The sequence below is a fragment of the Eulemur rufifrons genome, chromosome 23, assembly GCF_041146395.1.
Source record: "Eulemur rufifrons isolate Redbay chromosome 23, OSU_ERuf_1, whole genome shotgun sequence".
NCBI lineage: Eukaryota > Metazoa > Chordata > Mammalia > Primates > Lemuridae > Eulemur > Eulemur rufifrons.
In genome coordinates, this window is record NC_091005.1 from 21,369,613 (window position 1) to 21,512,113 (window position 142,501).

At 49.9% G+C, this 142,501-nt stretch overlaps 2 protein-coding genes across 2 annotated transcripts; one reads left to right on the plus strand and one right to left on the minus strand.

The window, feature by feature from the left end:
- Positions 1–2,386: 2,386 nt before the first annotated feature.
- Positions 2,387–81,735, minus strand: LOC138373823 (polycystin-1-like protein 2). The gene is made up of 43 exons (XM_069456420.1): positions 81,435–81,735; positions 78,940–79,098; positions 78,106–78,291; positions 73,992–74,102; positions 71,417–71,564; positions 64,527–64,756; positions 62,328–62,732; positions 60,078–60,155; positions 57,264–57,313; positions 55,295–55,412; positions 54,002–54,209; positions 51,366–51,486; positions 50,495–50,636; positions 48,502–48,678; positions 47,975–48,120; positions 47,092–47,286; positions 45,632–45,763; positions 43,847–44,029; positions 42,231–42,355; positions 41,083–41,209; positions 40,335–40,466; positions 38,860–39,082; positions 38,122–38,315; positions 33,951–34,181; positions 33,414–33,515; positions 32,896–33,074; positions 31,403–31,549; positions 28,317–28,516; positions 27,436–27,653; positions 26,632–26,848; positions 23,036–23,264; positions 21,848–22,052; positions 20,487–20,583; positions 17,583–17,720; positions 16,070–16,255; positions 15,003–15,330; positions 13,149–13,282; positions 11,459–11,586; positions 8,571–8,731; positions 6,889–7,099; positions 6,058–6,159; positions 5,700–5,831; positions 2,387–2,548 (listed from the first exon to the last, which is right to left on the minus strand). Exons 1-43 carry the CDS (start codon positions 81,733–81,735, stop codon positions 2,387–2,389), a joined length of 7,398 nt encoding a protein of 2,465 aa, XP_069312521.1.
- Positions 81,736–93,622: 11,887 nt separating this feature from the next.
- On the plus strand, positions 93,623–126,358 carry BCO1 (beta-carotene oxygenase 1). The gene is made up of 11 exons (XM_069497824.1): positions 93,623–93,879; positions 97,538–97,666; positions 102,231–102,360; positions 103,986–104,133; positions 105,764–105,911; positions 108,535–108,758; positions 111,764–112,021; positions 119,200–119,305; positions 122,132–122,226; positions 123,406–123,517; positions 125,566–126,358. The coding sequence occupies exons 1-11, from the start codon at positions 93,816–93,818 to the stop codon at positions 125,793–125,795; spliced, it is 1,644 nt and encodes a 547-aa protein (XP_069353925.1). The 5' UTR covers positions 93,623–93,815; the 3' UTR covers positions 125,796–126,358.
- Positions 126,359–142,501: the final 16,143 nt, after the last annotated feature.

The window sequence follows — 142,501 nt, forward strand, 5'->3', positions numbered from 1 at the left end:
GCAGATCTGACTTTTTGAAATACTGTAAACAGCCCAGGAGTCCACTTTATTACTTTACAGACGGGGACAGACAGAATCAAGAAGCTTATAGAGAGGAAAGGGCTTATCCAAGAGTCAGGAGTGACTTCTTGATGGCTACTGGACCAGAGCCAGTCTCTAATGCAGCGGTGTGCAAAAGGCAGAGTTGAGACCTGGCGTAGACAGTTCCTTGCTTAATCAGCCAGCCCCATGACCAAAGCCTTCCGAGAAAAGTCAAAGTCATCATCCTGCTCCAAGAAGTCAGTAGAAAAATTTGGTTCTGGGAAGACCTCACCTTCCACACAGATTTTATGGAGCGGGCATGAGTCAGCAAGGAAACACTGGTGTAGAAAACACCTCAAACTCTGCACCTTCAGTACCACAGGGTGGGTATTTCGGAGTGTGTGTGTTTGGGGGTCCCATATGTTATTGCACTGAGCTTCATCCTGCTTCTAAATTTAGGATTGCCAGCACATCTTTGCAGCAGCTTGCAATGGCTGTCATGCACCATTGTCCTTTGAGTAGATTATCACCATCTGTTGAGCCCTTGCTATGTGCCTGGCACTTGCACACCTTATCTTTTTAATCCTCCCCAAAACCCTTTCTGGTAGGCATTACACTCATCTGATAAATGCAGCGCCAAAGGCTCAGAAAGGTTGAGGAACTAGCCCAGGAGTGGAATGGAGGAGACCTTACACCTTAAGTAGCTCCTAGATGGCAGTAGTAGGACTTGACCTCTAGGCTGACTAAGCAGCTGCTCTTAAACTCTGTTCTTGCCTCTGTCTGGGATGCTGACTGGATTACACTGGTCAACCCTAAACTCCAGATCTTGGCTACCTTGTATAATGTCACTACTTCTATAATGTCACAATTATATAAAACAAATGGTTTTGTGTAATGGAAATGGATTACCATTACTAAGACTCATCAGGATTGACCTGGTGGTGGCTACTGGTGGCCTTCCCAGGGGCCATGTCGGGGAGGGGCAGGTGGCTACCTGAACAAGGTCGGGTTTCTCATAGCAAAGAAGAAAGCATAGAATGGATTAGGGGCTGGGAACCTATAGTATCTGCTACAGTGGGCACGTGAGGAGGAGGAACAAGACAGGGTGAGCTGGAAAAGATGCTGGAAGCTTGTCCCCTGTACACTCATCTGCACTGACACTTGGAAGCCCTTTATTATCTAGACTTTTGGTTCTCAGAATTTAGAGCGTGGTTATCAAGTCTAACTGCACCTGGAATCACCTGAGGAGCTTAAACAACACCTAGGGCCCAAGCCCAGCGATTCTGATGTATTGGGATGAAGTCTGGTGACTCTGGCATGCAGCCAAGGTTAAAAACCAAAGTATCATCTAAGGAACTCTAGCCCTGAGTGGGGTGCTCCAGTACCTGATACCTTGGTCAGAGGAGTTTGGGAATCATTACACGCTTCATGTCTCATGCTCAGGGATACTCTGTAGCACACACCACACACTGAGCATGTTAAAAACTCTGGCAATTTCATGCTAAAGAACTTACGTAAGCAACCCTTATGGCCCAGTATTCCCTACCTTCATTTGATTCAGAAACTTTTTTGGGAGGAGGACACCTTTAGGGGATTGAATTGTGCCCCGTAAAGAGATATGTCAAAGTCCCAAGCCCCAGTACTTCAGAATGTGACCATATTGGGAAATAGAGTTCTTGCAGATGTAATCAGTTAAGATGAGGCCATACTGGAGTAGGCTGGGCCCTAGTCCAATAGGACTGTTGTCCTGATAAGAAGAGAAGAGACAGGGAGGAGAAGGACACGTGACAAGATGGGACTGATGCTTCTGCAAGCCGAGGAACACCGAGGCTTGCTGGCAGTCGCCCAGAGCTGAAGAAGCAAGGAGGATCCCTCCTTCGAGCCCTCGGAGGGCGCCTGGCCCTGCTAACATTGCGATTTCAGACTTCCAGGCTCCAGAACCGGGAGAGAATAAACTTCTCTTGTTTTAAGCCACCCAGTTCTTGATACTTTGTTCCAGGGAAGCTAATACACCATCCACTAGCATCTCTCAGACACGGTTCGAGAAGCCCTGAATTAGAATAATTTAAAAGCAACCCCTGACCAACCAAAAAGATGAAATAATTAGTCTGTAGAGATTTTTTTTCCCAAGCTCCGTACAATATTTGTTTTATTTCTAGGAGGAAAGACATTTGAACAAACAGACTTTCACAGTAGTGGTGATTCAATGTATGTCCGTATTATTCTAATTGTTTTACTGGCTGGGCTTGGTACCTCTTCTGCAGACACAAGACACGAAACCTGGAGAGACTATAGAATCACTGGTGAGCACAGGCAGGAGGCTGTGGCCTTCCCCACCTGCAGATGGTGGCGGTGGACGGACAGCTTAGACTTTAGGCAAAGCTCGTGGGGGTTGAGGGGGCTGAGCCTGGGACAGCGACTCGAGCTGCTCACTTCTGCTGTGAGGATCTTCTCTTTTGTGTTTAATGCCCAGGAAACTGAGTATTTTCATCAGCAGCAAGTCTGCAATCTCTGCTTCTTCCGACAGCTGCAAGAAAGAAAGAATCAATTGATGTATGTAGAACCCTCCTTTCTGGGGGCTTTTCTAAGGGGAAACTATGGTTTTTTTGTTCAGTTTGGTCCCAGCCTAAGGGCACTCCACTGTTCAGACTTGTTTTGGGTTGGGATGGCCCCCTAGGAACCCCAAGGGTGTGTGCTTCCTCCTTTAACCTCAGTGGGCTCCCTGCTCCTCTCTGCAGAGGATGCCTGGGTTTTCAGAGCAACGCTTACATTCTCAGAGCCTTGGCTGGGCTACTGAATCTGAATTTAGACAGCACTGATAGCATGGGGACCCACTTCTCAGATGACTGCCACCTGTTTCCCTCTAGGGCAGAGTGCTGCTAGTGGCTTTCTTTTGTTCCTTCTTGTTATTTCTTCTGCTTTCCCAGTTTGCCTCCTGGCCTAGCCCCTGGGGAATTTAAAATTAAATAGATGTTTCTCTCTAGCTTTTCCACGTTTCGCAACCATAGATAGATAGACAGATTTAAAGCAAAGAATAAAAAATTTCTAGGAAACAGGAATGGCTGACTGCACATAAAGGCTGTAGGTAACAAAATGTCACATTCAGTAAACTGGTCAGAAAATGTGCTCTACCATCCCCAGCAGAGGCTGTTAAGAATTTATATACAGACCAGGTGCGGCGGTGGCTCACACCTGTAATCCTAGCACTCTGAGAGACCAAGGGGGGAGGATCATTTGAGCTCAGGAGTTCGAGACTAGCCTGAGCAAGAGCAAGACCCTGTCTCTACTAAAAATAGAAGGAAATTAGCTAGACAACTAAAAATATATAGAAAAAATTAGCTGGGCATGGTGACGCATGCCTGTAGTCCCAGCTACTCGGGAGGCTGAGGCAGGAGGATTGCTTAAGCCCAGGAGTTTGAGGTTGCTGTGAGCTAGGCTGATGCTACAGCACTCTAGCCTGGGCAACAGAGTGAGACTCTGCCTCAAAAAAAAAAAAAAAAAAAGGAACCCACTCTGCAAAAGTAATTTCCACTAAAGGTGTCCATCTAATTGCCTGTGACCCCACCTCCAAATTAAGGTACAGCTTGAGTATGGATATCAGACCTAGCAGTGCTCTCTGCTTGCCTGCTAAAATGACAATGTTTCCCAAACACTACAGAATCGTTTTCGACATGTCAGAACTTTGTAGGGCAAGTGCACCGTGGTATAATATGAAATGTATTTGGTCTTTGTCCCTGGTTCTTTAGAATTTCCTCAGTGTCAGGAGTGTCTTTTACTGTTCAGAATGAGCTGTTTTTTGATCCCACCAGATGTTATGCGAATGAGGTGACTTAGGGTGGGTCCCCTAGTTGGCCTCAGGGTGGGGCTAGTCACCAAAAGATCCTCAGATACTCAAGTCCCTGATATACAGTGGTGTTGTATTTGCATATAATCTAAACCATCCTCTTGTTTATTTATTTATTTATTTATTTTTGTTATTTTTAGAGACACAGTCTCTCTCTGTCGCCTATGCTGGAAGTAACAGTGCTGCAATCATAGCTCACTGTAATCTCAACCTCCTGGCCTCAAGTGAACCTCCTGCCCTAGCCTCCCAAGTAGCTGGGACTACAGGCATGTGCCACCATGCCCAGCTAATTTTTAAAAATTTTTGTAAAGATGGGGGTCTCACTATGTTGTCCAGGCTAGTCTTGAACTCCTGGCCTCGAGCCTCATGTTGGCACACAGCAACTCAAAAATTTTTGTATTTTATAGCATTTTGGATTTCTGATTTTCAAATTAGGGAATACCCAACCTGTATAAGACACCCAGCTGGTGTCCGCTGGAGAACCACTTGGTGTGTAGGGAAAAATCCCCAGAAATCTGGTCACAGAAGTGTTTTGTGCTGAATGAAAGTATAGTGGGAAAAAAACCCCAATTTTCATTCTCCTTTTCGGGCACAGATCCAGGACACACACATTGCATGTGTGCCAGTGACCATCGGCAACAGACAGAGAGGGGACGAGGTAAGGGGCTGTCATTCTTGTCATCCTGTGGTCAGTAATTTCCTGGCTTCCAAAAAAGTACCTCTCTCTTAAAAATGATCCTTTAACATGGTGAAGTACATCACCTTTATGTAATGTTTTGCAATTTTGAAAAACACCACCCCCAAATCACTGCTCTTGGACAGAAATGAACAAATCAAAGGACAGTGTTAGGAGAGTTTCTTTGTTAGATGTGTAGATTTCAGGAATCTTCCAGCTGGGGAGATAAGGGTGAGCTGAGGAGTAGGTCACCCTTAACACAACCACACCTCCGGCAGGGCAGGAAAAAAGTACATCGCAGTGGAACAGACCCAGGTTCAGATCCCACCTTCCCTACCTTCTAGCTCTGTGGCCCTAGGTCCATGATTTCAACTCTCTGAGCCTCAGTTTCCTTCTCTGTAAGACATGGATAATTATATCTATTTCACTGAACTGTTTTGGGAATCAGATACAATATGTGTGAAGCCTTTAGCACAACTCCCATTGTGAAGACAGCCTTCTGTAAGTGGCATCCATGGTTGCTATTAATTCACAGTCCAGGCCGGGCGAGGTGGCTCACGCCTGTAATCCTAGCACTCTGGGAGGCTGAGGCGGGAGGATCGTTTGAGCTCAGTCAAGTCTGCATTTCCTCCTTCCTGCAGGGAGCGTGGTGGGGTATACAGTCTTCCGTGGGTGGAAGGTTGACTGCGGGTGCCCAGCTTGCTGCTGTCTGAGCCCCAGCGACAAGGGTTGAGGTTTCAGAGCATAGTGCCTTAGGGCCTCTTGACCTAGGCTGTACATTGAAATCACCTGGGGAGATTCCAAAACTACAATGCCTGGATCATTCCACCAGAGACTCTGTTTGTATTGGCCTCGGGTGAGGCAGCAGTGGTTTCCAAAAGGCCCCCGGGGATTCCAGTGTGCAGCCAGGGCTGAGAACCACTGGGGTAAGGAACAGAGTCCCACACCGTGAATCAGTCTCTGGTCCCAGCTCTCCCGCTCACTTGCTTGTGATCTTGGGGGAAGTCATTTCCTGCTCCAGTGCCTCAGTTTCCCCTCCTGTGAAATGAGGGCTTTGAGCTACAGTGGTCTGTCAAGTCCCTCTAAAGTCTGAGGCCGCTCCGGCCTCTTCCTCGTTCAAGGTCAATGGCTCAGGAAGAATAGCCCCGAGGGACTCACCTGAGGGCAGTTTTGCTCCTCGCTGAAGGCCACCAGAATAACAGAGATAAAGAGATTCAGCACCACAAACGTCATGAAAACGATGCAGGACCCAATGAGGAAGGAGCCGAGCACTGGGCTGTAGTCCAGGACCTGCCAGGAGGAAAGCTAGGGCCATCCGGTGTCCTGTGTCCTGGAGGCCACCTCCCCCACTGGTCCTCAGTCCACGGAGCCTGGAGTGGGAAGGGCCCGGGGGCTGAGGTATGGGCACCTGTGGGCAGGGTCCCAGAGCTCTGTGGGCTCTAGGTTGGCCTGGAGGAGGGGGAACAGGCCCCGGGCCCCAGGGATGGCACGGGGGTCCATGTCCCCACCCTGTTACCTCCTCGTAGTTGAAGATTCCTAGCTGAAGGCTGATCAGCGTTTCTGCTGCATCAAAGAGGGTTTTGTAGGAACGGAGCTTCCAACCAAATATTAAGTTTGACTGTCATGGAAAGAGTCCTCATGAAAAGGGAAAGAAGCCATGAAGCCCCCCAAAGCCTGTCGTTCGACAGTAGAGTCAGTGGTCTGTGTCAGCCACCCCTTTGGCCTGGCCTGACAAAACCATCCGTACCTACGGGGGCACGCGAGTGGGTGTGTGTACACAGCCGGTTTTGCATGGGATGCATGTGCTTCTCTCTGTGGGCATGTGTGTGCAAGGACACATGTGTGTGCTGATGTATGAGTGTGCGTGTGTACTTCTCTGGGCATCGGCGCCTGCATATGTGCACTTGTGTGTGTGTGTATGTGTGTGTTGTGCTCTGGAAGTGCCTGCCCGGATGACCTCGTCGGGGACCTTTGCGACATGCCCAGCCTGTCTTGTGCTGCAGCTGCCACACGAGAGAGTGCTCGGGCAGCCACCTGCTAAGCCACTGCTGCATTCCCCAGATGGCTCCCCAAAGACTCAGTCATGAAACTGGACTTTCAGAGGCCTCTTTGCTCTGTGGGAGTTGGGCTGGATGGACAATGGGGTTCCCCTACCACAACACCCCTCCCCCGAGACTTTCTCAGGGCTGTGGTGTCAGAAGGAGCCCCAGCACCGCCTGGCTCTGAATTGGTGACTTCTGGTCCCAGAGGATGCTGCAATGTCCCTGCAGCCCCTGCACCACCCCTACCAAGTAGCCTTGGCTTCCATGGAGACCAGCCCTGAGGTTTTCCCAAAGGAGCCACTCACTGCAATGGAGTATGCCAGGAGCATGGTGAGGATGACAATGATAAAGCCTGAAATGTCACCCCAGGCGCGGCGTAGGGCTGATGTGATCATGTTCATTTTGGGATTCAACCTGAGCAGATGCCAGAGCTTCACCGTGGACAGGAGTACCAGGAAGGCAATGATGTAGCCAAGGGCAGCGTCCGCTGCTGCTGTCTCACTGAAACTGATTCCCCTGTGGGACAAGATGGGACGGCTGGGTCTCAGAGACTGTGAGCAGTTCAGCCAGACCTCAGCGGGATGCAAGAGTAGACGTATCACCATCTCAGGGTGGAGGATGAGACTCACCGTGGCCTCAGAGGCCATCATGTCCAGAAATAGGTCTGGGAGACATAGCGTCCCAGTTCCCCCAGCCAGGTGGTGATGACGGTGATGGCGATGATAGTGATGGTGATGATGTTGGTGGTAGTGATGATGGTGAGGATGATGGGGATGAAAGTGATAATGATGTTTATGTTGATGTTGATGGTGATCATGATGGTGATGGTAATGAAGATGACAATGTGGTCACAGGGACTCAGTGGCTAGTTCATGGGGCCATTAACTAGCAGTCTTTTTTTATTTTTTAAATTTTATTTTATTTTATTTAACTTTTGAGACAGAGTCTCGCTCTGTTGCCCAGGCTAGAGTGCCGTGGTGTCACCTTAGCTCACAGCAACCTCAAACTCCTGGGCTCAAGCGATCCTCCTGCCTCAGCCTCCCAAGTAGCTGGGACTACAGGTGTGCACCACCACTCCTGGCTATTTTTTTTTTCTGTTTTTAGTTGCTCAGGTAATTTCTTTCTATTTTTAGTAGAGATGGGGTCTCTCTCTTGCTCAGGCTGGTCTCAAACTTCTGACCTCGAGCAATCCTCCTGCCTCGGCCTCCCAGAATGCTAGGATTACAAGTGTGAGCCACCAAGGCCGTCCTCTACGAAAATTTTAAAAATTAGCCAGGCATGGTGGCACACACCTATAGTCCTAACTACGCAGGAGGCCGAGGCGGAAGGATCACTTGAGCCCAGGAGTTTGGGTTGCTGAGAGCTATGACGTGGCACTGCAGGCAGCCTGGGCAAGAGAGCGACACTGTCTCTCTGAAAAAGAAAGAAAGAAAGAAACATAATGATTCCAAGTAAGGTAGAGGATCCTGGAGCCATACAAGCTAGGTTTGAATTTCTTCTCTGCCGCATTTTAGCTTTGTGGTCTCGGGAATATCGCATTACCTCTCTGAGCCTCAGTTTCTTTGTTACATGGGGCAATGATAACCTCTATCTCTGTCAGTTCTTAGGGGATTCACTGAGTGAACAAAACCTGCCTGGCACATAGTGGACCCTAGGTAAATGGGAGCAGAGGTGACTTTACTGGTCATGAACACTCGCAAAGGCCCTCTCCAAAGGGCTTCAAGGGACCTAGGCAGGATGCCACACGGTCCTGCATTTTGGTAAGATTTGCAGAAGTCAGATGTTACATTAAAAGAGTCCTCTCCAATTGTACACACTTCAGGCCCCAATCCCGAATCGAGGTGGCAGCCACAGTGATTTCCACTAGGAGCTCTCCTTGAGCCACTGAGGGTCCCGACATTCCAAAGCCTGGCTCTGTAGCCTGGGCCTCAAAGCTGGAGGAAGGTGGCCAGGGAAGGGAGCTGGGGCCGGGGAGATAGCCACTTACTCCTCCCGGTGGGTCCGGCAGCGCTGGATGTCACGCTCAGCCAAGATGGCCCTCTTCACAAACACCGCCAGGGCGCTCCAGCTGGCCAGGATGATGGCCAGTTCCAGAAGATTCCATTTGCTGCGGAAGTAGCCCCACTTCTGCCTCCTCATGAGCTTGCCCTGAAAAAGGAGCCCAAGGATGTAGTGACATCTGTCCTCTCCCCTGCAGCTGCTCCCTCACCGCCCAGTAGGACCCTCTGGCAGGGCGTCAGGGACCCTGAGGGGCTCCCCAAGCCCTGGCCCCACAGGCACAGGTAGCGTGCCCGGGAGCCTGTCCCCAGCCTTGTGCACAGACCCATCTGCACCCATCACTAAACCCGGCTGCGGGACTTGTAAGAGTAAATACGATTACCTACTTATCTCTGGTGCAAAAAGGCGGGGGGGAAGGGAGAGACTCCCCCCAACCCCTCCTTTTTCATTGAGCATTTACTTTGGAAAATATGCCATTGTCAATTCTTTCTCTGCCCCTTTGAGATGCAGGTAAATCTTCTTAAAAGCTAAACAAGCGCTCTTGCCAGTTTTACAGCACAGGAGCGTCTTTCTCGAGGACCTGGGGGCCATCTCTTGGCAACGTAATTGTCAAGGATGAGAGCGCCCCATCTCCCAGTTTCCCCAGGAGGATAGGAGCCTACCTTTGGGCAGGCACCTGGCTTTAAGTTGCAAGACTACCTCCTGTCGTAACGATAGAAGTTTATTTTTCCTTTTGATGAAGGCAATTAACAAACACAGGTGGCCACCCAATTACCAGGTGAATTTAGGATGGACTAAGATGACAGATGGTGCAGCCACGTCTTCTTACCTGAGGATTCCTTATCATTTAGCCTGAGAACATGCACGTAACGTGTTGTGTCCTCCTGGCTATATTAAAGGGTGAGACTTCTTCCTGTCTTTGCAATCTCTTTATCCGATTGCCTGTGATGCACATCACACTCTGCTGTGATGCTTATTCAATGATGGAAGTTGTTTTCTTTTCTTTCTTTTTTTTTTTTTTTTTTTGAGACAGAGTCTCACTCTGTTTCCCGGGCTAGAGTGCCGTGGCGTCAGCGTAGCTCACAGCAACCTCAAACTCCCGGGCTCAAGCGATCCTCCTGCCTCAGCCTCCCGAGTAGCTGGGACTACAGGCATGCGCCACCATGCCCGGCTAATTTTTTCTATATATATTTTAGTTGGCCAGATAATTTCTTTCTATTTTTAGTAGAGATGGGTCTCACTCTTGCTCAGGCTCGTCTCGAACTCCTGACCTCGAGCGATCCTCCCTCCTCGGCCTCCCAGAGTGTTGGGATTATAGGCGTGAGTCACCAGGCCCGGCTGAAAGTTGTTTTCTTGAGGAGGAATGGGCGTTATTGTTTAAGGGGTGTGGTTTCAGTTTTGCAAGGCGAAAAGAATGCATCCATCTGGAGATGGATGGTGGTGACTGTCATTTAATGATGTGAATGTGCTTACTGCCACTGAACTGCGCACATAAAATAGTTAAAATGGTCAATTTTATGTGATATATATTTACTACAATCAAAAAAATAATTTTTAAAAATGAGGTTATTTTCTTTTCTTTTCTACTCTTTGGAGAGGTTTTCTGTATTGGCAGGAGAGTTTGTTTTTAATTCTATTTCCCCAACAGGTGTCACAGGTCAAAAAGGATTATCCCGTGCATGTTCCCAGCCTCCCTGCCTCCCTTCTTTTCCACTCAAGAGAATCTCTCCTTGCTTATTCCATTCCTCTCGTCCTACCCTCTCTTAAGGAAGAAGGACTTGTGTTTGCTGAGAGGCTAAGTTCGCCTCCATAACAAAGGGATGGAGAGAGGGGAAGATTTTTTAAACTGCTCGAGTAGTATTGTGAGACAGATTTGTGGGGTTTGGAGACTGACTTTGCAAAGCAGCTGCAGGCGGAGTGTGGAGGTGGGTGGTGCATTGGTTTCCTCCGAGGTTCTTAGAGAAACGCAGACTTCCGTTGCTCTTGGATAGCTGTTGGCGGTGAGGCTTGCATCGGCAGGGCCCATAGCCCATGTGCGAGCCTGCTTTGTGAACCTGATGGTGTCGCCCAAGCCTGGAGTGTGAAGGTCAGGGGTCAGGCTCTCGGGGTTCAAATTCTGACCTTGGATCAATTACTTAATGTCCGTGGACTTTCGTTTCCTACACTGCAAATTGGAGCCAAAAGGACCTTTCTCCTGTTGTTGTTAGAGAGAAGCCACGCAGTCAGCACTCAGAAATATCGTCCTTGCTTTACAGAGGTTGCTGGAGTGAGGGGTGGAGGGCCAAGGTGCCCCTTTAAGGCATCTGGTTTGCATTTTTGGTGGCAGGTGGCAGGGGGCATATACCGAGCTTCACTTGTGTTCCCAATATCTTCCAGCCTTCAGTATTACCAGCACCTGCACCCACGTGGTGTGACGTGGCCATAAAGGTGGCAAAGGGAATGTTGCCTAATTCCCGGGGATCATGGGCAAGAACAAAAGATGCTAAGAGCTCCCACAATCTCAGTCCAGAGGGCCCCCAGCTATGGGGACAGCCACCCCTCCCTCTTCCATCCCCCTACTCTGGCTTTTCGGAAGGTCTAGGTTCAGCACAAACAGGGCCAATGACCCTCCCCATCCCACCCAGGAAGGACCACCCTCTGAGTCCTCAGCCCCTGAGAAGTGCCCGCCTTGGGTCCTTCCCGTGCCTGAGGCTGCAGACAGCAGCCTGGATTAACCCTGGAGACCAGCAAGGACCAAAGGTTGCCAGGGCAAACGCCTAAGGCAAAGCCTTTTCCCTCCCTTCCCCGGCCTCATCCCATGGAACAGGAAAGGGGTGAGAGAGGCCAGGCACACCCCCACCTGCAGCCCTGCCCGTGGAGCCACAGCACACCTCTTACCTGCACCGCCATGTAGTAGAGAAGGAAGAGGAAGTAAACAAGCTCTGCCGCCACCACGAAGGGGTGCCAGCCGTTGGTGAAGGGGTACAGGCGGAGGGTCTGCAGGGCCGCGTGTGCAAAGAAGGTGCCTGGGAAGCAAAGTGCGTTCTGCTCATCCCCGGCCACCTGCCTGCTCGGAGCAGTGGCTTCTGCCTAGAGGCCATCAGGTGGGACGTCTCACGCTCAGGCCCTTCTGAGGGCTGGCGGGGCAGAGGAGAAGGTGACAGTCCTTCAGACCCAAAGACCTGAAGGACTAAATGTAGATATACGGTGGATCCCAAAGACAGTGGATACACCAGAAGGGACAGAGGACAGTGCAGTGGAAGATCCACCCCTACTCTCGGCATTGGGTGTCACCGTTTGGGCACATAGTCACCTCCAGCCAAAGCACCCACTTAATGACAAATCACTCCAAGTTGGCTCATTTAAAGCCGTTTCTTCTAAAGACACTTCCCTGAAGATCAGTTCATAATGGCCAATATGCCTAAAAAGTCAACCTTCTTTTGAATCATTTTCATCCATTCAAGTGTCTTTTTCTTATTTTTTTGCTTTGTTTTTGTCATTTTTGTTTCATAATGATTTTTTGGTAATGATGTTTTAAACCAATTTGACCAGCAAGGCTACCGCCTAGCCTATGAAGACCAAGCCAGCCCCAAGGATGACAACAAGGAGATGGAAATAATCTGAGTCCTTGTGGCCACGTCAGTGATTGGCTGAATCAACCAGACCCGAAAAGCCCACCTCATACTCGAAATACATAACTCAATCAGGCGTGGTTTTGGGCGAGTTGTTTAAGAGTCTAAGTTATTGAAAGCCAAAAAGGTGGCTGACGCCACAGCACTCACCTGGGCAACAGAGTGAGACTCTGTCTCAAAAAAAAAAAAAAAAAAGTACAAACATGTATCAGTTTTGTAATTAAAAATGTAATTTAACGTTTTTTTAAAGTTATGGTTTTTAATGGAGAGGAGGTTGGGTTTAGGCAAATTGATCATGAGCTGAAGAGGGTTTAGGTTGACATTTTCCAGTAGATTGTGATTAGCATTTTAAAAGGGGAGAGGAGGAGGGAGAAGGGAGGAGGAGAAAGAAATAGAACAGAACACAAAATATGAGTTCATCACATGCAATTAAGGTAAATGTTATTTGTGAACCTTTGTCCCAGTTGTGTGTGTGTGTGTGTGTGTGTGTCTGTGTGTTGGATTATGATATAAAATGTACTTTGCACTGTGGATTGATGTACCAGTTGGAAGATATTATTTGAGGTGATGTTATGTGTTACCGGGTTACCCTCTCTCTCCCCAGCCCTCCCTGCCAACTCCCTGACCCCACCCCAGTAGAGTGGGAAGCTCAGGAATAGGCCATGGATAAGCTGCTTTCAGACCCCAGGTGGGCTGTTTTAGGAAAATTTGGGAGACAAGGCCAGACAGAAGTGGGGAATTAGGCTGGAGAAGCCCTCATGTGTTGCCTTTGGGGGCCCAGGGATCCAAGGCTGCGGGGAGAACCAAGACCTGCCCCCAAATTTCCCAGACAACAATCTGCCCCGGAGCTCTGGCCCTGGGGTGGCCGGGCTCCGCTGGGTCAGGAGCCCTCGCCCAGGGGAAGGGGTGTCCGTCTTCCGGGACGCTGCAGGGGGGTCCCAGGCAAGGCTGCCCACCCAGCGCACTTGTCTCCAGCGTCAGCGTGACGATGCAGAACAGGTTGACGTTGGCATTGTAGACAGTGAACTCCACAAACACGGCTCTGGTCAGGGTGTCCAGCCAGGTGTTGTCAAAGAGATACCGGAGAACTCTGTTGGGAAGAAGGGCATTTGGGGCATCTCCACCCTACAGAGACTCCCTGTCCCCTCAGCCCCTTGATGAGGCTGGGGCTTCCTATCTAAACTTCTCTCTCTGCCTCCATTCTGCTCCCTGGGCTACTGGGCCACTGGGGCTGCCACTGGGAATGGTCACAGTGGTGAGGTTGCAGCCCGTGGTGAGGTTCTCAAAGTGTGGTCCCCAGACCAGCAGTATTGGCATCATCTGGGAAATGCAGATTCTCAGGCCCATCCCAGACCTCTGAGTCCAAAGCTCTGGGATGGAGCCCGGGATGGGAGCTTTGATGAGCCCCCAAGCACTTGTGATGCTTTTTAAAGTTCGAGAGCCCTGGTGTTAGAAGAAGCACGTGAAACATCAGGGGCATAGGCAGGCAGGCAGCAGCTGCGGCATGGAGGTCCCCCCTGGGCAGGCAGCCCCTGTGACACCAGTTCCTGGGGCTCTGTCAGCCTGGTGTGGCGGGAAGAGCACATGCCCTGAGGTGGTGGAGGCACCTGGGTTCAAATCCCGGATGCTCCTGGGCAAGCTAATAACTTGTGTAGGCCTCGGATTCTTCACCTATGAAGGTGCTAACACCAGTGCTTCGGGATCACTGTGAGGAGAGGAAATCGGATAGTTGGTGTGCATGTGTGTTGTTGGAGGGGGGATTATTATTCCAGTAACGTTGTGCCCCCAGTGGGTCTGCATCCTGCTTGATACACAGAAACAGAGAGAGAGGGTATCTTCAGAAGCAGCAGGAAAAACACCTCTTATCCTGAATTAGACTTACTCCTGGCCTGTCCTTAACCCCTGGGGAGACCCATTACTTGTGTCTGTAGGCAGGATACAGGCTCAGCTGTCACAAACAACCCGAGTGCTACAAGCATACAGTGGAGGAAACTGACGTTCACACAGGTCCACTAGTTTTCCTGGGCTACACAGCTAGAAGGAGCAGTGCCAGGGTTCCAAATGCAGGGCTCTGTGCCTCTAGGGCATGTTGAGAGAGTCAGTCTGCACGGGCCCTGAGCATCAATGCACGTTCTTACTGGGCATCCCAGGAATGCACCACCCTGGCTGGGCTTTTCCCAGGCCATTTCTCGGGGCTGTGTTTGCAGGAGCAACCTTGGGGGATGAGGAGATGTCTTCCTTTGAACAAAGAGCAGGCTTGGTTTGCTGGTATAAAAGCAGTGAATGCCCCAAGCTCAGTGTTTTGGCACATGCAAGCATGGCCCTTTGCAGCGACTCCCTCAAACCAATGTGATGTTCTGTTGCTGCTTTTGCTACAACAAAATCCTTTGTCTCTGACCCAGGAGTCTTGCATTTTCTGCCAGCATCCATGAAATAGTAACAGACTACCTTGTTGGCTTACAAGTAGGGTCAAACCTCACACTTTGCATAATTCTCGACAGAGCATTAACCACTTTGTTCTTGTGTAATGGTGCCCACATTGTGTGGTAGTGAGCTCCCCATCTCTGGACTGGCTCTAGCAGAGACAACCAGGCTGAGAATGCTGGAGATGGACTTCCCTTCCCACTCTGAGATGGGATAGTTTCCAGGGGCCTGAAAATATGACCTGAATGATTCTGAATCCCCCAGCCCCTCCTACAAGGACATGAATGAACTTGGCTTAGCCTTGTTTTGAAGGCTGCATCCCCCAGTGAGACGTGGACTCTAGCAAAAGGCTTCACTCAGCTGCAGAGGAATCAAGTCAGCCTTACCTTAATGCACTTTGGCGATCAGTCCCCAAGGGGACCACATAGCCTCCTCCCCGGTACACAGTGAGTTTGCCCCAGATGGGGTACCCTCGGCGTTGGCTCTGGCTCTGGTATTGCCAAGCCTGGAGAAAGCCATTGCTGCTATTGAGGGCAGAGGCATTCCAGCCTTCCCCATAGTCTGCCAGGTCTTCAACATCCAGGGAATATGGCGCACGGCATCCGTCAAGAGAAGCCTGCAACTGCCGGGCAAGAGGGCAAGAGCTTTGCCGGACCCTCACTTGGCGAATCTGGGCGCTGCCAACCAGCTTGGAGTTCCCGTCGGTGACAAAGCCTAAAGATGAAAACCAGGGGGGTAAATCTAGCACGTCCCATCAGCTCTACTTCTTCCACGTTTCGTGCTCCATCCCCTTCTCTCCCTCAGCACTGTCCCTTGTCCCTACACAGCCCCTTCAGGTCTCCCTGGCATCCTAACTTGGCCACACTCTGCTGCAACTTCCCCGATCTTCCAGAACAATCCTTCTTACGCCGCATGAGATCTATGCTAATCGCTCATGTGGAAACCTTCAATGGCGCCTCCTTTCCTTGAAGATAAAACAGGCACTTCTGAGGTCCCTCATGATCTGGCCCCTGTTTATCTCCCCTGCTTTGCTTCTCACTGCTCCTTAGCTTAAATCCTACATGGCAGCCACACTCAGCTGCCTGCAGTGCAGGGAACGTGCCATGGTGTCAGGCTGGGCTTTCCTCAGTTGCTCCTTCTGCCCGGAAAATTGTTTTTGCCTGGCTGATCCACGCTCAGTTATCTCTCATTAGAATGTTCTCCACTCTGCATGGGCGGGGAGAGAGGGAGGGGAGGGGAAGGGAGGGGAGGGGGGGAGGGGACCTCCCTATGTGTGCACAGCCTTCTGAGGGTCTCTCCTTCGAAGCGTGGGGTCCTGCAGTGGTTGGTTTTCTTATGAGGCTGAGGTTGACATCAACCGCATAATGTTGCCTTGATGTTGCCCCACACCTGTCCCTCGACAGGAGCATGCGCGAGGAGACCGGCACACGGTCCCAGGGCCAGGGGACTGTACCTGGGAGAGGACCGTACAGGTTGCTCACGAGGGTGGTGTTGGCCCATTCAAAGAACTCTTGGAAGCTCAGCACGGCTGAAAAGCCTCTGGTGAAGCTGCGCTCGAGGTGCCTGTTGAAGTGGTAGGTGCTGGGGTCCCTCTGCCCGTAGGCCACCAGCAGCAGCATCCACAGGAAGCCCAGGTACGCTGGGGAGGCAGGCACAGCCCCCGTCAGGCAGGGCCCCCGACTTCCACCCAGTCCGGGGCAGGAAATGCAACGGCGCCCGGGCTCAGGACAGTCGAGGCCTCGTAGACCAGCCCCTGGCCCCTCTGGTGACAGTGGAACCAATGCTAATGGAGGTGGCCGAGAGGCATAAAGTCACAGACCACGGGGCCTCCTGCTTGGGTGCAAATCCAGGCTCTGCCCCTTCCTATCCACATGCCCTTCACAAGTGCCTCCAACCCTCCGAGCCTCACTCTCCTCACCTGTGAAATGGCCGCAGTAACTCTATGACATGGGCTTGTGACGAAGGGATTAGTTAACATCCCCTTTATAAGCACTTAAAACAGTGCCTGCACAGCGTGTGTGCCATGTAAGTTTCTTAAATAGAATTTTTAAAAAGTGGGACATTTGCCATGTTACATTGCTGAGGATGCCGTAGTGAAGCAGACATGTTTCCTGCCCCTGGGGTGCTCACCTGTCCGGCTGGACACAGGCGAGTGGGGCGTGAGGGCCTATCAGGTGCAGGGATTTAGGTCAGGGGCTGGACATCACAAGCCACATGGGGGACACAGGTTCCTGCTGAACCAGAACCTCTGGGCTCAGGGCCTGGGAATCTGCATTCCAAGACCCCCCCCCCCCCCCCCAGAGGCCTTGGGTGGATGCCAAGGAGCAGGACAACTTACTTGGGGGTGTGCACTACACGATCTCCCGCAGTCCCCATTGTCCCCCCTGGCACCCACCTGTCACACACCTTGTACTGGTTCCCTTCCCTCCCCACTGCACGTTCCCCTCCCCCCAGCACATCCCAGGATCACCTCCCAGATCAGCTGCCTGCACCCAGATTTGCTTCTGAGAGACCCAGACTCAGACGCACACTTTAGTTTGCAAATTTCTAGGCAGAGGGCCAGGGGAAGCCTCTCTGAAGACACGGTGTTTGGGCCGAGATTTAAAAAATCAGAGGAATTAGCCAGAAGAGGAGGTGGGGAGAGGGGTGAGCACACCCAGAAGGTGAAACGTTATATCCCGAGCAGAGGCCTGGGGTCAGGAGTGGCCTGGGGCAGGAGCGTGCCTGGGTCTCCGGTGCGGCAGAGGCCAGTGTGACTGCGCTCAGGGCGCAGGAGCCCAGAGAGGGCACTTGAGGTGGCTGGAGCCACAGTGGGGAGTTTGGACTCTGTCCTTAAGGACCATGAGGGGCCACTGGAGGATTGTACGTGTAGGGGAGAAGCTGGGGTGTGTCGACAGTGAAGGAAACTGAGGCCCAGAGCGGCGCGGGGGCTTGTGGGAGGTTGCGCCGTGCGCGTGTCTGCATACCCAGGATCTCTCTGACCAGGGCAAATGCCTTCTGTTCCTTGAGGCGGGTGGTTTTCATCTTCTCGATGGCGGCGGCCAGAGGCGGCTGGTAGACGTCCCTGCTGCTGTTTCTTCGTGCGCGGAACACGGTGTAGGGGTCTGTGGAAGCGAGGACACCAGGACAGTCCCCCAGGGGCGCAGGGGAACCAGGCTCCACCTCTGTCCCCAGGTGCAACGGGCTCCCCCTTCCTCTTCCTTGGGGGTCATTTCCCACCTCTACCCTCCTCGTCTCTGCGGTGCCATCCCAGGGCGCGGAGTCCCGTGCTGTCCCCACTGCGGGCTCTCCCATACCGAGCCACAAGCGCCCTTTCCTCCTCTAAATCTCACTGGCCCCTGGACATCCTCCCTGACACTTGCAAAACTTTGATGGATTCAAGGACGAGGGTGACGAATGTCTCAAAGTCCTGTCGTATTTATTTCCAAGTATCTTCCTTTCCTATCCACTTTATCAAGTTATCCTTTTCATAAAACTCATCCATTGGAAGTCTACAGTGCAAAGATTTCAGTAAAGCGATATCACTACCATCCAGTCTTAGGACATTTTCAACAGCCCAGAGGGTTCCCTTGTGCCCTGGTGAAGTCAGTGTCCCCTCCCCGTCCCCTGCCCCCAGCCCGCACAGCTTCCTTCTGCCCCTGCACCTCATAGATTTGCTATCAGGGGAATCACACAGCAGGTAGTGTCTCGTAGGTGGCTCCTCTCAGCACAGTGCTCTGGGGTTTGTCCGTGTCGTTGCGTGTCTTCGTGGTTAGTTCCTACATATTGCTGAGGAGTGTCGTGGGGTGGATATACTACGTCTCGTTTATCCATTCACCAGTGGACAGGTGTTTTTGGATGGCTTTAGTTTTGTCCATTGTGACTTTTGCTGCTGTGAATATTTACGTACAGGCATTCGTGTGGATATGTATTTTCATTTTTCTTGGGTGCTTTCCTAGGAGTTGCCAAATATCTTTTGGCTATTACAGAGGAAGCTGCTATGAACGTTCGTGTACAAGTTCCTACATGAAAATAAGTTTTTATTTCTCTGGGATAAATGCTCAAGAGTGCGATGTGTGGGTCTTCGGGTGAGTCCATTTGTCATTTTGAAAGGAACTAACTACCCAACAACTTTTCAGAGTGGCTGTACCGCTTACATTCCCGCCAGCAACATGAATGCTCCAATTTCTCCATGTCCCTGCCCCCGCTCGTGTTACCACTGTTTTTCTCCTTATCCTTTCTGACACGTGAGTGTTGACCTAGCTGTCTTTGGGATCCATGCCCTTCTGTCCATGCTCCCCTGCCCCCACACCAGCATTTGTCGCCTCCTGCCTGGACCATTGCAATAGCTTCCCTACCGGCCTCTCCATTGCCATTTTTGACCCAGAACCTCTGGTCTCCAAGATCCACCACAGTAACCTTTCTAAAATCACAAAACAGATCATGCCACTCTCCTACTTAAAGCCCTCTAAAATTCCAGCATTGCCCCAGCTCCTCCACTGCCCTGCTTGGTCTGTTTCCCACCTACCTCTTCACCTTCACCTTGAACCATTCTCCCCCCATCCAATTCACCGTGCTCCAGCCACACTGTCAATAATTGCTGTCAAATGACAAGTTCCCACCCCAGGGCCTTTGCACATGTCTCCTTCCCTTCCTCCTTCCCCTCATTTAGGAGACAGCTTAGGTTCCGCCTCTGCAGGGTCCTGCACTCTCTTGTTCTTCCCCAACCTTGGTCATCATAATTCACACTTCTTTGTCTACTTGTGTATTTATTTGCTTAATGTCACCTCCCCAAATGGGCTGTTCCATCCAGTCAGTGCTGTGTTGCCTGGGCCTGGGGGTGTGAACAGGGATTGACTTCAAATGGCTAAGAGAAAACCTCTTAGTGGGATGGTGAAGCTATCCTAAATCTGAATTGTGGTGATGGTCACATAACCTATAAATTTACTAAAATCTACAAATTGTGCACTTACAATGGGGTGAATTTTATGTAAATTACATTCCCAAGCCATCACACTGCCTGGCACCCAGCCCTGAAAAATTGCCAAAGGAATGATTGAATGAATATTTAATTGGTCAGGAGGCTGGCATCTCTTTAGAGAAACATTACTCTTCTGTCTTGAGAAGACGTTAATGGACCTCTTGGGTCTGCAAATCCAAAACCCTCTCCTAGAATGGAAGAACACAGGCCTAGGAGGGGGTAACTCCACTGCACAACAATGTATGTGCATGCGCTTTTTGTTTCTTCCTGTTTTATTTTCCCTGAAAGTCAAGACCTCTGCATCTTCCATTATCAGACTATTGATTCTGTTTTGTTTGCTTGTTTGTTTTTATAATTCTCTTACCGTCAGCACCCTTGGAAGTTTGGGTTGGAAAATGAGAAGTCAGGTTGGGAAGAAGGGGATTGACTGGGACTGACAGCAGGACTGCGTTCCAATAAAACTTCATTTACAAAAACAGGCCGTGGGTGAGATTTGGCCCACTGGCTGTAGTTTGCAGACCTTTGTCCTAGCAGTCTAGTTTACAGCCACCTATTGCAGCCCATCTGCAAACTGAGTCTTTTTTCGATTTTCATTCTAAAGCCCAGGGCCCTGAGTCCCGGAGAAGAGAGCTGCTGCGTGAAATTCCACGGAGAAGACAGGACTGCCCAGGTGGACAGCTCGGCCCAAAGATACTTCTGGCTGAAGGGTCGTGCGCGGGTGTCAGGGGGCAAGGCTGGGAAGGGAGGGGACAAGGCTGCTCCGGAGACAATGACGGAGTCTTTTTTTTTTTTTTTTGGCTGGTTTGGGGTAAAAGGCTGATGGGGAGTGAAGGTCTGGGGATCCAGCCTCAGGCCAAGACCCCCCCCACCCCCCAGCCCCCAAGTCTGCCCGCCAGGTGAGGCACAGTACCTGGGCCCGACAGACGTCCTGGCAGGGGGGCCACGGTCTCCTCCTCCTCGTCCACTTTCCTCAAGACCATCGCAAAGAAAGCAGCGAATCCCAGCACCTGAAAAAGACCCAGGGGGACCCCAGGCCCACCCTGGTGACTCTCACCGCCTGGTCCAAGGGTGGTGGTTGCAAAGCGTGAGCGCCAACACCCTTGCACGCTGCGCTGGGCCACCACGCAGACAGAGGGGCCACTGAGTCCTTGAAGTCCCCGAGCCTCCCCAGCTGCCGCTCACCTGACCGAGGTCCCCCAACTCTCAGCAGGGAGCATCTGCCCCTTGGGCCCCAGCCCCATCCCCCCGCTTTCCTTCTGCTTCTGTATTAATAATTGTTAAAAAGCACAGGTGGGTCCTGTGGTTTGGCCGATGAGGGAGAGGCTCACCCACGCCCCTGTTCTTAATATGCTCCCAGCCTGGCTTTGTCGGGAGGCGTCAGGAGTTTTTTGGGTCTCATGATAAAGGCTGTTCAGGGCAGAATGGGGGACCTGGGGTCCCCCAGAAAGGGAATGTGGTGACATCTCATAAGCATAAAGATTTATTTATTTATTTATTTAGAGTCAGAGTCTTGTGTCACCCGGGCTGGAGTGCAGTGGTGTCATCATAGCTCACTGCAGCCTTGAATTCCTGGGCTCAAGTGATCCTCCTGCCTCAGCTTCCCAAAGTGCTAGGATTATGGGCATGAGCCACCACGCCTAGCATGACCATAACTTCTTTTTTTTTTTTTTTTTTTTTTTTGAGACAGAGTCTCGCTCTGTCACCCTGGCTGGAGTGCCGGGGCGTCAGCCTAGCTGACAGCAACCTCAAACTCCTGGGCTCAAGTGATCCTTCTGCCTCAGCCTCCCGAGTAGCTGGGACTACAGGCATGCGCCACCATGCCCGGCTAATTTTTTTTTCTATATATATTTTTAGTTGTCCAGATAATTTCTTTCTATTTTTTAGTAGAGATGGGGTCTCGCTCTTGCTCAGGCTGGTCTCAAACTCCTGACCTCGAGCAATCCTCCCGCCTCGGCCTCCCAGAGTGCTAGGATTACAGGCGTGAGCCACCGCACCCAGCCGACCATAACTTCTTAACCTCAAGTTTTCTCACCTATAAAATGGAGGTGAGAATCCTAAGCGTGATGGTGACTGTGAAATGCCAGTATCCCCGTAAAACATGAAGCTTGGGTTATTAGAGCAACTGGCTTCATTCTACTTCCTGTCCCAGGGGCTGCACAGAGGTGGTGCTTCAGTATGTTTGTTGAATGAATAAGTGAATGAATGGCCAAAGCCCAAGGACAAGACTGTTAGCGGGAAGGGAAGGGCAGCCACGTCAGGTGGGGTTCTGACCTTTAGGGGCTGGGTGACGAACACGCTCTCCACGAAGGAGACAGCCATGGAGAGGAGCCACCTGAGGGAGCTGGCCCGCCCATAGTGCAGGCCGTAGAGCATGGTGAAGAAGGCCGACACGCCACTGGTGGCTGCCACCAGGAGCCAGCCCACCAGGACGCACCACCAGGGCAGGCCACCAGGGGGCCTGCTCACCCGCGGGGAACTGCAAAGAAAGCAGACAGACATAGTCAGCGTGGTCCCAGCAGGCTCGAGGTCAGATCCCACTCTGTCCCCACCAGCTGCTTGATCTTGGCCAATCTCCTGGGCCTCCCAGACCCTCTGTTTTCTCCTCTGTAATCTGCACCTACCTCGAAGGGCAATTCTATATTCTACTGAATGCAAAAGCAGTCATATTTGTTCCGTGCTTGCTAGGGGACTGTCCTTGTGCTAACTGCTTTACACAGACTGGCTCTGTTATTCCTCATGGCAAGCCTAGAAGGCTGGCACTGTATCATTTTTACAAGGTTTTTACTATGAAAATTTCTCATCATACAAAAATTAGTAAACACAACAAACTCCCAGGAGTTCATCTACCAATTTCAACAACCATCATCACCTTGTCGTACTTTCACGCTGATTTCACCTGCCCTCAACCTCTGGGTTATTTTTTGGGGGGGAGGGGCTGAAATACTTAAAAATAAATTCCAGACATAATGCAAAATCATTCCTAATTACTTCATCACAGAAACGGTCATTTTCTTATTAAATTACAATCCTGTTGTCACATAACATGAACAGTAATCCTTTAATGTCATCTCATAACCTGTCTGTATTCAAATTTAGCTGGTTATTTAAAAATTATAGTTTAAGTTTGAATCAGGTGATAGGCATTATTATTCCCATTTTGCAGATGAGGAAATTGAGGCTCAGAGAAGTTTAGGGACTGGTCCCAGGGTGCACAGCTAGGACACAGCCCACATGAAAATGGTTATGAACTAGAATGTGCTGAACGAAGGGCTACAAGCGCCTTCCAGCAAATACCCCTGTTCACACCTGGTCTCCCTGAATGTTCGCAGGAATCCTGCACCATTTCTGCCTGGGGAGGTCTGGGTGGACGTCCCTCGAAGGTTGTTCAGGATGCGCTTTCTGGCAGGCCCCAGGCTGGGGAGGGCAGCTGCCCACTCAGCACCCAGCGCAGAGGATTACCTGGTGTGCGCTGGGGCCAGGCTGCCCGGCTGTCCCCCGAGGCAGCCCTTCAGGGCCTGCAGCTGCCTGAGGGCCCGGGCGTGGCTGTGGTGCTGGGGGAAGCCTCGGGGTCCCACCAGCCGCAGCTCTTGCTCCACGTGCTCCAGCTGAAGGTAGAGGCACTGCCTGTAGACACTGTCCTTCCAAGGGCCACTGGGGGCCACCTGGGGCTTGGGGCGCTGCATTTTCTCTGGGAGACAAGGGGGAGAATGATCAGCTTGTGCTGAATCACAGAGCAAACCAGCTGCAATGAAAACGACAGTAATAGTAGCAGCTTTCAGGTATCCAACACTAGCAACATGGCAAGCGTCACAAGGACAGTTAGGATATGAGTGTTTCTCTTGCAGACTTTTATCAGGGACATGCTCGAAATTTCCTGCCATGTCGAGAGTGGAGAGGAGAATGGCACACCCGGTGTCCTGCTGCAACAGTTACCAACATTTGGCCAATCTTGTCTCATCTCTTTTTTGACCCTGGAATATTTTAAAGCAAATGTTAGACATAATATTATCTCATCTGCAAATACTTTAATATGGTAAGATTTGAATGGAAACCCTGTTTTGCCTAGTGCCAAAGATAACGTAAGCCTTAATCTTGGGTGTTTAACTTTTTCTTAAATTATGAAAGATTTCAAACATATGAAAGTGCAGAAAATGATGAGATGAAGCCTCACAGCCCCAAATGATCAACTTGTGGCCAACTGCCTCACCTGCGTCTCACGTACTCTCTCCAGGTGGATCATTTTGAAGTGAATTCCACAGCTCATATCATCTCACTAAATGATTTAGTGGAAAAGATAACCATGATGGCATTATCAATTTTTTTTTTTTTTTTGAAACAGGGTCTTGCTGTGTCACCCAGGTTGGAGTGCAGTGGCATCATCACAGCTCACTACAGCCTCAAACTCCTGGGCTCCTCAGCCTCCCGAGCAGCTGGGACTACAGGTTCTCACCACTGCATCCGGCTAATTTTTCTATTTTTTGTAGAGCCTGGGTCTCGCTCTTGGTCACGCTGGTCTCAAACTCCCAAGCTCAAGCAATCCTCCCACCTCAGCCTCCCAAATGCTAGAGATATAGACATGAGTCACCGTGCCCAGCCTAAAAAAAATTTTTTAAAACATCTTTTTTATTCAGCTGGCGGTCAGGATGAAAGACAAAATAAAAATTAAAAAACAAACAAAAACCCATCTTTTTTTGTTTTAAATTACAGAGGTAACACATTCATTGTAAGAAAAAAAAACCCAAAACACATTAGAACATTTCCATCATGCCCTGTGCCTTTTAAGAGAAACTTGGCCTCCGTAGGTGGAACCAGGCCTCGGTCCGGGGGCCCTCAGCTGGGAGGGTGGCGTCCAGGGACATGTTCTCCTGCGGTAGCAGGGCCTGACACTCGACCAGCATTTATCTTCCCGAGAGGTGTGTAAAACTGTATATAAAACATGGCAAGATGGAGCCCCCTTCGCCTAGTCACCAGTGAGGGGCGAATAAGGAAATATGTGCACTTAAGGAGGGCTGTGGCCGTGTGTTTGCATCTCCAAACCTGACTCTGACCAGGTCAGGTGTTGGATAAATGCCCACAGCAAGGTCAACCCCACCCCCCTCTGACTAGAAGCCGCCTCCTGCTCCCTCCTGACCTGCGCCTCCCTTAGGGAAGCCTCAGCTGCAGATTCCAGCATCAACACCCCGTGTTTTGCAAGGCTTCTGCTCACATTTCCAGAAGATACCATCACTGCCAATCATAACACACTTCCTGAACACCTGCTTTGTGTCAGGCTGGGGACTAAGCATATTACATATCTTATGATCTGACTCAGTCCTCACAACAAGCCAAGGAGCTAGGCGGATCGATACCCCTATTTTATAGGGGAGGAAACGAAGTCTCAGAGAGGTTGAGCAACTTGTCTGAAGTTGCACAGTTGCTATTGCAGCTGGGAGATCCCAAAGATCTGGCCAACTCCAGAGCTCTTGTACTGAAGGTCTACAGCCCATGCCACTGTGTGCAGCTGTGAATGCCAAGGCCCCCAGACTCAGGCCAAATGCGAGCAGAGTCCTGCAGGGACGACCTTCACGGGCAGCCCATGCTCAGCGTCTGTGCAAATAAATCCCTCAGAGCGGCTGGAGCACAGGGGTCAGGTGAAGTGGATCGAGAGAGACAAGACCACGGGGCCAGCACAGGTGCGGCCTTGAGGGCTTGAGTGCTGCAGGAAGGGCTGGGACTTTATCTTGAGGGCAGCTACTCTCAAAATTCAATGTACATAAAAATCACCAAAGTGGCTGGTTAAAAATGCAGAGACCTGGCCTCACGCCAGGAAATTTAATTCACTCTATCAGGGTGGGGCCAAGAGTTACGAATTCAAATCTCCCATTCTGTAGACCACACTTCAGTGTTCTAAGCCAGGTTTGGACAGTGACCAGCCTCGTGTGTTAAAAATGGTAGCGTTCTAAACCCACACCACTAGCCACGAGGCCACAGAACATTTCCATCGCTGCAGGAAGTTCTACGGGACAGCGCTGCCCTCAGTGGGAATCTTCTAAATGGGCCCGGGAAGGGGCAAGAGGGGAGGCAGGACACTAGTTCAAACCAGAATGATGTGCCTTATATAGAGAACTCCATAAAAATGAAACAGTGTTACTGAATTCTAGCTGGATACTGTTGCATAAGGCTCTGATTCTGAGACCTGCTATCTCCGCCAAACAGAGAGATTAAGGAGTGATAGGCAGGTGTTAACGACTCAGAAGCGCCAAACTGAGACTTCCCCCTTGACTTCTCCCCTTCGTTAAGAGCATTGAAAGAGAACAGAGAAACGAATAACTTTTCTTTTTTTCTTTTTTTCTTTTTCCGTTTCTACCCACAGTTTTGAAAGAAAGGAATAACTTCCCCAACCTGTGTTTCAATCTTCTTTAACATTTCTGACTGCCCGATCCATCGCCCTGGGCCCTGCCCCACACCCTTGGAAGTGGATGTAGGTCAACTTTGCACCCCCCAACACTTTGCAGAAAAAGGAACCGAGGCACAGAGGACTGAGATAATCCGTCCAAGGTCCCAAACTGGCCGATGGCAGAGACAGCACCCAGAAGAGGTTCTTCTGAGAAGGATGGACGGCTCCCATCCCACGGAGCCCAGGCTCCAGGAAGGGAGGTGCGGACTTTGCACAACTCTCCGCATGATTCGTCCTTTGGCCACAGGCAGGTAGGCTGCAAGGAGGAGCTCAGGCGCTAAAGAGTGTGTGACCCCAGGGGCCCTGCTGTAGGCTGGGAGGTTTGGGCTGCTCCCCTGAGGAAGGGACGCTTAAGCCAAGACTAAAGATTGAGCAGGAACTGGCCAGGTGAAGCGAGGAGAAAGAACATTCTAAAGGACCAGCATGTGTGAATGGCGTTAGTGGGAAGGCAGCTGTGGCACAGAGAAGGAGGCGGCGGCCAGTGGTCCAAGCAGGGGCTGGTGAGGGACACTCCGGTCTGGCTTTTTGGTCCCCTAGTGATGCAGACACGCCCCCTTGTCCTGTCTCCACCTGGCCCCAAAGTGCCACTTCTCTCAGCACAGAAATGTCCGGGACTCACCTTTCACTTGCAAGGCCCCAACAGTGGGTGTTATAGGGTCCCCTCTCTCTGTGGGTTCCTCCCAGAACACCTGCCCTGCTGTGCTCTGTGGACAAATGACGTCTTCCACCAAGGCCAGGAGGTGGTTGATGTCCATCAAGTTCACCAGGTCCCAGCCCGAGGCAGGGAATGGCACCTTCAGGGCTTTGAACAGGGAGCTGACAAGTCTCCGTACGTCCTGCGAGGCAGCCCGGGGGGTAAGTGTGAGCCGAAGGTCAGGGGTGCAGCGCAGGGGCCACGGGCATGCGCCCGGCCAGCAATCTGCACGGGAGCCCGCACTGCCCACCGAGCCCTGAGGTCGCCCTCCCCGAGCTTCCCTCTGTCACCTCCAACATCCCTCTTCTGGGGTCTGAACTCGTTCCAGGCTGTATTCCTGTGGCACATAGTAGGCGCTTAATAAGAGCTCATCAAGTGCATGAATGCAGAGTAAGCAGTCTCTTCTGTGGGCTGGAATATTTTGCATAGTAGGTACTCAGAAAGTGTGTGTGTACATGTGTGTGCATATGCATGCACGTGCATATATGTGTACGTGTTCTTGCATGTGTATGTGTATGTCTGTGTCTGTGTGAGTGTGCATGTGTGTACGTGTGTGTGCACGTGTGTACGTGTGTGTGCATGCATTTGTATGTGTATATCCAGTTGATGCATCTTGACAGCTGATGCTGTCAGACCGCATGGGGCTGCCAGCCCCCAAGCCCCACCCACACCCCTGTTTCTGCCGAGGCTACAGCACACTCCTAATGCTAGCTGTGGTTGAAGACATGCCTTGGTCACTGCTTCAGGCGTCAGGAGACCATCCTCCATGGGCTGTGGTGAGGGAGTCAGGCTGGGGGACCCCCTGTCCCCTTTCCCAGTGTTCTGCTCCTTTGCAGCCCGAGGACGGGCATTTCGGAAGATCTGAACGATGAGGAGGTTGATGGGGAACATGAGGATGGAGCTCTCCAGGCCAATCATCACCTCCTGCCATGTGAATTCAATTTTACCTGGGGACAGGGAGGGAAGGGGTCACAGAGGAGAGGCCACCCCCCAGGCCCAGTCCCCTCTGCCCCTCCTAGAGGTGGCTGTGCAGTGAAGGGTTCACCTTGCCTAGCGCAAGGTGGGGCTGGGAGGTCACCTCTAAGCCCTCAGGTGTCCTGCCTGGTAAGGGTGTCTCTGTTTACCTGGGTTCTTGGGCCAGGCCAGACAGTCTGTGCTAAGGGTGTGATTTATAGTAGGGCCTGGGCCACCTGGTGTCAGCTCAACCCCTGGAGGGCTGGGGGCTAAGGTCAGCCCTGTGGATGGTCAACCACGTCTACATGACGGAGCCCCAGTGACGACTGTGGACACCAAGGCTGAGGGAGCTTCCCTGGCTGGCAACAATTAATGTTGCCATTAATGTTGGGAGAAGTTAGCGCTACCCGTGACTCCACTGGGAAGGACAGCTGGAAGCTCACACCTCTTCCCTTTGCTGATTTTAACCTGTATCCTTCTGCTGCCATAAACCCTAACCATGAGCCCACTGGCTTCTCTGAGTTCTGTGAGTCCTGCATTGACTCATGGAACCTGAGGGTGGTTTGGGGACCCTGGAGCAGCCCTGGCATTGCTGGCGTTGCAAAGGCTCATGTCCGCCAGCCACTGGCCCTGCCCGCCACGACACTGGGTGTTACCCAAGTCCATCTTTTGCTCAGCCGGGTCCTGGGGGACGCCCCAGAACATGATGCTGGTGAGCATGGTGCAGAGCAGCAGGGACAGGCAGCAGGACGCCCTCTGCACGCGGGTGAAGTTGCTCCGGGCCGAGCTGCTGAAGACCGAGTACCAGATGTGTCCATCCCGGAAGCCCGCGGACGTCTTCGTGAAAAACAGGTGGCTGTGGGCAGGCAGAGAGAGAGGGACAGGCATTCAGGGAGACAGGAATGGGGAGAGGCTGGTCTCTTTGGAGCGATCCTCGGATGAAAAGGAGGGATTTGCTTCTAAGATTTATCGTAGAAGAAATACACTCGACAGCAGTGTCACTTAGAGTTGAGAACGGAGACTCTGGAAAGAGCCGGATTGGAACCCTAGACGCCCCTTTTACTGGCTGCGCGGCCTCGGGCAAGTTGCTTTCCTCTTTGTACCTCAGATTACTTGCCTGTAAAATGGGGATAATAACAGAGCCCATCTCACTGGATTGTTATAAGGATCAAAAGGATAACTTTGGTAAAGCATTTCCAACAGTGGCTGGCATATCGGTGATCATTCAATGTTAGCATTATTATTTTTGCTATAATTTTAATAGGATAATTATTAATAGAATATAATTGGTTTTGTTATAATTAGACCGTTAGAGTACAGTGGTTAAAAACCCCAGGCTCTGGGTTCAGACTCAGGTTCAAACCGGGTTCAGTTTGAGAGAATAAAAATCACAGGGCAGGATCTTTGAACATGACACCACGTTCTCCATAAGGATTATTTCCCTAAGAGCAGAATGTTGTTTAACCCTAGGAGTCACTCAAGGGCCCGGACAGTGCAGAAAGTGTGCAGGGCCGAAATTCCCAGCTAGCACCTGCCCTGATTCGTCACGGCCAGCACCCCTCAAGGCTGTCCAATATTTTGGCCACCACGGTGGGGTGCGTCGATGGGCCGGACTTGGAGTAGAGGTACACAAAGATGGAGGCCAGTTTCCAACATCAGTGACTTTTCACGTTATCATTCTAGACATTCAACAAATCCTTGCTGAGCCTGGTGCTCTGTGCCAGGCAGTCTGTGGGGCACCCGAGATTCCTGGAGGGGTTGCCATGGTCCTGCTTTGAGAGAGCTCCCGGGCCAGTTTCCAGGCATCACATGTTTTGATGCAACAAGGTGATACTGTTTGCTCCTGTAATTGAACACTTCCGCTGAACCACGCACTGCGCTAAGCATGTTACACCCATTGTTTCATGGAATTTTCACAAGAGCCCTTTGTGGTCGGGACATGGAAAAAGTTATTTGTCAGTGGCAGAGGCTGAGCCCTGCAGAAGATCCTCATCCAAGGGCACACAGCAAGGCAGTGGCAGGCGTGTGGGATCCACAGGCCATGCCCATGTCGGTATTATACCTTTTTGGGGGACCAGTCTCTTTGATTTTGACTTTTTCCCACTTGGAGGCAGAAGTGGACAGCTGGGAGGAAAAGTCACCTGAATAAATGCATCAAAACAGACTTAATGGGCCGGGCGCGGTGGCTCACGCCTGTAATCCTAACACTCTGGGAGACTGAGATGGGAGGATCGCTTGAGCTCAGGAGTTCGACACCAGCCTGAGCAAAAGTGAGACCCCATCTCTACTAAAAACAGAAAAAATTAGCCGGGCGTGGTGGCTCATGCCTGTAGTCCCAGCTACTCTGGAGGCTGAGACAGGAGGATCACTTGAGCCCAGGAGTTTGAGGTGAGCTAGGCTGACGCCTCGGCACCTCTAGCCCAGGTGACAGAGCAAGACCCTCTCTCAAAATGCCCAGCGATATGAGAATGGGTGAATTGGTTGTGGGACGTCCATTCTATGGAAGCCAATAAGGAAACCATTTTGTAACCACAGAACCAGCCCATTGTAGGTCAACTTTGGCGTAATAAAATGGTGAGTTGTGTTTCAGTTGCCAGGAACGCTCAGGTTGCAGGTCAGGTAACCTGAGCGTGCCCAGATGAACCAAGTGGGCCCAATTTGTGACCCCGGAGCCAGCGGGAACTAGAGAGTCAGCTACAAGCAGAACCAAAGTGCTCTGATCAGGGAACGGGGACCAAATTAAGACACAAACATTGGCATCAGCTCATGGCATGAGCCAATCAGATCATACCTTCCTGCATCAGCTCATGGCATGAGCCAATCAGATCACACCTTCCTGCATCACCTCATGGCATGAGCCAATCAGATCACACCTCCTGCATCACCTCATGGCATGAGCCAATCAGATCACACCTCTTGCATCACCTCATTGCAAGATCCAATCAGATTACTCCCTGTTACCCTCTCCCTATAAAACCCGCCCCAGCCCCCAGCTCAGGGAGACATATCTGGGCATTGCCTCCTGTCTCCTCGCCAGTCAACTCACAGCAAAACTTTTCTTTTCTCAAAGCCAGTGTCATAGTGTTGGCTTCTATGTGCGATGGGAAGCGAGCCTGTTGCTTCTCAGTAACAGTTTGACCCAAACATGTACTCTCAAAAGGATGCTCATGGTATATTACTAAAGGAAAAGGCAACACATTTGGAGTAATGTGCCATTTAAAATGATATAAAATGAACAACTGTCCACGGTGCTGAGTGTGTGTGCACATTTGTACCTGCTAATGCGAGTTTGGAGACCAATGTGGAAAGCGGGAACACGGCAGCGGAGGGAATGGATGGGGAAGTGACTAGCCAAGGGAAGCATTTGCTGAAAGGTCCATCTAGGGTAAAACACCACCAAAAATGAGCCCCAAATGGCCAGGTATTGAATCACCATGCAAATCAGTCTGTTCACTAATATAAAAAATTTTATTCAGTGATATTCGTAAGGAAGTAAGGATAACTATGCCTACCATTCTCACCACCTGGAAGACAATTTTTTGGGGGGGACCCACGGCCCTCCAGGCCCTCCTTCCCAACAGGAGAAACTGATTGGTCATTACTGTCACACACTCAAACCCACCCAGGCCCGCTAGCTGAAACATACTTTTATTTGGCTGCAACTGAATTGCAATGCAACTTCCCTTGAGAGGAAAGAGTAAAGTAATGAGAATTTGCTTCAAAAAAAAAAGAAAAAAAGTACCTGAATTGTTTCCTGTCCTGCTCTGTGGCCACTGGAAATACCTTGTCGAGGACACAGTCTCCAACATCGACGGACAGCCACGAATTGCAGAGGAAATACCACTTCTGGTCCATTGCCAGGTCATACACCAGCACCCGGCTCACATACCTGGAGAAGGGACCCACAGATCTGAGGATAAGGTATATGTGGTGGGGGTGTGTGGGGGACAAGACTTCCTTGGACACCATGAAGGCAACACCTTTGCAAAACCCAACAAGAAGAGCTCTTGGAAAAAGACTGCATTTTTTCTTCATTGTTCTTGGTGCCTGGATCAAAACTGGCCTCAGGCAGGAAGTGCAGCTGGTATAGAGAGCTGTCTCTGGGAAGCTGCCACATTGTCACAAATACACTGCAAGAGGGAGCCTTTGAAACTATTAACCCCTCCATGTGGCACCAAGCCCAGAGCCAGTGTCCAGGCACGATCAAGCAAAGCCAAGTTGGATACTGGAATGCACAAAACATGGTCCTCGCTCGAGTTTCTAACTAGAGAGTGAGTCCACCATCTATCTGGGGCTCAGGACTTCAAGGGCATCACCTGACCTGATTTGGGTCTTTGAGGCACGGGGAAGAATTGGAATCATCTTGCCTGTCCTGGGATGCTGCAATAGCCACTCTTTATTAAGTGTTTGCTACATGTTGGGGACTAGGCTAAGATGCCCTTGCCATGCATTTTCTCATCTCAGGGATCACAGCCCCATGAAGGATGTAAAACCCACCTCCATCAAGGTCACGTGCTGTCCTGAGGTGGTCAACATCCAGTGATGAGGTGCCTGCTGTTATCAGGACCTTGGCATGTATGTCCAGCTAGGGACAGTTCCAGAGCTCCCCCAGGGGTCAGATGGACTGTCGCTGGGCTGCATCACAGCCCGACCTCTCCCTCTGCCCATCCTGCCTCCCTCCCTCCCTTCCCAGGTGCTGATCCCAGGCGCCTCTTAATAAACACCCTGCTTGCTCAACTCCGTCTTGGAGTCCACTTCCTGGGAACTGACCTATGGCTGAGGCACTTAATGTGTTAATTTTAATCCCTTGGGTGAACTAAAGACAGTAGTATAAATGCTGTGTCTTTTTAAAGCTGTCAGCTGCTGATAGGGTGGTCAGACTGGACACCATTCATCTGGGTCACTAGTTTTGGCCTCAGAATAGGGAAGACCTTGCTCTGAACTTGCCAGCTGTGTGACCTTGGGCGAGTCACAGATTGACGCACAGAAGCGCCAAGAGTGAGGCTGGCACCAGACCCCAGGGCTGCAACTTCCAGTCTTTCTCCTAGGTACTGACCCAGTTTGTGTGGACTATGAACTACAGTGGGCCTCTCTGACCCTCGGTTTCCTCATCTGTGAAATGGAGATCCATTCTATGTGTCTTGCAGAGGCTTGTGAGGATCAGGAAGGCAGCACATGTAGAGTGCCCAGCCCTGGGTCCAGTAGGTCATCATGGTTTGCCTGCCCCAGACTCACCACGATGGCTGGTCCCCTGAGTTGTCATGCCATAGCCTGAGGCTCTGCAGTTCCCCCAGGGGGAACAGGGTGGAGAGTAGGAAGGCATCCACTCCTCCTCGCTCAAAAACCGGGGTGTCAGGGTCAGACAAGTGGTGGGGCTCACTCTCTCCATCCAGGCCATACAGAGTGACAGTCACCTGAAATCCAGAGTCAGCTGCACTTGGTAATCGAGGATCACTGGCCTTGCTTCATTGGAAGTGGCCAAAAACCTATGAAGCACAGGCCCCTTTACCCGCTCCTCCCACGATGGACCTGCTTAAGTTATTATTTCAGTTGTATGCAGATTTGGGGTGACACTGTCTGCATTCACACCTTCAAAATAACTATAACTCATAAAATGCTTCCTGGAGACCTTCCCAAACTCCCCATATATTTATTTGCAAGGGCTACAGGGCAGGCACTGGTTCCCCTTCCCCAATAATTATATCCCCAGTAGCCCCAGGGTGCCTGGCACTGAGAATTGTACAGTCAGGCACCTTCGAGGATGTGGCTGCCCCGCCCCGGTGGCCCGTGTAGACCGTCACCAGGTAGTGGTACTGGGCAAAGGGATCGTTGTCCTCCAGCACTGTGACCTTCACCTGGACAGAGCACAGCATTAGAAGAGCCCTACTCGTGTACTTGTCCACTGCACCCCAGATGGGAGTGAGCCGGGCATTCGTGACAATTAAAGGGCCAGACCCCTTAATTAGATGTGCTACTTATTCATCAGGTGAGAGCTGCTCTTTACAAAAGCAGGATTTCAAGTAAAAAATATTAGGAAGATAAAAAAGCACAAGTGCATTCTTCTTTTTTTTTTTTTTTTTTTTTGAGACAGAGTCTCGCTCTGTTTAATTTGATGAGAAAGAGGCTGAGGGGCCAGTTTGCCTGAGACAGTCCCAGGGGTCCAGGCCTGGGCCAGCAGCCGACCTCTCAGCTCACCACCTGGGCTCCATCCCCCGGAGTCCCTGCAAGGGGACACCCCCCCCCCCCCCCCCCGCTCCTCCCTCCCGTTCCCAGGGACCGCACAACCTCACCTTGGCCTGATCCTGAGCGTCCTTCCGCCGCGCCCAGATCACCACCAGCACGTAGACCACGCAGAGGCAGCCCACGGTGGTCACGACCACAGGGTTGTCCTCGAAGGTGGCAAAGAGCTCAGCCGTCTGGCGGACGTCGACGGCATTGGGCATCACCAGGAAGGCGCTTCCGAAGAAGGTGAGGTGGTCGCAGAGGCAGTGCGCCCGGGAGGGGCTGGTCCTCGGCCCGACCTGCAAGCCCGCAGAGGCCGTGGCTGGAGGCGCCGGGGGCTCATCGCCGGCTCCCCCCAGCCCCGGGGAGGGGAATGAAGTTCTCCTTGAGGGAAGGACACTAGAATGGGGCGTGGTTGGGGGCACTGCAGGGACACCAGCTTCAGGATGGCCCTTTGGGCTTTTTAAAGTAAAAATTCATTTTCAAACACAGAGAATAAATTTATAACAAATAACTTTGTATCCATCATTCTCCAAGGGCAGCGGTGTGCATTTTGCCAATGTGCTTTGCTTTTTTCAGGTAAGAATTGCAGGTCAAGTTGGGATCCCCGTTGTCCCTCACCCCCCTCAAGCAACCATCTTCACAAATGTGGTGTGTTCCCCTCCAGTCCCCTGCGCCACCTGGAGCCCCATGATGGGCTGGGCACTGAGAGGACATCATAGTGACCAACTCATCTCAGTTTTTCCAGGACTTTCCTGCTTTTCAAATGGGAAGTCCCGAGTCCTGGGAATTGTCTCCGTCCCGGGCAAGCTGGGATGGTTGGTCAGCCTACGCTGAGAGGCAAAATGACTGGGGGAACCACGGGAAGAAAAGGGAAGAAAACGGAGGGACAAGTGTTTGATCCTAAGCTGACGTCTCAGCACCAGGAAGGTGTGGGTGGAGCTTGGGCGTGTGGTCCCTTGAGGTGCGGGGCAGCCGGGCAGGGAGGACACAGGAGGCACCAGGGCTGGGACCGCCACCTGTGCTCTTGCTTCACACCCTGCTGCCGCCCCTAGACCCCTTGGCCAGCTCTCAATTACCCTCCAGGGCCTTCGGGTGGATAAAGAAGATTTAACTCAACCCCACAACGCAGCCCTGCCTCTGCCTCCCCCACTTCACCAGGAGGCAGTGAGGGAGGGCACAGAACTGGCACCCAGAAGGTTCTCTGCTCGAGCACCTGGGGAGGAGGAGCCTCCTGCAGCCCAGTCATGCCCCAACAGGCAGCTTTGTCTCTTTCCCTTAAAGAACCGCCCGGCAGGGGCTCACCACCACCTCCACGGGCCTGGTGCCAGCCACTTCTTAGGAATTCCAGGTGGGTCTTAGTTCCGTGTTTGCTCCCTTGTTTTTGTCACTGTTTCCCAATCCCCGGTCAGCATTGGCACGCAGCTGCAGAGCTTATGGGAACACCTGGCCCGCCCGGAGGGGGAGGGGCTGGTTCGGAGAAGACGCCCCAGCAGGTGACCTCAGTGCTGGGAGCCAGCAGCGTCTTTGTGAAAAACAAAGACCCTGAGGCCAGTGGCCTCCCTCACCTCTGCTGGCATGAGGGGCCCTTTGAACAGCCCAGATGAACCTGTGGACCCCCCTGTGGCAGCAGCTGCTCTTTTGGTACCTTTGAGAAAATCCCTATGCAAGGAGACAGGCTCTCAGACCCCTTGCAATGATTCTGCCTGTACCCCCGATAAGGGTCTCCGTCCAGAGAGTTGGAGCTCTCTTTTCTGTCATGGTTTTCCACCCCAACTTGATGAGCCATTTACTTACTTATGGCTCCTCAACGAACTCTGTATGGTGATCGCTACATTTCTATATCTCAGTCTTAACCTACGTCTAAATCTATACATGTGTGTCTGCACCCATGATGAGCCTCAAGTATACCGCGGTGGATTAGTCATAATTTCTGTTCCATGACACACTTGCACACATGACCTCTGCACGTCCCTTATTTATATATGGGTGCATTAGGAGGTGCATTTTTTTTTTTTTTTTTTTTTTTTGTTGAGACAGAATCTTGCTCTGTTGCCCGGGCTAGAGTGCCGTGGCATCAGCCTAGCTCACAGCAACCTCAAACTCCTGGGCTCAAGCGATCCTCCTGCCTCAGCCTCCTGAGTAGCTAGGACTACAGGCATGGGCCACGATGCCTGGCTAATTTTTTTTTCTATATATATTTTTAGTTGTCCAGATAATTTCTTTCTATTTTTAGTAGAGACGGGGTCTTGCTCTTGCTCAGACTGGTCTCGAACTCCTGAGCTCAAGTGATCCTCCCTCCTCAGCCTCCCAGAGTGCTAGGATTACAGGCGTGAGGCACCGCGCCCGGCCGGGAGGTGCATGTTTGTAATAATATATTATAACAAGCACCCGAAAACCCATCAGTGTACTCAAAAGCTAGAAACTTCCCAACAACTTAGGTTCAGCTGACTAGTCCTCCTCCAACCTGTCCCCATGCTGCCCCGACCCAGCACCACCCTGAGCCCACATGCACTGTTGCCGGGATTTCCATTTCACACGCGGTGTTGTCTTCCCTATACTTGGAGGGTTCAACGCGCAGTCGCTCTAATCTACAGAGAGCTCACTGTGTGCCAGGCGCCACGCTGAGTACTTCATAACCCTAATCTCATCCAAGCCCCACCCCAGCTGCACGTGGTAGCCATCCTTTCTCAATGATTTGGGATGGGAAGGCTCAGAGAGGTGGGGAGACTAGTCCAAGATCACCCAGCTCGTATTGATGCAGTGGGACTGAGCCTGTCTGGTGGCACAGCCGGTGCCGCCTGGGAACTCTAGAGTCACACCTGGGTCTTGCTCCTAAGTCACAGAGGTCTGTGCTACGAGTGTGAGGAACCGCTACCTCCCAGATTTCTCCGTGCACCCCGGTTTCTCCTTGGCGCTTTGTAGAACTCCCTGTGTGTGGCAGAGAGCTCGTTCCTAGCCTCCTCCTCCCACGGCTCTGTTGGGACACGGTTTCCTCTGGTTCTTGTGACCATTGCCATTTGACATGTGTGTGCCATTTGCCTCTTGTTTGTGTCCTCTGCTCAGCTGAAAGCTCCCTGATTTTTCTTACCATTGTGTCCCCGCCACCGGGTGCATGGTGAATATTTTGCTGAATAAGTGAAAGAAAGTTCTAGTGGATGGAGACAGACGTGTGGTAAATGTCAACCTGGCGTGGAGGGTGTGGCATGCTGTGGAAATCCGACGGGGGAAGACGTCTGGGAGGCTCCTCGAGGAGGTGGCATGGGAATGGAGACTAAAGTGTGAACAGTTTTCCAGGCAGGGGGAGGTGAGAAGGGTATTCAGGGAGAGGACGCCACGAGCCAAGGCACGAGAGGGGACGGGGAAGAGTTGTACCCTAGACATGAATCTGACGGCCCCAAAGTCAACATCTGCCCACAGGACGCTGTCACAGGCCTGGGCTCCGGGGACACAGGGCTGAGCTGACAGGGATTTTATTTAAATTAACAAAGCCAAGTGCCCCCGGGGGGTCAGCAGTCCTGGCCAGGCCCTGGAGGGGCAGAGCCACCTGTTGCTAAGGTCCTGCTCTGGAGACAGACCTGGCTTCACGTCCTAGCTCCTCCACTTACGAGGTTTGGGATTTGGGGCAAGTTAGGTGAGTTTCCTGAGCCTTTGTTTTACCACCTGTAAGATGGGAATAACAACCACCTTGGAGATCACTGTGGAGACTGATGAGCTAATGCAGGCAGAGCGTGGAACGTGGCACCTGGCGTGGAAGCAAGAACGCAGCTCTGAGCGCATTTCCTTGGAAATGACACCCGGCCTCCCTCAGTGACCCAGAGCCAGCAGGGCTTCCCGAGTCATTCGTCCACTGGTTCAACGATCATTTGTTCCCAGGGGTGAACAAAGCACATTGTTCCTGTCTCCCGGGGCTCCCAGTGCACCGAGGGAGATAGACAGCGTTTGAATGATCTCACACGTGGATGTAAAACGACTGCTCTGTGTAGGGCTGGGGGCGAGGGCTGTATGTGCCCTGGAGCTTAGAAGGGACGTGTGACCGAGGCAGGGACTGAAGCACCATTTTCTTGAGGAAGCAACAATTAGGCTGGGGCGGGAGTGAGTGGGGGGGCGGGTGTTCCAGGCACAGGGAACAGTATATGCAAAGGCCCCGCGGAGGCACTAAAAGGACACCCACACCCACACAAGCTGGACGTGGCCTACCAAGCCACCTTGCCACCTTCTTCACTTCTCTGTCCTCACCTGGCAGCCTGCGTTGTCCCAAGTCTCCTGGACCTCATCCCAGAACACACAATGGGACAGGAAGGTGGTGATGCCAACTGTGAGGTCCTTGCCGGGGGCCGGCTCCAGGCCAGACTCGGGGACCACAGTCAGGTAGTAGATGCCTTCTCCAAAGTGCAGGTCCTGTGGGCCCAGGATCCACGTGGACAGCTCATCTGTGGGACAGGGGGCTCTGGGTTAGCCTGAGCCGCACTGAGATGGGGGCTCACAGCATGGGGGAGGGGAACTGAGGCAATTTGGGAGGGGAGCAGACTTTCATGGTCCCCCCCCCTGCCCCATGTCCTAGTAGTACCGTCTCCCCCTGAGACCAGGAGCACAGAAGAAGGGACATTCCCGGTTAGTGTGCGGAGCTAGTGTGCGGAGCCAAGTCAGACAGACAAGGGCTCCAGTACTGATTCTGCTCCTCATTGGCTGTGTGATCTCAGACCAGTTACTTAACCTCTCTGTTCTTATCTGGAAAGTGGAGGGTTGTCATGAGGACTGCGATGAGGTCAGTTCTGTAAGTGCTTGACAGCTGCTTCTTAAGTACTCACCTAATATTGGCTAATAATAATAATAACACCAACAAAAATAAGCCACTGAATGTGCCAGGTAGGGTTTTTTGGGATTTCGTTTTCTTTTTCTCCTAGGGCTTCTGATTCTCACATGAAGCTGGTCACAGCCCAGGAAGCAGCGCAAGACCCGACAGGGGAGGCTTACCCGGAGCCGTTGTCGGCAGGAGGCGCGTCTGGGCATCGTGGCTGGTCGCGTTGGGGTGGTAGCCGTAGCCCAGGCTGAGTGTGAGCGGGACGCCGGGTCCCCAGTGCAGCTGGATCCCCAAAGCCGCCTCCCCCGAAGTCACGTTCACCCGCAAAGCTTCAGGCCTTGTCAGGTCCAACACGGTCGGCTCGCTGTGTCCTTCTGAAGGGCGGGGCAGCAGGATCTGCCATCAGAAACAACCGTGTCGAGGGCGCGCGGGGAAGAGAATGCCAGCCAGGGGCACCGGGGCTGCCGTACAGAGCCGTGCAGCTTGGAGTCCACACTGGGCTTTGCTCACTGCATTAGTTTCTCGTGGCTTCTGTCACAAACGACCACACGCCGTGTGGCTTAAAACAACATGGATCTGTCAGTGCTAGAGGCAGAAGTCCAAGATGAGTGTCACAGGGCTGACGCTGGCAGGGCTGCCCCCCTGCTGGGGCCCTGGGGAGAACCTGCTTCCTGGCCTTCTGCGTCCCTTGGCTCTCGGCCCCTTCCTGACACCACCCCTGCCTCTTGCTCTGTCATCAGGTCACCTTTTCCTCTTCTGCAGCCCCCTCCCTCATATAAGGACCCTGTGGTTCCCTTGTGCCCACTGGATAATCCAGGATAATCTCCCACCTCAAGTTCCCACCTCAAGTTCCTTTTTTTTTTCCCCTGTCGCCCTTGCTAGAGTGCAGTGAGCTCACTGCAACCTCAGACCCCTGGGCTCAAGCGATCCTCCTGCCTCAGCCTCCCGAGTAGCTGGGACTACAGACAGGCACGCGCCACCACCATGCCCAGCTAATTTTTCTATTTTTAGTATAGACGGGGTCTCACTCTTGCTCAGGTTGTTCTCAAACTCCTGAGCTCAAGTGATCCTCACACCTTGGCCTCCCAGAGCGCTAGGATTGCAGGCGTGAGCCACCGCACCAGGCCGCAAGATCCTTAACTCAAGCACACCTGCAAAGTCCCTTCTACATTTAAGGTAGCATAGTCACAGGGATGAGGACATCACTAAAAACTGTTATTAGGCCGGGCACGGTGGCTGGGAGGGGAGGGAGGGAAGGGAGCAAAAAAAAAAAAAAAATCTTAAAGGAAACTGAACTCACATTGCACCATGGCATGCTTACGTGTTTGCTCAACGTTCAAGAAAATCTAACCAGACATTTCGGAGGCTATGTTACAAAGGTGGTTTATGCAATGAAGATGATTGAACTTTCAATCAACGTATTTACATAACCAGGAAACCTTCTTGGTTATACACCTAGAGATTGACAAATGAACGTACATTTATACTTTTAAGATAAATATAATGTTCAAGCTAATGTAAAGATCATTTTGAATGATTCTCTTCTGTAACCATTTTTTTCTTATAACCAAATGACTTTTGGTCCCAACCAAATTGAAAAGAAAGCCAGAAATGCCACCTGACTTCTGATGACACCCCCAACTTCTACCTCGATATTCTCCGACAGATTCTTCACAGGTATGAGCCGTCCACTAGGGCTGGTCAGACGGAGGCCACCAATGGTTCCACTGACGTCAAAGTGACTTTGGGCCTGGAAGGGGCTCTTTGGGAAACTCATCATCTGAAACCAAGAAGGAGGAGTGTCGGCCAAGACCCCCGTGGGGCTGGAAGGCTCGATGAATGATCAGGTCCTAAGCCTGGGCAGATGAGTAGCCCTTGCCCTTGGGGGTGACCAGGGGCCCTGCATTCAGCTCCTGCTGGGGTCCCTCAAAGCTGTGGCCTCAGAGAGCTGGCCCTGGAGAACCCCAATCAGACTTGCTTTGGCTGAGCAGTCATCACAATGTAAACCGTTCCAGTCTTTCCTCCCAGAGAGCCAATATGTGTCCAAGAGAAAGATGTTTATCTACTTTTATTAAGGCTCAAGGAGTAGACAGTCAAATGTGCCAATGTGGAGACAGAAAAGAGCCCTGGGTTTGCCATTTCCGAGCTAGGCACCAAGCCAGAGGAGCTGGATTTCCAGTGAACTAAGGCCGCGACACAGTGGAAGGAGGATGCATCTGGGAGCCAGGAAGGCCAGAGGGGCCACTAACTTGTGGCTTTGGGCAAGTCCTTGAACCTGGTCTGTAAAATGGGCACAGTAATACTCCGTAATCAACAGGGCTGTTAAAATGAACAAATACGTGCAAGAGCACTTTGCAGACTGTATAGGGCTGTCCGCAAGTTATTACTGTCATTACCCTTATGTCCACAGGCTCCTGGCCGTCCTCCAGACAGCCCAGGGAGGAGGCGGTGGGCAGGGTGAAGGTGGCAGAGTTGGCATCGCCGACGTGCACAGAGGAGCCTCGCCAGCTCCACGGCTGTATTCTGGCCACGGGTGAGGACGGGTGTGGGGGAGAGAGGAGAGAGTCAGTGTTGGAGGAGGATCCCCCCAACCTCGCCTCCTGCGCTACAGGGCGCCCGGCTTTCCCTGCAGAGCGGGCGGCTGGATCTTCCCCCCTCCCGATGGTTCTGCGAGTTTGGATCAGCAGAATCGGCATCAAAGGCAGCCCATGTGCCCTGTGCCGGGGTGGAGACTCCAGGAGGACGGGGCTCTGCCAGCTTTGCTGACTGCTGGGTCCCCAGTGCCCCCACTAGCGCCTGGCACGTGACAGGGGCACATATTCCCATCGAATGAATGATGAGCTCGGTGCAGACGTTGCTCCAGGGTTATCTCCAAACCTACCTTGACCCCTGATGCCATGGGCTTCGGGTCCCATCTTTTCTGGTCAGATTGGGGACCTGGTTTCAGACCCCACCTTTGATCAGGATGCTGCTTTGGGAAACTGCCCCTGGGACCCAAGTGGGCCACCCTGGCACTGGGGCTTGGTGCAGGGCGTCCCCGAGGTGCCTGCAGCGTCATGCAGACCCTGCTCTCCACGTGAAGGAATGGAGGGTGCAGGGCATCCCAGGTACAGGGCAGCACTCAGAGAGAGATGAGCCCCCCATGGAGGAACTCCAAGGCCAGTGTATCCTGAGTCCCCACAGGCTTGCGGGGCAATGGCTGCCAGATAGCCCGGGGCACTGCTAATGGTGGGCTGGTCACATTCAGTCGGCCCGTTTGCCTGCACAGTTCTGATGTGACCCGCCTCTCAGGACTCCTTCACGTAGCCCCAACCCTGGGCTCAGCATCCAACACCTCCCTCCTGTGCTGTGCCAGTGTGCCCCACACAGCAGGCAGCGGGGACCACCTCCGGGGGGAAGCCCCTTCCCAGTTCCTGGTGCCACCAAGTCACCAGCCCCAGGGCTGGTCTCCTGGGCTCCGCCCAGCGCAGGTCCCGGGGTGTGGGTGTGGAGTGAACGAGGTTAGGGGATGAGATTTCTTGGGGACCCACGGGGCAGCCCTTACCTGTCTGTGTACACGGCGATGGAGGGGGTAGCCAGTGTGGCTGGCAGGCCCCCGGGCAGCTTCCCCAGCAGGAGGGCGGTCTGCACACGCTCCGCAGCTGCCAGCAGCCGGGGCACGGTGGCGGTCTGGGAAAGGAGGCAGGAGAATACCGCTATGGACCCATCTCTGTATATCACCTTCGGTGACTGTCACCAGGCTAGAGTGGGACTTTCAGCAGGGACCGGGAAAGGGCAGAGGAGTGAGGGAGAAAGACAGCTCTGTAGGCGGTGAGAAGAGCAGGCACCTATGAAGATTCCAATGCCTGACTCAAGCCAGCCTTTTCCATCCTCACTACTGTACTCGGCGGGTGTTTAACCACAATCATACAGCAGATGGGGAAACAGAGGCACAGAGAGGATAGGTGACTTCAGGAGGCCACACGTTGATGAGGGGAAGAGCTAGACCAAAGTCCACAAGCTGAGCTGTCAGGAAACACGGCTGTCTGTGCTGCCGACACCCACGACACCCACGTGAGTGAGGCCTGGGGCTTATTCCAGGGGAATCGCAGAGCCGGGAGCAAGGCCGTTTCACAGGTCCCCGGGGCTTGGGCTCTGCTCCCCACCCATCCCAACCTCCAGATGAGACGAGTCCTTGCTGACACCAAGGCTGTTGTGGGGACCCAGGAGGGGCTGGATGTTTGCACAGAATTCCTGTTAGGGCACAGATTGTGGGTGCACGTGTGTGTGTGTGTACGTGAGTCTGCGAGTGTGTGTGAAAGTGTGTGTATCTGAGTGCATGTGAGTGTAGGCCTGAGGGTAAGTGAGCACGCTCATGCATGTGTGTGATTTTGTGATCATGGAGTGTGACCATATGTGGGCAAGAGTATGTGCCTGAGGCTCTGCGTGAGTATGAGCGTTTGAGTTAGTGTGAGTTTGCATGAGTGTGTGTCTGACTGTGTGTCTGCATGTGTTTGTGGGGTTGTGAGTGCGTGAGCATAAGTGAGTGTGTCCGAGTGTGTGAGCGTGTGCATCTAAGCATCCTTGCAAGTCCAGTGTCTTTCAGTCCTTCCTGGCTAGAGTGACGGCCCCACACAACGAAGAATGTGGAGCAGCAAGAGTGGGCTCTCCAGCTCTGTCACGATGACACCTGGGAGGCTGTGTCCCCATCAGGGTGCTGGGGCCACCTGAGACGGGGCTGCACCTGCTCCTACTCTGGGCAGCAGCCTCTCCTCTGTGTCCTTGGAGAAATGAACCAGGATTTTACCCAGACTCAAACGAGGGTCCATCTGACCTCTCCAACTGCCCATTTACCTGGATGAGGCTGAGTGCCTCGATTTACTGATGAGAAACGAGGCTTAGGAAAGCTCTGTAACTTGCCCAAGTCACAGCCTTCTGAGTGACAGGGGCAGGATTCAAACTCAGGCTGTCTCGTTCCAGAGCCTGTGTTCTGTGCCACACCACACTGCCTCCCAGAAGCTCTGCCCTCTGGAATTTTTCTTCCAGCTCCCTGGGCAACATTTTAACCTCTGAGCCTCAGTTGCGCCATTTGCAAGATGGGGAGGAAGCTCCATCCAGCAACGCTGGTGCGAGTGGGGCATGCGCTGGGTGTGGGGTCTGCATCTGGCCTGGGACACCCACCTGGCTGCCTTTGGCCTCCGCAGGCTCCTCTGGTCTGCTGCTCAGAGAAGCTTCCAGCACGCTGCCCACAGCCTGAAACAGGTCCCTGGTGGCTGCCTGGCGCCTCTGGTCCTCAGGATGCGCCTTGGCACTCGCTGTCAACAGGGCCTCGCTGACATGCTGCAGAGCCCAGCTAGCCTCCCACTGGGCTCACCCAAAGAAGGAAAAACATTGTGAGCCCCTGCTTGAGATAGACCCTCTTCTGTGCCATCCAAGGGACAAGGGCTGCATGGAGGGGAGCCTGGAGGGGCACATGCCAGGGAAGAGCTGGGCTGCAGCCGCCACGCACTGCCTGTGTCCCTGACCAGAGGCCAGGTCCTCCCTCCTTGCAGCACTCAGAGTTCCTTCAGCAGAGTGTCCTGGTCTTTCTCTGTGTCCTTCATGGAGCACCCTGCACAATGCCCAGCACATAGCAGGCCTTCAGGGACACTCGATGACTGGGGTAGCTGGATGCATGGATGGACGATGGAAGGATGGAAGGATGCATGAAGGATGGATGAAGGTGGACGAATGGATGGATGGGAGGGTGGGTGGATGAATGGATGGGTGGGTGGGGGTGTGGATGAAGGATGGATAGTGGGTGGATGGATGAGGATGGATAGGTGGGTAGATGGATGGACATAGCACTTTTTCCAATTCTGTAATAAGTATTTGTGAAATTATTTGTTTAATGTCTGGCTGCCCCAGTCGTCTGAAAGTGCCATGAGGGCAGAGGTCACATTGGCGTAAGTCACTGCTGAATTCTCACCAAGTTGCATGGCACCTGGCACACACCAGACATTCAGGAAGCACTAGTTGGAAGAATGAATACAGGAACGCGTGCACACATGAATAGAAGGATAGAGACAGAATGTCTATGTTAATAGGTGCATGTATATACAGTGTGTGCACATAAAATAGCTGGGTGAGCGCGCGAGTATGTAAATGGAAAGTGTCACATCGGGGCACCCATGGCCCCTGAGGCAGAGACCAGCCTTGCTGGCTTCAGGAGGAGACTCTGAGGGGCTGGCCTCCTGCCAGAGCGGGTGGAGCAGAGCCAGGCAGGTTCCCCTTGAACTGTTTCCATGGCTTCCTTTTTAACCCTTGGCTGCCATGACCCTGCGAACATGGGGTTTGAATTAGAGCTCTCCAAGAAGCTGAGCCCAGGCAAGGATCCCAGAGCAAGTCGTTTATTCAGAGGTGACTCGGGGAAACATGCTAGGGGGAGGGGGTGAGACAGGGAAGGGTGGAAGCCCTACAGGGGTGTGGCCACGCCCATTTCCTGCGGCTCAATCCGCTTGGGATTACCCATCAAGACATACTGGTGCCCCAGCGCCATTAGTCACCGACACTGCATGAATTCCCTGCCCCGTGGGTAGGTAGACGGGGCTCTGGGGGATGGGGAAGGCCCCCAGGCAAGGAAAGCCAGGAGCTGGTGTATGCCGGGGTGGGGGACACGGGTTCTCAGCAGCGGTGTCTGGACCTGTACTTGGCCACCCAAAGATTAATTAGACTCAGTTCTCCCTCAAGTTGCTCCCTGGTGGGTGGGGAGAGAGGGTGTGGGCAGACAGCCCTCGCACCCGACGTGAGACACCCTCCCATGCACCACCCACGCAGGACCGCTGGAAAGAAGATGGCAGAGGTCTTGGTGGCCTCGGGAGAACCCCATGACTGAAGGACCCCTTTGCCCTATGCTCAGCTGGGCTGTCACCCGCCACCATGGAGGAGTGTGTCCCATGGCAGGCTGACCGGGTGGGCACTACGCACCTGGGCCAAGGGGGTGAGCTCCTCACTGTGGCGGGTCACCTCTCTCAGTGCCTTGGCCAGTCCCTGCACCTGCTGCATGTCCTCCCGGCTGGCCGTGACCGCAGACAGTGACCCCAGCACATGCTCTCTGACCTTGGCACAGGGCGAGAAAGGCGGGGAGAGGAAGTGTAACCACAGTGGCTCCATGAAGTCGTTTCAGAAAGACGTGGGGTCAGAGGAGCGACCAGGCTCTTCTGGGGTTTTCTGAAGCCCTGAAGGCCTCGGTTTGCCACATGGGTGGTGTGGGAGGCAGGACAACGGCCTTCCAAAGATGTCCACATTCTGATCCCCAAACCTGTGAGTTACCTCATGTGGCAAAAGGCACCTTGGCAGAATCACTTAGGAGCCCTAGGTCAGGCCTTCCTGTCGCTGGGGCCGCAAAGCATGAGTGAGGGGCTGGCTTTGGCCATGTCAGGGAAACCCTAAGCGTCAGACATGGCCCCGGGCGGGCCACTACAGTCTCTTACCCGCTATTTCCTCATCCATAACATAGATGGGGACCTCACCTTTTACATCATAGGGGGATTACACATCCATGAAGCCCTAATTCAGGGTATGGCAGCTCATGGAAGGTGCTCAATAAATGTCACTCTCTGTAAGCAGTAACCACGACAACTGCTGCTTCTGGTATTGAGTATGTACCTCGTGTCCAGCACCGTGCTACAGTCCTGCAAACCTTTCAGGGACCAGGAGAAGTCTTTTTTCTCTTCTACATGCCCAGCAGGGGTGTGTCTGTGTATACGTGCATGTGTGTGCACACACGTACATATTCACGTGGCATGCGCCGAGAGTGGAGGTAATCACATGTTCTGCGATAATTGTTCATACCATAGGTTGAAATGGCCATTTTGTGGATTAAAACTGGTTACATGTTGGCCCTTTTTTATAGTTCCACCTTTAGCTGCAGTGATCATAATTCTTACTTAACTGTCACCACCACTTTATGAGGAAAATGGTATTGTTATCCCTCTTTTCCAGATAGGGAAACTGAGGCTTAGAGAGGTTCAGTCCTTGGCCCAGGACAATGCAGATGGTGGTAAGTGACAAAGCTGGGACAACATCTAAGGGCCAACCCCAAACCATTACCCATATGAGCGAAGCCAAGTCACTCTTCTCCAGGCCTTGGATTTGTTGTCTTTGATACGAAGGGATATTTAACACTAGTGTGGAGGATGCTCTCTGACTTCCTTCCAGCCCCAGAAGTCTGTGACTCCACGAAGGCCAGCCAAGAAAGCAGGTTATCAACGGAAAAGTCATTTTCTTCACTTTGTGTCACTCACAGGGACTGAGAAGGAGGGGATGTCAACCACTTGGGAGGCACCACAGGCTTCTCTTCTGATCCCCAAACCCCACCCCAAAGCTCGAACGGCTGCACACAGACCCTGGGGCCCCAGCGAAAGGGTGTGAGGGACCTGCTGCACCTTCCGTCTGACATCCATTCTCAGCTGGGGCCCCGAGCCCTGGCCCTGGAGGTCCGCGTTCAGCACAGAGGACACAGACTTGGCCAGCTGGAGGAGCCGCTCGGTGCCATGCTCGCCTTGCAGAGTAGCGGCGATTTTCTCTGACACGGCAGCCTGGAACGCCCCATCCGCAACACGTGTGTCTCCGAGTCTCACCTGTCGGGAAGCCAGGAATGTGCTCAGTGGTCCCCGTTCAAGAACCTGGGGCCTGAAGTCACGAGTCTTCACGTGGGGAACCAGAGCAGGCCTGAACGCCGTTGGCCTGGCCTGGGGGCTCTCGGGCACTTCCTGAGGCTGGAGGGCAGCCGGACCCACTTGGCCCAGGCAGCTGATGGCCACCAAAACCAAGCCTCGGTCAACTCACGCCTCAGGCAAGCCATTGCTTCACCGCTCACTGCCCTCCTCATCTTGTTCTCAATCCCTTCCCCTCCACCCGGCCTCTGACCCTCGAAATCTTCTCGGGACTTTATCCAGGCTCTGCTTTGTGTCCCTGCTGGCTGCTCTTGGTCCTCCTTCCTCTGAGCTCTCTGGAGACACTGGCCTGACTCATGCTAGGATCCTTCTGTGCCATCCCTGCCCCTGGCTCCCAAGACCCTATCCCTATCCTGGCCACAAAGTCGTAAGATCTGCACAGGTAGAGACGACTCCGGTCATGTCCATGGCTGTCTTCCCAGGATGTGACACATAGTAGAAGCTCTGTCAATATTTGTTGAAGGAATGAATGAATCAATGATTTACCTGGCTATGCCTTTGGCTGCCTGTCACCAGGCCACCCTTTTGGTGAGGTTCAGATGGCTCAGGAGGTTTTCTCAGTAAACAAACAACGGCCACCGCCACCACCTACCTTAACTGCTGCCTGGGTCTGCTGTCTATCCCCCGCGCGATTGGTGACAGAAATGACCACTGTCAGCACAAAGTCATTGTTTTCTTTTCCAAGTGGCAGATAAACTGATGGGAGGACAGGTTCAGGGCCACAGTGTAGGCAGGAACCTGGCAAAATAAAAATTGACTGGTTAGGGGGACATCTCCAGGCCACAAGGACACTGCTACCCACTCAGGCAGAGCCTGGTCACCAGGACACAAAAGCCACTGCTCTTGAAGGCAGGACAGACACTTGGAGATTCCACGCTTTCAGAGAGTAGACAGCCATATACACTGGTTCACTGTCTTCTCTAAATGCAGGTCACTAGAACTTTGCGATAATTTTACTAACATTCATGAAAAATTGCTGAAAAAATCCCCCATTTTTCCTGCCAACCTCTCTCGGACGTAGACAACATCCTTTGTAGCTCCCAGAGCGAGAAGGGCCCCCCTGTTCTTGGAGGGGATGAGCCCAGGAGCTGAGGGGAGAGCGGAGTCCTCGGGTGGTACCTGATTCCAGGCAGAGGCAGTACTGCAGGGCGCCCAGGGCCGTGGAGGCGTTGCAGACGATGGAGAAGCTCGTCAGAACAGTGCCCTCCTCCGGGGCAATGGCGCAGGTGGGCGCCTCGGGGGGAGGCAGGGTGCTGATCACATAGGTGTCCTCCCCGTAGGCGCGTCTCGTCAGTGCTGGGATGAAGACAGATGGCGCTTAGGGGCCCGTGTAGGTTCTACAAACTCGATCATGCTTCAGGATCACCCAAGGAGCTTGTTAAACATGCAGATTCCCGGGGCCCTCTCCAGAACTGGAGGCTCAGACCTCTCTGGAGATTCTGGGGCAGGCCCAGAAATGTACATGGCTGACAACTCTCCCTGAGGCCGGGCACCCCAGGGTCTCGCTTTGAGAAACTGGGCAGAGATAGGGGAAAAGAATCAGACAGAGCTGAGCTTAAATTTCAGTTCTGCCGTTTATTAACCAAATGACCTTAGGCTTGGTTGGTTGATTTGCTTTTTAATTTTTAAAAATTTTTTATGTTTAATTATTATGGGTGCATAATAGTTGTATATCTTTATAGGAAATTTTTTTCTTTTTAAGACAGGCTCACTCTGTCACTCAGGCTGGAATGCAGTGGCACGATCACAGCTCACTGCAGCCTTGAACTCCTGGGCTCAAGCTGCCTCAGCCTCCCGAGTAGCTGGGACTGCAGGCTCGTGCCACTACATTCAGCTAATTTTCCTATTTTTTGTAAAGATTGGGTCTCGCTTTATTGCCCAGGCTGGTCCCAAACTCCTGGCCTCAGGCAATTCTCCCGCCTCAGCCACTCAAAGCGCTGGGATTACTGGCGTGAGCCACCGCACCCGACCAGACTGGTGTTTTTGAGAGTCAGTTCCTCTTCTATAAAATGGGGCTAATAACAACAGCTTCTTTACAGAGAGTTTGTGAAAAGGAAGCGTATTGGGAAAAACTAATATGTTCAAGATCACTGAGCCAGGAAGGACAAGAGCAGGCTGATCCCACCCCGAAGCCCACGCTCCTCCCAGGCCCCCGCAGCTGACCTGCGGCAACGTCACACATCACCTGGTGCAGTCACCTGGTTTTTCAAAAAGAGCATATGCCTGGAAGAGCTGGGCATAAAGAGAATTTTAATCCATTAAAAAGAATTCCTTGGCCTAGACTCAGTTCAGAAGGTTTGGGGTGGACCCGACCCCAAACTAGAACCCCAGTTTATTCTGGTGCAGGTGGCCTATGGGCCACTTCAGGAAATATAGTGCCAAAAGAATCCTTCTGGCCGGGCGTGGTGGCTCACGCCTGTAATCCTAGCACTCTGGGAGGCTGAGGCGGGAGAATCACTTGAGCTCAGGAGTTCGAGACCAGCCTGAGCAAGAGCGGGACCCCGTCTCTACTAAAAATTGAAAGAAATGGACAGCTAAAAATATATATAGAAAAATTAGCTGGGCATGGTGGCACATGCCTGTAGTCCCAGCTGCTTCCGAGGCTGAGGCAGGAGGATCGCTTGAGCCCAGGAGTTAGAGGTTGCTGTGAACTAGGCTGACGCCACAGCACTCTAGCCCGGGCAACAGAGTGAGACTCTGTCTCAAAAAAAAAAACAACAACAACAACAACAACAAAAAAGGAATCCTTCCTAAAAAGAATACCCCTCCCCTCTATTATTTCTCTTTTTGAGAATCGACATCTCCCACCCTGGGCTTGTTTTAAATGACAAGCTCTGCATTACGACAAGCTCTGAATTACCCTGGCAGGATATGCAGGTCGCACAAGCCCAGAACGACCTGTTTGTGCCACTGGTGTCCTCTCACTATTATCCCCGGTCCTCGTGTAAGGAAACTGAGGCACAGAGAGGTTACATCCTTTACCCAACGTGTCCCTCGTGGCGGGATTCACGCCAGAACCTGCGCCACGGCGGCGTGTGAAACCGGAGCCCCGGATTTCAGTGTTTCTGTGCACCTCGGTTCCCTGACGGGCGGGGAAAGGGAGGCTGCACACCTGTGGCTCTGATCCTGACGACCTGGCCCCAGGCCCGCAGGAGGGAGCTGCGCAGCCGCAGGGCGGAGGTGTTGCTCTGCAGCCGGGTTAGAGAGCGGGGCCGGAATCCACTGAGCCCGCAGGCGTCCGGAAGAGGCTCGGCCTGGAAGACAGCAGCGCCCAGGGCCCCTGAGGCTGTCGTCGGGCCACTGGACCTCAGCGGGACGGTGGCTTCTGACTGCTGGGGGGGGCCTTTCAGATTTATCTGCGGTGAGTAGAGGGCAGGGACCTGCTGCCTCCGGGAGGCCGGCCTGGAATGCCCAGTCTCCAGCCTTGTCGGGGTGTTTGTCTGAGGCCAGTTCCCCAGGAGCACAGCGGGGGATGGGAACCCGTGTGCAGGTCATCTGTGGGAGGAGGGCGGTCAGGGAAACCCCTGGGAGGGAACAGGGCAGAAGGAAGGGAGGCAGCGAAGTGGTTTCAGGGGGCATCAGCCTGGCTCCCAGGGAGCTCTGAGCATAAGCTGCGCCACGGAAATTGGCTTCCTCGGGGGCGGGGAGTGGGCTGGGCAGTCAGATGCCACGTCCATCCTTTGTTGGCCAACAGCTGCTCTTCGGCTGCTGGGACAGGTGCGTCAGCCTGGAAGGGGGACTTGGCTGGGGCAGCAGTGGCATCCGCTGCAGGGTTTCTCCCAAGTGTTCTCTCCCTTGTGTCCATCCTCCCTGCCGACAAGTCCCTGACCCTCCCCTACAGCCGCAGCCCACCCCCGACGCCCCCTCCACAGGCTCTGAGTGGGGTCGGCCCACCCCTGGCTCAGCACAGGGCTTGTGACTCCGGTCTGGCCAAGCAGCGCGGGGGGAGATCTCCCGTGTTTGAGTGCTGTCCACGTCCTTACCTTCCCTGTTGGGGTGCTGTCTAAATACCAGCTGAACGTGGCCCCCGGCGAGTCATCTCCCATGGAGACCCTGAGCAGAACGTCTTCACGGGCATTCACTGGCCCGCAGTTCTTCTCGCAGCTGAAAGGCACAGAAGACAAAGCAAGGAAGCGTCTCTGGGCGTCGCTGTGGTTTGGGTGTTTGTCCCCTTCAAACCTCCCACTGAAATTTGATCCCCTGTGTTGGAGGTGAGGCCTGATGGGAGGTATTTGGCTCATGGGGGCAGATCCCTCACCAATAGATTAATCCCCTTTGTGTGCGTTGTGGGGAGTGAATTCTTGCTCCATTAGTTCCCTTGAGAGCTGGTTGTTCAAAAGAGCCTGGCGCCTCCCTCCTCTCTCTCTTTCCTCCTCTCCCGCCATGTGATCTCTGCACTCGCGGCTGCCCTTTGTCTTCCGCCATGAGGGGAAGCAGCCTGGGGCCCTCACCAGATGCAGGTGCCCAAGCTTGAACTTTCCAGCCACCTGAACCATGAAGCAGATCTTTCTCTGTCGCCCAGGCTGGACTGCAGTGGTGTCATCATAGCTCACTGCAACTCACTCAAACTCCTGGGCTCAAGCGATCCTCCTGCTTCAGCCTCCTGAGTAGCTGGGACTACAGGTGCATACCACCATGCATGGCTAATGCTTTTTTATTTTGTAAAGATGGGATCTTGCTATGTTGTCCTGGCTGGTCTATAACTCCTAGTCTCAAGCAGTCCTCCTGCCTTGGCCTCCCAAAGTGCTGAGATTATAGGCATGAGCCACCGCACCCAGCATTTTTTCTTCGTAAGTTACTGAGCCTCAGATATGCCTTTCAAGCAACACAAAATGGGCAAAGACAGACGTCTTGAGCACTCGATTGGTCTTTTGCCTGGTTCTTTTCAAGTCTTTAGAGAGGGTGGGCCTTTTTTCAAATGAAAGATGGAATAAAAGACACCCCTGCCCCAACCAACACCGGGACATAGCCTTGGTCATGAAGATGGAGTGATTCACAGTCTGACCAACTTCCCGATTTGTTCACTGCCAGGGTGAGAATGTGGAAAGTGCACGAGGCTGAGACAGGACACTGGGTTCAAATCCTGTCCCTGCCACTTACGAAAGGCCACCTTGTGCAAGTCACTTAAACTCCCTGAGCCTCAGTTTCCCCACCTGCAAAGTGAGAGAATAAGACCAGAGGATTTCTGCGATTAGTTTTAGTTCTAGTAATAGTAAACTAATGCTGTGGTTTCATGGCATGTGCACCCTGCATGACTTCCATCTTTCTTAGCTTGTCCAGCGCTTACAACCCTGTGAGTGACGTATCAGAAACCCCACCGCACAGACGGGCAACCCAGGCTCAGAGAGCTTCTGTGATTCATCCTAAGTGTGTGGATAGAATGTGGACCACCATGTCTGGATCCGAACCCTGGGCCTTCTCTAATGTCCTACCCCTCCCTTGAGCCAAGGAGAGGTCACTTTGGCATCTCCTGTGTGTCCAATGCATCCCCCAGGACGGCTCTTGAATCTTCCTACTTCTGTCCTCCTATCTGTCCTAGTTCACGTGTGCGGGATGTTCTCCATTTGCCCCCCATTCCCTTCCCACCAACCCTGCGCTCTGTGTCCGGGAGCTGCGCTCTGCAGACCGCCTCCCCCGGCTCCGCACCCTCTGCTTCTGCTTCCGGTCGGGTGCACTGACGGCAGGCTCTGATAGAGGCTGGGAGGGTGCGAGCTGAGGGGTCAGGGTGTTTATTCACTCTCCCTGCTCCTTCCCTGACAGGCCACAGCTGGGAGAGGCTGTGCTCCTCCCCCAAGGTCACCTGTCCCATTGGGCGGTCCCTCTCCCGCAGCAACAGCTCCCAGGGGCCCCAGTAACCCTGTCCCCACTCCTACCTCTGCAGTCCTGGGAGCAATAATGGCTTCCCCTGTTGTCATCCTGCATCGTCACCCCTGATTCCTTCCCTTATCCCCGCCCACACCTGTAAACAGACCCTGCAATCCAGCTCTCGTCTGTTCCTGGTCTGAGGGAGCCGCCTGCTTCCTTCAGGGATGGGCTGAAAGGCTGAGCCACCTTGACCTTCCACCTCGACTCCTGCAGGGGCCTGAGCCACCTCCCTGAGTCCTCTCTTGCACTCCTTTGGCCCATTCTCCACTCGGCCACCAGAGCATTTTAAAGCAACTTGCGATCACGTCCCCTACCTGCTTAGAACCCTTGGATGGCTCTCTCTACAGAGCTGTCAGGGACAAGACCAAAATCTTGGCAGGTCCTGCCCAAGCCCAGCCCTGCCTACTCCACCAGCTGCTTCTTGTCCCTCTTTTCTCCGTACTCAGGACACCGGCCTCTTTCACTTTCTGTTTGCCCACTCTGTTCCCTCTCCAGCCTCTCTTCCCTGCCCACCTTCATTCCTCCTCCCCCCTGACATGTTCCTGAGGGACATGTTCTCTGATCTCCCAGTCAGGGAAGCTGTCATAGAAGTCGCTGATCACCAGCTGGTAACCCCCACGAGAACAGAGATGGGCCGTGTCTGCCCACTCTGGAAGCCCTGCCCCTAAGTCAGCACCAGCAGGCGTTGGCTCTCGGGACAAGTTGGCCGAATGAATGAATGACAGGCCTGGAGGGAAGTGCCCACGGGCCCCACCTGACCCGAGGCCTGAGTTCCAGAGGAGCAGACACGTAGAGGCATCGTTCCGCCTTGTTCTCCAGCTCCTGGCCTCTGAGGACAGCCAGGCGCAGGGTGACAGCAGAGCTGGGCGGCGGCAGGCAGGGCGGCGGCAGCACCAGCTCCCTCTGGTCTGTGTGGAGCAGCCGCCTCTCAACGCAGTCGCTCCACTGAGCCCAGCAACGCCCTGCAAGAGACGGGCGGACGCTGTTATCCACCCAGGAACCCACCTTCTGGTTTGGGGCTTTTAAAAGAGAGGGGTCATGTGTAACAACATCGGCTCCATATAGAGATTTTGATTTTGATTTTTAAAGTCACTTTTCATGCAGGTGCAGGAATGGTGTTGCAGAAGGATGCGTCTGGGAAAATGACCCTTGCTTCACCTAGACGCTGTGCAAACCTGCAGGGTGTGCTGGGCTTGCCCTGCGTCAGTGACCTGCACTGGTGACCAGGCAGGCACGTGGCAGGAGGAGCTACAGCCCTGCGAGACTGTCCAGAGCAGCTTCTTATTCCTGGTGCAATTGCCACTCCATGTGGATGAGGCTGTCACAGCTGTGTGTCCCTAGGGGCTACTACGGGGACCTGGAGGCTGTACCTCCACCTGGAAGGCTGCTGTGTCATCTCCTTTACGTTAGCTGCTCCCTAAATTCCTTTATTCTCTGCCCTTCGTCTCTGTTGATCGATGTTTCCCCATCAATCCCTCCCTCCCCGCCACCTCCAGTGCAGTGGTCACTCCCAGGTATGCCCAGGGCCCAGGCTCATCAGCTGTCACCTCAACTCTGCAGCTGTATCTCTGTATTCAAAGAGTGCGAACTGACATTCAGAAGGATGTCATGTCCATGTGGCAACTGACCTCCAAAGCCTTAACATTTTGCATGACTTTTGATCCAGTTATGCCACGTCTAGAAATGTATTTCTGAAAGTAATCCCAGATGTAAATAAAGATTGCACTCTAAGGATGTTCATTACAGTGCTATTTATAAGTGCTATTTCATTACTGCTTTTAAATTCTCTACGTTCCCTTGTTGCCGGCATCCAGGGGAAGCCGCCCCCTGGTCTGCCGCTGCTCTCCCCACCCCCCATTCCCATCCAATTTGCAACCTCTGCCACGTGCAAGTTACACAAAGTGTCAGGCGTAAGTACTGCCAGCGTGAAGGGTAAGAAAAAGAATAACAAGATCTGACCGCTATTCATTACTTTTTTTTTTTCTTCCTAATGTTTAGAACCTGTGACTATTCACCACTTCTGAGTGACAGCTGCAAGACCACCTACCACATGACCACTGGAAGCGCAAATCCTTGTCCGTGTCCCGCCAGCCCAGCGTCACTGTCGTGAAAGGATCCGTGTAGGGACCAGGTTTAATGTACACCTCCACGTCGCTTTTATCGTTCTGCGGAAAAAGCAGCCAGCTGGTGAGACACCGCACTACGACTGGCTCAGCCTCACTGCGGGGCGCCCTGCACCCCAGAGCAATTCGAGCCACAAGTGGCCACAGAGAAAGGCATGGAATGGAGACAGACGCTACCCAGACCACCTGGCTCCCCCTCATGGGGCGTCCACTGCATTCTCAGGATCACTGGGTAAGTGACTTTGTTCTAAGTGTGGGCTCAGGGTCCACCGTGCATTCGACGGTGTCCGCAGAGGCCACTCCGGACGGGGCCCTGTGCTTGAGGCTGGAGATGCAGGAGCAGAGACTCAGCCCCTGCCCTCGCCTGCGCGGAATGGGGAGGGTGGGTCGACCGGCCATTAAGCCAGAGTGGTAACTGCGGCAGAAGAGGGGAGCCCAGGGGAGCACTAGAATGTAGAAGAGGGAGACAATAGGTTCAGAATGTAGGCGCTGGGTCCAGCCAGATGTCAGATGGTATCATTAGCCCTGTGACCTTCGGCCAGTTTCTAAGTCTGAGCTTCTGTTCCTCTGAGGGTTTGATAGCAGTTGCTGAAGTTGCTGTGGTCCAATCTGCTAACACTGTGTCTGGCACGGAGCAAAGGTGCAGGGTTGCTACCTTTATAAACCAGCTGGCAGAGGTCGGGGGAGCTGCCCCAGAGGACGGGCTCCCAGGGGAGAGGAGGAAGGTTTAGCCAGGCAGCAGTGGAGAGCACGTGGCTTCTAGAAAGAGGGGATGGCAGGGCGCATGGTGTGTTTTGGATTAAATTTTGGTGGTACCTGTTAAACAGCTCAGGCTGTGGAGCCTCTTTTTCAAGCCTACAAGGCTTGGCCTGGAATAACACGAGGCCAAAGTGGAACTCAACCCTCTATGGCCTCCCATGGCCTGAGAATAGAACCCAAACTCCTTGTCGGGGCACCTAAGGCCTGCACGGTCTGGCCTCTGTCCATCTCTCTGTTCTCTCCTGCCCCTTTGCCCCACCAGGCTGCAGCCACACTGGCTTCAGGGCATTTCAAGCCTCCCCCCTCCTCCCCGCCCTGTTCTCATCCCACCTACCCAGAAAGCTCTCGCTCTGCTTTCCATCCTGGTTGTCTTATCTTCATGTGCCCACTTAACGGTCACCTCTTCAGAGGCCTTGTCTGACCACATTTGCCAGACCCCCCTCTGTTATTGGCTATCACTGCACCCTATTGGTTCTTGTTACACACTTATCAGAGTTCCTCATTATATGCTAATTTGTTTGTTAGTCTCACCCAGTAAGCTTCATGAAGGCAGGGACACATCTGTTTATTCACCATTGTATCCCCAGCACCTAATATCATAACCTGAACATTGCAAATTCAGAATAAGTCTTTGTTATTGAATAAATGCACACATGAACAATGTCAACAGCAAGGAATTGAAGACCAGTCTTGTTATAAAAACTAAGAACATGGGCCTATTTTCTAATATAAAGCTATATTAGAAAGCTATAAATTTCCCTCCGAGCACAGCTTTAGCTGCACTCCACATATTTGCATAGGTTATATTATCATTGTCATTTAGTTAAAAATATTTCTAATTTCCCTTGTGATTTCTTCTTGACCTACTGGTTTTATTTTTAGAAATGTGCTGTTTAATTTTTAAGATGCCTAAGAGATATCTACATATCCTAGATATGCATAATTCTGTTGTGGTTAGAGAACATGCTTTGTTTGATTTCAATCCTTTTGGTTCTCTTTTCAAATGGAAGAAGTCTTGGGAATTCCTAGTGCTCAGACTATTAGTACCAACCAAGCAAAACTCAAAACTAAAACAGAGTGCTTGGACATCTTTTCCTTGTGAGGTTACTTTTTTTCTTTTTTTTAAATACTCACATTCTTTTCTTCAGCATTCATTCCAGATGGTTCTTGGAGACTGGCAGGGGCTGTGAACACAGTAGAAATGGGTATCAAGGTTTGGCTGAAAACCTTGTAAAATGTTGTCAAGAGGCAGAGTCAGAAGGTCATGCTACATTCCCCAGGGGCATCCCCTGGTCTTTGGAAATGGTCTGCGAGAACACAGCAAACATTCAGGTCGTAGGGAAATGGGTCAAAAGCAAACCATCATGTCCACCTTTGTGCTAAAGATAGTGGTTAGCAGCTAAGAAGGAGGCAGCTGCCCATGCAGCTAAAACATGAGCGTTAAAGTCAGATAGAGGCAGCTGTGTGCTGCTAATATTTAACTACCAGTGGAGGGCTTGGGAGTGAGGAGCCCTGAATTGCAGTGTTTGCTCATGTCTGTGCTGTAAATGTTCCCACCAGAGTGGGTCTCAAGCTCCCAAGCTGACGTTACTGAGTGTAGGGTGAGGAGAGACGGACACAGTCAGCTCTGGCACACAGGTGGGAGCCGGGGTGATGTACCATCATGTATTGCTATACCCTCTTATTGGCCCAGTATCGACTATGTTCACTGGGCAGATTGGTTATTCTTTCTGAGTCTTAGTTTCTTCATCTATAAAAAAGACCAAAGGCGATCCTTGTGTTAATATCTCAGTGCTCCAGGAAGCCTGAGGGCTACGCCGCTGATAGTACTGCATTGTAAACTACACGTGCATAGAGAACGCTAGTGTGCTAAGTTTAAGAAATGGAAAAGGTACACTCAATCGATGTCTCTGAAGATATTGAGATGTTAATATGATGAATGTCTAATCAAAGTGATTAAGATAGGAACTTAGAGTTACTCCATATGATTCACGAGGCCCCAGTGACTTGCATATATTAAGGGCCGGGACGATTGAGAATTAAAAAAAAATTCTCTCCCAGCAAGTTCTCATTCACACAACTATACCTAGGAACGGCTGTATAATTATACAAAGCAAGGCTTAGATGCCAAAGAGGCCTTTCTTAATCTTAAGAAGGAAGACAGGCAGAAGAAATTAGGAGAAATAGTTGCTGCCTCTGATCCTGCAATGAATTAGCTGAGTGACTTCTGCAAAGTCCATTAACCTTTCTGGGCCTCAAATCCTGTGGAATTTGGAACACATGGAACAGGAGGGCTGTCACATGGGCATCTGATTGTGTCCCCCACCCTCCAACCCCTGTCTAGACATCCCTGCCTCCTCCCTGGGGTATCAGCACCTGTGGGTGATATTTTCCCTGGGCAAGCATCCCTCCCCCACTCTCAGCCCTTGGTCTGGGTGACGCTGCCGCTACATCCTGCTCCAGGGTGGGCACGTGCTCCTGACCTACCCAAACTGAGCCCACTTCCCCCTGGTCTCAGCAGCTGGTCCCGGAGGGAAAACGAACTGAGCTTGGGCCAGCAAGAGCTAGCCTCAGGACTTCTGCTTGGAAATAGCCACCAAGAGGTGCTCTCTCTCCTCTGGGCTTAAGAATCCAAGCCTGGGGCCATCATGCACTGCTTGGGAAGAGAGAATCAGAGTGAAGCCAACAGAAAACCAAGAGCTGGAGAGAGGCAGATTCTGAAGACACTGATGATGGATCCGGCTGGACTGAAGACCAGGTCTACCCCCCTGGACTTCCCACTTTCTGAGCTGATGAAATTTCCTTTTGACTCAAGCCAGTTTGAGCTGCTTTTCTGTCCCTTGCTACTCAAAGAGTCCTGGCAAACACATTCGAGGTGAACTTTAACTCTGGTGGCTACTCAGCAGCCGTTATTCCATCCCTCCTCCCGGCAGCCAGAGTCCTTCTCTTCCCACGGAGCCTGCAAACACTGGATACCTGTTTTCCCAGCGTCACTTACAGCCGGGCACCTGACCCCACCCTAGCCAGGGGTATGCAAGGTGAAGATTGCAGGGGGCTAGTGGGGAAGATTTTCCCTCTAATAAAAAGAAGTAAACAGGAGAAAGACCCTTCTTCTGCTGCTGGATAAGGCCGGGTTTGCATGCAATGTCTGGAACTGCAGCAGCCACTTTGATTCCAAGAGAAGCAAGCCTAAGGACAAGGACAAGGCTCTGAGGATGGCAGAGCAGAAAGATAGACTGAGGCTGGGTCCTTGCTGACATCACTGAGCCACTGAACCAACCCCAGAACTACTTACCTCCTAACTTCTTATTATGTGAGATAAGAAAATCCTGAATTTAAAGCCACTTAGGTTAGACTTTCCATTACTTGCAGCCTAAAGCATCATAACTAATACAAACTTCCTGTTTTAGAATTCTGTATCATCAGTGATTGAATGTTGTACTGTATATATCATTGTCTCTTTGGAGTAACCAGAGAATTCATTTTTTTTATTTGTTTTGTTTTTGTTTTAGAGACAGAGTGTCACTCTGTTGCCCAGCCAAGGCTGGAGTGCAATGGCATGATCACAGCTCCCTGCAGCCTCGAACTCCTGGGCCCTAGCAATCCTCCTGCCTCAGCCTCCCGAGTAGCTGGGACTACCTACAGGCTTGTGCCACCATGCCTGGCTAATTTTTAAAATTTTTTATTGTAGAGACAGGGTATTACTATGTTGCTCAGGCTGGTCTCAGACTCCTGGCCTCAAGCGATGCTCCTGCCTTGCTTGGCCTCCCAAGGTGCTGGGATTCCAGGCATGAGCCACCACTCCCAGCTCAGAGAATTCTTAATATTTATAGAATGAGATGTGTACTCAGAGCCCCGTTTTGAAGGGCCCCTCATTAGATCCCAAGCAAGTACAATGCCCTGGACTCCTGGCAACAGGTTTCATACCCCCTTGCAGAAACACCTTACCTGTGACAGTGATGCTTCCGATTTCCAATGTCAAGTTGGAGAGGGCATCCCTCACCAGCACAGTGACCAGAAAGGTGCCTGCAACGCAGAGGGCAGAGAGTTACGGGCGTTGTCGGTAGTTGTTTAACTTGCACTGAGACAACTCTCCCAGCTTGTGCTTCTCCAGCCCCCCAAAACAGCAAGTTATCTTTCACCCTCTGAGCATTTAATGAACCCCTGCTGTATGCCAGGCACCTGGTGCAAGGCTCCGGGGATGCAGAGATGAAGGGACATGGTTCCTGTCCTCAAGGGTTTTATTGTCTAGTGGAAACGTAGGGCAGTTAAGTGCCAAACCATGGTAGGAACTGGCCTGTGGGCATTGTGGGCATAGGGTGGGGTCACTTCATGCTCAGGAGAGGAGGAAATGGCACACAGGAGGGCACCAGGGCTAGAGCTAGATCCCAAAGGATGCGTGAATGCTCATTAGTCAGGTTTAGACCAGGGTCCCGCAGAGGGAAAGACAGGGCAGGATTGTACGACGGGTCGAGAGAGCAGAGCGGGACGAGAAGGGTCTATAGATCCGTCTGGAGAGCCCTCGCTAACACGTGTGTCCCCATCCCTTCCCCACGACAGGTGGGTGCTACCTTCTCCTCTCAAGTCTAGGGAGAGGGTCTTCAGAGGGGACCCTTCCCAGGAAAGCTTGACATGTGTTCTTTGAGGTGTGAGAACCCCTTACTCATGCCCTCGAAGGGGAGTGGGGAGGGATGTAGAGGGCTACACGTCCGGGAAATAACTTAATTCGGCTGATGGTAGGCCACAGAATGGGTAAGAATTTTCTATGGACCAGATGTGGGCCTTGGAGAGAAGGGTGCTGAAGAAGGCAGGGAGAACGAGGCGAGTCCAGCAGAGAGAGGGGAGGTGGCCCGGGAGAAGCTCCAGGCAGGTGAGGCCAGCTGGAGAGAAGGCACCGCCCGCATGCCAGAAGCTGTGGTCTCAGGGGCCCAGCAGGGGACCTCAGGAATCCAGAGGTGCTCCCGTAAGAAAGAGGCAGCTTCAAACCTCTGCGGGGCCCCAAGTGCCAGGCCAGCCAGGACGGGGCCAGTGCTACCAAGTGCACACGCTCCTGTCCTATCCTGTTCCCTGTCCTTCCTCCCACCCCCGGGACCCCCAGAGTAGTCCAGATCTGTTGGCTTTAGGGGGAACAGAAGTCTGTTAATCATCTAAAAGTGAGCAAAAAGACACGAGGCATGCAGAGACTTTATCAATGAGTAAGGCATAAATTTCCCTACTGAGCAACTTCTATAGGAGTTACTGTTTGTTATAGGAGACAAAACTGAATTTGCATTTGGATCATCGCCCGTGTGCTGTGTGGTTTTCCAGTTTCGGCAACATCTGGGTTCTTCCTGTGCCAAGCTAGACCCTTGGTACCTGGTGACGTTCCAGTGGTTTTCTTCCCAAACCCGTTGTCCCTTCTGCTAACTCGTTTGCTAGGGCCTGGTAACCCCACACCTGCTGAGTTCTCACCCACTGTCCAACACACCTCTGAGATCCCCGGGCGGCTGTGGGCAGGTCCCAGGTGGGCTGGAGACTCTGCAATTCCCTTCGCATTCCTGCCTGCCGACCTCATCACACGGCCCTCAGGGACTCTCTGTTCCTTTCAGATTAAATACAAATGTGTGCTGTGGCCTCCGGTCCTGGCTGGTGCCAGCCAGTCTGTCCCCCAGCCAGCATCATGGCGACACTTCCTCTTTCCATCCCCCTCTCTTCCACCCTTCAGTTTTTACCTCTCCCCAACCAGGGAATGGGCTGCTGTTTCCTAAGCCACTCTCTCCTCTAGAGATGCTGGAAAAAGCCTGATACACCTGCTATCTTCCAGTGGTTCTCAACAGGGTGATTTTGCCCCTCTGGGACATTGTGACAATGCCTGGAGACATGTTTGGTTGTCATGGTTTGGAGCGCTGGTGCTACTGGCATGTAGTGGATGCTGCTAGATGCCAGAGATGCTGCTAAAACTCCCACAGTAGCAGCCCCCAACTGTACCGAAGAATTATTCAGCCCCAAATGTCAGCAGTGCCAAAGCTGAGAACCCCTGCCACTGTGAGCCCCGTGAAGGCAGATATCGGTCTCTTCCTGAGTTTCTGATCCAGGCAGGATGCCGTGAGCCATGTTTGTGCCCAGGACGCACTGAAAAACTGACTGGCAGAACCTGGGTACCGAGTCAGGAAGGAAAGAGGAGGGAGGTCTGGAAGGGGAGCCACCAACCCCAGGTACCTTCAACCGGAACGGCCACTCGGTAAATCCCAAATGGCTCCCCGGAGCTCACTTCCTTGTGGGAGAAGGTTGCACTGCGTCCTGCCACCTCAAAGGTCAATTCCTCCGGGGTGCCCTGAGCCACTGAGACATTGATCAACAGGTCCTGTCCAAGCTCCAGATGGTCTGAAGCCCAGGAGGCCTGCAGCCCTGACAGCGGCTCCACGAAGTGGACCATGATGTTGCTGGAGGGCGTGGAGCGGGTGGCGTTGCTGACGGCCCGGATCTCCAGCTGGTGCCTCCCGGGGCCCATCAGGTCCTGGGTTTCTGTGTCCAGGGTCACATTGTATGGCAGTGCGCCCCGCTGGGTGGTGGACTCAGCCAGGGTCATGTTCCCCAAAAGCACAGTATAGGTCACCCCTGTTCCTACGTGGGGTAAGAAAAATGTAAGAATGTTAGTGACAACCGTGCAATTGATAACACTATGGTAGTTCAGACTCAGTCTCTGAAGCCAGATTCCGCATATAGACACACATATGGATATAGACACAAAGAAATATGTAAGGATGTACCCCTCACCCTAAATATTAACAGCAATTACCCCTGCGGATCAGGTTAATGAGTGATTTTTTTTCTTTTTGTGTCCTCTCTGTTCATATGCATGTTCTAATTTCTTTATACTACACGTGTTACGTGAGATCTTAAAAGTCCATAATAAGTAAATTAGAACATTTTGTTGCCAGGGATATCCTTGGGGGGGAGGAAGGCTGAGAAGGGAGCATCTCTTAAGGGAGTGGGCTGATTTTACGCGCAATAGGGAGCCTCGAGTCATCATTGCAGCAGGGGCAGGTGCCTGCCCAGAGCTATGTCTACACGAGAACTTGGCCGTTCACGGGAAGATGGGGGCTCCCTTGCAGGATGCTACAGATTGTGGTTAACTCTTAAAATCTGATTTAAACCAACAAATTAGGATTCTTTCCAGTAGAAGCCAAGCTAGTATATTTAAGAACTAGGATTCTTGTTTGGATGAAGATGATGATGAAGATGATGATGATGATGGTGGTGGTGGTGGTGATGATGATGGTGGTGATGATGACAATGGAAGCCTCATGAAGTCAGGAACCCTGACTTCCATATTTGCTGCCTCCTGGCACCTGGGAAAGAGCAGGCACTCAATTCTATTTGTAGAATGAGTAAATGCGTGAAGGGTTATTTTAAGTTTCCTCAGATGCACCTGTCAGCCATCTTTCCCCAGCAAGCACACGAGAAGCAAAAGGCGTCCTGTGAGCTCTGAGTTAGAGCCCGTGACAGCTTCCACCAAGTCATTGGCGTGTGAGGTCACCTGAGCCACCTGCTCCTTTCTGCAGCTCAGTGCCGCACCGTTAGCACATCCAGGCCCTGTCCTGATCTCAAACCGGGCCTGGCTTCAGGAAAGGTGCAGCCCTGGGTGAGGATGGGTCCTAGCCAGGAAGGTCTCTATTGACAGAAGGGCTGATAGTTAAAATATTTAACAGCCAATACTTCGTGGGCACCAATCCATTATAATAGAAGCTCTGATGCATTGGAACGGGCACTGTGACCAATCAGGATGGATGCTATGGGCAGTCAGCATGGACAGCTCGACCAATCAGAATAGACACGATGACCAATCAGAGTGGACTCTGTGACCAATCAGAATAGAGCCCAGCCGTAGGTAACCAGGGGTGTGGGTGTATCAGTGGGTGCATCTGAACATCAGCCCCGACTGGGTGCGACTGGGCTGTGCCAAGCTGGTTGACACTCGCTGTGCTGAGATGGGCCCGGCTGGGAGCACTCCCAGCCCCACCTCATCCTGTTCAGTTCCCCCCGACAAGGAGTGGCTTGGAAGTTCATTCCTGTGACAGGGCTATGGGCAGGCAAGGAAGGGCCTTGGGAAGGCTGGGGGCTCTCACTAGCTTACTAGCCTTGGGACTTTGGGCAAAGTTTTTAACCTTTCCATGCCTTCATTTCTCCATCTGTAAAATGGAGATAACACTTGTATGTATTTAGTAGGCTACTACATGCAAAGCGCTTAGAACAGTACTGGGCACACACTAGGTGCTAAATAAATGAATAAATAGTAGCTAAAAAATGAACTTAAGGGGTTGAAGTTATTATTTATTAAAGCCCGGGAGTTGGATAGATTTGGAGGAAATTAATGATGGCAAGTTGGCCTTGACCTGCCCAGGTGTGTGGACTCACCTCCATCGAGCTCCACCTGGATCCACAGAGGATCCCCAAAGACGGTCCGGCAGAGGGGGCTGGCTCCCGACTCGGACAGGCCGGGGCACCCGGTCACTCTGAGTCTCTCCATCTTGCCTTGCACTGTCACTTGCTTCTGAGCTGTCACGTGCCACTCGCTGGTGGTGCACTCAGCAAACACAGTGAATTCCCCAGGGGACGTGAACTGATGGGTCACGTTGCTGGACAAGCTGCCGGCCACAGTCAGAAGCGTTACCAGTGTCGGGGACACACAAACACACACATTCACACATGCACCTCACACCTTCCCTGCTCTGCAAAGATGAAAAGACGAAGAAAGTGATGCTACGTGCCTGAGCCCGGCTCTCAGTGTTGGGGCAGGTTACACTGAGGCGTCCGCAAGTGGCTGCGGAGAGGTAGAAACTGCCTGAGCAGGGAGGCAACTTTCGCCTGCACGTCCCTTTGTGGCCATTTACGCCTCTGTGGCTCACACAGAGCGTGTCACTGCGCGCTTCTGCGTCGTCTGTAAAATACTGTACTCCAGACTACCTTTCTCCGGCTTATCCTCCCCACCTGTAAAATGGGACCAGATTCCAAATGTATCAAAGCTATAGGTATGTTTTGGCTCTCCTTTTCCTCAGGGGACTAATTAAAATCTCCTGTATGGCCTGCATAGATCTTACCCTCCTGACTTTCAGGAATGAAGGAAGAGCACCAGAAATGGTAAATATTTAGATAAATGTAGAGACTATATTTCTCTTCTTAAATTACTATTATATTTGAGACAGAGTCTCACTCTGTTGCCCCTGGTACAGTGCTGTAGCATCAGCCTAGCTTACTGCAACCTCAAACTCCTGGGCTCAAGCGATCCTCCTGCCTCAGCCTCCTGGGTAGCTCGGACTACAGGTGCTCCCCACCACACCTGGCTAATTTTTATATTTTTTAGCAGAGACGGGGTCTCACTCTTGCTCAGGCTAGTCTCAAACTCCTGAGCTCAAACGATCCTCCCGCCTCAGCCTCCCAGAGTGCTAGGACTACAGGCGTGAGCCACAGTGCCCGGCCTCTTCCTAAATTCTTTAAAATATGTATGATTGTTGAGAGGGGTTTTCAATGTATTTAGATGTCATACATATGGCAATTATAACATAAAAGCATATCAGTAAAGAGACCTATATTCTAATAAGACTTCAATATTTTACCTGAAATAGTAAAACATTACTGAAAAAAGAAATGCAAAGAGATATAGCCAAAAAGCCAAAAGATGAGTTAAAATGTAATACTAAAAATATTCAAATAATCCAGAAGAAGGCAAGAAAGGGAAAACAGAGGAAAAATGAACAGAGGGGACAAACAGAAAACAACAAAATACCAGACCTAAATCCAATTAAATCAATAAGTACATTTATTGTAAATGGTCTAAACACACCAATTATTGCGCCAGACTATATTTTAAAAAATGAAACCCAACTACATACAGTCTCCGAGAAGTCCACTTTAAATATAATGATATAGATAGATTAACCAAATAGAGCTTCTGGAAATGAAAGGGGAAATACAAAACACAGTGGAAAGTTTTAAGAATAGGCTAGACCAAGCAGAAGAAAGAATTTCAGAGCTTGAAGACAACTCTTTTGAATCAACCCATTCAGTCAAAAATAAAAAAACAAAGAATCAAGAGGAATGAATAAAGTTTACAAGAAATATGGGATTACATAAAATGGCCAAATATAAGAATCACAGGCATCCCCAAGGATGAAGAAGAAAAAGCAAAAGGCCTAGAAAACCTATTGAGGGAATAATTGAAGAAAACTTCCCTGGTTTTCCTAGAGATTTAGACATCCGGATACAAGGAGCTCAACAAACACCTGGGAGATTCATTGCAACAAGGGCGTCACCAAGGCATGCTGTCGTCGGACTGACCAAAGTCAACATGAAGGAGGGACCCTTAAATATAATGATATAGATAGATTAAAACTAAAAGGATACAAACATCCAAAAAAAAGTTGGAGTGGCCATTATTATTATTATAACATCAGACAATGTAGATTTCAGAACAAGAAAATGCAATAGTAACTCTATTGTGAAGGATGGCTTTGAATAGCAAAGTTTAGTCTATCTTTCAGTGATCTGTCTGGAGGAAGTAATTTAGTCCATTCTCTGAACTCTGGTGTCATCCGAAATTGCCCAGGACTAAAAGGCAGAGAAATGGATCTTTCTCCATTTCTCTCCCAGGGATCTCACCCAGGGGAGAAGAGCAGTAAGTGGTTTTAGACACTTGCCAGCAAAGGAGAGAGATGCTCGGAATACAAAGAAATGAAGACAACAACTTAAAAATTCATCGTATGATGCTTTGACCCAGCAGTTGTATTCCTGAGTATACGTTCAACAGGAATGTGTACCTACACACCCCACAAGACATGCACGTGCTAGAATATTCATGGCAGCACAATTTGTAATAGCCCCAAATGGGAAACCACCATAATGCTTATCAACATTAGAATGGATAAGTAAATCGAGGTATATTCACACAATCGCATGTTATATAGCAGTGAGAAAAAAGAAATCATAATTATATACAATATGGATAAACCCTCAAAATGTAATACTGAGCAGAAGTCAGACACAGAATGTATACTTTATGATCGTATTTATATAGGTTCCAAACAGAGGTCACACTGATCTATGATGTTAGAAATCAGTATAGTGGTTATCCTTGGGGGTGGGAGGCTCCCACATCTCTTGCCTGAGTCACTATGTTCCTAAAAAGACAAGTGACCCAAGTCCTTGCCTTTTCCTACACATAAGAAAACATCTGGCCGGGCGAGGTAGTTCACGCCTGTAATCCTAGCACTCTGGGAGGCCGAGGTGGGTGGATTGCTCAAGGTCAGGAGTTCGAGACCAGCCTGAGCAAGAGCGAGACCCCGTCTCTACTAAAAATAGAAAGAAATTATCTGGCCAACTAAAATATATATAGAAAAAATTAGCTGGGCATGGTGGCGCATGCCTGTAGTCCCAGCTACTCAGGAGGCTGAGGTAGGAGGATCGCTTAAGCCCAGGAGTTTGAGGTTGCTGTGAGCTAGGCTGACGCCACAGCACTCACTCTAGCCTGGGCAACAGAGCAAGACTCTGTCTCAAAAAGAAAAAAAAAAAAAAAAAAAGAAAGAAAACATCTGATGGGGTTAAGTGATTATATTTCTGCATAACCAGATGAACTTCAGTCATCTGTAACCGGATTTACTCTGGCACCCAAACTCTGATGTGATTTGACGCATACGGACCCTCCACAACCTGTATATAAGCTACAAGCTGAAACTCTGTTTCGCAGCAGCCTGCCAGAACCTCTCTGAAAGACTCCTCCGGGCTGGGGTCCTCGGTCTATAGCCCTCTGCAAGATTTCAGAATAAAACTAACTTCAATTATTTAAAGAGGTTGAATTTTTTTTTCCTTCTGTTGCCATAGCCAACCTACATATTCTCCTGAGAAAACTCTCCTTACACTGGCTGGCATCAAAGGCTCTTCCTGAGCAGGCCCCCTGCGGAGTCTTCCAGCATCTTTCATTTTCCCAGACCCCAAACTGCAGGTGTGACCAGGAGCTTGCGGTTATTCAAGCATGCCACACACTTTCAGGTCCGTGCTGTTCCCTTTTCCCTAGATCTGCTGCTCCTGCCTTATAATTCTGGCTCCCTTGGAAAGGACTTTAGCCTCCAGATCACTATAAGGCTTGTATTGTCTTGTGAATTACTGGTTTCCAGACAAATCCCCTCGGCTCTCCCAGACTCAGCAGCGCAATAGGCTGCTTTGAGTAACTGAAAAACAATGTCAATCCCCAGATCCAGCAGTAGGTGGCGCTGAGCTAACCAACGCTGGACTTGGACACATTTCACCTTGTATAAATTGTTCTATAAAGCCTATGACACTATTTCTGAAATGTAGAACGTTTTCCATGACAAACAGAAAAAAAAAAAAAAAAAACAGCCCACCATGCAAATGAACGCAAGACACGGAGAATGCAAGATGAGAAGGAGCTTCTAAAGGGGAAATCTGCCAGGTGTGGGGGCTCAAGCCTGTAGCCCTGGCTTCTCAGGAGGCTGAGTGGGGAGGATCGCTTGAATCCAGGAGTTCGAGGCTGCAGTGAGCTATCATTCTGCCACTGCACTCTAGCCTGGGTGGCAGAGCAAGACTCTGTCTCCAAAAATAACAATAATAAATAAAGGGGAAATCCTTTGACTTTTATTATGCTGATTTTATTTGAGGTTGGATTCTCCCTATGAGCTCATATTCATCTAGGATAAACACAGAGTGTCTGATTTTAAAATCTCTGCCTCCTAGACTAACAAGGAGTGAAGCCAAAGTAGGAGTATGTACAAACATAAAAGCACAGTGGCATTTACACAAAGTCTGTGGCTTCTATATACTTAAAATTCATGCTCTTTTCCATTTTGTAAATTGGGTGCTGAGACTGCTAGTGTTGATGAGAAAGCACTAGAAATATATCCCCCCATGTTAATAAAAATGATAGACAAAGGTACAAGGGTAGTTTCAAGGTCCAACAAATCTTTAAAGTAGAGGCAATTGGATTGTTTTGGTGGGGTGGTGGTGGAGAGGGACCACCCTCTATTTCTTTTGAAAGAGAAAAAAATGCCAGTGGCTCTTGCTTGGGAGATATTGCAAATGTAAAACAGTCCTCCTTGTTTCTTATGTTGTAATCACACACAAAATTCCAGACTTGGACTCACCACCCAGAATCAACAAATATTAGCATTTTGTCCTGTTTGCTTCGGTTCTAAACCACTGTTTGTTTATCACTGGAAAGTCCTCATGTAAGCAGAAGGTGTTAGCGGGGCTACCTAGGATCAATTTTGACTTAGGCCGCATGCAAGCTGTGTAAGATTTGGGGGCTGAGAGTTTGTGTAGCTTACCAGCCATTGTTTTCTTGATGAAACGATAGAAACATAATTTCTCATTTTACTCCGTGAATCACTCAAGACAGCCACCAATATAAATGTGACAGGGAAGGAAACAGAATCCCAGCAGGACCGGGTTGTCTCAGAGTCACATCGCGTTCGCAGCAGCTGGGATTAGGACCCCAGCCTCAGGACCCCCAGGGTGGCCCATTGTAACTGGTGTCATGGACGCTGCCCATGCGTGGTCCCCGTGACCTTCGACAGCTGCTCAGTTTGAGACCTGAACTCACTGGGCCAGATCCAGGCTGTGGACAGGGCTGGCCCCATTTGCCCCACCCCACCCAGGGCTTCTGGGAATCCGGCACCCCGGGGGCTGGATCCAGAACCTCTGGCTCCTGCAGCTACACCCGGAGGTGTTTTGGTGTTGGGGGAGAAGCATATGGCCAGGGGCCTCTGGGCCCCCCGATTGAACTCTGAACTGTTGGGAATCGGGTTTAGCGTCTGTCAAGTTGGGGAGGTGACTCTGTGCCCTGGAGGATGCCAGGTGCAGTGTCGTCAGGCCCTGGTGCCGCACGCTGTGCTGTCCCCACCCGAGGCCAAGAGCCTGAGCTTCGATGCCAGACAGTCTCGGCTTGCACGGCCGCTCTGCCACGCCCTGGCTGTGTGACAGGGGCAACGCTACCGTACCTCCCTCCGCCTCAACTCCTTTGTCTGTGAAAACAAGATGACGATCATCTAGCACAGCCCTGTCCCGTGGAAATATGTGGGCCACATGTGTAGCTTTTCATTTTCTAACGGCCGCATTGAGAAAAGTGAGAAGAAACAGCTGAAATTAATTGCAATAATTCATTTTCTTTAACCCAATATAGCCAAAATACTATCATTTAAACCTGTAAGCAGTATCAGCAAATCATTGGTGTGATATTTTACGTTCGTATTTGGGAGGGGACTAAGTCTTCAAAATCCCGTGTGTATTTAACACCTACAGCATAATTCGGTGGAGACCTGCCACATTTCAAGCACTCAGTAGCTCCTGTGGCCGGTGGCTGCCATATGGACACCACAGCTATAGCTCTAGGGTTGTCGTGAGGCTTAAATGGGATTGTGTGTGCACACTGCTTAGCTGGACTATTATTAATATTAATATTACTCCTGGGCCGGGCGCGGCGGCTCACGCCTGTAATCCTAGCTCTCTGGGAGGCCGAGGTGGGCGGATTGTTTGAGCTCAGGAGTTCGAGACCAGCCTGAGCAAGAGCGAGACCCCATCTCTACTAAAAATAAAAAGAAATTATATGGACAACTAAAAATATATATAGAAAAAATTAGCCGGGCATGGTGGTGCATGCCTGTAGTCCCAGCTACTCGGGAGGCTGAGACAGGAGGATCGCTTGAGCCCAGGAGTTTGAGGTTGCTGTGAGCTAGGCTGACGCCACGGCACTCACTCTAGCCTGGGCAACAGAGTGAGACTCTGTCTCAAAAAAAAAAATAAAATAAAATAAAATAAAAATATTACTCCTATTATTTTTATTGTCCCTCACACCAAGATGAGCATCTTCTTCACCCCATTCCCAGCTGAGCTGAGATTCTGCACAGAGTGGAGCTGGAAGGACCAAGCTCTTCCTCGTGACTTTCCCTGTAGCCTCCATAATGACAAAACCTACGTGGCAGGGTGTTTGCAAATGCAGCAGCAATATTTCCTGCCACCCCTGCCCGCGTGCCCCTTTGCAATATGGCGCCATACTCCTCTCGTAGGTGGAGCCTTTCTCTTCCTGTTGAATCTGGGCTTAGCCATGGGACATCTAGCGAGGCCTTGCTAGACCAGCCAACCCCAGGTAAATTGGCCCAGGCAAGAAAATCTACCCAGCTCTCCAAAGAACCATGAAAAATAGCAACTATTGCTTTAAACCACTAAAGCAAGGGATGGTTTGTTATGCAGCAAAAACTGACTGATACAACCTGACCCAAGGCTCAGAGATTTCCCCTTACCTGGGAGGGTAGTAAGAATCAAAAGTGTGGCCATCTCCCGTACTAATTATACAGGACAGGTTTCCTATGTAGGGAGAGAGAAGCCACGTCAGGGAGACGGTGACGTTGTCAAAGACGAAACTCTCATCGGACACCTCCAGCTGCAGGCCTGCAGGTGAAAACACAAGATGCTGTGTCCCGTCACGAAGGAAAATTGCATATTTCAGTTTAACACCTATTCTCTTCCCTCTACCTGTCCCTTATTTTTACGTGGGGCTTTTAAAGTTTTTAAACTTTTTTTTTTTTTTTACTTTTGAAAGTTCTTTTGAATTTTGTTTTTCATTCACAGGTAATACACAACTGAGATACAGAATTTGAAACATCTAAAAGGGTATATCCCTCAGCCTCCAGTTCTGCTGCCCAGCCTGCCAGTGTCACCAGTATCCTGGGTCACCTTCCACAGACACCTACGCATACATGAGCACATATGTACTTTGTTATTTACACATGTTTTTTCACTTAGTATATCTTGGGGATTGGTTTATATGACTACAGTTAGAGTTGCTTCGTTCTTTTTAATGGCTGTATAATGTACCCTAATTCCTGTAATCCTAGTACTTCGGGAGGCTGAGGGAGGAGGATCGCTTGAGGCCCGAAGTTCGAAACCAGCCAGGGCAACAAAGCAAAACTCACCCATCTCTATAAAAAATAGAAAACATTAGCCGGGCATGGTGGCACGTGCCTGTAGTTCCAGCTAATCAGGAGGCTGAGGTGCAAGTATTGCTAGAGCCCAGGAGTTTGAGGTTGCAGTGAGCTATGATGACATCACTGCACTCTAGCAGGGTGGGTGACAGAGTGAGACCCTGTCACAAAAAAAAAAAAAAAACAAAAACAAAAACATGGTGGATGAATGAGTTCACTGAGTGCACATTAAATTTTATAAGACCTTGAACTTCGGAAGTTGGCATGGAGGATGGGGTGAGGGAAGTAGAATTTGCTGGGCTTCATGCACTCTGGGCTGATTTGTGCAGCACAATCTTTCAGATATAAGATATTAAGAGGCTGAATGCAAACGAAAGGGCTTTCTTGAGCTGAACAGAGAGCTGTCACGGTCCTGATTCACAGCTTCCGAGGGTGCTCACGATGCCACGAGGCCTTTCTGGGCGCAGTCGGCCAGGGGGCTGGATAAAGTCCCTCCCTTCACAAATCAGAAACAGAGTGTGATGGGAACAGGCTGGCTCACAAGGGGGCAGGATATTTGAAATCGGGGTTGGGCCATCAAATACGGTCCAGGTGACCGCCAGACCCAACACACCCCTGTGCCCTTAAGCTACACGTTTTGGTGACAGTAACGCTGTGGCTGGCAGATCACCACAGGGCACCCTTTGTCTATGAGCAAGTCCCACAATGGAAATTGCTGCCAAAACACATGACCCGCTCTTCCCAGAAAACAGAAGGGAGACATTGCATTTGCAGTGTTTCACCCAGGCGTGTCCAGCAAACTAACGCTGCCGGTAAAGATGGTCTTCCGTCCACCCTCCGCTTCCTGCATGCTGTCCTCTGTGGGCCCCCCTCCTTCTGTACCCACCAGCCTGCTCTCCTGGATGGCCCCTGGGGACCCCAACATTCGCTGACTCATCTTTTCCCTCAGAGCTCCTGTTCCTATTGCTCGTGTCCTCAGTCGAAGCTGCTGCTCCAAGCGGTTAATTTGGTTTCACAGCCTTAGGGGAATCAGTGAGCTCAGGGGCTGTGCGTAGGAATCTAAATCAATGCGGCCAGTTTGGAGGGCAGTTTGGCGACGTCCATTACACTGTGACCCAGCATTCACACTACCGAGCATCTCTCCTCTGAAAATAATCCCAGGCATAAGAATGAACACTGCAGAATGGCACATAACAACAGAAAGTCGGAAGGGACCTAAATGTTCATCAACACGGGACCTGGTTACATAAATCATCATCTCAGGGTGGAATACAATGCAGTCAGTAAAAGAACAAGGCAGTGACTTGGAAAGATGTCTAGAATTTATTATTAAGTGAAAGAAAATTGAGTGGTAGACCCACATGTTAACATGACTATACTTTTATAAAAATATGCATATATCCATTCATACAAAGCCATGTCTACACAAACATTTTAAAAAGCAGGGAAGAATTTATTTTAAATAATACTTAACAGTGTTTCCTTATGGGGACTAGGTTTGTAGAACTGAAGGGAGAGATTTTTTTTTTCTCCTTAATTTATAAAACTTTTATATATTGTGGTATTTTTACAGCTTTCAAGATTCGGATTTTTAAAAAGTGCCCATGCGTTCCAAATGGCTGTCTATGCACAGGGTGGTGGCTGAGCAGGTGCAGGGTGTGGGGGACCCTGGGACTCCTTTCTGCCTCTGCAAACAGAGGCTTGAAATGCTTTACCCCGAGGGGGCCGAGTCAGGTGGGGAGGAGGGACTGCAGGGGAGCTGTTTTGGGACAGGAAGTCTCTTAGCACACAGCCATCAGCCCGCGGGGGCGGCTGCTGCCTCTGCTCCCGGAAGAAGCTGCACATGCTGTGGAAGTAAAGTGTAATTCCTACACCCGAGCAAGCCGGGACTCACCTTCCTGGCACTGGTACTGCACCCACAGGTAGCTGCCCTGAGTCGGGCACAGGTCTCCAAAGTAGGTCCCATCTGCTGCCACCTGGCATGCCTGCAGCCCCTGGCAGTGGCCTGGGAAGCAGGAACAGGGTACAAGACAAAAGCGGAAACATTCAGCAGAGCCACACAGAGATGCATTACCTCCCATTCATTCATTCATTCGTGCATTGACCCACCATCTGCCCAAGCGATATCGGCTGCTGTCTATGGAAGACCCGGCCCTGGGCTAGGTACGCGGGGGAGAGAGAGAAGTAGGCTTCCTGCCCTCAGGTAGCTCAGGGTCCAGCACATTGGTTCTCTAACGTTAGCATGCACTACGCCTCTTGGAGGGCTTGTGAAGACACTGCATTTCAGACCATTCCAGACCTTTCCAGACCATTCCAGACCTTTCCAGACCATTCCAGACCCAGTCCCCAGGGACTGGGATTCAGTAGGCGTGGAGGCAGCTGGAGAATTTGCGTTTCTAACAAGTTCCCAGGGGTTGCTGCTGGCCCAGGGACCTCATTTTGAGAACCACTGGTCTAGTAGCATTTAATCAGGTGGCCCAAAATAGAATTGACACCCCAAGACCCAGCAGAGAAGGGGCAAGTTTAGGAATCCTGGGTCTATCAGGGGTGCCAGGTGCCCACAGAAGGGAGGAGGGTGGAGCCCACACCAGAAACTTCAGGGTCACCCAACACTTCTCCCAGGGAGATTAATTATATCTGCAAAGTACCTTCTGCCATGTAAGTCAACCTGGTCATAGGCGTGGTATCTCATTATTCCCACAGTTCCAGGGATTATGGTGAAAAATATTAGGAGCCATAATTCTGCAAATGCTGGACAGGAAGAGGTAAGAAGCCAAGGTGCTTCTCATCCTGCCTCTCACATCAGTTCCCCCAGAGCTCCAGCTCTCTCTGGACAGGCCCTCCCTAGATGGTCCCAGCTGCCACAGGCCAGCCTCTGCATGGCCCTAGCACCTGCTGGATGGCCCTGACTTCTGGTTTGGGGAAGACCATCCCTTCCAGCTGTCCCTGTAGCCTTTAGAAGTGGTAGCAGCTTTCCGTTGCTGCTCATGTCAGGTTTGCAGCATCATTTCATGTTTGGCTTCTCATCACTTCCCTAACTTAGGAAACCAATTCCCTGCATTAAATTCCCTCTGTTGAAAGACCTAGCATGGTTTCTGTTGGAGATACCTAGTTGGAGAGATCCCAATCTGAGTTGCTTCCACGATATGTATCCACAGCACTAGACTATAATCTCCAAGAGTGGGAGGGGTGTTTTTGCATTCTTTTTTTTTTTTTTCTTTGAGTCTCTTCCCCTCCTCTGCCCCCAGCAGTCCCCTAATATAAGCTCCAGTTAACAGGCAGCCCTCAGCATTCAACTACGATCACCAGAGCATGCAGGAATGTAAACTGCATTTGCAGAGTGTGTACAAGGTTCTCCTGACCCTCACAGGAGCCCTAGGAAACTTAGAAAGATTCTGCAACTTGCCTCAGGTCATGTAGGGATTTCAACCCAGACCTGCCACCCTCTTGCTGTGCACACTGCTGCCCACCTCCTGGGGGGTTCTGCCCTATACTTGAACATGGTCTAAGCAGTCTACACTGGAGATACCAGTGGAGCTCATAGCACAACCCACAAACCACACCATGCAAAACATCCAGCATCCCCTTGGAGCTGATAAACTGCCTCAAGATGCAGAGGCCAGGTCCCTGCTGTGTGTTTTTCCCAACACTGTTGGTATTTGGGACAATAATCCCAGATTCTCTCTCTGTCACTGTGGTCACACTGCAATCTAGACCCCGGGCCTGGCACTTCATGTCCCCACCGCCCTGCTCTCAGCCATTCTGTGCCCAGATCCTGCACTTCCCCAATAGCCAGTCTCCTGGGCCCCCACCTCTGCCCCATGAGCAAGGGACCCTCTCTGGTTAAACAGGAACCCCAGCCACCCCCATATATCTGCCTTCAGGCTAAATATACTCAAAGAGAAGTCTATTGCCCAAATCTGTGTTCTTTCCATGACCCCCTGTGGCCTCATATAATCCACTTAAAGAAAAATAAACTAAATCCAATCTAATTCCAGGATTTAACACGTCTTGCAGACAAACTTAACACCCCCACCCCACTCAGGGCACGGAAACGCCTCACTGCTCCGACTGGCCACAGACCAGCAGCAGTGGCACCGCTGGAAAGCTGGTTGGAAAGCGAGTGGAAGGTTTTTAAATTTTTTTGTCCACTGCTGTATCTCCAGCACACAGAACCTCACCTGGCACATCACAGATACAAAATGAGTTTGACACGAGTAAATAAATAGTCCCTTTGACTGCCCTTGGTCGCAGCATTTATCACACTGTTAGGTGACTGCCTGTCTGCGTCCATCTCCCTATTGGACCGTGGGCTCTTTGAAAAACAGAGCATGTTTGATTCATTCTTGTACCCACAGAGCCCAGGATGGTACATGGTATGATGTTGGTGCTCAATAAATGCTTATTGGCCGAATGAATAAGTGACCAAGGGATTTTAGAGATGGACCCCCCCCCCCAGGGCCCCTCCCAGATCTCCTCCTCTGACCCTGCCCAGTGGGGTACAGGGCTGCCCTCTAATCTGCTCCCTGGGCTGTGGGTGCCACGTTTCAGAAACTCACAGCTGAGCCTTTGAAGAGCAGCGCGCCCGGCCCCAGCAGTGCCTGGATGAGGGAGGCACATCCGTCCGGCCTGGCCTTTCCTCCTCTGAGGGGCCGCGGCCTCAGGAATGCCAGAGCAATGAAGAGGCAGCACCGGTTTCAGCATCCCCGGCCGGTTTCAGCATCCCCTCTCCCCACACCTGCTCCAAGGGAGCGAGGACAGTGTGGCCTGCCCGGGGAGGGGAGAGGGCCAGGCCTCAATGCCAAGGGAGGGGAGGCTCTGGAAGTACCAGGCACCCCTCTATGAATCTTCAGAGGGCTTCTGGGCAGAGGCAGAGGCTCAGCGGGGCAGAGGCTGAGAGGCACATGTGGGGAGATTGGCCCCGAGGCCTCAGGGCTCCCAGCCTGGGCGCGAGTGTCCTCACTTAGCCAAGACGCCGCAGGCCACCTGCCTTCCCAGGACCCACCCTGCAGGCTGGGCCGTGGTCACCCAGGCTGAGAGAGAGGCCACCCCAGTGTCCTGGACGATGGAAGCCTCCGAGGACTTTTCACCTTCCAGGAGGGTGCGGGAAGCCCCCGCAATCCCTGAAATTGAATCCTTGGCGCTGGGCCAGTGCGGCTCAGAGGCTCCTTTAACCTGATTTGGAAAAACAAAGCCCTAGAGAAGACGTCCCACACGGACAGGAGACAGCATCGGGAGCATCTGTCTCAGCATGATCCACGGTAGCCACGATTAAGAAACAGCTCGTACATCTTTCAACAGAAGAGACAAATCATGGCGCAATGATGTAATAGAGGAGACAAATAAACTAGAACATGTATCGAGATGGATAATACAGCTCAAAACATAACGTTGAGCAAAACGCAACAACAAAAACAAAAAGAAAACAAAAGAAACAGAGAAAAAAAGCACATTGCAGAATGACACATACAATATACCATTTATGTAAGCATTAAAGCCTGTCAAGCAACACTCCATGATGTTTGGGGATGCATGCATACAGAGTGAAAAGGGAGACCTGTGAGTGTCATCAGCAAACACGGAGTCTGCGACAGGAACAGGACCAAGGAGGGCCACGTGGGAGCCACGTGATGTACCCATTTGTTAAACAAGGGGACCTTAAGCAAATGTGGCGCAGTGTTAAGGTCTGACAAAGATGGGTGGTGGATCTGCAGGAGTGCACAATATTTTTTTTTCTTGTCTCTGTGTTTGGAATATTTCAAAATTAAAAGAATTAAGTTTTAAAAAGTAATGTTTCCCACTCAGGGAGCAAAATGCCCACCCGATCCACAGACCCCACCTCTGCTTCCTGCTCAGTGCTGTGGTCAAATCAGCCAGTTTTCCCAAATGTTGAACGCCCAAGGTCAGAGAGGAAGATTGTTAGAACCTTCCGGAACCCTTTGCTGGGCACAGAACACCAGCAACTGCCCTCTGCTTGCAGCCAGAGCTGCGGAGCCCCTGAGCCCTACCTGCCACCTCGTCCTTGACGTCAACCCAGCTGCAGTCCTCCATGAGGTCCGAGGGATGCCCGGCGTCCCGGGTGCAATAATGGGGCGTCCGGCGCCCGTAGAAGGCGTCCTGGACCCGGATGACCTGCCCGGAGCCGCAGTGCATGGTGGCGTTGAGTCCCTCGCAGGCCAGGCTCTGGCCGACCCCTGTGGCAAAAGGAAGGTGACACCGCAGAGGGGGTTCACAGCTACAGATGGGCACGTGCCAGTTTTGGGGAAGCAGGAGGGTCTTGGGGGTCAGGGCTGTGAGATGCCGGGCCCAGTAGGAGCCAGCTTGGCAGGGGTGAGAAGTATATCCTTTTTTTTTGTTTTGTCTTTGTTTTGGTCCTTGTTTTATCCAGCAAGCTCAGATTTTCTTTCAAAGCAGTGAGAAATATAAAACAGTCATCGAGAGTGTTGCTCCAGAGCCAGGCTGCCCAGGGGCAGATCCAGCCCAGCCTGACACGGCTGTGTGACCTTCAGCAGATTAGTTAGCTTCTCTGTGCCCCCTCTGTAGAGGGGAACATCATCACTAAACCTCGCAGGGTCGTTAGGAAGATTCAGTTTGTACGTGCAGAGTAAGAGCTGCGCAAGTGGTAACGGTTATTCTGTCTATTTTGAGTGTCGTCCTTGAACATTGTCTCAAAGCAGTGCCTGGCCCCCAGCAGGCAGGCGGGTACACAGGGAGTGAGACAGAGACGGAGAAACAGAAAGACCAAGAGAAAACTGAGACAGAGAAGGGGAGACAGAGAAAGAGAAGGCCAGAGAGAGACGGATCAGGGGTCAGGCAGGTGACAGGGCGGGCAGGCAGCTCACCAAACTCGCAGACAAAGGCGAAGGCGCGTGTACAGTCCCCAGAGGCAGCCCAGGCCGAGGAGGGGCCCCTGGCGATGTAGCCACAGGTGGCAGGCGTGGCCGGCCCTCCAAGCCAGTTGCTGTAGTTCACGCTCGAGGTGTCCAGCCAGGTCCCCGGACCTGAGAGGGCAACACAACCACCAGGACTTGGCAACTTTCTTCCTACCCCCTTTATAAAAATGCAGGGCCTGCCCCAGTGTAACTCCCCATGTGCAGTGGTGCTCAATCGATGCTGACCCGTGCGTGCAGGGGCCCTTCCCCACTGCTATCTTCAAACACTCCACCGTAAGAACTGGGGCGCCCAATTGGGGAGTCCACAAAAGATGGTTTGATTAAATAAATGACACTTCCAGCTCCGTCTAACCATAATCTAGAGAGTGGCCCAAAAGTGTGCCAGAGTGTGTTTGAAGGTGTCTCCTACTTCCCTATAAGCAGAGTCCCTTGTCAAATATATCTGGGCAGGCCGGGCACGGTGGTTCACACCTGTAATCCCAGCACTTTGAGAGGCCTAGAAAAGAGGATTGCTTGAGGCCAGGAGTTTAAGACCAGCCTGGACAATGTAGCAAGACCCTGTCCCTACAAAAAATAGAAAAATTAGCCAGATGTGGTGGCACACCCCTGAGGTCCCAGCTGCTTGGGAGGCTGAGGCAGGATTGTTTGAGCCTAGGAGTTTTGAGGCTGCAGTGAGCTATGATGACATCACTGCACTCTACCCTGACCCTCTGCATCCCCCAAAAGATACATAAATATGTATATATATGTACACACACACATTATATATGGGCAGTGCTGAGTTTAAATGTAAGCAGTTCTTGTTACTTCAGGGCTCTTCAGACCTTGAAAACACTAAGGAAACTCTTGAAGAGGTGTTTGTGTGTGTGTGTAAAACAAGAGCCCCTTGAGGACACCAGAGAGCTAGAAAACACTAGATATAAAAATTTACTGTGAAGACTCAAAAATATAATTATTAAATCTTTAAGAGAAATTCATGCAAATGGTTTTTTTAAAAAATTCAAACAGTACAAAAGGGTCTAAAATGAAGACATCTTCCCTCTCCCAACCTCTGTGCTGCTCCCATAATCGTTAGGGTTCCTGTAAATGGTTCCAGGCTGCATCTTATTCACATTTTAGGAGTTGCGAGTGCCTGAAATCTACTCACGCTGGTGCCATTGTAGTGCACACAGTGTCTGGCCCTTGCTCCTTAAATAACGTTAAGCATTGGAGGCTGTTACCTATCAGCCTGGTGAGAGCTATTTCATTTTCTGTGACAGCCACACGGCATCCCTTGAAAGATTGTAATAGACGTGACTCCTCTAGCCGCACATGAATAGATGTTCAATATAGAGAAATTGGCAATTGCTGCATCTCCAAGTCAAGAAACCATTCAACAGATGTTGCCTGCAGAGGTGTCTTAAGAATTTGTGTCCCCTTGGCTGCGAGTTTCCTCAAATGAGCTTCCCCAATGGCTCTTTGGTTAAGACATTTCCATGCACGCTGCTGTATTTCTGGGGGTGCTCAGCTCAGACCCAGTTACTCACTTCTCAAAGCCAGTAGCTTCTACAGGGGCAAAGAGAACCTCGGGCACTAATGTGGTAAACAGAGCAAATCAGGATTAGGAATCGCTCTGGCTGTCCTGAAACCCCACTGCCCTGCATGAGCCGCTCATCTTGAGCAAGTGAGCTCCTTCTCTCTGGACTTCATTTTCCTCACACATAAAAGAGGAGTAGCCATGCCCAGCTCATAGTGTCGGTGTGAGGATTAAATGCAAATGTCCCTTTGTCCGTAATCTCTTGTGTATAGGCACTGGGAAAACAAAAATGGCCAGAATATGGTGCTTTTCCTTGGAGTGCTCATAGTCTAGTGGGGAGACAGACACCTAAATCATTAAAGCCACACCAAAAATGCTCTCATAGAGATGGAGGGTCCTACCTGGCTGGGGTGAGGGATGGAGCCCTCAGAGAGTAAAGGGGAAGTAAGAGTTTTCAGGAGACTGTTAAAATCACACTTTCTAATGCAAATGGAGCTATACTCAGAACTTGACTTGCTTTAATCTCATAGTGAGTGGGGAAAGACATGTGGACTAAGCTGTTTAAAAATAGCATAGTCATTATTTTCTGTTCTCATCTGTAAAATGGAGACGGCAATAATAATTTTCTCATTGGTTATTGTAAGGACTCAACATGATACTGGCCATGAAGCACTCAGGATAGTGCCCAGACTATTCTAGCAAGAGCTGAAGAAGTCACAGTTAGTGTTATTATTGGGCACGTGCAAAGAAATGGAAATTTCTAGAGTGTCAGCTATGTGCTGGATTCTGTGCAAGATACTGCACATGAATTATTTTATTTGATCCACAAAACAGCCAAAGAGAAGGATATCCTTACCGTGAGAATTGGGACACGTTAATTTGTTCTGTGTTGCTCTGGGTGAGAAGTGACGGCTGTCACAGCACCTACCTTCTGTGGTTCCATTTGGTGCTGGGCTCCCCACGAGTCCAATCCACCATTCCCTGTCCTGGGAGATGTGCTTCTGCAGGAACCGCTGGGTGCCTTCATCACGGATGAAGACCAGGTGGCCTCCTTGCCTCTCACACCAGCTCTGGGCACCATGGAAGGTGCGTCCAAGTGGCACAAATTCATAGCAGGCATCTCTGAAGGCCACCTGGCTCTTAGAGCAAAAGCTCCCTTCCTCTGGCTTAGCGGTGGTGGCCCTAAACCTCAGAGCGAGCCCCAAGAGGACCAAGCCCAGTGCACTCATGCTGGGGCCTGCGGTGGAGCTTGCTCCGGGGGCTTCATATCCTGGTGCCTTCACAACCGCCGGCCATCCGTCTTCCCTTCTCTCTTCGCATCGCATCATAGCAGCTGCCTTTTGTGTAAGGAACAAAAGACTCAGGTTGACAGTGTCTGTAGTTTTATGTCACCCAGCTCTTTGTTCAGTGGCTGTTCCAAAGCCCGGTACCAAATGGCCTTCTAGAGAAAGATAAAGTTGCTGGATCAGCTGTCTGCTGTGGACAACAGCTGTGGACAACTGTGAGTGTCTGATAAAAAGTCCTTGCTATTGATTTTGTGTCATCACCCTGAGGGCCAAATGTTTCATGAGAAGCCATCAGCATGTGGGAAGTATGTGATAAAAGAAAAGTGACAGGAAAGTTAGAGTTATGGGATGGAAAAGAAAGGCTATCCCCAACCCTATCGTCTAGAGTGGCGACTGCGCTCTCACGATAATCAGTCTCTCCCCAGCGTGGCTGAAATCCTAATGGATATTTGGTCTCCTCTCTGATTCATCACGTTATCACTCATGCCTGCTGGGGAATAAAAATTCCCTAAAACAAATTTATTTTATGTCATGATGAAGATAGTATTTATTCAAAGCTCACACCTGCCCATCACTACCCGCTACCTAAACCCTCCAGTGGGTTTCCATGACCTATGGGTCAAGTTCAAACTTCCTAGCTTGGTATACAAGGCTCTGTATGGTCTGGCCCCTGACAATATTTCCAAACATATCCCCCCAAATGGGGGGAAACAGGCTTTCTCATCCCCTGCTGTTGTGAGTGTAAATTGGTACAATTTCTTTTTTTTTTTTTTAAGATCTCTACTCTTTTTTTGTTTTGTTTTTGTTTTTGTTTTATTTCAGAATATTACTAGTGGTACAAACACTTTGGTTATGTATATTGCCTTTTTATCACCCAAGTTAGAGGTACAAGCATGCCCAGAACGTGTATACAGCACCCATTGGGTGTGAATTTACCCATCTCCTCCTCTCCCCTCCTACCTGCCCAACACCCGATGAAGGTTACTTCCATATGTGCACGTAAGTGTTGATCAGTTAGTGCCAATTGATGGTGAGTACGTATGTGTTTGTTTTTCCATTCAAAGAATAGGCTCCAGCTCCATTATGACAATATCTATCAAAATTTAAAAAGCGTAAGCTCTATAACGCGGCAATTCCACTTCTAGGCATGATACCAACAGATACTGATTTCACACATGTATGAAAGGTCAAGGTTGTATAAGGTTGTTCATTACAGAATTTTGTAAGAAGGGAAAATTGGAAACAACCTAAATGTCTATTGATAGGAAATTGGTTAACAAACCTGTTAAAAAATGAGCAAATTCTTCCTATACAAAATTGGAAGGATCTCGAAGATTTTTTTTAATATTTAAAAGCAAAGTATGGGCTGGGCACGGTGGCTCACGCCTGTAATCCTAGCACGCTGGGAGGCCGAGGTGGGCGGATCATTGAGCTCAGGAGTTCGAGACCAGCCTGAGCAAGAGCGAGACCCCATCTCTACTAAAAATAGAAAGAAATTATATGGACAGCTAAAAATATACATAGAAAAAATTAGCCGGGCATGGTGGTGCATGCCTGTAGTCCCAGCTACTCAGGAGGCTGAGACAGGAGGATCCCTTGAGCTCAGGAGTTTGAGGTTGCTGTGAGCTAGGCTGACGCCACGGCACTCACTCTAGCCTGGGCAACAGAGTGAGACTGTCTCAAAAAAAAAAAAAAAAAATTGTAAAAGCAAAGTATGAGAGATTGTGCATGGTCGAATCCCACTTGTATAAAAACATATATAAATATTTATCTGTATGTGTACAATGTATCTCATAAAGAACATAAAAGAAACTGGCAACAGTGACGTCTTGGGAGGAGAACTGGGCAGGGAAACAGAGGAGGGAGGGGGACTGGAGACTTTAGTTTTGTTGGCTACCCTTTTGCAACTTTTCTATTTTGTACCAAGTGAGCATATTATGTGTTCAAACCTAATAAATTCTTTTTTTTTTTAATTTTTAAAGATTTTTTGTAGAGACAGGTCTCATTATGTTGCCCAGGCTGGTCTCAAACTCCCGGCCTCATGTGATCCTCCTGCCTCGGCCTCCCAAAGTGCTAGGATTACAGGCATGAGCCACTGTGCCCAGCCAGCAAAACTAATCAATTATTTTTTTACAAAGATCTTGTCGGGGATGTGGGGGCCCATCCTCCCCCACAAGTTCAAAGCTGCAGCTCCTACTCACCCTGATAATGTGTGCTGTGACCTTCCCTCCCATGTCTGGGCATTGCCTGCGCTGTGCCCTGTGCCAGGGACATCTTTCTCCCCAGCCCTTCCCTGACCACTTCCTTATCTTTGAAGACTCAGCTCAAATGTCCCTTGCTGGCCGGGTGTGGTGGCTCACGCCTGTAATCCTAGCACTCTGGGAGGCGAAGGTGAGGGGATCAGTTGAGGTCAGGAGTTTGAGACCAGCCTTGAGCAAGAGCAAGACCCCGTCTCTACTAAAAAAATAGAAAAAAGAAATTAGCTGGGCAGCTAAAAATAGAAAAAATTAGGTGGGCATGGTGACGTTCACCTGTAGTCCCAGCTGCTCTGGAGGCTGAGGCAGGAGGATGGCTTGAGCCCAGGAGTTTGAGGTTGCTGTGAGCTAGGCTGACGCCACGGCACTCTAACCCGGGCAACAGAGTGAGACTCTGTCTCAGGAAAACAAAACAAAACAAAAACATCACAAATGACCCTTCGTTTGTGACCTTTGTAGAGCTTGCCTCATATATGCTCCTCTCTTCTGTGAGTTTCCTTTTCCTTTTCTTGGTGTTTTAATAATAGCATTATTGAGCTATGCCTCACAAAGCACACAATTCACTAATTGAAAGTGTTTGATTCAATGGTGTGTAGTATATTCACAAGGTTGTGCAGCCATCACCATGATTGATTTTGGAACATTTTCATCACCCCAAAAGGAAACCCTGTACCTGGTAAGCAGTTATTCCCCATCTCTCCCTCCCTCGTCTCCTGACAACCACGCACCTGCTTTCTGTCTCTAGGGACTTTCAGAAAAGATGTCAAGTAAATAGTTCATCGTGGCAGGATGGCCAGAGACGTCAGAGAACACGGTTGTCTAATATCTGGTTTCAAGTTGTTAACTTGCTCCGACATAAGTCATCTTTTTTCTCCCCCAGCCCCCTGGCCACCACTAATCTATTTTCCGTCTCTATGGATTTATTCACTCTGGATATTTCCTGTAAATGGAGTAAGACAATATGTGGCCTTTTGTGTCTGGTTTCTTTCACTTAGTGTCATGTTCTCAAGCTTCCTCCATGTCGCAGGGTGTATGAGCACTTCATTCCTTCCTAGGGCTGAGTAATATCCCACTGTATGGACAGACCGCATTTTGTTTATTCAACATCAGCTGATGAGCATTGGGGTTGTTTTACCTGGTGAGTTTCTTGGGGGAAGGACGACATGGCTGAATCTCTGTCTATCCCGTGCTGGCTCCGTAGCAGAGCTCAGCGAGTGTTCGCCAGCCTGGCCCCATCCCGTGGGCTCCTGGCAATGACCTTTGGCCTCCCCTTCCCTCTCTTAGAAACCCTTCCAAGCCCTCTGGAGTGGTCCTGCGGGACAGAGAATCGGGAAGGCCTAGAGCCCAGGGCAAAATACAGTGTCATCGCTGACTCACAGCTGGAACCCAGGCTGGCCAGAGCAGCCCTGTTATCTCTGGAGCCCAAGCTTCTAATGACTCCCATTAGCAAACTATGGAAGGCCACACGCAGTGATAATGTATCTCCTGGGTAAAGGCTTCATTTATGTCCCTAATGGAACATGCTTAGAGACATGTGATAACAAGTGCAGATCGGCAGGGTAAATTCCATGTCCACATTCTTTACATTGTGATAAACTGCAGACTCCGGGGCACAGAATTCCTCTGGGTGACATCAGCTCCCAATGTCCCTTAACCTCCGTGTACGTGAAGCTCCACTGAAAGTCAGCAGGCCATGCTGGACCCGTGTGAGTGGGTCCCCGGTGATCCGACCCAGCTGTCTGAGCCTCCGAGCAGGACCAGCCACGTGAGGACAGAAAGGGCGAGTGTGGCTTAAACAGGGCATTGAGTCCCTAAGAAGAACCGTAAAGACATTTACACCCCGTGGCCCAGACATTCCGGTCCAGGGAAGATACCCATTTTAGTTTGGGTTCCCCTAAAAGTGACGAGCCTAGAATTCAAGTGCAAGGAATCTACTTCAGAGAGGATCCAGGAAACGCTGGCAAGGAGGGGAGTACAGCTGTCTACAGGAATCGGTGTCTTTATTGGTCCTAGTGGGTCGGAGGATTGGTGAATCTTTGCTCTCCTGTATATTGGAAAACTGACATAGCAAAAGAATTCTCAAGGTCCCATCACGCTGATGCATTTGCTTGTCCTTGTGGTGCCTTCCTATGCGTGTCCCCTTGAAGACAGGGGTTTACCCAGGCATAGTCGTAGCGCGTGTGTGACTCACTCCGGTTGTACCCTGCGTGTCACGCTTGGCATTAGGCAGTGGCTTTTTCCACGTTGCTGCTGGGCTTTGACATGAGCATGCCGGGGACTGAGCCTCCTTTCACTGAATAGACGTTTACTAAACCATTCCCGTGTTGCTAGACATGCCGTGTGGTTTTCAGTCATCTGTTTTGCATGCGTTTTGCTTTGCTCTTCTGGTCCACACTGCTGTGAACATCGTGCATGTACCCTGCAGTCGGGGCTGCATTATCTCTTGAGGATTGCAGCCGACACCGTCGGTGCCCACCCTCTCCCTCACGCCTACCACGTGGGGCTTCTAACCACAAGCACCTGCGGCTCTGCCTCCCTCTGCACCTGTGGGACAGGATAGAAGGGCCTGGAAGTTAGCACCTCTCGGGAGAAACTCCACCTGGATGGGCCGGAGCTGGTGGATGGATGCCCTGACGCCTCGAGGCAGGTCTGAGGCACGCTCACGCCGTCTCCCAGGTCCCCAGCCAGACTGGGTTTCAGTTGCTCATGACGGCTTGATAATGTATTGCGGCTTTTTGTTGGTTTTTGTTTTTTCTTTTAGAGACAGGGTCTCACTCTATCACCCGGGCTGGAGTGCAGTGATATGATCATACTTCACTGCAGCCTCAGACTCCAGGTTCAGATTTCAGCCAGATCACATGGTGGCAGAAGGAGAGGTGGATAGGAGGGGACTGGGGGCAGGGAGGGGCAGGACTGTGAGGAGGCTGCTCCCAGTGTTAAAAATAATCACTGTGGCTGGGGGCTGAAGGAAGAGGAATAATCTAGAAGATTATTTAGGAGGTGGTGATGTCAGGACTGTGGTCCAGTCTATAACCTGATAGTTTTTAAATCGGGTTTTCATCAAGCATCCTCACTTGGGCCCTAAGTACATGGTGGAAAATTGGAGTTTTCCAACTCCGGCATCAGGAGACACTAGTGTTTTGCTTTTACCGGCAGTGGCCTCTGTCTTTCAATCTTGTCAATTCTACCTCCTAAGCATGGTGTATTAGTGTTCTCTAAATTATAGCACTCATCGTTTGCCTTCCTATCTTCCTTTGACCTTGAGGTCATGAGGTCAGGAGTTATGATTCTCCATTTTTTAATCTCTAATGCTCAGCATGACCCTAGTCCCTGCTGCTCGGTAGGACTTTGTGGAATTTACGAACCTTCTTAAATGTTAAAGGCATAATGTATGGTCTCTCGTTTAGAGGTGAGGTTTGCCCTCCAGGAGCCCGAAGGAGGCTGTCTGACCACTGACGTTGTTCTCCCACGGCGGGTGGGGGGCGGTGGTGCAGCTGCCACCTTTGGGGGGACTTTGCCTACCCCCTTGGACTGTGCTATCTAAAGATTTCAACATTATATGTCCAGCTTATCATCCTGGCTAATTGGAGGCATGATTTAGAAGCTAACTTAATTGGAAAGACTGCAAAGTAATTTAGATATGATAACATTATCTCCAAAAGGGAAACATTAACCCATTTTAGGTAATAACTTTGTAAGAAGAGATATAGAATTGCGTAATAAGGCTGTTGATTTTTTATAGCACAGGAACTTTTCTTTTTGAATTCAGCTTTTACTTCTAAACCTCATGACAGTTTTGTAGGCTGTGTCCACCCATCGTGTAGGACAAGTGGCCTCAGGGAAGGAAGAGTTTACATGGAGTTAAAATTTACTTTGAAAGGGTCAAGGACAGGTCCTGAGACTACATGGAGAGGGTGAGAGGCCTCGGCCCAGCTCCCCTAGCATCCCAGCCAACGTCAGCTAACTTGCAACTATGTAAAGAACCCCAGCAATGAAAGTAGAAGAACTGCCCAGCTGAGCCCAACCAAACCACAGACCCTCGAGAGGTCATAAAAATGGTTGTCATTTTAAGCCACTAAGTTTTGGAGTGATTTGTCACACAGCAATAAATAACCAAAACTCTTCAATAAGCCGTGCTATTTCCCTCTGCATTGCCATTGCCCTGTTCTCTTACGCACTGGCCAGTTTTCAGCCCCATTTTAAGGCAGTTAATACATTATAGACGTTGTCTGTGGAACTCGCTTTTGCTCTCACATTTACTTCTCTTCCCCACCCACCAGCTCTGAAAGGTGGAAAGCATTACTGTAGAGTGGCGAAGATCATACACTGATTAGCTATTTAGTCTAACCAAGTTACTCCACATCTCTGAGGCTATAAAAATAAGATTGCTCATGACTTTCTTGCAGGGATGTGGAGGGATGGAATGAAAGACTGCCACGAGAACAGCTGGCACAGGACTTGGCACATGTCAGCATGCAGTGAGTAGCATTGATCAGAGGCTGGAGAAGAGCAGGACAAATCCCACGTCCCACTGTCTCCACGTTAGTGAAGACATAGAAGGCCGTGGTCAGCCCTCCGTGGGTCCGGAGCAGTGCCAGAGCTTTCTTGGGGGAAGAGCAGATTCTGCTTCATGGTATCTCTGTTTACAAGGAGGGGGAATGGGCGTTCAACATGAAAGCAGTCGCTCAAACCACTGCAGGACCTCTAGCCATTTGGGAAATGGATATCCAGCCTTGGCTCCCAAACATAAAGAACATCATGAGAGTCCAAGAAGACAGAGACTAGGGCCAGGTGTGCTGCTCACACCTGTAATCCTACCACTTTGAAAGGCCAAGATGGAAGGATTGTTTGAGGCCAGGAGTTCGAGACCAGCCTGGCAACATAGTGAGACTCCCATCTCTACAAAAAAACTTTTTAAAAAATTAGCCTGGCATGGTGGCACATGCTACTGGGGAGGCTGAGAAAGGAGAATTGCTTGCAGCCAGGAGTAGGATGCAGTGAGCTATGATTGTGCCACTGTACTCCAGCTTGGGCGGCAGAATGAGATCCAGTCTCTAAAATAAAAATTTTTGGCTGGGTGCCGTGGCTCACGCCTGTAATCCTAGCATTCTGGGAGGCTGAGGAAGGAGGATCACTTGAGCTCAGGAGTTCAAGACCAGGCTGAGCAAGAGCGAGACCCTGTCTCTGCTAAAATAGAAAAAATTAGCCAGGCATGGTGATGTGCACCTGTAGTCCCAGCTACTCAGGAGGCTGAGACAGGAGGATTGCTTGAGCCCAGGAGTTGGAGGTTTCTGTGAGCTAGGCTGACACCACGGCACTCTAGCCCAGGCAACAGAGTGAGATTCTGTCTCAAAAAAATAACAATAATAAAAATAAAAAATAAAATAAAATTTTTAAAAAAGAGTCTGGGTCTCATTAATCACTTCTATACCCTCAGAACTTGGGGTGTAGTAGGTGTCAGTTCCAAGAAGCCACAGAATTGTTTTGTTCACTACTGTGTCCTGTACACAGTAGGTGCTCAGTAAATATGTGTTGAGTGAATGTGAGCATGAATGTTGCACTGCCTGTAGCAGACACTGTTGGTTGCCTATCCCAAGCCGTCTCCTCCTTTTTTCTAACTAAGGGACTCCTGACAACAACCAGGTGGCAACACGCCACCCCAGGGGAGACTCCAGATTAGTTTAAGGAAGTTAAGACTCTCCTGTTCCTCTTTGCCAGGGATTGATTGGTCAAGAGGTGGTCATATGACACAGTTCAGCCAATGAGACATAAGAGAACATCTGATCCTGGAATTCTGGGAAAGATTCCCTCCAGCATGAAATGAGAAAAATTATTTGTAACCAGAACTGAACAGGCCACAGATGAGACGCCAACCCTCTGGGGATGGGAGTGCAGGAGCCCTGGCCAAGGAATGACCCAGATAAGCTTCTGAGTCACCCAACACCTGACCTCCAGATGGCTTGATATCTGAGATAAATGCATATCTTTAGGGTTTCAGCAGATGTTCCATTACTTGCAGCCAAAGTGCCTTCCCTTAATTCATTGTGCCTTAGTGATATTGTTATGGGCTAAATTATGTCCCCCCGCCAAAATTAATACACTGAAGCCCTAACCTGCTACAGAATGTGACTGTATTTGGAGATAGGGCCTTTAAAAGGGCGATTAAATTAAAATGAGGCCATTAGTGTAGACCCTGATCCAATATAACTAGTGTCCTTATAGGAAAAGGAAATTTGGACATGAAAAGAGATACCAGGGATGTGTGCACACAGAGAAAGACCATGTGCAGCAAGCCGAGGTGAGAGTCTTCAGAAGAAACCACATCTGCCACTTTGATCTTCCAAACCTGATACCTTAATCTTGGACTTCTAGGCCCCAGAACTGAGAAAATAGATTTCTGTTGTTTAAGCCACCCAGTCTGTAGCATCTTGTTATGGCAGTTATAACGAAATACTTACAGCAAATAGCTACAATAGCAAGCTTATGCATGAAAGGTGGTCTTCCTAATAACCTATCTAACAGAGAAAAATAAACAATCAAACAGAAAGTAAGGGAAATAAACTCACAGCATATAACTTCCCATTTGAAGGAAAAACTCACAATATAACTACCCTTTGTTTAATTAAAACACCTGTGGTCTAACAAGTTCTTTCTCAGCCTTGAAGAGCCCTAAGCGGACAGTAGGGGTACAAACTCCCTGCTCCAGCTCTCTGCCTCAGTTCCTGCCAGAAACAAATTTCAAAGACTCACATAACCCGGCCCCACAGGGAAAAGAGAAAATAAAGAACATCTACAGCAACTTCACTGCCACTTCTGTTTTCAGTCTGCTGAAGCAGAGGGGGAAAAAGCCATTTTAACCTTTAAAAGCACCGGAAGTTTTTTCTTAGCTGCCCTTTTCACTCCGTCTGCTCTGTGCATAGCCACTGCCTCCTCTCTCTCTCTCTATCGCTGCCTTTCTTGGGAAAATGAATAAACTTTTACTTCTGTAGATCCTAATCACTGCATGAGAAATCTTTCTCCCCTGCACCAGGAGCACCTAGTGAGTCTTCCACCCTAACATTAGAAATATCTATTGTTATATTCAATTTATTACCACCATTATCAAAAAAACCTTTTTCTCACTATGTAACTGTCCCTAGGGTGCAGCTGGGACCTGGATGAAAGAGCCTGTTCTTGGTGTTACATGATAAGGCAATGACACCAAGCCCAGACTGGCCCTCTGGGGGCCCATTCGCCCACTGACACATTCGTCCATTATTTCATTCAATCAAATCCAGCAAATGCCCATCACGCATGGAGCAGTGTAGAATTGTCAGAGGACGTGCTGTGAAGTCAGGCTGCCGACTCTGCTTCCTAACTCCATCTTGTAGTTGCCGTGAGACCGAGCAGGCTCGTTATCTTCCCTGAGTTCTCTCATCTCCAGAGCGTGCTAAGAATACACGTCTCACAGCATGGTGCAAGGCCAGAGCGAGCTGGTCCAGGCAAAGCGCTCCACGGATGGGGCTTTCGCTTGTCTGAACAGACAAAGGTGGACAAGAAAGGGGATCCCAGTCCTGTTTTCATGCATGTGATTTTATTGTAACCCTTCCAACAAGCCCTGTGACATAGACATCACCATCCCCATGTTGCCGAGTGAAGTGAGGTTCAGAGAAGTCACATGACAACAGTCACAGAGTTGCTAAATCTCAGGGCTGAGACCCAAACCCAGGTCTTCTGACCTCTAAGCCCTGAGCTCTTGTTTCCACGCCTGGTGGTGTCATTTTTTTTTTCCTGAGCTCTTGGCGTACGCCAGACATTCTCATTTAATCCTCGCAAGAACGCAGCTTTCACAAGCTGGGAACTCTGACATGGATACAAGTGTTTAGACCAGACAGCGGGGTAAACTGGCACATGATTAGCAGACTTTCTGGAGATGTCGGCCAAAGCGAAGTGCCTTCTAAGGGAACAGGAGGAAACAGGGAGTGACACTGACTGGGAACTGCTGGGGGCCAGACGCTTTTGCTAGACCCTTAACGTACAATAGCCTTGAGATTCTGATATCGTTATACCCCATTTCACAGTTAAGGAAAAGGAGGCTCAAACAGGGTAACACGGCCCAGACACACAGAAGGACAAGCTGGAATTTGAATCTACTATCAACCCAAACCTCTGGCATCTTTCCTCCAGACCAGGGCTTCTCAACTTCTTCTGCACACAGCAGAAGCATCTGGAGACATTTTTCTACAGACTGATGGCCGGACTCCATCTGTAGAGATTCCGAGTCAGTGGGTGTGAATTGGGGGCCAGAAGCGACACTTCTAAAATTCCCAACCAGGTGATTCAGAGGCTACCAGGGGCAGAAGCACAGCCAGACCACACTGCTCTCGGGAAGGAGCAGCTCTGAGGTCTGGAATCGTGGTCTCAGCCGGACCTGACAGTCCTTGTTCTCAGCCGGGTTGCATAAAGGCCAGCACCAGGGCACAGTGGCTCATGCCTGTAATCCTAGCACTCTAGGAGGCCGAGGCGGGAGGATCGCTCGAGGTCAGGAGTTCGAGACCAGCCTGAGCAAGAGTGAGACCCCCGTCTCTACTAAAAAATAGAAAGAAATTATCTGGACAACTAAAAATATATAGAAAAAATTAGCCGGGCATGGTGGCGCCTGCCTGTAGTCCCAGCTACTCTGGAGGCTGAGGCAGGAGGGTCGCTTGAGCCTAGGAGTTTGAGGTTGCTGTGAGCTAGGCTGATGCCACAGCACTCTAGCCCTGGCAACAGAGTGAGATTCTGTCTCAAAAAAAAAAAAAAGGCCAGTACCGCAGCCGTTTCTCACTCTACCCATCAAGGCAATGGCTGGTTCTTTCTTCAAGCAAAATGAGTTCAGATGAGTTGATTGACTCTCGACCTAGTGCTCATAGCAACTTGAAGATGAATTTTAAGCAGTAACATTGCATCAAGATACACAAATACAGGGAAATTCTAAAGTCAAATACAGGCATTGTTTCACCCTCTTGATAGCCCAGTAAGCTGAACTGAGTTTGCTTTTTACTATTCTTCATAGTTACTGAGAAAAACCTTTGGTTCCCTGTCTTTATTTTTTAAATGGCTACATGAAACATTTTCATATCTCCTTCTTCCAAACAGAAAACAGGAAATTAAGTTCCTCTTTACATACGATTTTTAGGGGGCAGGATCGAAAGCCTTTATTACATACAAAACAAAAAACATAACATCCTTCCCATCTCTGCTGAAGAAGTTCCCTGCGGCACAGGTCAGCACGCTTAGGGCGGGGGTGGGGGGGACCCTAATTCCTGGCGCCTGTGACGGTCCCGACCCCTCTCTTCTTGTCCTGATTGATCATAACCGTCTCCAGCTCTTGGGTTGGATTCTTTCAGACAACATAACTAAAAAAATATACTGAATTCTTTCCACCCGTGTAGAACCCAGGCAGAAACAAGCTTTTCTGGGTTAAGCCAAAAGTGAAACGGGAGAGGGAGAGTGGAGGGAGAGGAGAGATAAGCGGATTAACGATTAGTTATGACACATGGCTTGGGAGCTGACCTTTGACCAAACGTCTTATAAATAACACCAGCAGCGCGGCTTCCCCGAGTGCGGAGACACCAGGCACCCGGAAGAGGGAGAAATCAGCGCCGGCCAAAAGGCAAAAAGCAAAAGGGAGAAGCAAGTGGCATCTGGAGGGACGGAGATGTGACGGAGGGCAGGGGCAGGAGAGCAGGAAGGAGACCCGGGTGTGACCGTCCGCTGTCAGTGCCAGTCTCCCCGGCGCCCCGTGCCATGGATCTAATATTTGGCAGGAATAAGAAAGAACAAGTGGAACCCGTGCGGGCCAAAGTGACAGGTGAGCATTTTGTATAAATGTTTGGCTCTTCCCGTATACTTAGAGGGACCTTTTATTTTTTTCTGATTATAGACTACTTCTTGTAAATTACTTTTGGAAAGTCTGGAAAACGGCATACAGGAAGGAAATGACCCACAATCCAGACACACGCTCTGTGAATATCTAGATGTGCATCTACAGATTATAACTGAGATGCCGAGGGGAGAGAGTCATCCTCGTACTGTTGCCAGGAGGAAAGTGTCGGGAAGGCTCCCGCGGGCACAACAATGGGCTTAGTCTGCAGAACGCGTGACGTATTTGTGCAAAGGTGTGGTTTCTAAATTGATTTCGAAATAGGAAGAGAAGCGTGCGTGAGCGCCCACTCCTGCACGTGCACACTCGCAGGGCGTGGCAGAGTCCCTTGGGATTTTCTCTCAAGTCCCCGCAGGTGGGATTGCAGCAGGTGGTGCTCATGTCGGACAGACTCAGAGTGGGACCTTCTGTAGGAACGATCCTTTGAGGGCCTTGTGTCTGGCTTTCTTCATCTGTCATTTCTCTTGCTTCCTCCTCCTCTTTTGGGTTGTCGCTTTGCTGGTGTCTTGCTTAGACGCTCAAGGGCAGTCCCCGGTTCTGAACTCTCAGGCCTCCAGGGTTGGATGGTTCTCGCTCAGCTCTGAGGATGGCTGGTGGGGCAGCTCAGGCCCACGGCGTTTGCCCCTTCTGCTGGATGGGCCGGGTATTTTCCATGAGGGGAGGACGACTGTGAGTGCTCTTCGTGAGAAAGGTCAGCGTGGAGCTTTTCAGCTGAGGAATTGCCTTGGGAGTCTTCGAAAGAAAAGAATAGCTTTCGTGTCTATTTCTCCTGGTTACAAAGGTGATGTGCAATCTATATGTATAGGTGTGTGTATATTAAATTACATACAAAATTTGGAAGTGCAAATGAGAACATGGAGGAAATTAAAATCAGCTGTAGGCCTTTTTGTTGCAAGAGGCCCATTTGCCATTTTGTGGCGAATGCATCTTACTCTGTAAATCTATATCTTACTCTTGCTCTACAATTCTATCTTTCTATCCTCAATAAACCTCGTTTCATGCTTACTTTGAAAAACAAAATCAGCTCTATTTCCATCTCTTAAGCACTCTTAATATTTGGGTCTATTTCCTTTAAGTTTTTGAAAAATAGGTAGATCAACAGACAGATTTACTATATATATATATGAATATTTTTTTCAAAAAGCAAATGTATACTTACTATTAAATTTTTCCACCTGGTGGTTCATCAGTAAATTTTTTGTTTTTAAAAAACTGTGCCTACAAGGCCTACCCTTTTGTGGTCTGGAACGCCATGAACCTTTTGTCATGCCGTGATACCTCTCTTTACGCTTCCTGTTTAGTGACTGCGTGGAAATCTCTGGAAATGTTAGCACACAAGAATCCTAGAACCTGAGAGGCCGAAAGAGCCCCAAAGATCCGGTAGAGCAGCCGTTCTCAAAGCGGGGTGCTGAGACCTGCAGCATCTGGGCACGTGGTAGGAGCACCCATTCTTGGGCCCTACCCAGACCCCCCAAGGGTGGTGCCAGGCACATGAGTCTGCACGAGCACTCGGTGACACCAGGTGTGAGAAGCACCCCTCTAGGTCAAGCCTCCCTCCTTGACGTGTGAAACTGAGGCGAGAGATGGCAGTGACTTGCCCAGGGCCAGGCGGCCCGCTGAGGATAGTTCTTCTGGCCCTCTGTCCAGGGCCGGCTGGAGTCTGATCTGCCAGTCACGTCCATTGGCAGAAGCTAACTAAACCTGCGCCTGGGTTGACACCTCTGCGCAGGGCAACCACCCCAATGTTCTGGCCTCATATCCAGCTGTGCATTGGTTCTGAGACCCCTTTGGCGAGTTACTGAAGCATTTCCTGCCTCAGTTTCCTCTTACGTCCAATAAAGTTAGCATGGTACCTCCCACGAAGGGTTGCTGCAAGGACTAAATGATTCAATCCACCTAGAACACTGCCTGGCATAGGCGTGATCAGTAAGTGTCCGTATTCTATCGAGGGCTTTAATAATACACGGGTTCATCCTCCCCGCTCTGCCTCAAGCCTGCGCCTTCTCCTGTGCCCTGGCTCTCTGGGCCGTGTGCGCCACTCACTCGGCTGCCCAGGGCAGGAGACTAGGCTGTCGTTTCTGAGTGCCTCCCCGTGTTTAGGCACGTAGAGCCCTATTGGTTCTGAGTCCCCCGTGTCTGTCTGTTCACCCATCTCTCTCTGTCCCCGTGGACAACCCTGGTCCTCCCCCTGTTCTTCCTGCCTCCCCAAGTCCACACGCCACACCACAGTCAGGGACAAGCTTTGAAGCCGGACTCTGATCATACTGCATTTATATAAAATGCCCAGAACATCACGCAAATGCACAGAGACATCACGTAGATTCATGGCTGGGGGTAAGGGGAGAATGAGGAGTGACCACTAATGGATACAAGGATTTCTTTTGGAGGTGATGGAATATTCTGGAATTAGACTGCGCTGATGGTTGTAGCATTGTGAGTCTACCAAAAACTCCTGAATACACTTTAAAATGATGAGCTTTATGTCATATGAATTTTATCTCAATTAAAAAATTACCAAAAAACCATCTGATCTTGTCATTCTCTGTTACAACCATCAAAGGTTCCCCCTTCTCAGGGTCCCACCAGGACCTGCAGTGTGGTCTCGTCGGCCTTCGTCACTCGGCCCCTGTTATTTCTCCAGCCTCGTTGCTCACAGTTTCCTGGCTTGAAAATTACAGTCCAGTCTTTTTTATTTATTTTTATTTTATGTATTTATTTATTTATTTATTTTAAGCGTGGTCCCAATTACTAAACAGCTTATACATCTCCTGGTCTCCATCTCTTGGTCTGGGTTCTCCTAGAGGCGAGAATTCAGGTGTAAGCAGTTTACGTGGGGTGTGATTGCCAAGAAACACTGGAGGGAAATCAGGGGAAAGAGACACGGAAGGAAACCAATTAAAGGGGCATTTAGGCCGGGCGTGGTGGCTCATGCCTGTGATTCTAGCACTGTGGGAGGGCGAGGTGGGAGGATCGTTTGAGACCAGCCTGAGCAAGAGTGAGACCCCATCTCTACTAAAAATAGAAAAAATTAGCCGGGCATGGTGGCGCATGCCTGTAGTCCCAGCTACTTGGGAGGCTGAGGCAGGAGGATCATTTCACCCCAGGAGTTTGAGGATGCTGTGAGCTAGGCTGATGCCAGGGCACTCTAGCCCAGGTGACAGAGCGAGACTCTGTCTTTGAGAAAAAAAAAAAAAAAAAAAGACTCGGCCAGGTCACTTCCTCCAGGAAGCCGTGCACACCCGGCTGCTCCCAGCCCACCCTGCGGTGAGGTTGTGATTCACGCAGCACCCTGCGGGGTCTGTGGCATTGCCGTTGTCACAGTGTATTTTGGGTGTCTATCGTCCGTTTCCTCAGCGGTCGGTGGGCAACTTGAGGACAGGGAACGACGTCTGTTCATTCCGGTGATCCTCAGCGCTAACAAACCACCAGGTATATTACACACTTTCCGGAAACAGCTGCGGGACAAACAAACAGGTGCAGTGCCTGGCACTGCCGCTAGAGGGCCTCCTTCCTTCCCACGGCCGTTTCTTCCAGCGTTTCGGTTCGGACGTAGAAACTGGAAACTAAACATTCTCTCTTTTTACAGGCAAGATTCCGACATGGCTGCAGGGAATGCTGCTTCGCAACGGGCCCGGGATGCACACGGTCGGGGAAACCAGGTACAACCACTGGTTCGACGGCCTGGCCCTGCTCCACAGCTTCACCATCAGAGACGGTGAGTGCGCTGCACGAGTTTGCGGATCCCAAACTTACAGGCTGAAAACAGCGCGAATCTATTCTCCTACGGTTCTGGAGGTCAGAAGTCTAAATTGGATCTCGAGCAACTAAAATGAAGGTGCTGGCAGGGCCGGAGGCTCTAGGGTGGAATCTGTTTCCTTGCCTCTTCTATTTTCTGGAAGCTGCCTACATTCCTTGGCTTGTGGTGGCTCTGTCTCCATCTTCAAAGCAGCAACATAGCCCCTTGCAATCTCTCTCTCTCTCCATCCTTGTAGCTCCTTCTCTGACTCTGACCCTCCTGCCATCCTCTTACGAGGACCCTGGTGGTTACGTCGGGTCTACTCAGATAATCCAGGATAATCTCCTCTTCTCAAAACCCTTAGTCCCATCTACAAAGGCTCTTTTGCTATGTCAGGTAACATAGCAGGTTCTCAGGATTAGACTATGGATATCTTTGGGGGACGTGACTTATTCATCCCACCACAAGCACAAACCTCTCTGGAAAGGGTGGCCAAGGTTCTTTATCAAAGAGTTCATCTTGCAAAATAATACGCATTCCTCATAAGGTAGGCAAGAGCAGGTGGAAGACTACAGGCTCTGGAATCAGACACGTGGAAAGTCAAAGTTGGAAGAGCAGAGAGTGGAAAAGAACAAAGCTAAACCGGGAGAGCCATGCCACTCACGCAGTAAGTTGAGTGGGTCGCCCTGGATATAGGGCAGGAAGGATGAAGTACCACAAATAAGGTGAAATTCTGAGTTCCGGTGTCTGGCTCAAGAGGTGGAGGGTAAATTCTTTGTTTTTGGCCATGGAGGTGGTTTATGTCACAAAAGCAAGAGCTGAGTTCTTAAAGAGGTCCAGGGTCACACAGTGGATAGATTTGTGTCCAAGTACTCCAGGCTTCCCAACATTTTTCTTTAACTCCTGTGTTCCAAGATGGGTGAACTGTGGGCACTTTAAGTCCCTCAGCCTCAGTTTCCTCTTTAGTCAAATAAGCTTGATCCTCCTCCTCTGGAGAGCTGTTGGGATCATTAGGCGCACTGGGCATTCTTGCAAGGGCCTGACACCTGGTAGATACACAACAGATTAAAAACCACCATCCCTGTCTCTGGGTTCGAATTCCAGCTCCACCCCCCTGGCCAACATGGACCTAAATCGTGTGGCATTGGCCAAGTTACTGACCATCTCTGTGTCTCAGTCTCCCCATCTGTGAAATGGAATGTCAGTAGCATATCTCATAGAGTTGCTATGGAGTTTAAATGAATTAATACGTCTGATGAGCTCTCTGTAGTGGCTGGTGCATAGTACGTGCTCAAGAGGTGTTCACTACTATTTTCACACAACTATTATTTCTTTGAAGCCAGTCCACAATTATATTTTGAGTGCATACTCTACACTTGTGACTTGCCCTGACATTTCATGAATAGAGACACCAAGATGAAAGTTATGAGCTCTGAGTTGGCAAAAACATAACAGATTTTGCTGTGATTCAGCTACAGTGTGGGTGGTTCTATATTTGCTGACAACGCTAAGCGTTGACGATTCCCTCCTCTTCTAAACAGAAGTCCCCAGTGATTCCCGGGGAGGTAAATGCCGTTCTGGATGAGGCGCACTGAAGGCAGAAGCCCCAGTGGCCCCCCTGCGGTCTCTTGCTGGGGCCCACGTGGACACTGCCTGCGGGGTAGTCTGGCCCGCTCTTTGCAAGGGCGGAAACTGAACATTTAGGGAGGTTGAAGACTGATCCAAAGTCACTGAGGTGAGGCTGGCATTTGAACTTGTGTTGTCCAGGGTTAAAACAAAATAAATAACCTCTCTGAGTGAGTGTTTTTCCTTGAATATGACCCTCAGGTGATTTCCCCCTTATGTTTTTACGGCACTGGAATTATGTGAACTCAGTGAAACTCACTTCCCAGCATGAACTCTTCGATTCTTAAACAATTCTCTAGATACACAGGATAGAAAAGAGAAAAGGCAGAAAAATGGCTTCCAGCCTTCAGCAGAGGCCAAGATAAGTCCATGCTTTAAAGAAAAAAACCAAAGATTTTAATAAAAGAGCGGATTGGAGAGGAGGAAGCTGCATGATGGGTTATAAGAACTCGCCTTTCTGTTTAAGTCTAAAATTACTTCAAAATACAACGTTTTTGTAAAGCAGGCATGGAGATGAGTGATTCCAAGTCTCCTTCAGTAAGGATATTCGATCATTTTCTAATAAGTGGCAAAGTCGTTATTCCACCAGGATTTGACCATTGAAAAAATATATATATATTTTATATATATATATAAAATATCTCCCTTCCCTCCCAAAAAATCACACTTGACCCAGTTCTAGAAGGCCCCAGGCAGGAGCACATCTGTTTACTTTTGTCCCCTCCAAGGAATGTGGCTAATTGGGCTCTCCCGAGAGCGGGGTAGTAGAGAATGCACAGTGGCCCCCTCTTTAATCTCAACCTCAAAGTCCAGTGTCAGCCTTGAGCAATTCCAGACACACAGTTTCCTACGGGCTCTGGGCGCTCTGTGTTTCTAGGAAATGGGTGGCCTGTGCTGGGTGTTTACATTTCAAGTGAACAGAAGTCAGCATTTCAGGCCACGCGCCTGTGGGGCCCAGAGCACCTTAGCCAGTGCCTGTCGGTGACCACTCCCAGACAGAGGGACCAGTGAAGGACAGACTGGCTCAAGGGGAGGCCAGGGCGGCCCTAATGTGGGAGTCCGCTTCTCGCAGCAGGTGGCTGAGAATCAGTGTGTGTGTGGCCTCACTGACCCCCAGGTCAGTCTTCCTGCCGCCAGGACTTTGTTGGAGGATTCGGAGTTTCAGCAGCTTTCATTTATCAAGTGCACGCTGTGAGCCACTGTGCCAAACGCCTTATATCAGCTTATCGCGTTTAAAACTGCCCACCTGGGAGGATTATGTGATCCCCAACTTTTGGTCAAGGAAACTGTAGCTCAATGAGATTAGGAGACCTGCCCAAGATCTAGGGGTGAGCCCTAGAGCCAAGGCCTTGACTACTCCGTCTACTGCATCTTGACACTGTATATACCATTGCTGGGAATGTGTTCTGTAGGGCAGTAAATAATCAACGTAATGTCATTTGCTACTTAATAGCAAAATTACATAACACACTGTCCCCCCTTCCCTGGACCGACCCCGAGGTTTCAAAGTACCCACCAAATAAAGCTCAAAGGCCTGCAGACCCAGGAGTCTACCTCATCCCAATCCATTCTCCAAACTCATTTCACTCCTGCTGCCCCCTCACCCCTACCTGGTGTTCCCGCCCAACCTGACTCAGCTCTTGTAGCATCCTCCCACCTGCCGGCCTTTGCTTCCAGCCTCCCTGGGGAGGGCAAAGGGGAAAGTCCCACCCCTCTCCTACTCCTATTGCAGTCGAATTCTGCTCATCCTTCCAGGGCTATTTCAAGCACTATCCCCTTCATGAAGCCTCTCCTGATACTTCCCAGCTGGGAAGGACCTCCCCACACCCCCACCCCGGGAGGAACCTGGGACTGTGTTATTTTACACAGCAAAAGAAACTTTGCAGATGTGATTAAATTAAGGATCCAGAGATGGGAAGATTATTCTGGATTACCTGGGGTGAACTCAGTGTGATCACAGGGGGAGGGGGGGAGGGTCGGCCTCAGAGAAGGAGACATGACAGTGGAAGTGGGGGTCACAGCAATGCAGCCACTAGCCAGGGAATGCAGGCAGCTCCTAAACACTAGCAAAAGCAAGGAATGGATTCTCCCCTGGAGCCTCCAGAAGGAATTAGCCCTGCCCGCACCTTGCTTTTAGCCCTGTAAGATTCATTTCAGACTATGTCTTCCGAAACTGTAAGAAAACAAGTGTGTGTTGTTTAAAGCCACCATAGGTGTGGCAGGTTGTGACAGTAGCAACGGGAAACTAACACAGGTCTGGAACCATCTGGTATCTTTACGGGTTGGTCTCAATGGACTGGTCAGAAGGCTCTGCTTTGATACAGTGAGTTAGATTCTCTCCGGAGTCTGGATGAATTAGACACTAAGCAGGGTACTGAGCCTCCACTGGTATGCAGAATCTGTCATTAGGTCACCTCGTGGTGGCAGTAGATATCAAACGTTACTCCAGCAGGGGCTGAAATAATGGTCAATGTAGGCTTTTGAAGGCAGGGCTCCCACGGCTGAACGAGGCCCTGGAGAAACCGCGCCCACATAGGCAGTTTTCTGGACCAGTCCCCCAACTCTGCACCTTCCCTGGAGGGACACAAACATAGCGGAGGGCTTCCCGTGGCCTGGGTCAGCACCTCTCGGCTGGGCGACATTGGGCAAGGAAGTTTCTGAGCCTGAGTTCCTTGCTATGGAAAATGGAGCTAAGAATAGGTGTACTAACCTTGCCGTGTTGTTGTGAGTCTCAGGTGAGGACATGTGTGCGTGAAACCATATTCCCAGTGCTAGTGGTATCAGGCACGCATACCAGAGGAGCCCATCTTGGTGACCTAACCCCCCCTTTCCCCAGTAAAACCCCTGGAACAGCTGGAATGGATGTTAAAGCCCTGCAAAGCCATCAGCCTGACACTGTGCTGCGCATCTCTTCCAGGTGAGGTCTATTACAGGAGCAAATACCTGAGAAGCGATACCTACAGCGCCAACATCGAGGCAAACAGGATCGTGGTGTCAGAGTTTGGAACCATGGCCTATCCGGACCCCTGCAAAAACATATTTTCCAAGTAACTGCCTGTTTTGAACTGCCCAAGTAACTGACCACGTTTAGTGCTTTCTGATGTCCTTGATGGTCCAGACAACAGTCCTTGCCCCTCTGACGATTCTCTTTAGGGTGGATAAAAACTCCACGACTGTCCTTTGACCATAGGCGCTACGTAGTTCTCGATCACTGGTGGAAGACACGAGAAGCAGAGAGTGTTTGACAAATTATTAGATACTTTCCCATATAGCTGGTGGAGAAGCTATCTGGAACTGTTTATCAGAATTACAAAGGCACACTCCCTTCAGTCTAGGCATATACTTCCTGCTGTCTGAAATGACAAATGTGCAAGGTTATTCATGGCTGCATCATTTGTTATAGCAAGAAACTGAAAACAACCCCAATGTTCATCAACACAGGGGTGGTTAAAAAAATAACAAACTCCACAAGAAAATACCACGCAGGAGTAAAAAGGAACGAGGATGTCTCTATGTGCTGTTTGGCAAAGTTTCCAAAATATATTAAGGGAGGGAAAAACCAAGATGTAGAAACAGCGTATACTATGCTATATTTTGTGTGACAAAGCAGGAGGAAGTCTAGATTTATTTTTGCTTGTGCATGCCTAAAGAAACTCTCGGGTGCTTGAGGGAGGAGGAGCATGGCAAAAATGGACAAGGGGGATGGGAGAGATTTTTTACTCTATGCATTTAAAATCATCTGGGTTATGATGCTTCTGAATGTGTCTGAATGAATCTGCCACTTAAATTCGGGGTCTGCCATCACGATCTCCTTTCTGATGCTCTTTAGACATAGAAGGGTTCTGAAAGGGTTAGTGGTAGACCAGCCCAGAGGTGGAAGATTACTTCTGCTTTTCCAGAACTGACGTCATCTCTCCATTCCCTGAGGGCTGAAACAGAGCAAGCGCTGAGCTCACTTTTGCAAGCAGGGTGGAGCAGCGGAGGAGCCCGTGGGGAGAGGGGGCGGGGAGAGGATGAAAGTGCTAATACACGACGCCTCCTTGACATTCCACTATCGGTCAGTAGGAGGCGCACTACCCAATACACAGATCGGGTGTTTGCCAGTTTGACCACCAATCAACTTCTCTGGTTTTTCTTTCTTCCTGCTTTGAGTGTACCTTCTGATTGAATGAACTATGTGTTCTTAACTCATAATGAGTTTGTTTTCGTTTTCTTAAAAACTAATTTCCTGGACAAATTTGAGATAAACTGTGTGGACTCACATTGCTGCCAAAGGGGGTATTGGCTACTTTTCTAAGCTTTGGATGCCATCGTGCGTGTCCAAAGTGCTACAGTTTCTGCTACGGTTTCTGTAGAGCTTCCAGAAACGCTTCGGAACAACCCACCAGCTCTTGCTGGCTCTGGCGTTGGAGACCTTTGGAGTTTCGAGAGCCCGGGAGGGACCAGCTGGTGGCCGTGGTGTCCCAGCCGACCCGACAGGGGTTGTCCTTAGGGAACTTGAGATCTGAGTTCTCAGAATTCCTCAAGTGACCCACTGGGACCCGGTACTCTTTCTTTCTTAGTTAAAGTGAAGCATTTTTAAGTGGTAGGAAAACTACAGCCAGCAGCAGGGCAGGACTTCCCAGCCGGGTGGACGCAGCCATCGACTCTGTTGGTTTGCTCTTCTCCCCAGAGCCTTCTCCTACTTGTCCCACACCATCCCCGACTTCACGGACAACTGCCTGATCAACATCATGAAGTGCGGGGAGGACTTCTACGCCACCACAGAGACCAACTACATCAGGAAAATCAACCCGCAGACACTGGAAACCCTGGAGAAGGTATCAGTGAACATACAACCGGCATCAGTTCCTGACTCAAGAAAGGGACACTTGGGGACGCCCTGGGTGAGGCTGCATGGCCTGCAAGGAGCTCAGAGGGGCCCCTTCTCTAAGGCCATTTGATCCTGGGCTTCCCCAGCACAACCTAGCACTAGAGGGCAGGGACTGTGTCGTGTTCATCTTTGTGTCTATCTCTGTTTCCCAGGCTGCTGTTCCTCTGTCACAGTTTGGGGGGTCAGAAGTGTGAGATGAAGGCGTTGGCCGGGCCACGCTCTCTCTGAAGCCTCTAGGAGAAGGTCCTCCCTTGCTTCTTCCGGCTTCTGGTGACTGCCAGCAATCCTTGGTGTCCCTCAGCTTGTAGATACATTACTCCAGTCTCCGCCTCCATCCTCACATAGCGTCCTCCCTGAGGTCTGGGCGTCCAAATCTCCCACCCTTTATAAAGACACAAGTAATTGGATTAGGACCCATTCTAATGTGGCATGACCTTATCTTAACTTAATTACATCCACAAAGACCCTATTTCTAAGTAAGGTCACACTCAAGTACCGGCGATTAGGACTTCAATGTATCTTTTTGGAAGATGCAATTCAACCCATAAGCGTGTCCCTATTTCTTGGCACCAAGGGAGCCCAGAGAGGGTTGGAATGAACAGCTATGTTGGGCCGCCCACACCTCCCAGCAGCCCTACCTTGCACCGACCTGAAGAGGGAGGCATTAGGCAGTCAACAAGAGCACAAAAATAAATGCCCACGTAGATACCTTTCCTGGGAAGAATGGAGTCAACATTTTGGTGAAAATCAATAGAGCCACTTTCAGTTTTCTCCAGCTGGCTGTTCAGAGTCCCAGTGTCTTTGTGATACGTTTTAACGATCTGTTAAAGGGGTGAGGCTTTTCTTAGCTGTGAAATTACGTCCAGCTCCTTTTAAGCTAGGAGGCATGGGTCCAACCGATACAGGCTTTCCACAGGCCTGCAGAGAGGAAATGCTGGGAGAGAATGGCGTGTTACCTGACTCTGGGCTGACTGTTGGCCGTGCTATTCTGGGGGAGGAAGGGTGGATGATTGGTCTCCGGCCACCCCATTGTTCTGCAGTTGTGACCTGTTCAGAGTGGGGATCATTATTCAGCTTGCGAGTCAAGTTTTGCTTTGACCAAATGTTTTTATAACCTCTCCATTCCCAGAATAAGCCTATTAAAGAGGCCCAGAGATTTATGCCTCTGTGGAATGCAAAGGGGGAGAATTTAAATGACTTAATCAGAAGGACCCAGCGCAGCAGCCAAGGTGAAGGCTGCCTTTCTGCCCAGGTCATTGCTTGGAGCTCTCTGGGGTGAGGTCTCCCATCTCCACACTGAGGACACCCTCAAGGGTGGGATGGGAACAATAGCCACAGAAACACCAGCTCCCCACGTCCCCTGCAACCTATATGCTGTAGCACACCCCCCAGTGCCCTATATGAGGTTGTATCGGGTCACAAGAGTAAGCGTCTTCCGTAAAGGCAAATTCGTCTTATTTTTAGATCAGGAGATATATGAAAATATCCATCATCTCTCTGAACCTAGAATCGGTCAGGTTTACACAGGATTTCACCCTTTCTTGTTTGAAAAACCAGGTGGTCATCCTATTTTGCAGGTGGATTATCGTAAATATGTGGCGGTAAATCTGGCAACGTCACATCCTCATTATGATGAGGCTGGAAATGTTCTCAACATGGGCACATCCATTGTGGACAAGGGGAAGACAAAATATGTGATATTTAAGATCCCTGCCACGGTGCCAGGTAGGTTATTCTGGGGAATATAGTAGAACACAAACAGCCAAGGGTGGCTCCTTCAGAAGAGTTCCGATTTTTGTTGATGAGATGAGACTCAATGAGATACTTTCCCCTATAGATTATTCAGATGAGTGTGAACTCAGTCTTCTCCTGGAGGAGAAAACAGAAGTTGCTGGGATTCCTTTTGGAAGAAAGGGAATTCCTTTACTATTCTAACTTCCTTTTCTTTAGGCTGCCATGCACCCACCCATCCATCCATCCATCCACCCATCCACCCATCCATCCACCCATCCACCCATCCATCCATCCATCCATCCACCCATCCATCCATCCATCCATCCACCCATCCATCCATCCATCCACCCATCCATCCACCCATCCACCCATCCACCCATCCATCCATCCATCCATTCATCTATCTATCCACTCATCCACCCATCTATCCTTCTATCCATCCACCCATCTATCTATCCATCCATTCATCTACTCATCCACTCATCCATCCTTCTATCCATCCATCCACCCTTCCATTAAGCCTTCTATCCATCCTTCTACCCATCCATCCATGTATCCATCAGTTCATCCACTCATTCATCCACTCACCCACCCATCCACCCATTCATCCACTGATCCATCTGTCAATCCATTTTTTTTAGTCTCCCGACAAACCTTTGTATGGCAGGGTTGTGCCACCTACTTTCATCCCCAGCCCCTGAAGCCAGACTTCCAGGGCTATTCAGGGAGCTCAGCCCTGCTGGGATCCACTCCACATCCCCACCCTATTCTCTGGGCCTTCTGGACCTTCTCCATTTAGGGCTGGGATCCTGGAGCAAAGCCCAGGCTGACTGTGATTGCATGTTCCTGAGGGGGAGGAGGGCGAGGCTCCAAGCCTGTGTTTGTCCAGGACCCTCCTGGGAGCCGCACCCAGGAGACTAGGCCTCTGAGGGCAGCTGCACGGGGCTCAGGAGAGAGTATAGAACTATAAGAGTGCTCAACCTGACCTTCTGGCTTAGGAAAACTGGTTTCCATCTGTGGTCCCTGCTGAGTCCCTACCCTCCAGTCCTGTAGAACCCCCTGAGCAAATTATCAGGCTGTGTGGAGAGGTGTGAGCCTCCAAGGTCAGAAGGTACAGTGAGTTTACTTAATAAAACAGAACTCCCATTCATTAAGCCAATAAAGCCAATGAGATTGAGTTCAGAATCCTAGAATATCAGACTTGGGGATCATCTAGGCATTTGGATTTGCCACCTGGTATTACAGGGGAGGAGCGTGAGGCCCTGGGGATCAGGTGACATGCCACAGTCACGCAGCCTACAGGAGCCACCAACTTCGTGGAAGGAACCATCCTCTGAGCACCTGCTCGTGCTGGTGCTTGCCCTGGGATGCTTGGCCCATCTCATGCCTCCCAGGCCAAGGTGCTTTTCATTTCAGTTTGCATTGTGCTCCATTTGTTTTGGGAAGAAAAAAATAAGCCCACAACCCCACACCATACCTCCCACCAGCCAGCTGTTTACAGCGTGCCCAGGTGGCCACAAGAGAGGTGGGGATGTTTGCAGATAACTCATTATAAGGTAGCCCCAGGCCTGGGTGGGGAGGCCTTTTGGCCAGCAAGTGACTCATCCTTGCAGAGGAATCGAAAACCGAACGTTCACTGAGCACCTTGCGTGTTTGGGCACAGAGCGAAGTACCCAACGCCTGCGTTACTTTGTCCTCTGCTCTACCGTCACTCTACGAGTGTCATGATCCCCAATGACAGAGCAGGAAACCAAGGCTAAAAAGTCTTAACCCTGGGACTCTGACCATAATGATAGCCCTTTCCACTGAGCCTCAGTTTCCCATCTGTAAAATGGGCATCCTACAGCCCAGCCTGATCGTCACAATATATATGTAAAAGCCTCTCCTGGCAGTAGGTACTTAGTTCCATTCCCCGGTGTTTTAGGGTGGGCACTGCTGAGAGAAGTCCATGGAAACCCTATGAAATCCATATCAAATGATGGTTCCCAGAAAAATACCAGAGCTCAAGCCAGGGAAACTCACCCATCATTTGGGAGCTTGAGAGACCTGCAGAATCTCAGACCCCGCCCAGCAGCGGGTCAAACTCCACATTTCATCACGATCCCGGAGGATTCATATGCACATTAAAGTTTGAGAAGTGCTGCTCCAGGGCAGGGGTCAACAGACCTTTTTCTGTAAAAGGACCAGATAGTAAATATTGAAGGCTCTGTGGACCCTATGGTCTCTGTCACATTGGCTCAGCTCTGCCAAGTGTAGCCCGAAAGCAAAACGATGCACAAAGGAGTGCACGTGGCCCTGTTCCAACAAAACTTTATTTACAAAATCAGATATGGAGTCAGGGGTTAGTCCCAGGCTGCAGTGGAGGACCCCTGGCCAGGAGGCCTCCCTCTGTGGGTCGGTGGTCCTCAGGTTGCAGACCAGGGATCCCCAGAGGGCCCGGCCTGAGTGGGAGGGTCTCAGCCTGGTCCCCTGCACCTCTTCATCTGCTGACTTCTTGGCTCTTACTCAGAGGTGGTTCTCAGCAACAAAGTGGGTCTGTAGGTGACAGTGGTGTCTTCTGGGGGGCCACCGCCTCCTGCTTGAGTCCCTATTCCTGAGGCTTGCTTTTCTCTAGAGGACAAGAAGAAGGGGACGAGCCCTTGGAAGCACACGGAGGTGTTCTGCTCCATCCCCTCCCGCTCCCTCCTCTCCCCGAGCTACTACCACAGCTTTGGGGTCACCGAGAACTACGTCGTTTTTCTCGAGCAGCCCTTCAAGTTGGATATTCTCAAGATGGCGACCGCGTACATCCGGGGAGTGAGCTGGGCCTCCTGCCTGTCTTTCCACAGGGAGGACAAGGTGAGGCCCGCCAGGGGCACTAGCCCAGCAGGGGCTGGCTGACCCCCAGGGGCAGACTCAGAGGGAGGTCAGCACGCAGGGAGTTTAAGGGAAGGAAGCAGCATGGAGCGGGGAGGGAGCTACCATACAGTCTCCTTGGAAGCATCTGCCAACCTTCTAGAGAGTTCTGAAGCTGGGTGGTCCTTCAGAGTGGTCCTGAGTTAGGGCAAGGGGGCCAGGCCTTTATACCCCCACATCCATGGGTCACTGGACACGGAATGTCCCAAGAACAGGGTGTCACCTGTGCCACGATGGCAGTCCCTACATACCCACAGCAAACAGACCGAGTCCTCAGTCCTGAGGGACAGCTGGGCTCCTCACTGCCTCCGCTCTGTGCACAAGGCCCTTCTAAACATCTGCGACCTCTGTAATGGGCCAGAGGTTACTTAGACATGGCAATGGGAGAGCATTCCTCCAGATGGTTCTACAGAAACATCTCCTTCCGTTCAGGTACACCTCAGCACACAAAGTATGTATGTATGTATGTGTATATGCATGTTTGTATGTATATGTATACATGTATGCATGAATATATGTATGTGTGCATATATGTGTATGTATTTACTATTAATATTTATTTATTTGCTGTTGTTACTTTACTTTTGAAAAATATCAAGTAACTCTCAGTGTTACCTGTTCAAATAAAACACGAGTATAGTGGCCACATATGAAGCCCCCTCCCCTCCCTGTCCACTCCCCTATCTGTGGGAAGCGCCACTATTCATCTGACACCTTTTCCTCTTTCTACATGTTCGCATGCACTTTTACGTACACGTGCACACGTGTGTTCCGCTTTGCTACCGACTATTCCCTTTAAGGCCTGTCCTTTCTCCTCTCAGGGCAGACAGTAAAGTGGTTAAGGGGACAGAGGGGTGAGCAGTTACGAGAGGTCCCTCCTCTGCTCAGAACCTTCTCGTGGTTTCCCGTCTTCCTCAAAATAAGATCTAAAGGCTTCTTTCACTATCCTCCATCTGCACGTGCCCTTGTTCCAGGTCCTCACATGCCCTTGTCCCAGCCACTCGCTCTGTGCTCACTCCAAGACTCCTCCTGGATCTCCAGTTGGCCAAAGACGTTTCTGCCCCAGGGCCTTTGCATGTCCTTCCCCTCCATCTGGACCGATGCTGATCCCCCAGACAGCTTCCTCCCTCGGCTGACCTAGCCTGGGCTCCACGGCCCCTGCTCTCTGGGCCTTCCGTGATGAACCGTCTCTAGTCAACGCCCCTGGTTTTCTCCATCCCTGACTCTACTTGCTCAGGAGTGCCCGTCATCCTCGGCATGTTATACATTTGATTTTTGTTGTTGGCTTCACCCCCATTAGTATATAAGCACCATGAAAGCAGGGGCTTGGTCGTATTTTGTCCTTCTGTTCCCAGAGAAGTGTCTGATGAGTAGTAGACCCTCGACAAATATTTGTGGCAGGAATGAGCAGGGGCCCCCCAGCTCCATGGCTGAAATTGAGTTCACCTGGCAGCAGTTTCCCCAAACACGGCTGGGGGGCTTCCCTCCTGCAGGAGGCGAGGGGCCCTCAAAGCTTCCAAACCGCGGCCCTGGGGAGTCCCTGGTCCTCAGAGAGTCCCACGTGAGACCAGTTAGAGCCCACGATGGCAGGGCAGGCAGCCCCAGGAAAGGCTTTGGACTGCATTTGCAAGAGAACTTTCTGGAAAGTCCATGTGGCTGGCCCAGGGATTGGGGTCATGGGGAAGAAAAGGCCTAAAATAATCACCCCCATCTGCACCTCTCCATCCTGACCACCCCCACCCCAACCACACTATCAAAGCCCTCTTCTTCTGTGGTTACCCTTCTTAACATCCGGGGCTTGATTCTGGGGAAGGGGAGGAGGTGGCGAGAGAGCAGCCTGGAGTAGGCAGGCCTCCCTCCCTTGTGGGAGGAGGGTGGTTAGGCCAGAGCTGCCAAGGGAAAGAAAACACTCCCCCCACTTTGGATTGGGCAACGCAGGCTGCAGATAGGACTAATTACCACCCAGAGCAATGCTGGCCTGTGACACCCAGAGAGGTGAGGCTGGAGGCCTAATGAGGTGACACTCCCACGTGGGCTCGTTAGTGAGGACCCAGGGTCACTCCACCTGCAGCCCTGTGGGATAGGTGGGGTTGCTGTGACAAGTGCCTCTTGGCAAACAAGATAAAGCAGGAAGTGGGCTCTGCAGTGAAGGTTAGGAGAGGGGACCCTGAAGGACAGGGGTGGGGTTAGGGCTTTAGGGACTCCGGTCTTGGATGGATTCTGGCACCTGGCAGGCTCTCCCCAACTTGATCATTGCTGGGGAGCTGGCACGTCACCACCCACTCAGAGTCACAGTCAATAGAACAAGGCGACAGTGCGCCCTGGGAAGTGTCCCCAAATGTCCCTGGTGACTGCAAAGACCCAGGCAGCAAAGCTTCCCTCCTCTCCATCCCAAAGATACCATCACGGAAATCCAACAACAAACAGCTTTCATTTCCTGGGCGCTTTTGCCTGCCTGGCTCTGTTAAGCGGACACAGAACTCAGAATGGGACCGGGCGCGGTGGCTCACGCCTGTAATCCTAGCACTCTGGGAGGGCGAGGCGGGTGGGTCATTTGAGGTCAGGAGTTCGAGACCAGCCTGAGCAAGAGCGAGACCCCATCTCTACTAAAAAATAGAAAAAAATTATATGGACAACTAAAAATATATAGAAAAAATTAGCCTGGCATGGTGGCACATGCCTGTAATCCCAGTGACTTGGGAGGCTGAGGCAGAAGGATGGCTTGAGCCCAGGAGTTTGAGGTTGCTGTGAGCTAGGCTGACACCACGGCACTCTAGCCCAGGCAACAGAGTGAGACTCTGTTTCAAAAAAAAAAAAAAACCTCAGAATGGGGAAGGGACACAGTCACTGGCTAGTGCCTGGCGGGGCTGGGTTTTGTGCAGTCCCCGGATGCCACAGTGGGGGCCCGCAGAGGGAGAGCTGACCGCCGGGGGTGCGTCTTCTTTCAGACTTACATTCACATCATCGACCAAAGGACCAGAAAGCCTGTGCCGACCAAGTTTTACACAGACGCCATGGTGGTCTTCCATCACGTCAACGCCTACGAAGAGGACGGCTGTATTCTGTTTGACGTCATCGCCTACGAGGACAACAGCCTTTACCAGCTCTTCTACCTGGCCAACCTGAACCAGGACTTCGAGGAGAACTCCAGGCTCACCTCGGTGCCCACGCTCAGGAGGTTCGCCGTACCCCTGCACGTGGACGAGGTAACGGCCGCAAGGGAGGTTTGCTTTATTGCGAGAGAAACGTGAGCCCAGGTAGGAGGTTGCTTTGGCACTTATTTTGGTTGACATGAAAATCCAAAATGAACTGTTCTTAAAGAACAACAGAAAATGGTTTTTATTATTTTTCCAAAAGACGTACATATTCAGAGTAGAAACTTAAGAAACAGATACGTGAAAAGGAAAAAAAAAGTGCCCGTAAGCCCACCCCCCAAGATGATCATTGTGGATATATTTGTACAGCCTCCCAGTCTCTTGTGTTCTCTCTCTATGCTAATTTTAATCATATCGTGCATAATTTTTAACAGCTTCGTTGAAATGTCATTGACATGCCATCCAATTTGCGCATTTAAAGTGCTCGATTCAGTGGCCTTTGGTGTATGCACCCAGCTGTGCATCAGTCCCCCCAGATCAATTTTAGAACATTTTCATCACCTCGGAAAGAAATCCCACACCCTTAACCATCACCTCCTAGTCCCTCCCTCTCCCTGTCCCAGACAACCACTCATCTGCTTTCTGTCTCCGTGCCTGCGGCTCTTCTAGACCTTGTCTAGAAACACGGTCACGCAGTAGGTGTCTGGCTTCTTTCAGGTAGCACCGTGTTCCTGAGATGCGTCTGCGTCGTAGCCTATATCGGCGCTCCATTCCTTTTTCTGGCTGAATATGTCGTGCTATTCTGCACACTGCTTTTCTCTCCTATTTGCACATCTAAACATCTCTCCGTGACATTAAATAATTCTCTGAAACATCACTGCAAATATGTGCCTAACAGCCCGTGGCAGGGATTCGTCACCATTTGCTTGCACAATCCCTGATGATGAACGGCTCTGTCCTTATACTAAAAATGACCACGGGGCAGACGTTATCCTCCATCAGGGCCCCGAGGCCACGGCTCTGGGCTGGACCTACGGAGGCTACGGAGGCTTCTGGCTCCAGAACTCACTGACTTCATGGCTTAATTAATTTAAATGGAACCAAATTCAATTCAATTCCATTTTGATGGCTCACATTTGCTAAGTGCACACTGTGTGCCAGGTATTTTGCTAAGTGTTTTGTTTTTCTTACCTCACTTAATGATCGGAACAACCTGTGGGAAAGCTCCTCATATTAGGTTCATTTTACAGATGGAAAAACTGAGGCTCAGGCCAGGTGCAGTGGCTCATGCCTGTAAGCCAAGCACCCTGGGAGGCCGAGGCCGGAGGATCGCTTGAGCTCAGGAGTTTGAGACCAGCCTGAGCAAGATCGAGACCCCGTCTCTACTAAAAATAGAAAATGTTAGCCAGGCGTGGTGGTGTGAGTGTATAGTCCCAGCTACTTGGGAGGCTAAGGCAGGAGGATTGCTTGAGGCCAGGAGTTTGAGGTTGCTGTGAGCTAGGCTGACGCCACAACACTCTAGCCCAGGAGACAGAGTGAGACTCTGTCCAAAAAAAAAAAAAAAAAAAAAAAACCTGAGACTCAGAGAGGTTAAGAAATGTGCCCAAGGTCACACAGCTCAGAGTGGCAGAGCTAAGACTGGAAGCTGCCCAGTCTGTCTCTGAACCCCTATGTGTAACTGCTAAGGGGTAGTGACTCGGTGACTCTGCTGTGCTCCCCAGAAGACCTAACTCCTGAAAGGAGTGTCAGATGGGTCACTGACTCCTCTGGGGGCTCTGTAGGCCTGGGGACCGGTCCCACAGTACACAGGGAGCCTCCCAGCCTTCCCCCGGGCTCCGCAGTGCAGGGGTGCAGCCGCACTCCCTACCCGTGAGCAGGGGAGCAGCGTTTGAACCCAGGTGTGTCTGACTGCAGAGGAGGGCTCTCTCCCATCTCGCCAGCATTTCCCCAGCCAGTCATTCGTGCGTCTCTGCCATGGTCTTTACCGTATTTCCTATCACCTCCATTTAACGTTTAAAAATCCTTTTTTTTGTTTCAATCAACTCACTCTTTACTTAACTCACTTGAAAGGAAACCACCCAGTGGCGAGTTGGCATTGCTCGCCGCACAGAGAAGACGAGCATGAGACCAAAACAGTGGCCAGAAAGCAGAGGCCTTGAGCTCAAGCCAGACGCTTGTTGCTTGCCAGGACCTGATCTCTTTGTGCAAAAAGAAAGTTTTAAAAAGTATTAGGTGTTAAAGACATCATGGCACCCAAGTGAGACTCTCCAGTTGACCCAATGAGAAAGACTGGAAGAGAAAAAGGGACTCAGGGCTGTGGAATAAACGACCATGTCTCATAAAGTCATCAAAATGAGCCACAGGCGTGCGCACCCCTTGCTCCGGGAAACACCGCAGTGCAGCACCTCGGACTGTCTGCCGGTTCCAGGAAGCAATGTGGGTGTCACGAAGCACTCAGGGGGCAGAATCACAAGGCTGACCTCAGCCCAGGGATGGCACACAGACAGGAGCACACTCCCTCCCCTGCCCACACCCTGCAGGGTTTTATAGCCTTTTTATCATGCTGGAGAAATGGTTTGCTTCCTTGGGCCCAAGCTAAGAAGGTTAGCATGCGTACTTTTAAAGGCCTTCGGGTGAGCCGCCTGCTGCTTTGAAACTAGCAGAGATCAAGCTCTGGGGTGGGTAGCACTGGCCACGCTTTTTAATTGCTATTTATTGCCCCTTAAAAATGTCTTCTTACTTCACTTTCAAGTCGCTCTGCCTGTGTATTGAAATCAGAGTCAGGCAGGTGGGTGTAGGCTCATGTGTCCAGATCGGGCGGCTCAGCCTCCTTCCTACCCAGGGGCTTCTTAGAGACGCGACCTCAGGGAGATGTTGCCCTGTCTTAGATGCCCTTTCTGTCTGGGGCCTTTGCACAACGCTGCAGTCCCCCTCTGCCTGCATCCCACCTTCCCCGCTCCTTGCACGGTGGGCTCACCTGGAGAGCTTTGCCACCACACCCAGGCCTGGGCTTCAGCCCAGAGCAGCTCCAGGGCAGGGGCCCAGGCCTGGCTGTGGTCTCAGCGCCCCCCAGGTGATCCTAACCTGCAGCCCTGGGTGAGAACCTCTGAGTTTAGCAAATCCCTGCTCATCCTTCAGGGCTCGGCACCATTGCCTGCTCGAATGAGTCTGCATACTCCCAACGGCACCTCGTAGCTCTTTCTCCACGTTTGTCTCAAGTGTGGTGACCTTGCTCGGTCCCTCTGCCTGCTGGAGCGTAAGCTCTGAGGAGCAGGGACTCTGTGTCATCAGTGGTTCATCCCCTGCGCTCAGAGGGAGCTCCTTAAGCTCTTAAATATTTGAAACGAATGAATGATGAATACATGAAAAATGTAAAGCAAGGTCTCTGCAAGAGGACAAGGTCTTCCTTTAGCATCCGGAACCTGTCCAGGGTGAAAAGTGCTTCCCACACAGAACGAGCAAGAGTGCATTAGACTTAAAAGCCCCGGACGTCTCAGCCGCCTGGTTCTCTTGCGTTTGGGCCAGCTGGGGTCAAAGGAAGGTGTGGCCAGGCAGGGCCTCTTGGCGCCCTGGGCCTGTTTATGTAGGGCAGCGGGGGTGCCTACGCACGGGGCAGGGCTGGGCAGGGCAGGGGAGCGGCGGGAGGGGTGTGGGCGTGTAAGGACAGTCGCCCTGCCCTGGTCCTGAAGGGCGCTGTGCTCTCCCTTGGAGGCGAGTTCCCGTGCAGCTCCCGTCCACACCTAAGCGCAATTGCAGGAGGAAGCACGGTGGACCCAGAAGCAGCAGCTTCAGTGACTGGATCGGTAGATTTGGTTTTTGTCTCCAAATGCAAAAATGCAGACATGATAACGAGAGATTTCACCATTTATGGAGAGCTCACCACGTGCCAGACCCTGAGTTAAATGTCTCATCTGCTCTTAGGCCCTGGCAACAAGGGCCCCTGCTCTGGGCTGGACACCTTGGAGGGTGCTGATCTGGCCTTCCTTTCTCCAGCAGGGCCCATCTCCACAGGGGAAGGTCACAGGGCCCAGGGGTCCTGCTCACCCACAGGGGTGCCCCCACCCCGACCTCAATCATGCTCTGGACACCTGGGATCCCTGAATCCCCTGCCCGAAGGGCCCAAGCCTCCTTCCAGGGCCTGCCTGTCTTCCTACAGGCAGACTGTGCCACTGGTGTGCCCACCCCAGGCCCACGAGGTGACCAGGGCTGGCTGTTGGCTTGGCTGTGCTGGCCGGGACATCCATGCAGTTAGGGACAGAGCCTGGCATGAGAAGGGAAGGGAGCCAGGGGCCAGAGGCCACCTTATTCCAGCTCAGAACGCCAAGGAGTCCTGGAACTCAACATTCACACTCATCCTTCCAGACGAGCAGGGTGCATTGCTGGAACATTCTGTCTGTCCAATACAGTAGCTACTAACCACGAGCGCTGTTATATATACACTTGAGATGCAGCTGGTGCAGCTGAGGAACTGAATTTTTAATTTTACTTAATCTCATTTTAAAATTGAATTGGAATAGCCGTCTACGGTTAGCCATTGCTGCATTAGATAGCCCGGTTCCACGCCATTACGAAAGGCTGTGTGTCGCGATAGGGACAGAGATGGTGTTTTACTTAATTCGCTTGATATATGTAGACATAGGGTCAGTGGACCTCCACTTGCACTCTCGTCCTGGGTCCTGCAAATTTTAGGCACTATGAAAGGCTTTGCTAATCTGCATCGCTATGTTCAAAGTTATTTATGAGCCCACGTCTACAGATGAGAGCGAAAGTAACTTGCCCAACATTGCAGAGTTATCCCCGGGATTTGAGCTGGAATTTGAACGCATGTCTGTCTAGCTCCAAGTTCCTGACTGCGATGTGTCTGGCCCTGGACCAGGGGTTTTCAAAACCATTATTAAATTTAATCCTAACATAATCCTCAGATGCAGGTAGCAGCAACCTCACTTATACTCAGCGCCGCTCCAGAAGTTATGAATCACCACCCCAATTTTACTGACAAGGAAGCAGGCACAGCAGGGCCCCAGGGGCTGCTCAAATTCACTTAGAAAGCCACAGATTTCACAAAGAAAGCAGCCTGGGTGGTGGGGAGGGGGTGTTATTGAGATTACTGCCTCTGATGGGGGTTCCCTGAAGTGCAGGGGTTTCAAAGCGAGCTTGCAGGATTTTTGAACTCCGGCTGGAAAGCGATTCCTTCCCAAAGCTGAGCATGTTGCCGAGTCATGTTGGTTACTGCTGTGTGTGGAAAAATTTCACAGTTTATCCCTCAACCAGTCTGACCAGTTTCACGATGGAGTTATAAGGCCTCTTCTGCAGACCAACTCCCTAAGAATCAAGGCGTGCCCAGAGGCCTGTTGCTGTCACATGCTTGGCAAGGCAGCAGGCAGAGCTTCCCACTGACTCGTGGTGCCGTGCAGGTGGAGGCATTTAAGGTTTAGAGTTTCTGTTTATGAGACACCACCGACGTGCCAGGGGCTGAGCTCCTTGGTTCGTGCTCTTTGTGCACTTCATCTCATTTAATTCTTAGAGCCACCCTGCAAAGCGCATGTTTTGCCCCTTGATGGTTGAGGGGAAAGATTACTGAGTCGTGCATTCATTCGGTTCTCCAGTAATTATTTTCTGGGCACTAAATGTCGTGCACTGAACAAAATCTGGTCCCTGCCTTCATGGCCAGGCAAGCATAAAAGAAGGGAACATCTCGGTAAAGGAAATGATTATAGCTGGGGACAAATGCCTTGGAGACACTGCAGATTCAGACTGAGTTATCAGGCAAGGGGGTGTTGGTTCTGAGACCTCCAGGGTAGGAACAAGCCGGTCTTAGGGACTTTCACCTGCTCTGCCCTCTGCCAGCAATGCTCTTGCTCCTGGGCAGAGGAAGGCAATGCCACGGCCTGGTTCCAGGCTCTGCCGCTCTCTGCGTGACTTTGGACCAGTCACTGTCCTCTGGATGCCAGTTTCCTCTTCTATAAATCATGGGAGTGAACTAAACAGATTTCTGAAGATTCCTGCAGTTCAGCTGCTGATAGGTATCATAGTAAACTTTTCCCCCTTTCCAGCAAAATAGCTGCTTACCCCTAAAACAGGTTGGTTTTAATTATGAAAGCCGTTTCGGAAAACTTGGAGAATAGAGAGTTTAAGTGAGAGGTCACCGTGACAATGACCTTCTGTGGTCTCGTTCTCCACGTCTCCCAGTGCCCAACCTGTCCTCACCCAGTAGTAGGGGCAGCAATACAATAAGTAGCAGTAGTAGTAGTATATGATAATAATACCAATACTATAACAACATGATGTGATTGTGGACAAAAGCAGCTAACGTTTATCTAGCACTTTCTGTTCACCAGGCATCGATGTCAACTATCTGTGAAGACGCACAGTAACTCACAGGTGCATGTACTATTGTTATCCTCGCCGTGCACATAGGGAAACTGAGCCACAGAGGGGCTGAGTAACTTGCTCGAGGTCCCATGGTTAGTATGTAGGGGACACAGGGAGTAGCGGATATGCGATAAATATTTAACCCTGTAAACTCCCTCTCTTGGGTCATAAGGATGACAGTAAGGGCATGAACACAGCAAAGTCTGGTTGTAACTTAAGACCAAGGAAAATCCTTGCAAGTTGATTTTCTCCCAGGTAATTTTTGTGGCACGTCTGTTTTCATTTTAGCAGGGATACATTTTCATCGGAGAAAAGACTGACAATACAGAGAAGTGTGGAAAGAGAAATTAAAGTCCTCCGTAATCCCACCGTCTGCTGCAGGGTTGATACGTGGTCTATTTCTCCCAGTCTCTTTTCCGTGTAACTTTTATACGTGGCTGAGCTCAGAATGCAAATGCCATTTGCCCTGACGCCTTCTCACCCCGTGTTATACCGTGAGCATTTCCCATGTTATTGTAATCTCTTCAGAAGCATCCTTTTAATGACTGATGCAGCTTTTTAGAGGTGAATCATGTAGCATTTTAAAAGTGAGAACTCACTCACAGAAGCACATTAATTTTCCCTGTGAGGGATGAGGCAGGTCAGGGAGTGAGAGGAAAGAGCCCCAGGATTGGAAGTCCTGGTTCTGTCACCTACCAGCTATGTGACCTTGGGGAGTCCCTTCCAATCACCAATCCTCATTCTTTTTTTTAAAGCCGAGAATAAGAATAACAACAATAAAATAGCTGTTTCCCATGGCTAATGTCAGACTAAAACAAGAGGACATACATTCAGGCATTCGTTTAATGTATACAGTAAAGCAAATGTTTGCTCTGGATTGCAAGGTTTTATATCTTTTGAAAACTGATTCTTCTCAGAATGCAGAAGTGGGCTCAAATTTAATCCAAGTGGCATCCACAACAGCAACAGCCGTGAAGGACAAAGACGACCAGGTCTACTGCCAGCCGGAATTGCTTTATGAAGGTGAGACGCATCCTCCCTCGCTGCGTTTGCGGTGGGGCAGGTTGTCGTGGAGACCCCTCGCATGCACGGGCAAGGGGCAAACAGGGAGAGCTCTTGGGCTGCCCCATTGAAAAGCATTTGGGGACATTTCTCTTTCACGTATCTTCAAACACCTCAAAGGAAGGCACTGGATAGTTGGACCAGACGACTTGGACAAATGCTGCGACTTAGTAAACACTGCTTATTGAACAGGCACGATACCTTCGTGTTTCTACCTCTAAATGTTCACCCTGCAAAATAATTGTTTATCAGCCCAATTTTATAGAGGTGACCTGGGCCTGAGAGACGTTGAGCTACACACAGAACATACACCCGTTAGGATAGGAGTCACGCCCGCTGGAGCAGGGCTTCTCAACCTGGGCACTGTGGCCATCTGGAGCTGGGTCATTCTTCATGGTGGGGTCGGTCCTGGGCATTTTACAATATTTAGTAGCATCCTGTCCTCTACCCACCAAATGCCAGGAGCACCCCTACCCTGAGTTGGAAGAACCAGAAATATCTCCAGACATTGCTAATGTCCCATCAGGGGTACCCTGGCAGTGATGGAGAACTACTGCCCTAGGACATTAGCCCATGAGGTAGGGATCATGTTTCTGTGCTCACAGCATATCTGCCACACGTGACGCAAAGTCTGGCATATTGGGGTGTGTATTTAACACTTAAAAGTGCAGAATGAACGGGCTTGCCCAAGGACACGCAGCCAGAGTGGCAGGTGTGGATTTAAACTGAGAGCCTTGTTGTGGCGGCTGCCTCCGGCCATGTTCAGGCATCTAGAAGGGCACACAGTCCTGGGCACTGTGCCAGGATGACCTTGGCTTTGCCCTGAGAATCCACTTCTGTGAACTGCATCCCATGGACCCTGTAACCAGCTCTGTGGGGCACCTCAGTCTCCTGGAGAATCCTCCAGAACAGGCTGGTTCTTAAGGCATTGGTCTCTGTCCCACTCACCACCGCGGCACCTGGGCAGATGGAGGCTTCAAACATTGTGGTTTTGTTTTTTTGTTTTGTTTTGTTTTGTTTTTCCTGAAAAGACCTTTCTTGTTTATTGTAGCAGTTCTGCACAATACTGAAAAGTGTAACGATAGATAGACAAGTCACTCGTAATCCCTTCCCCGGTGACAACCCTTTGGAATATCCATCCATTAGCCCGTCCCGCATGGATTGTGTGGCATATGCCCTGCCCTCTTGGCAGCGTCTCAGACATCCTCCTGTCTCATCCCAGCCACCTCATCCTGCTGTCATGGACGTGAGATGTGTCTGTGCACCCCAGGGGCTTTTAGCCTGGGGCCTGGCCCATAGGGACAGTGCAGCCAACGCAGCCGGCAGCCGATACTAGAATGGCTTTGAGAGGCAGGTGCTGAGGGAGGCAGGCTGGAATAACTCGGTGACTTGCCAAAAGGCAGGCAGCAGAGCCTGTCTGACTCTTGACCTCTGCATTTGTACTTTTACAATGTGCATACCATAGTATCTAGAATGTTCTGAAATGGCCTACTACACTTAATGAATGTAGCCTGAGTATTTTCTCACATCCTGAAGGTTCTTCACGAGCGTGGCTTTTGGTAGCTGCACAGAACACACAGGGGTGAGCCTTACCTTACGTAACCAAGCGCCTGTGGTTGGCCATTTCCAGGGTGTAGGTCAGGGAGTCCCAGACTAGGCTTGAGAGGGGCCCAAGGGCATCACGGGAAGTCTTGGCCCTGCTTTGGGGTCGACTGTGTGTGGTGTCTTCTTAAGTGTGTGAGTGGTCCCTCTGTGTCACATTCATCTTGACCTGTCCCTTGGAAGTTTCACGATTACTCATTTGTGGGATGGGGCATCTCCTTCCCATCTCACTAGGCCCCTCCACTCCCCACTGCGCCTGATAACCATGAAGGCCTGGGGGTCATCTCTAGGAGGCCGCCGTGCGGCAGGGGTATCCGTTTCTGCTCCCTCTTTCCTTCAACGTGACATCTTCAGCAGTTGGCTCCAACCACCTGGAATATTTCATTCATTTCAGTCTTCACACTTAGAAATTCAATTAGACGCAGCAGACATATGTAACTATATACATTTCCATGGAAAAAAGTTTAAGTTTTTTTCTATCATGGAAGTTATAGGCATAATAAAAATTTCACATAATGAGAAACTTAGAATCTATAATAGAAAATATAAACTCTGAGGCAGTTGTAAGCCCAGAAATGCTTCTAAACTTCTGTTCATTTGTAACAGTGAAGACGTAGTCATTCTGTAACCAGCCTTTTCTACTTAACCAGTGGTATGGACACTGGCCCATGTTATTAAAAGCCTTTGTAAACATTATTTTTGCATAATGTTATTGTAGAATTCACCAGATTTATTTTACTGTTCTCTATTGACACTTCTGTCCATGGCATCCAAAGTTTCTCTTCAAACACACACACACACACACACACACGTGTACATGTGCACACACACATACACACACACATCAGTACTTTTATTTAAAGAGCTTTAAAAAATTGCAGTAGCCTCTGATTATAATCATGCAATTCTCTTTGATTTCTATCTTGGGTAATTAAAGGTGTTTATACACTTAGAAACCTAGGTCCATGGTAGCTTGTTCCTGAACCTTCTAATAGAGCCGACATAATTATCAAAGGCTCCGTCCCGTGCCTTTGACCACCTTTGATCTAATCCAGGGTCTAAATCAGGTTCAGGGATCTCAGCTCAGGAGCTGTTTCTGTGGAAAGGATGCCCCATCTGGCGGGAAGGGTGGATGCTCCCAGCCCCAGTAACAGGGACTTTGTCGACTGTCTCACTTCTCTCTAGGCTTAGAGCTACCTCGAATCAATTACGCTCACAACGGGAAGCCATACCGGTACATCTTTTCGGCTGAAGTCCAGTGGAGTCCAATCCCAACCAAGGTACCGATCCCTGCGTGATCATGGGCTGGCTTTCCCTGCTTTGACAGTGTCTCTCTGCAAAGCTGAATTCTCAGGTTTTGAGACTGGTGACCTTGATCAGAAAAGAGGTCAGAGGGGAGGTCAGTCTGGGATGAAATACACTTGAAGTGGCCACAGAGCCTCCAGAAGAGGGAGTCACGCCTAACGGGCTGAAGCTCGGGTAAGAGCTCATGGCTGGAGTTTATTCATTGATTTCTCTATTCAGCACACATTTATTGAGCACCAACTGTGTGCTACAATGTGGTAGGCACGGAGGATAAAGAAGTCAGCAGAGGGATGCCAATCCCTGCCCTCAAACAACTCACCCTCTTAAGCAGAGAAAGTCTAGCTGAAACTTGGAGGATTTATTTTGGGTTTTTTGAGGGGTTTTTGTTTTTGTTTTGTATATTTTTGTACAGATAGGATCTTGCTATGTTGCCCATGTTGGTCTCGAACTCCTGACCTGTAGCAATCCTCCTGCCTCAGCCTCCCAAAGTTCTGGAATTAACAGGTGTGAGCCACCACGCCCGGCCTATTTTGTTTTTTAAGCTACTATTTGTTGAACACTTACTGTGTCCTGGGAACTGTGCTTAGTACTGTATAGACATAACTTTTCCTTAACATCTTCATTTTTTAATAATAAAAATGAATTTTTTCAAAAAAAATACAAACAGTGCAGAAATGTAAAAAGCCAAAAATTGCCATCCCCCAAGCATCCCAAGCCACTCCCCCCTGATCCTGTACCCTAAAGAGAAGTGGCCTGTGAGAGTTCTAGAGAGGTCCAGGGGCTTGCACTTTTAAAGCAACAAAGAAATTGTATTAGACTTCCAGTGTTTGCATTGATTATATTAGTTTATTTGACACATACAAAGTTGCATTCTAGCACCAAATATGAGATACATTCGGGATTTTAATTTTTAAAAGAATTCACCAAGCAGTGTCAGCTATGTGGTAGTCTGAGAATCGATGTTTAAAATTAGAGGAGGAAAGTTAGCTGCTTTCATTCCTGTGGTCGTGCTGACCACAGGAGATGGTAGATGCCACTTGGAGATAATGTCAAAAGTCCACATGTGATGGGCTTAATCTCCTCTCTGTGTGGGCCTCCGCACCTTCCGGTTCGCATGTTCTCAAACAAGTCACTCCCGTGTTTCTCCTGTACAGATAATAAAATACGACATCCTTACAAAGTCATCCTTAAAATGGGGAGAGGCGTCCTGCTGGCCGGCAGAACCACTGTTTGTGCCCACGCCGGGTGCCAAGGACGAGGACGATGGTAAGTGAGACTCTGAGAGGACGAGCCCACACGCTGCTAGTGATGCCCCTCCCACAGAGACATCCTCTGGGGACAGTGGCCCCCCCAGGGCACCCAGCTGGTGGAGTTACGCTTTGACGTCTAGATCCGTCGGAGTCAAAGCTGCAGGGTTGGGGAGTCCCCAAGACCACCCTCACTTCTGATGCCAACTGCAAAGTTTGAGGGTCCCCAGAACCACCGTCAGGCTCAGTAATTCATAGGAAGGACTCACAGGACTCCCCGAAAGCTCTTACACGCACAGCTGTGGTTTATTGCAGGGAAAGGTTACTGATTAAAATCAGTGATGGGAAGAGGCACATGGGACAGGGTCCAGGTGTGAACTTCCAGCTGGCCTTTCCCAGTGGGGTCACAGCGCTAACCTGTCCTGACAATGGTGTGTGACAGCGTGCAGAGTATTGCCAATCAGAATGCTCCCCTGAGCCTTGAGTCCAGAGTTTTTATTGGAGCTCGGTCTCGTAGCCGTGGTTGGCCACCTGTGTGGCTGACCCGTACAGTCTTCAGCCCTGGGCAGGTCAAGCTTGGATTGTGTTGCCCAAGGCCCCACCATAAATCACATTATAGGTGTAGACCGTCTGGGGGCCCAAGGCCCCAGGTAGACAAAGACACTTGTATCAGGCAGGACATTCCAAGGGCTTCGAGGTGACCTCCCAGGAGCTGAGGGCAAAGGCCAGACCTCTCTATGGGCATGGGGTCAAGTTTTTTACTACACAAAGCCTGTGTCCTTGCCACTGAGCGACACTAAGCTCTCTCAGAATGTAGAATCTTGGCTTTAAAACTCATTGCAATGGCAGAACCCGAATGTTTCACTACCTCCCGGCGCGTACATTTCTCATGGATCAGCGAGCAGTGTGTACTTGTGGCCCACCTCTCTTTTCCAGGTTTCCATGTGACAGAATGGCCCTTTCCCTCCTGGGTTCTCAGAAATGCCTCCGAAATGCCCTGCCCACAGCCCTGGGGATTCTAAGGAGGGTGACTAGAACCATGGGTGGGGACGTCACCTGGCCAAGCCAGAGACAGGGCTGCCCACACCTGCGGGGAGGGAGCGCTGCCCCGCCGAGCCTGCCAGCTTCTTCCCTCGGGTGACAAGGGAGTGGTTCCCACCTGGGCCTTGTCTTCCTCCCAATCACGGCACGGCTCGCCGGGCCAGGGACCCCGAGTCACTGTTATCTCTGAGGTCGGGGGCTGGTGGCATCGCCTCCTACTGAGGCCAGCGTCCCACCCAGCTGGGCAAGTGCTTCCTGTCCCTCCTCTCGGTGGGCAGGGAGTATCATTGTCTTCGTCTTACCCACGGGAGGCTCGGAGAGTAAGAGAACTTGCCCAAGGTCACACACCCAGTCCATACAGAGGTAGGATTTGAATCCAGGCCAAACTGACACAAATGTGCTCAACCGCTCTACAACCCAGGAGCCTCAGGAGGAATCGTATTTGCAGGAAGTTTATGTGCATTATGTCATGGTACCCCCATCCCCCGAGAGGGAGTGCTGAGAGTGTGTCCATTTTACAGAGGGGAAAGCTGAGGTTACTAGGGTTGCTGTGTGGGCAAGAGGTGAATTTGGCTCATTCAAATGCCATGAGTGCCACAAGTCTACATTTAGCTGAGTGATGTATATTAGCCTAAGTGCAACCCTGAAGCTGATTCTCTGTAATTGGAATTTTTAAGTAGTAGGAATAGCTCTTCTTTGACCCTGCAATAACTTGCAGAGTGCTTTCGTGATCCACTCAGCAGCCCTGTGAGGGGAGGCAGACTATCCCCATTCTGCAGATGAAGAGACTGAGGGTCAGAGAGGTAAAGGGACTGCCCCAGCCAGGGCTAGGGCCAGGTCCTCTGATTCCTAGTGCCAGGCCTTTCCCTTCTGCTCAAACAGAGGATCCAATTCGCTTCTCTCCTGTTTTGGTTGGATACGTAAGTTCAAAGAGGGCAGAGAGACATGGCTGAGAAATTGATCCCTCCAACCGGAGGAGGTTTAAGGTTGCCCTTTTACAAAGTTTCTCTTTTTGTTTCCTCAAAGGAGTCATCTTATCAGCCATTGTCTCTACTGATCCCCAGAAGCTGCCTTTTCTGCTTATTCTGGATGCCAAAAGTTTTACAGAATTGGCTCGTGCCTCGGTGGCTGTAGAGATGCACCTGGACCTCCACGGGCTGTTCGTCCCGGCCACAGATGGAGCCGTGAGGACGCAGCCTCCTGCCGAGGAACAGCGGGACAGGGCTTCGCACGCCCAGGAGGCCCCACAGACCTGACGCTGGTGGGCTTGGGCCCGAGGAAGGGGAGCTCAGCTGGCAGGACCCTCAGGACTCAAAACTGGAGACCTTTCTTTGGTGGAGGGAAGGGCCCCCCTTTCAATCTGCACCCTTCTTTCTGTGGGCGCTTTGACAAGGGCATGGAGAGAGAGCTTGTCAGTTTCTTTTCTTTCATTTTTATTTTGGCCATAAAAACCTTGTTTGAAAGTCAGCTATTTATTGCTCAGCTCAAGTACTTCTAAGAAAGCTCCTTTCCTTTATGATAAAGACCTTGACCGTGAATCAGAAATTGTCTTAAATCATAGCATCATCGTTTTTAGAATAAACAACCACTAACATCTTCAAGGAGAGACAGATAAATATTTGTCATTGCTCCTTCCTCCGTCTCTTTCTCTTTCCTTCCCACCCTCCCTTCTTTCTAATGGACTAAATTTTGCACCTGGGAGTTGTAGCTTTCTCAGCCAGGCTGTGCGAGTGAGCAATGTGGCCGGGAAGGCACGTTGTCTGTGGTCATTCCATTGCAAGGCATGACATAATATAAAATAATAAAAACTTTAAAGCCTATTCAGACCTTATTTTATTTTTACATGGCTTCTTCCTCTGAAGTTCTTCTAAGGCTATAAAATAGAGTTGCAAAACTTGATGGTTCATAGCCACCGAGATGCCTCACTGTACAATCCGTGGGACTGACAGATTGGTGTGACACTCCCCCTTTGCAGAAGGGAGTTAAGGAGCTAGACATTGACCTGCCTAGCCATGGCCGAGCGGCTAGAATCCAAGATTGAGTCCTGGGGCCAGGGCTGGACTGAGCAGTTCTTGATGCTGCTGAGAACTTAGGGCAGTGAGCCAGGCCCACCTCCCTAGGGGAAAGAAGATTCTCCAAGTCATGTGTGCTGCCGGGACAGACCAGGCATTCAGGGCAGGGTGGCAGGAGGTTGATGGCCCCTGAGCCAGGTGGTGATGGAGAAGGAGGAAGTTAGGAACACGCCAAGTGGGGTTCCATGCAACTACTGGGAGCCCCATGGCACCTGAGTCTCACCTTTATAATCCAGTGGGTGCCTGATGCATGGTTTAAAGAATCAAAGGCAGGCTGGATAATTCCCAGGTTCCCGTGTGATGGGATCCGGGGAGCTGGGATTCACACGCTTATTCTGCACTTGCCGGCTCTCCTGAGTCTGGATATCATTCACTCACCGAGGGGGATTCAGTGATGTCCCTGAAGATTGGGAAAGAACCTCCAGTGCCAGAGCATGGAATACCCCAGAGAGGTCAGGCCTCTCTACCCCAGGATGGTCTTGGCTTTGGCCCTGCAACCACCATGGAGCCATACCTAGCTACCGCTAAAATGTAGGCTCCACGAGGCCAGGGAGTTTTTGTTTTTTTTTTTTTCCCCCTAACTGAAAATTTTATTGAGATAATTGTACATGCAAGTGCAGTTTTGAGAAAGTATCCAAAAGCATCCTATGCAGACCTTACCCAGTTTCCCCCAGTGGGAACATTCTGCAAAACTATATAGTACAACATCACGGCAGAATATTGACACTGACACAATCCACCAATCTTATTTAGATTTCGCCACGTTTACTCATATTCGTGTGTGTTTGTACATATGTGTGTGTGTGTTTAGTTCTAGACAATTTAATCACACGTGTAGGTTCCCAGATCCACCACCATGGTCAAGATACTGAACAGCACATCAGCAAAGCATCCCTCCTCATGCTGCCTTTTTACCACCAAACCGGCCTCCTTCCCACCCCGTCTCCCATCCCTAACCCCTGGCAGCCACCATGTGTAAAATTTTGTCCTTTCAAAACTGTTACGTAAACGGGATCACACAGGATTCACCTTTCGGGATTGGCTGTTCTCGCACAGCAGAATCCCTTGCAGAGTCGTCCAGTTGCGTGTGTTCATCCAAGTTGCGGGGTATTGGGTGTGTTTTATGCACTGCTTCATCCTCAGCACTTGTATCATGGCCTGGTGTCGTGCAGATGCTCCATAAATATCTGTTGCATGAACGAGTGAATGAATTCCCCGCAGCAAACAGGTCACCTCCTCAGAACACCAACAAGAAATGGATGTTTCACTGAAGATCTCCTAGGAGAGCAGGGAGAGAGACCCAATGATGACACATGGAATTCCCCATGAAGTCCCCTCTCTCCTGCTGTCCCTACTCCCTCCTCTCTTCCCTTGTTGGGCCCTCAAAACCCCTTGTTCACCCTCAGCATTTCCACTGTCACCCTTATATGCCCCGTTCAACAAAAACACACGCCATGGGAATGGCAGAACGCAGAGCCCGCTACTCTTCCTCGGAACCTCCTTTGGGAATCTCCAAAGGTACCTCCAGCCTTGTCAAGATGCACTGGGGAGAAATGTCAACCGTGGTGGCCTAAGAAAAGTGGCACGGAGGCCTGCATTTGGGTGGCAGGCATAGAGGCTAGCTGGCAAAGGTGACAGTCACCCACTCATTCTACTTTAAATATCTGAGCAGAGGGTGAAATTAAAAAATGCCTCCCCACCCCCATTCTCCTCCATTCCAGTTGCTACACCATACCCAGACTTAATCATGAAAAAGGGTGCAGTTCTGCGGGGAAGAAAAATATGTCCGTGGTTTGTTGACCTTGTTTAAGATGACAGGTGGAATACCAGACCGATGAGGCAGGCTGGCACGCCACATCTTCCTTTCTCAGTTTCAAAAACACCAAAGATTGATGCCAGGATATTTGACTTATTTGAATCCTCAGTCCCAACACATTTTTCACACATGGGCCGGGGTGGTGAGCTCAGAACTCCGCAAGAGCTACAGTGCACACCCCTTGCTTGAAGGACCCACGAGACAGTCCGTCTTACCCCCCGAGCCTTCCTTGTTTTGTCTCATGTGGGTGTAATGTGTGAGCAGGAAGTTCTGCAGGAAAGATCACCCTGGATTTGTTTATTGCTTTGCTAAAACCACAACATTTCCCAAGTGCTCTATGCCCTAAGTGTCAGGTACACAGCAGGCACTCAAATGTCTGCTGACCCACTAAATTTTTCCACCACACGTTTCTCTAATTTGATTCCAATTCGGGAATACACTGGAGATATATTTGGGCAAATCAATTCACAAACAATCGAAGTGCAGTTGAGCTACGTCTGCAATATATGTTCAGACATTTCCTCCTAATCCAAGCGACTGAGGCCGGGCTGACTCCTTTAAGAAGGTTGCTGGTCCAGGTGAAGTATAAACACCTTTGATCACTTCTTAAGCTGTTTTAAGACTGTTTGGGTGGTTTTTAAACAGCCAGGAGAAGTCTTTCTCGTGGCAAATCAGGACATGCAGACTGAAATGTCATGACTACCCTTCTCGACGTCCAACAATGATGAGACATGTGGCCTCAACACTTCCTCCCGGGGGGTTAGACTCAGAGACCACGTCCAGAAACACTCAGGGCCAGCTGCACTGGCTCCTGGGCCACGCCAGGAACACGAGGTGAGGTCCAGCCCCAGCAAGACTTCTCCTTCTCCTTAGGAAAGGCTTCCGGGCGGGGTGGGACTTCAGGACCTGCCTGAGTGGCCACAGGGAGCACCTGGCAGGAGACTGATCATCGCAGGCCGAGGGTGCAGCTCGGGACAAGAGTTTGGAGGTGGATGGGGGTGGGCTGAACAAAGCAGGTGTAGAGTGAATTTCCTAAGAAAGAGCAGTGGCAAGAGAGACTTAGGGGATATTTGTTTTCTGTGAGGATAGAATTTATGTATGTTTGTTGTAGAACACCTGGATCAGTTAAAGAATGAAATGAGAAAGACACCTGTAGTCCTTCTACCAAAAGGAACCACTGAAATCATTCAGATGCATTTTTCTTTAGATGTTTGTGTGTGCGTGTGTGTATGTGTGCGCATGGTTTACATATTAGTGACCAGTTTATAACCTACACACCAGTTTATAACCTACTTTTTTTCCCACTTAACATATGATACAAACATTTTCCCAGGTCATTAAATTCTTTTAATGGGTGCATATTATTCCCTCTTTGGGTCATGGTGCTAGGCATACTACCCTACTGTTGGACATCTAGGTTATTTCCAATTTTTGGCTATTATAAATAATGCCCTGAGAAGTAACTTTGTGCATAAAATTCTAGAGTTCATCCCCTGCTCTGTATTCAGGTGGTCATTATTATTTCCTTTGGCTATATCCCCAACTTGGGATTTCTGAGCCACAGAGTAGAAAAACAAGGTGCGGGGTGTTTTCTTGAAAAGCCAAAGGTTTTGGCTTGATTCATAAGACTGCAACTGAAAGGACATTCTCAGATGTTTGAGGCTCAAATGGTCAGAATATCTGTAAGGCTGAGAAAATACACTTCTCAGGAAATAGGGGAAATGGATACACAGTAATTGAACCTCAATCTAAATCCTCCCTCCTTCCTTTTCCCTATTCTTTCCTATTCTCCGGATCCCTCCACTCCATACAAATGCACATTCTTTTTCAGACATACATTCACACATTCATTCATTCATAATCAAGTCTATGCTCACACATAGTGCTGGAAAAAAACAGTGCCTCACCTGTCCTCAGCAAGGATGTAGGGTAGCGAATAAACCAACCCTACACGATGGGATCGGGGGAGAAGGGGAGCACCCCAGAGTGCGCCCTGTGCTGTCCTGGGAGGCAGAGATGGCCGATGTGAAGAAGGACGGCAGCAGGTGGGTGGGTGATACAGGTGATCCGGGTAAAGGAAGGGGCACGTGCAAAGCCTTGGCGTCAGGGGAGAGCCTGGGGAGTTTGGAAAACCTCAACTGTGGGGCCGACGGTGGGCCAGAGCAAAAGACGAAGTTGCAGGCATGTCCCCACTTCATCTGCACTCAGGTAAGAAATGAAATTGGCATTAACTAAAGAAAACTCCCCAATGGTGGCTTTAAGGACAATCAAAGGCTGAGAAGTCATTTTTTAAAAGGTAATAGCTTTTTCGAGGTCAAATTCACATACTTAAAAATTTACCCATTTAAAGGTACAACCCAGTGGTTTTTAGTATATTGAGAGTTGTGTAATTGTCACCAATATCTAATTTTAGAACATTTTTATCACCCCCAAAAGAAACCCTGTACCTATTAGCATCATTCCCCATTCCATACCCCACCCACCTGGGCAACGACAAATCTACCTTCTGTTTGTATGGACTGGCTTATTCTAGACATTTCATGTACATGGAATTATAGAATACGTGGGGGCTTTGTGACTGGCTTCTTTGATTTAGCATAATGTTTTCAAGGCTCATCTATGTTGCTGAGTAAATCATGACTTCATTACTTTTCATGGTAGAATAATATTCATTATTGTGTGGATATACCACAATTTGCTTACCCTTTTTTATCAGTTGGTAAACACTTGGGCTGTTTCCTCTCTTTGGCATTAACAAATAATGCTGCTGTGAACATTCATGTACAAGTTTTGCGTGAACATATGTTTTCATTCTCTTGAGTATGTAGCCAGGAGTAGAATTGCTGGGTTGTATGGTAACTCTATGTTTAACATTTTGAGGAACTGCCAAACTGTTTTTCAAAGTGGCTGCACCATTTTACAATCCCATCAGCAATATGTCCCCATCCTCCCTAACACTTGTTATTGTTTGCCTTTTTATTTTAGCCATCCTGGTGGGTATGAAGTCATACCTCATTGTGGTTTTGATTTGCATTTCCTTTATGACTAATGATGTTGAGCATTGTTCCATGTACTTATTGGCCATTTGTATATCTTCTTTGGAGAAATGTCCACTCAAATCCTTTGCCATTTTTCAACTGCAGTATTTGTCATTTTAGTGTCGAGTTGCAAGTTTTTTACGTATTGTGGATGTAAGTCTCTTATTAAATACATGATTTTCAAATATTTTCTCCCACTCTGTAGTAGTCCTTTCAGTTTCTTGATGGTATTCTCTGAAATACAAAAGTTTTTTTTTTTTTTTAAATGAAGTACATTTTATCTAATTTTTCTTTTATTACTTTTGCCTTTGGTGTCATATCTAAGAAACCATTGCTTCACCCATGGTCATGAGGAATTACTCCTGTTTTCTTCAACTAATTCTACAGTTTTGGCGCTGATATGTAGGTCTATGATCCAATTGGAGTTGATTTTTATGTACGGTGTGAGGTAGGGGTACTACTTTATTCTTTTGCATATGGATATCCAGTTGTCCCAGCATAAAAGTTACCATTTGGGGTTGAGATAAATCTTCCAGGTAGAAAAAAAAAAAGTAGCCCCTTTCCTTCCATCATTCTCTAGAACAGGGGTCTCCAACCTATGGTGAGTTGTATAATTATTTCATTATATATTACAATGTAAAAATAATAGAAACAGGCCGGGCGCGGTGGCTCACGCCTGTAATCCTAGCTCTCTGGGAGGCCGAGGTGGGCGGATCGTTTGAGCTCAGGAGTTCGAGACCAGCCTGAGCAAGAGCGAGACCCCATCTCTACTAAAAATAGAAAGAAATTATATGGACAGCTAAAAATATATTTAGAAAAAATTAGCCGGGCATGGTGGTGCATGCCTGTAGTCCCAGCTACTCGGGAGGCTGAGACAGGAGGATCGCTTGAGCCCAGGAGTTTGAGGTTGCTGTGAGCTAAGCTGACGCCACGGCACTCACTCTAGCCTGGGCAACAGAGTGAGACTCTGTCTCAAAAAAAAAAAAAAATAGAAACAAAGTACACAATAAATGTAACATGCTTGAATCATCCCGAAACCATACCCCTCCTCCCAGTCCATGGAAAAATTGTCTTCCATGAAAATGGTCCCTGGTGCCAAAAAGGTTGGGGACCCCTGCCCTAGAAGATGTTCCCTTTATTCAGAGAGAAGCAGTTGTAAGGCCACTCTGGTGGCCCCAGCAAGGCCTCCGTTCCAGACCAGGAAAGCAAGCTGGGTGCCCCAGTCAGTGGTGGTCCTGTGGCTCTTTCTGCAATGGAGATTTAAACAACTTTCTCTGTCTTCATCGCTGAGTCGTGGTGAAGTTCAGTTAAGTTCACCATGTCTGTGCTCAATTCAGAGTCATACGTTCTGGTGGGAGTTACCAGTGTCACCAGTGTTTTCTTTGTGTAAGTACAGCCACTGTGGTCCCGGAGGAGTGAAGGTGACGGATGTGCCTGTAGACCCCCCAACCCCACGTTAGAAGGTGGGAGAGCTGCTGGTGGCTTTGGGACTGGTGAAAGGCCTGGCTTGCCGGAAGGTCATCGTGACATTCTGGTGTTGTCTTCAGCCTGCCACTGGACTTGGGCCAGCAAGAGGCCCTGGCCTCGCTCAGGGATCTTTGCATCACCATTGGAATGAGTGTGGGAGGGCCAGCAATGTCCACTCTGTGCATCCTCTCCAGGCAAGGGCAGGAACTGAGCGTTCTTTTTATAATTATTACAACAATAATAACAGCTAACGAGTATTGACAACTCACGCTGGGCCAAATGCTGTGCTTAAGCCCTTCTTCACCTGAGCAAGGGTTTCCTCCGGCTGCTGTAACAAGCCACCCTGAACTTGGAAATGCCTCAAAACAACACAAATATTCTCTGACAGTTCTGAAGGTCAGAAGTCCAAAATGAGTCTTCCAAGGACAAAAACCAGGGTGTCAGCAGGTCTACTTCCTTCTGGAACTTCTACGGGTGAATCTGTTCCCTTGATTTTTCTAGCTTCCTCATTCCTCAGGCTCCCGGCACACATCCCTCCGCCCTCTCTCCCCCTGCTTCCACGGTCACACTGCGTTCTCCCCTTCTGCAGTCAGATCTCCCTCTGCTTCCCTCTTAGAAGGGCCCCACGATTCCATTGAGCCCACTGGCTAATCCAGAACACTCTCCCCATCTCAAGACCCTCAAGCGCATCTGCAAAGTCCCCTTTGCCACGTAGGGCAACACTCACAGGTTCCAGGGATCAGCACCTGGATATCTTTGGGGGCCATTATTCAGATGGCCGCAAGCACCTAGCTCTCAATGCACTCAGTAAATATTTGTGGAGTGAATGGGTGAATTTTAGCTGCTTGGTATCCTTGCTGGCAGCATCTTGGTTCTGCCCTTTCAGTAATATTTAATCTCCTCGGCCGGGCGCGGTGGCTCACGCCTGTATTCCTAGTACTCTAGGAGGCCGAGGCAGGCGGATTGTTTGAGCTCAGGAGTTCGAGACCAGCCTGAGCAAGAGCGAGATCCCGTCTCTACTAAAAATAGAAAGAAATTATATGGACAGCTAAAAATATATATAGAAAAAATTAGCCGGGCATGGTGGCACATGCCTGTAGTCCCAGCTACTCGGGAGGCTGAGACAGGAGGATCGCTTGAGCTCAGGAGTTTGAGGTTGCTGTGAGCTAGGCTAACGCCACGGCACTCACTCTAGCCTGGGCAACAGAGTGAGACTCTGTCTCAAAAAAAAAAAAAAAAAAAAAAAGAAATTATATGGACAGCTAAAAATATGTATAGAAAAATTAGCCGGGCATGGTGGCGCATGCCTGTAGTCCCAGCTACTCAGGAGGCTGAGGCAGGAGGATCGCTTGAGCCCAGGAGTCTGAGGTTGCTGTGAGCTAGGCTGATGCCACGGCACTCTAGCCAGGGCAACAGAGCAAGACTCTGTCTCAAAATAAATAAATAAATAAATAAATAAAATAATCTCCTCTCCTTCAGATCTCACCCAAATCTTTTCAGTGGGGATTTCCTGACCCTAATTTAACATTACAACTTTCTCCTCCACCGTACGCAACCCTAATCCCCTTATCCTACTTAAGTTTTCTTTCTCCCTCATAGCTTTTTGTCTTCTAATATACTGTATAATTTGCTTATTGTGTTCATTGGTATTTGCTTGTCTTCCTCACTATCATGGAAGTTCCATGGAGCAAAGATTTTTCTCTGCTTTAGTGTCACATGCATCCCAGGGGTCTAGAACAGTGCCTGGCACATGGTAGGTGCTTGATACACACGTGTTGAATGAACATAAGAACTGAGCAGCCTCGCTGCGCCTTTTTCAGCTGCAGGTCTGGTTCTTTATCTGCCGTGGCTGATCTCGGCTTTCACGAAGGCATTGCCTGTTGTGAAGGCAACCAATTCTAGGTAACCTGTGGATTATCAGGGTCACTGGTCTCCACCCCACGCCATTCACACACTGGCAATTGTGATCTCTAAAACACAGATAACCTCAATTCTCATCTCCACCGAGACCTGTGAAAGTCTGGGAGGAAAATAGACGATTTTTGGCTTTGAACATTTGTTGAAGGATAAACCTTTTAGAATTAAAATGATTACAGAGTTGAGATGGTAAGTTGTCCCTGGTTGAAGCTGCCAGTGGTTTATTACGTCGGATGATACTGTTTGCACCGTCTGCCTGGAGGTAATGAGTTTGTGGTTTGTGCAGTTGGTCAGGCTCAGGGTGTTCACGGTAGAGGGGTCTGGAGCACCCAAAGAGGCGTTGTGGAGGGCTTCAGGGGGCCCACGGGCTTCCTGAAACTGCATGTGAATTCCCACGTGCATTGTGTTGTCGAGGAGAGTAGAATCCACAGCTTCCTGCAGATTCTCAACAGGGAAGGGAAAGCAATTCTTACCTGCTGCAGCTCCGAGGACTCTGTGATTCCATGACTGACGGTGTACAGCCGACACTAACAGGCTGCACACGGCTCAGAAGGAAAGGCAGGAGTTTGAAAGGTTTGCTCCTCCTTCTCGTCCTCACCCTACAACAAACCTGTTGTGTGAAAGGTGCCAAACCAGGTGCTGGTTCAAATCTGTAGCTGGCTAATCTCAATTTTTGCAAGATTCCACGCGTTTCTTGAGGCCTCAAATTTCTCATTGGTAAAATAGGGATAGCTCTAGTGTCTTTGATTTTTGTGTAAATATGAAAGTGCTTTGAGCATACAAAATGCTATAGAATTGCAAAGTATTAAGGGCTACTGCAATGATAAAGGGAATATATGCCCTTTTCTTGCTATGTGGCAACAGACAGTCTTGTTCCCTACTCCATCCATCCCGTAAATATTGATTTCCTCAAAATAAGTATAAAAGCTACCGTGCATGTGACAAAAGCTTTGTATAAAACACTAAATATCCTCACAAAAATCATGAAAAAACTGAGGTTCAGAGAACTCAGGCCACTTGACCAAAGTCACACAGCTAGAAAGGGATGGAGCAGAGCTTGCACTGAGAATCTGATTCTGTCCGATGTCAACGGCAACATCTGTCACTGTCACCCACCAAAGCGCTCCTAATGGTGGACAAAAGGAGGGACACCTAGGAGGAAGGTGGGGAGCAGTCTACCCAATACAGCACCTTGAAATCTGTGGTTTACCTGAAAATGTCTGCACAGTTTCAATGTCGTCTGTATTAGACCTGCACTTGTTTTAATATCAAAGGAACTTCCCACCAATCTTTAAGTGCAGTGATGCTTTGGGGAGGGGGTGCCCCACTGTAGCTCTCTGCCACCCCCTCAACCTTACACCCCATTTTTCCATATCATGTTTGTTGTTAATGTTTGAATCTTATATTTTGTTGGATTAGAAGCTCCTGGAGGGCAAGATCTGAACCTGATTTCTCCTTTCTCCCTCCTAAGGCCTGGCCCAGACCCCAGATGAAACAGGTACACAGAGGATGAATTTGGCAAAGAATTATTGAACCCCTGCCTAACCAAGTCAGGTGCTATAGGAGACACAGACGGTTACAATGTGGTCCTTGCTCTCAAGACATTTACAGTTGAGCTGGACAGGCCTTGCTTCCAGGATCTACTTGGAAAAGATCTTCCTAAGACTTTTGGCACACGGCTTTAAAAGCTTAGGACCATAATAAAGCAATAGAAGAAATGGCAGGTAATTAGACGCCAAACAAAGTTTCATTAAATAGGACAAATTTTGTGAAAAGTAACAACCTGTTCCTCTGGAAAGGCAGCATTGTGTCAATTAAAGAGCACACCTTGAAGTCGCAAAGTACCAATTATTGATGTTGAAACCACTGTTTCCCAAGAGGGAAAGTTGAATACAGTCAGCTGCGCTAGATGCTATCTGCTTTGGCAGAAATTCTCAATCTTGGATTGATTGGACCTCGAGCTCAAGGGTCATGTTCAGACCTTTCGCAGCCCAAATAAACCCATGATCCTCTCTGAAACACTTGGGTGGGTTCTGGGTGTATCAGATTCAGTTCTATTCATCAAATATTTCCCAAGCTCATTGTGTAGGTGCCAGGATGCAGAGAGGCAGCAACATGTGATGAATGGCTCACACCCTTTGCAATGAGGCAAGGATCCGAAATCTTGGCTACTCCGTGAATTAGCGGAGGACATTAGCGCGGGACAAGCTTTCACCTCTCTGAGCCTCAGTCTATTAAACCATAACATGGAGATCCTTGTTACTTATCTTGCAGGTGGTTGCAAGGATTTGTTGGGGTAACAGACATAAATTCCCTGCAAAGGGAATTGCACTGAGTACAAACTCCATGAATGGACCCTAGTAGAAGAGGCAATCAGAGAAAAATTAAGGAAATGATCTCTGATTTCAAGAAACTCCCAGTTTGGTGAAAGGACCAATATGTTAATGAATAAATGTCATTAGTGTGATGGGTATGACTGTTTTTTAAAAGTAATGTTTACTGGCTGGATGTGGTGGTTCACAACTGTAATCCTAGCACTCTGGGAGGCCGAGGCGGGAGGATCGCTCGAGGTCAGGAGTTCGAGACCAGCCTGAGCAAGAGCGAGACCCCCATCTCTACTGAAAATAGAAAGAAATTATATGGACAGCTAAAAATATATATAGAAAAAATTACCCGGGCATGGTGGTGCATGCCTGTAGTACCAGCTACTCAAGAGGCTGAGGCAGGAAGATTGTTCGAGCCCAGGAGTTTGAGGTTGCTGTGAGCTAGGCTGATGCCACGGCACTCTAGCCAGGGCAAAAGAGCGAGACTCTGTCTAAAAAAAGTAATGTTTACTAAGCACTTACCATGTGCCACCCACTCTGCTCCACAATTATACCTGGATAATTTCATTCATTCTGCACATTAATAAAACTGTATATAGCAGGAATCACAGTTATTCCCAGTGAAGGACCTGAGGCTTGAGCAGTTTAAATAACAAGCCCAGCCAGGGTCACAGAGCTAGAAAGTCACAGAAGCCAGATTTGAACCTTGACGTCTGCCTCCAGAGGTAGATGTTAATGCACAAACAATGAGACAGGAAGAAGCCAGAAGAGGCTTCACAGAGGTCATGCAGGGGAGGCAAGCAGGGGTTTTTCAGGCACCAAAGTCATGGGAGAAGGAGTCCGGGTAGGAGGGAAAAGCAGATGTGAAGAGCTAGCAGCATGGAACAGCTCCTTCTGTTCAGGAAATCAGGTGGGTCAGTGTAGCGGGTTTGGGATGGAGGAGGATAAGGGTCTAGAAAACGAACGAGGGGCAGCAGGGAGAAGCCAGGTGGTGGGACACCTCCAAGGCCAGGCACAAGGACCTGGACTTTTCCTGGAGTAAAAGGGGACCAGTGAAGGGTGTTAAAGACAGGATCACTGCGTGTAGGGCATGTGTTCTTTACCTGCCTATGTTCTAGGAGGAGGTTACTCTGGGCAGTATATTTGAGTAATCAGGCTACATCCTATTTTCCGACTAAATTACTACTTTCTAGGTACTGTTAATGTTCAAGTCTCACTCCCTCCCCTACTAGCCAATAAGTTCCTTAAATTAAACGTCGATTCTGATCGCTTTTGGTTTCCCCCAACAGCCTGGCATATGTTAGGTGCTTAAAATTTTTGTTAAATGAATGAGTGGTTAAAAACATGAATGAATTCCCGTGTAGGTCTATGAGCCCCTGAAGAGTTAAATTTTGAGCTGGATTTAAGAAATTGCATGTATTGGAAGTCGATCTTATACCTAAACATGAAAGAGAAAACAAAAGAGCTTCTAGAAGAAAGCGTAGGAGAACATCATCATGATGGAAAGATTTCTTAAACAGAAGATGAAAAGCATAAGCCGTAAAACTGTTAAGTTGAACTTCATGAAAATTAAGAATGTTCATCAAAGACACTATTGTGAGGGTGAAAAGGAAAAGCCACAGCCTAGGAGAAGAAATTTGTCTTTTTATATACATTTATATAATAAAGAACCTCCTTAGAATTGATTTAAAAATCCAATTTTTAAAAATGAGGTAAAACCTCAATAATTACATAACCTCAAAAATCAGCAATGGTAAAAAAACATACACAAAGGTGCCCCACATTATTCCTCATTAGGGAAATACAAATTAAAACAAGACATCACTCCACGCCCACCAGAATGGGTGTAATTAAAAGACTGGTACTACCAATTATTGGAGCATGTGAAGCAACTGGGACTCTCACACATTACTGGTGGGAGGATAATTTGGTACAACCACTTTGGAAAACTGTTGGGCAATATCTACTAAAGCAGAACATTGTATGTTCTGCCTCCCCTACGACCCAGCAATTGAACTCTGGGGCACAGAGTTTTCCCCTTGAGAAAAAAGTGCATATATCCAACCACATATTTTTAAATGTTCTTAGTGGCTTTATTATTTATTTAAGCATGTCCACATACCATTATTACAGTAGCCCCAAACTGGAAAGAATCCATTATCTATCCATAGGAAAATGGATAAATAGATTATAGCATATTCACACAATGGTATACTCACAGCAGTAAAGAACCAACTATTGCTATAGCAACAAAATGGAAGAATTTCAAAGACATTATATTGAGTTGAAGAAGCCAAATACAAAAATTCAAGACGAGGAAAAACGAAGCAGTAGCGACAGAGGTCAGAACAGCGGTTTCCTCTGGGTGGTACAGATTGGAAGTGGGCCTGGGGGAGCCTTGTGGGTGACTAGAAATGTCTTTTGATCTGGCTGGTGGTTTCACGTGTGTATCCACATAGAAAAATTCATTCAGCCATCCACTTAAGATTAATGCACGTTACTGTGTGTTATACATCAATACAGAGATTTTAAAAAGATAAATGTATTAAACTATTAATTAGTTTCAAAGCTTGCCGGTTGAAGAAGAGGCCTGATATATTTCAGAAAACATTAATATAAGAATGAATTTAAATGGTAAGAAAATAAATTAAAGGCATGGAACATGAAATAAAAGGTGTAGAATGGGATGTTTGAAGACCTGCAGTAGAAAACAAAAATATCAGATGGAGTTAAAACTAGATAAAATTCATTCCAAAACCCAGCATTAATGTTAGGGAGAAACAAGCAGTGAGGCTGTCAACCCAGAACTGGAGGAGCGGTAGCTGGTGGGCCCCTGATTGTAGAGATGAGGAAACTAGATTTTGACTTGAAAGTCAACTAGAAGCTAATAATTCTTGAACTGGACAAGGGTACCCTTGAAAACAAAGATGATGCTGGTGATGATGATAACAATATAAATGTAACAGTACTTAGCATTTACTGAGCACCTACTATGTGCCAGCCCCCTTGTCAGCACTTCATCAGTATCATCTCATTTAATCCTCAGAACCACTCTGTGAAGACTGCTATGATTGTTCCAGTTTTACAGAGGGAGAAACCAAAGAAGTAACTTACCCAAAATCTCCACGCCTGGCAGGAAGAGACCTGGAGGGAGGCGGTTAGGAAATCCATTGAATTAAATGAATTTAAACGACTTCACAGACATTTAAACAGACCTAAAGCAGAGGAAAATCACTTACATGATATAAATTCTTCAGAATAAACCAGCCCATTGTACACCCAGCAGCACACTGGCTAGAATTCTAGGGAAAGGATAACATTTGAGCAACTTGGGTATATACAACACCCAAACTAAATTTAAAAGGTAGAAAGTGCAAAGCAGTGCACCTTGATGGGGCAAAATAAAGGTTCCAGCACTGGACCTTGTTTGAAAGAAGTTATTGGGCAACCTATGCCCAGAGCTGTTAGATTGTGAACTTCTAAGGTTTGGGATTTTCATTTCAGGTCCTTTGACTCACTCTTGATAACTCATCTTCCTCCAAGTTGGCGATGTCAGCCTAGGCAGTAAGATATGGAAAGGTCCAGGAAAATATTCAGTCATTCATTCATTAAGTAAATATTTATTGAGCACATATTATAGGCCAGGCTTCATTTCAGAGGGTAGGGATACAGTGATAAATAAAATGGGAATCCTTGCCGGGCCTCATGAAACCTTATCATAATCAAGGGGACACACGATACACAAATAAACATATAATGTTAGGTAGTGATTATGTGCAGTGAAGAAAATGAAGCAGGCTAAGGGGAGGCATTATACAGGAGGGTGCGTGAAGGCCTTCCAGAGGAGGTGACATTTGAGCTCTTATTTAAGTAGAATGAAAGAGCAAGAGGAAAGAGATTTCCAGGCTGAGAATTAGCCAGTGCAAAGTCCCTGAGGTGGGAATATGCTCGGCCTGTTCAAGGAAAAGCAAGAGGGCTGGGTGCCTACGGAGGAGGGGAAATGGTAGGAAATGAGGCTGCCAAGGAAGTACAGGACCAGATCACGTAGGGCTTTGCAGCCCACAGTGAGGGCTTTAGATTTTTTTTCTCCGTAAGTTTGATGGAAAATCTATGGATGCCTTTGAGCTAGGAAATGGACTTGATCTGATTACCTTATGAGGACAAAGAATTCACAAGGGGCCAAGAGGAAACACAGGGTGAGCAGTTAGGAGGCTGTTGCAGGAGAGCTGAGTGGTGGCTGGATCGGGGTGGCATTGGTGGAGGTGGTGCGAAGCGGCTGGATTCAGAAGACAGTCTGCAGGAAGAGCGGAAGGATTTGCTGGGGAATTGAATGAAGGGCATGAGACACAGAGGTCAAGAATGACACTAAGTTTCTGCCTCTGGGTAAATGAATGGTGCTGTCATTTATTGGGGGAATGATTAGGTTTAAGGGGTAAAATGGGGAGCTTATTTTCCAATGTGTTAAATTCCAGATGTCTATTAGATATGCAACTGGCCGTGTCAAGCAGGCTCTTAAATACACCTGTTTGGAGTTCAGTGGGGAATTATGGAAAACAGCCTGTGAAGTAATCCCTTATAGATAGAAAAATCTCAATTCTGTCTATTTGCATTTATTCATTCAGCTAGTTTTTTTATTGAGCACCTACTGTTATGTCAGGCACTGTGCTGGGTGCTGGGGGTGGAGTACAGACAGCATATATTGAGACAGAAACAGTCACTATCTTCATGGAGCTTCATTACAATGTAATTAGTTCACTGGTTTCTGAGACACTTCTCTGAGTACTGTGTAAATATATGGAATCCTGAGCATGATAAATACTGAGATGTTCTCTGAGTCAGCAATTTGGAAGAGCTTGGATTTTTCGGAAAGAAAAGAGCTATATATAGATTTGGACAAATGTCAAATTTACCCAGTAAAATATCTGAAGACTACCTTACAATGAATCAGAAGAGACTGTCTCAAGCAAATTAATGTGTATGACGAGTCAACTTGGTGTAATGGAAAAGCTTACAGGGCTGGAAGGCTGATCCGGGCCTCAGTCTGTTCTGCCCTGACCAGGTCACACGTATGACCTTGACTGAGTCCTTTGCTCACTTGCACTTCAGTTTTCTCTTCCGTAAAATGAATCCATTGGATCTGATGTTTTCTAGAGAGTTTTTAAAATATTACTTTTTTTCTTTGTATTACTTTTACTGGACTCTCCAACAGTTATTAAAAAATAAAAGCCCAAACCACCAAGGGCATTCTTCTCTGGAGGGTTCATTTTTCCAAGCAAAAGAAAGCTTTTTTTTTGTTTCTTTTTGCAAATGGAAATTGCTTCTTTTTTA

Excerpts from the sequence above, each read along its gene's own strand:
- LOC138373823 (XM_069456420.1), bottom strand. The coding sequence starts at position 81,735 with ATGAGTGCACTGGGCTTGGTCCTCTTGGGGCTCGCTCTGAGGTTTAGG. Across the intron at positions 57,314-60,077 it reads CGGAAGCATCACTGTCACAG|CCCCTGCCAGTCTCCAAGAA; the intron begins GTAAGGTGTTTC and ends CTGTGTTCACAG. Across the intron at positions 48,679-50,494 it reads CGTCAGGATCAGAGCCACAG|CACTGACGAGACGCGCCTAC; the intron begins GTGTGCAGCCTC and ends TCTTCATCCCAG.
- BCO1 (XM_069497824.1), top strand. The coding sequence starts at position 93,816 with ATGGATCTAATATTTGGCAGGAATAAGAAAGAACAAGTGGAACCCGTG. Across the intron at positions 104,134-105,763 it reads CACTGGAAACCCTGGAGAAG|GTGGATTATCGTAAATATGT; the intron begins GTATCAGTGAAC and ends CCTATTTTGCAG. Across the intron at positions 123,518-125,565 it reads TGCCAAGGACGAGGACGATG|GAGTCATCTTATCAGCCATT; the intron begins GTAAGTGAGACT and ends GTTTCCTCAAAG.